The 144,179-nt window shown below is 34.4% G+C and overlaps 4 protein-coding genes across 4 annotated transcripts; 3 read left to right on the forward strand and 1 right to left on the reverse strand.

The window, feature by feature from the left end:
- The first annotated feature begins 8,318 nt into the window (after positions 1-8,318).
- Positions 8,319-9,578, forward strand: LOC123562667 (uncharacterized). Its single transcript, XM_045355284.2, has 3 exons — positions 8,319-8,451; positions 8,768-8,930; positions 9,324-9,578. The coding sequence occupies exons 1-3, from the start codon at positions 8,404-8,406 to the stop codon at positions 9,518-9,520; spliced, it is 408 nt and encodes a 135-aa protein (XP_045211219.2). The 5' UTR covers positions 8,319-8,403; the 3' UTR covers positions 9,521-9,578.
- Positions 9,579-13,514: 3,936 nt separating this feature from the next.
- Positions 13,515-83,331, forward strand: LOC123563723 (BTB/POZ domain-containing protein 3-like). The gene is made up of 3 exons (XM_045356688.2): positions 13,515-13,632; positions 73,171-73,468; positions 81,994-83,331. Exons 2-3 carry the CDS (start codon positions 73,173-73,175, stop codon positions 82,994-82,996), a joined length of 1,299 nt encoding a protein of 432 aa, XP_045212623.2. The 5' UTR covers positions 13,515-13,632; positions 73,171-73,172; the 3' UTR covers positions 82,997-83,331.
- A 5,239-nt stretch (positions 83,332-88,570) lies between these two features.
- LOC123562669 (uncharacterized) lies at positions 88,571-92,777 on the forward strand. The gene is made up of 3 exons (XM_045355285.2): positions 88,571-88,720; positions 89,386-89,536; positions 92,532-92,777. Exons 1-3 carry the CDS (start codon positions 88,673-88,675, stop codon positions 92,726-92,728), a joined length of 396 nt encoding a protein of 131 aa, XP_045211220.2. The 5' UTR covers positions 88,571-88,672; the 3' UTR covers positions 92,729-92,777.
- Positions 92,778-106,741: 13,964 nt separating this feature from the next.
- Positions 106,742-131,346, reverse strand: LOC123563725 (uncharacterized). The gene is made up of 5 exons (XM_053535178.1): positions 131,273-131,346; positions 123,668-123,771; positions 118,926-119,082; positions 113,892-115,832; positions 106,742-107,648 (listed from the first exon to the last, which is right to left on the reverse strand). The coding sequence occupies exons 2-5, from the start codon at positions 123,755-123,757 to the stop codon at positions 106,948-106,950; spliced, it is 2,889 nt and encodes a 962-aa protein (XP_053391153.1). The 5' UTR covers positions 123,758-123,771; positions 131,273-131,346; the 3' UTR covers positions 106,742-106,947.
- Between the last annotated feature and the right edge of the window lie 12,833 nt (positions 131,347-144,179).

Consider the following 144,179-nt stretch of genomic DNA (forward strand, 5'->3'; position numbering starts at 1 on the left):
CCGGAACATTGAAAACCATTTCCGGTCAGTAACTTGAGAACCACTTGACCCAGAATGATGAAACTTCATAGGATAATTGGTCATGCAGAGTAGATGACCCCTAACGATTTTGGGGTCACTCTGTTAAAGGTCAAGGCCACAGGGGCCTGAACATGGAAAACCATTTTCAATCAATAACTTGAGAACCTCTCGACCCAGAATGTTGAAACTTCATAGGATGATTGTTCATGCAGAGTAAATGACCCCTATTGTTTTTGGGGTCACTCCATTAAAGGTCAAGGTCACAGGGGCCTGAACATTGATAACCAACTCCGATCAATAACTTGACAACCACTTGACCCAGAATGTTGAAACTTCATAGGATGATTGAATGTGCAGAGTAGATGACCCCTATTGATTTTGGGGTCAGTCTATTAAAGGTCAAGGTCACAGTGGCCTGTTCATGTAAAATCATTTTTTGGAAATAACTTGAGAACCACTTGACCTACAATGTTGAAACTTCATAGGATGATTGGACATGCAGAGTAGATGACCCCTATTTATTTTGAGGTCACTTGATCAAAGGTCAAGGTCACAGGAGCCTGAACAGTGACTTGAGAACCACTAGGCCAAGAGTGTTGAAATTTAGCGGTATGACTGGACATGCCAAGTAGATGATCCCTATTGCAGCTAACCATCAGTGTCTCTTTGACTCGCTCCTGACCCCTATTGACTTCTTGCCTATAGGACTTTGCATTGGGGGAGACATGCGCTTTTTTACAAAAGCATTTTCTAGTTACAAAATGGATTTGATTCAAACTTAAAATAGATGTTCCACCTCATCACCCACATCATGTGACACAAGGTGCATAACTCTTACACCAATTTTTCATGAATTATGCCCCTTTTTACTTAGAATTTAAGGTTAATTTTGATGTATTTTCACTATATCTCAGTTACTACTGAATGGATTTGATTCAGACTTAAAATAGATGTTCCACCTCATCACCCACATCATGTGACACAAAGTGCATAACTCTGACACTAATTTTTCTTGAATTGTGTCCCCTTTTACCTAGAATTTAAGGTTAATTTTGATGTATTTTCACTATATCTCATTCTGATTGGCTTAGAGCCAAAGGGAAGTAATTTTTTTTTAACTTTTGTACTGAGTTTCTTCCTCTTAAATTCAAGGAATTAGTCTATTTTTAGATTTTCAATATTTTAGGTAGTTTTCTAACTTTTTTATTATAAGTCCTATGTAAAAAGTAAATACATTTTTCTGTGGTAACATGGGTCGGTAAGACACTTTTTATGTATTCCCTTTCAGTTTATCTCTAATATTAGAGATTTTTTATATTTACTAGTATTTCTATACTAGTATTACTTATATGTGGAAGCCCAGGATGAAATACTCCAAAGACTAAGTATTTTTAAGATTTCTTATGGTTGCCATTCTTCTGTGACAAGACCGTATGGTGGGGGTATGAGTCACTCCTGTGACAGTTCTAGTTTGGTATCTGAAAGCGCACTGCCTACTGAAAAAGAAAATATAACTTACATGACAAAATATATTATAGAATTCTTATTTTTGAATGATACTTCTATCCAGCTATTACAGTGTAATATCATTTCGCAGTCGAAAACATGACTGTAGTGGTTTGTGCATATTACAATGGTCATCTCAGTATTTACTAATTCTTGTTCAGCAGACACAATTCTTTCCAATGACACCAAAAAGAAAAAAAACCACCACCACCACTAGGCATTGAAATGTAATCTATGGATCAGACAATTGTCCGATGTGGGTTAAAACCTCACTCGGAGCTTTGAATTCTTCCTGCGAGGAAGCCATCCAGCGGGCTTACGGAAGGTCGGTGGTTCTACCCAGGTGCCGCCCATGATGAAATTATGCAGGGAGGGGCATGCATCCACCATAAAAGCTGGAAAAGACGTCGTTTGACCTATAAATGTGTAGATGCCAGGTTAAACCCAACAAAAAATCATCAAACTTGATCAGATTGTCTATGAAATCTAGGTCAAGTTAGAAAGTTGGTTATCTGAGGTCAAAAACGAGCATAATATATCATACAGAAAACCTTGTTTACACTCTAAAGGCAACATTTTCTACCTGACCCTAATAAATATTTGTCAAAATAATTTGTCCCAGAGAAATAAAGGACAAGTTTAGAACTGAGTATATCTGAGGTTAAAATTAGGTCAAATCCGTAGAAAATCTAGAGGTAGTATTTTCTGTTGATCCACGTAAACTTTGTCAGGAAATGTTTGTCAATGAAATCGACGTCAAATGTGAAACTGAGTTATCTGAAGACAAGTTCGATCATGGTAAAAACGTGTTACTATTGTAGTGGCCATTTTATCAAAAGAATGAAATCTAGGTCAAATTTGAAACTGTTTTATCTAAGGTCAAAAGCTATGTCACTAGGTCAAATCAAAGAAGAAAAAAAATGGCTGATTTTTTTTTATATACATAGCTATGCTGGTCGTCTGTAGTAAGTCGTAAGATAACGTTTAAACTGGGTCATCTTGGGTCTAAATCTAGGTCATTAGATGTATAGATCTTAAAAATCGTACTATAAGTTAACACCGTGTGACTTTATCCACTTTGTCATAATGTGTTTCTTTATGAAGTATAGGTTGAATTTAAACCTGGGTCAACTGTCTTAAGCTATCTCACTAGTTAAATTGTTTGAACAATCTTATATACTAGAAGCCATATTTTATACCTGATCTTCATTAAATTCTTGATTATGTTCTTATACTCGGTCAGTTGGTGTCAAAAACTAGGTTACTGGGTCAGATCTTTGAAGAGCTTTGTTTATGTTATGATTGATTTACGCAAAGCATCGTGGTCAGAAATTCTCTTGATCAGATTACATACTAGGGTACCTGTGGAAAGAACTATGACAAGTTAGCGATACAGGACATTCATGGCTCTCTTGTGCTTGGGCTGATACGGCTATCTTGTGTCTTCTACAGAGTGCTAGTTTTGTCCCTATTTTTGCCATGAAACTGCGTGCTGTTTCCTTTATCGGTACAGTGGATCATATAACAGTATTCCTGAACGGAAACTGATATATTAAATTATAATTTGACAGAAGTTTCATTTTCTGCGTCGGAAAATATTAGTTGAAACTGAAAGAACAAGGTATGGGATATTTAAAATTGTGTAGAACATGCCCACTTGAAAAACAAATTTCTGCCTTTACACCTACAAATCCGTGGACTACAGCAGATTAAAGAAACACCATTTTCATAATTTATCATAAATTTAAAAGTTTACTGATACATGCCACGTGACTAATATTGTCTGAATAGGTTAAATGCACATCAAGTGTATATGCTACATAAATGCACATCTAGTGTATGGCATACAGGGATGTTCGAAAATGTCGCCATTTATCAAAGATAAAGGATTGGAACAAAATTTCAGTTGACGTTATAGTCTATAGATACATATTCAAATAAACTTCAATCATACCACACTGGCCATAGCTTTCGCAGAAGCGGTGGTTCCAACGCAGCGGCGGTGGAGGATTCGTCGCAGAAGCGGTGGAGAAATATGGACGACTGACTACATTTATGCTGTCATCGGTACGTTTTCTAATGACCTTTTTACGTTTGACTGAAAACAACCAGTGAGACAGGAGCCCATATGTGTATTCTTCCAACCAGAAACACTTGTTCCGTGCAATTCTTTGTCATTAATGTAAACACTTCTGTACAGTTTGACGAGGGACTGCCGAATTTGTAGAATTCGCATTAAAAATGGTAAAATCTTGTACAAAACGACCCCTGAGCACGTTTGCAGCAAATCGTAAGTACGGCCCTGTCAAGCAAAAACTATTTCTCCGTAACAGGTGAATTTTCATAACACGCATATGAAAAAAATCGACCAAAAATCATTCCAACGCAGTGTGCGGTGGGTACAATTGCAACGCATCACGGTGGATCTTGTTTCTTTAATGTTCGTTATGGACTTTTAACTTAAGTAAACAGCATTTTCCTGGGATTTTGATAGGGGTATGTCCATGAAATCACTTTGACATCAGCAACAGAAACTTAATGTTTAGTAAACTAATCATATACATGTACTATTGATTTGCACTTCAGTTCTGTTGAATGCACACACGAAAATCTTTATTTTAAACCATAATTATTTCACTAAATCAACTGCCAAATAATAAAGCCATGTTCTTTCGTACTAAATACACCCCCAATTATGATTATTGATATTAAAGTATGAAGGTTTTCTTCATTTTCCTTTTCCCTTATTATATACAAATATCAACTGACAATTTCGATTGTTTGATTAAATGCTTACCACATACGACATCATAGAACAGACCAACTTATCTAACATACAAACTGACAGGGTTCCTGCTATCCCTTTGTTTTGGCCACATAATATCGAATTCGGGTTTGCATTGGAGTGGGGGCGGGGGAGTATTCTCTAACACACTGCACATGCTGCAACCATTTGTCATTTTTATTAGTTTTTAATCATGTTTTAGCATATTTAAGTATGTTCCCAGCTACAATTTTTTCTTCAGTTTTTATTATAAGAATAACTGAAATTAGTTTTTCTTGATTCCTTGTCGTCCTCTTGGCTGTAGAACAAGGAGTTAAAGGTCTCTTAATATGTTTGATTGGCACTGTGACTGTTTTCAGAGGAAAATAAAGTTTTTGTCTTTCATTTTTTGTAACATTTCTTTCTGCTTGTCCGTTGTTAGTGATTTGTACTCTGTTTCTCCGTTTATCTTTCAATGTTAAACTTAAACTTAGAATCATCAAGATAAGGCCATGAATGTGGCGTATGGCGTTAACAGGCTTTTCTTTTGATTTAACCCGATAACCTAGTTTTTGACCCCACATAACAAAGTTTCGAAATTGACCTAAAGATTATTAAGATAAAAATTCCATGCACAGTGTGTCTAATCATGTGATCGCGCTACGTCATTTTGAGCTCGAAAGTGAAATACAAAGGTAAACAAAAATTAAAAATAAGGGCGTAATTTTTTTTAATCTATATATTGTGTTTATATCGTGCATATGATTTGAAACCTATTTGAAAGAGCTATCCCCACGGTTTCCCCACCAAAGGCTTTTTGTTTTAATGCTATTCCTGTTCAGTTGACTTGCACATTGAGCGCACAATGTCGAAAGTGGTTGAACAGGAATAGTGTTAAAACGAGGTGTTGGCGGGACAATTGTAGTACCTGGGCTAGCACTTTCAAATAGGTTTCGAACGATGCACATGATATTAACACAATATATTGAGCAATAAACTTACGCCCTGATTTATTTTTGTTTACGTTTCCACTTTCACATTCGGGCTCAAATTTAAATCGCGTAGCGCGATCATGTGATTAGACATACATATGCAAGTATGTATCAAATCCAAGCATAAATGAAACCTTATATGACTGAGAGGGCCAGAATAGAAAAATTTGCCTCTTTCAGGGGTAGTATCTCTTGCAATCTGACTAAAGTACATATCCTATTACGCTACAATTAGAATTTGAACACGAGCTATTGATAAACTCGTTCTGACGACCCATCCGCAAGCCAATCAAAAGCTAAGTTACAACATTCTGCAAGCCTTGGTTTTTGATATCTACAATTCTTATGTCGTAAGAGGTCGGAGAGCCGGTTAGCTCAGTTGGTAGAGCACTTGCTCTGTTAGCGAGGGTCCGGGTTCGTACCTTGGACTGACTGCAAATTCTTCTTACTCTTTGACATTCGAATAGTCGTCATATTGGTTAAAATAAAAATAGATTTGCGAAAATAAAAATAGCAATACTGGAAATCTAAAACATACAGAGGACGAATGTGAATTGGTTGTTCTCAGATCTTCGTTTAGAAAATTAGGTACTTTAGTCAGATTATATCTCTTGAATATATGATGAAATCTAGCTAGTTTTCAATAGGAACCGAGATCTTACTGTGACTTAATTTGTGTGTAAATGTAGTTAAAGTCGAAAGTAAAATGCAATGGCCATCATGTTCATAAGGTGAATATTTTGGCTCCTTCAGGAATTAAAATCTGTTGAAAATCAGGTCTCTATCGTATTCAAAAGAAATTGTGGACAGACGACGGACAGACAGACGACTGACGGATGATGGGCAATCAAATTATCTCATCTTGTCACTAAGGAAAAAATCTAAACTTTCTCCTTGACACTTTAAGATGCTGTGGTAAACGTCTAAAAATAAAAGGATATTGTTGAAGAAGAGGTAAATTAGCCTACTTGTAAAAAGTCTTAACTCCAGTAACACAGCTGCTCAATGGCATTTTGTTAAGGTATGCTACATATTAGTAATTGTATTTAGTCAAGTTAGTTTATCATACGATTCAAAAGTCGCATGTGATCAAATTAGAAAATTAATATTGTCACTTGTTATTATGTATTTACGGATGTGCAAATCGATGTCATATTTATTCTACACTTTCAGTTTCTGCTGCTATCTAATGTCAAAGTGATTTCATGGCCCTACCCAATGAAAATTCTGGAAAAATGTTGTTTACTCCAACTTAAAGTCAATAGCGAACATTAAAGAAACAAGATCCACGGTAATGCGTTGCAACTGTACCCACCGCACACTGCGTTGGAATGATTTTTGGTTGACCATTTTGTATGCTTGCAATGAAAAATCGCCGATTACGGAGAAAAAGTTTTTGCTTGACAGTGTCATACTTACATTTTGATGCAAACGTGCTCAGGGGTTGTTTTGTACAAGATTTTACCATTTATGATATAAATTCTACAAAAACGGCAGTCCCTCGTCAAACTGTACAGAAGTGTTTACATTAATGACAAAGAATTGCACTGAACAAGTGTTTGTGGCTGGAAGAATACACATGTGGGCTCCTGTCTCACTGGTTGTTTTCAGTCAAACGTGAAACACTCGTTAGAAAAACTACCGATGAAAGCGTAAATATAGTCAATCGGCCATATTTCTCCTTCGCTTCTGCGACGAATCCTTCACCGCCGCTGCGTTGGAACCACCGCTTCTGCGAAAGCTATGGCCAGTGTGCATATGATTAACTAGAGATTGTTCTTCCCACGAAAAACGTATGTCTCCAACCACTTTCCACGCAGAGATTACAAAGAGACATAACTCCCGGGAAATCAGTGAACCATAACCTATTCCATCTTAATATACAACTAGGCTTGGCAGAGCATAAGAGAAGTAGCTTATAGCAAAGGACTTGACAAAGCAAGGATCATGACTCTGCGCAATATAATTTGATTGGATATGATCGTGCACGAATTTGTATACAGCAGGTAGTGTAAATACTGAAATATTACAGATCAAGGGGGGCATAACTCTGCCGAAAATCGCTGAACCGGAACATGCTGGTGACGTATAACTAGGCTTATTACTTTAACTCCTGTAAGGTTTGATGGAAATCTGCCTAATAATGTGAGATAAGTTGCAAACGTATCTTACAAGAAAGGCGATAATTCCCCCTGAAAATTTTTGGGAACCATTACTCTGCTGGAAAACACTGCACAAACTGGAACTTGCCAAGAATAAGCACAACTAGACTTGGCAAAGATCACTATTATGCAGTTTAGTTTCCTGCTAGTGGTATTGGAGCAGCTGTCCTGACAAGGTAAAAATACAATAAATCAAGGGTCATAACTCGACTGAAAATCGTTGAACCTGAATGTGCCGACAATATGCACAATGAAGCTTGGCACTGATCACTCCTTAAGGTTTAGTGGATATCCGCCCGTTAATACATAGGAGCGGCAAATGCATAAAATTTGATGAATCAAGAGCGATAACTCCGCTGAAAGTCATCAAATCGGAAAATGCTGATAATACGCATAATCAGGCTTGACACTGATCACACCTGTAATATTTGGTGGAAATCTGCCCAATAATTCAAGAGAATAGGCCAGAAAAGAAAACATAAAATTTGATTAACCAATGGCCATAACTCCACTGAAAATCATCAAACCGGAAAATGCCGACGACTTGCACAGTTAGGCTTGGTACTATAAATATGTGAAGTTTGGTGTAAATCCTTCCAGTGCTGTTGGAGGAGTTGCGTGACTGTGACAGGCAGGCAGACATACTGACAGCACTAAATATATTTCTCACACTACATGTGAGAGACAATAAATTTGCCACGTAAGTTTAATTAGGGTACTGTCGCATCCACTAGCAAGAAAAGGTACACGTGTAGTCTAATTTGCCAGCCTGACTGACATGACCGGCAAACCATCCATTTAATGTATGCTGTAGGCCTAGATTAGAGACGTATTTTAGTCAATTTTTATATACGTGTACATGTTCAAATGTTCCATATATAGGTTGAGATAAGAAACAGCTATTTAAACCCTGTCCACCTTCTGTTCTACCATTATTTAGGTTATTGACAGTGAAACAATGAAATATGCCATCTGTGTATTAGCTGTGATATTGGGGCTCTGCCTGGTAAGCTTTTACGTTTTAACCTTTTATGTTAAATCTTCCCATCGTCTTGATAAAACTAAGAGTTTAGAACTGTGTAGGTAAAAGGAATATTCAACTTGCAACTACAAAAATGTTCTCTTTATCATGTTTTTCACTTGTCCTTGCGGAGACTCTTATTCCTATCGCAGACATGGAGCATTATATCATTCCGTGCTCTTATTCTGTAAATATTTAATGCTGTATTCGCACATATTACATTTCGTACTTTCCCCCTGAAACCATTTGTCATGTTAAAAACATGCATAATCCTTATCTCACTGAAACCTGTCGGTAACAGGCTGAAGACTCCACCCCTGCCCCGAAGGAGTGTATGAGTGATGCGGACTGCACTGATAACGAATGTTGCTACAAGAAGCACGAGTTTCTCGTGGTGAGCAAGAAACGTCAGGGTACATTCGAAGGATACCCAGTACACAGCCAAGATCTTACGCATACCAAAGGTAATGCGGCTTATTTCGATGCAAAAGACTATCGCGTCGACTTGCTTAAATCATTGGTTACTTGCTTTGGGATCTATGTACTAACTGCCATGTTTGTTAATGGTGCCTTTGTAACACAAAGATTTTTGCTGAGATGAAATGTATTCATTTTCAATTTACATACAAATATAATTAATGTCTGCGTAATTTTATCACAAGGGATTTGTATGAGACTGTAGTAACATAACTGACAAACAACAGTCTGTTTCAATGGATTTTATGGCATATGCAGCTCATTGTTTTTTTTAATGCTTTTATGCCTATGATAAAGCAATAGGGTATGGTGTAGCATATTTTTTAAGTAAATACCACTGGAATTCCGATTGATTTTACTTCCGAATTTACTTCCTATAGGTGTGTGTCAAAGTTACCATGCTGAAGGCGATCACTGCAGTATCTTCGATAAGAGGAACGGTTACTGCAGCTGTAACGATAAGAAGGGAATGTCCTGTCAGTTTGTCCGCAACCCAGTGACCAGCTCAAAGAGGCAGTTTGACAATGGATTTGGGTCATACCACTGTACCGCGGCTCTGACGTTATCCAAGAAGTAGAATGCTTACGTTTGTGCTATTTTCTGTAAAAAGAAGAATAAACGGCTTTGACAAAACATATTTGTTTCATCCGTAATTTTTAATATAAAATTGTGTTTGTTCCATCATTTAAAGCTCCATATAAAAACGTAGATCTAGAAAAAAATACGTCGGATAGAGACTATGAAGTGTAAATCTCGGTATTAAGAAACCCTGGTCAGTTGAAGAACGTTTATAGTCCATTACAAATTCAACTAAGGGAATGTTTCTGTACTGCGTGAAGACTGACGTATGAACTAAATAAATGTACGTCAGGAAACTTTTTTCTTCATTAAAAAATTAAAAAAATGTAAACCTTCATGCAAAGTTTTTATAAAACAGAACATGACAAATTGTTTGCATTAGGCCTACACATTTTACCTGTTCATTTCTTATACATGTAGTTTAATATGATTGAAACACGCGCGGAATGTAACTTCTTGAGGGAGGATGAAAACTCCTTTTTTCATTTTTTGAATAGTGATAAAGCTGTGGAGTATATTGCACAGAATTTGATACTTATTTCTTATTCCCTGTAATAGTGTTGTTTATCACAGGAGGATAGTACACTTGCTGGTATGTCTGTGCAGATACATGTTCAGTACCTACCTTTGTGGTCAAACAGAAAATAAATATAAACAGGCATTCTGGGTCTATTACATGTGAATAAAGAAACTTCAAACGACGCAAAACATACTTCTAAAACTGCTGACAGTTTAATACAATACTACATTAAAGTCGGAAGCGTACCATTTTGTTTAAGTGATGAATAGACATATTAATACAACCGGGTCTCGAACAAAATCCTTCTCATTTTCTCTTATCTATTTTTATCACATGCGAAAAGTGCATGTACTACCTTATCTACGGCATGAATGTAGCGCAAACGCTTACATATATTTCGGTCACAGCAGTTAAGTTTTTTTTTTCTTCAAAACAAATTGTGGAAGAAATTCGTGTTATGAAATGTTGCATGGCCGAATGCAAATTTAACTTTCCGGTAGTTTTCTTCTGATTTTGAAACGAAAAATGTACTTACAAATTAAACATGACATATTATTACATACCCGTTTCTATTCCCCGTTAAGTTATACTGGTACCGGAAACGTCAATATTTTCCATACACTCACGCCTGAATTTCATATCGGGTGCGTGACGTAATTCAGTGTGTGTTGTTGCACTATTCTTTTCTATTTAGTTCAGTATTATCAATCCTATTCAGGTTATTGAACATATATATGATATTTACATAATATTTATACGTGTAGATGTGTATGTAATAAAAAGGTTATTATCTTTACATCGGGAAATATGCACTCGTTCTTCAGCGGAAAAATATTGCGCTCCTAAAGTCGCGCAATATTTCCGCTGCATATTTTCCGATACAAAGCGACTGTGACTCAATGCAGACTTGGAGCGCCGGTATAAATTACAGACTCCGGTACATACCGCATTAACTAAATTTGAACGAAAATATCGTAAATGTATATATTTTGTAACCATGGTGATACTAACCTTAACCTTTAGTCAGTATTTCATGCATATTGTACACTTAATGCATGCGGACATGCAAAAATATGCATATTTTGCCGTGCGCTCAATTGATAATAATTTTCGGGCATGCGCAGAAGACCGCTCCAAGTCTGCAATGAGTTACATCGAAGCTAATAACATATATTATTAAGTAAATATATAAAGGGTGTAAGAAAAGTTATGTATACTGGCTAAACATAGTACAAATTATGGTAAAAAAAAACTTTTGTTACAATGGTGCAAATGTTTGGAATTCAGTACTAGATCTCTAAATGAAATTCGCTCCACATGTTCTCTTACATCTATTACAAAGAAATATAAGAAATATATCTTACAGTTGACTGCCTAAAGAATCTCTTTGTTTATATCAGCTGAGTTATAACTATGCCATTATATAGAGGATATTTGTTTGTTTCTGTGAAATATCAATTTTATTTCACAAGTGAGCATCAAAAACTGATATTTTCACGAGTGGCGTAGCCACGAGTGAAAATTACTTGTTTTGGTGCTCACAAGTGAAATAAAATTGATATTTCACTGACACAAACAAATTTTCTTTTTATTTCACGTATAAAACTCTTCTTTTGTCGCGTAATATATAAAATGTCGAAAATCCGAGAAAGATCAACAGAAAGCATAACGCAAATGACGTCATTTTAACGACGTCATCGTCATTATGGTCCCCGGTATTCATAACGCTCGGTACACAGTTTGACTCCAATCGCGACGGAGGACCAGAACTAGTACGGCAAAAACAGTGAAAAATAAAAATGATAATCTATTGTTTCAAAACTGTGGATTATCACTTTTATTTCACTTAGAAAACTCTATAATTCACTTAACAAATAATCAAGGCCTTCGCGTTGTTTATCGTCTGATTTACCACGGCTCAGAGTTCAGATGCGTAGGAATTGAACCACGAGGGCGTTAGACCGAGTGGTTAAATACTGAAGCATCTGAACGATGAACCGTGGTAAATAAGACGATAAATCACAAGAAGGCCTTGATTGTTTTCATTCTGACATGCTCATTGCTATATTGTAATAAATATTATGCTGGACTTCATTTACGCGAGGAGTAATGTATCTTACGTCATGCGGCATTTTGACGTCATAATTGACGTCATAATGCTCTCTAACCGGTCCGCGCGTCAACCGTTGTTTATCACAGAATATACAGAGCTTGAATTTCTGCTTTGTTTAACTGGAAATCAAATCGAGCCATGTTAGAATGGAAAATATAAAATAAAATATAATTGATTATTCTAATATGCTTTTCTCTGTTAAAACACTCTTACGCTAAAATGACGTCACGTTAACGTGCGGTGACGTCCATGTTTTTGTTGCGACCAAGACAGAGCGCTACTATATGTTATCTAATGTTTTAGATCAAGGGCATATCAGAATCGAACTAATTTAGCAAAACCGCGTTTTAACACTATACACTCGGGCCGTAATACGCACTTACAGTGACAAAAAAGCACGTAGGGTAGTCAATAGGTCTGCATAGTATATTTGAGTCGCGCCATGGGAAAACCAACATAGTGGCTTTGCGACCAGCATGGATCCAGACCAGCCTGCGCACATACCGTAGAATATTCCTCCGGCCAATAATCGATAGCGGTCAGATTTTCTGTGTAGAAATAAGAAGGGCATTTACGCATTTTACTTAATAACAAAATAAATAAATAAATAAAAAAAAAAAAAAAAAAAAAAAAAAAAAAAAACAACCTTAGGTGCAAAAAATATTACCAATGTTCAATATTTAATTCGTCGCACGGTATTTTTAAAATAACCTTTATATTTATTGTTTTGATTCGCTAAACATACGATTTTAATGCCATCATTTCGTCATTTTATTTCCTTCTATTTTCTATATAAAATGTATAAAAGTCTCATATATATGCATTTATTCAAAGCAATTTTTTTTTGTATAAAACCATTGATATGAAAGCTTAGGTGCGAGAGATTTCCTACTCTCATTGAATTTATCTTTTGAATGATATTTATTTCATTTCATGTTAATATCCGCTGATTTCGAAGAATAATTAACTTCTGCGCGAAGTTGTTGTAGCGTCATAAATTATGCAGACGATATATTATGCCGCGTGAACAATAACTGAACATGCGGTATCGTGAAGTAAATGATTTAATCAGTTTAGTTAATTTGTAATTGATTTTTTTATTTGATACAATGAGTGTAAGTTTTAAATTGATTTTACTTCGCGAATAATCCCTTTTGTGATAATAGTCCGCACAGTCTGGTCATGATCTATGCTGTTCGCTTTCAACGCCTATTGCAATTAGAGAAACTGTTAGCGTACAGCATAGATCCTGACCAGACTCTGGATCCATGCTGGCCGCAAACGGTCGCAAACGCACCATGTCGGTTTTCTCATGGCGCGGCTCATTTATTTTGAGAGGCAGTCACGTTATCTGTATCACGACTTTGTTATATTGCGCATGCCCATTAAAAAACAAAAAATGGCGCTGTGTATGTTCAGACTTAGAAGTGTTGTATAATAAATTGAGTAGATTGACCGACATTATATAAGGAAGAAGGTTAGTAATTATTTTATAAAGTTACATATCGGTAAGATGACACTGGAGTTTTAGTGATATCAAACACCATGTTTATGGTATGTGCATGTATAAATTCATTGTCAAATTTGAACTGAGACGGGAGACTATTATATCCACATGTAGATCTACTATCTGCACAAACTGTTTGCCTTATGTATTTATTTACAATGTATTTTCCGTACTGTCTGATAGTGGGAATAATATTAAGAAATATAATACTTATATTAGGCATTTCTAGCCTATCCCGATGCTGACTTGGATGTCATATGCCGATTAGATATTGGGGGTTTTCTCAAATGCTTTTAAGTATACTGTACATAAGTAAATATTACAGGGCTGTAGCAAGCAGGGCGTCAAGTTACCTATATTTACCTATATTTTAGCCCTCTACCTATAATAATCTATAAAATCCTATATTTTGCCAAAATACCTATAATCTGGAAATTTTGTGGTAAGCAAGGAATACAAAGGTCATTCAAACCATTAAAAAAGAAGTAATTCTATGATAGATCTAATTGAGTTCATAAATATGCTGTTACCTTTTAGGCATTGAAATTTGTATTCCTTTCAGGTGTAGCGGCCCTGCCCAGCCCAGCTTTAGGAAAGGTTTAAGTAATGGAAGTTCTTTTTTCAGTTGGAATATTTTCCATTTCTTAAAGCTTTCATGTATAAAAATGTGAATAGGAAATGCACGTGTTTTTATTTTGTTTTCAGAATAAACAAACCTTAATGTTTCATAATAAGCCTCATAATGCCTGCTAATAAGAGTCATTTTCGAGATAGGTGGCTATCAGAAGTAGAAGGCAATGGACATGAACTGAAATTATGGTGTGTCAAGGGGAAGAGTGACTTATGGTCACTGTACATTGTGCAAAACTGACATAAAGTGTGATAATGCTGGACTGAGACATATTCTTCAACATGCAAAAGGCACTCAACACAAGAAATTAAGTAAAGTTGCTTTCTCATTAACACAAGCTAAACTGAAATTTAAACCTCCAACAGCTGATGAAACCCATATTCAACTTCAGAAGGAACAGTCCATGGTAGCATTAGTGAATCACCAGCTTCCACCTCAAAGCAAAAGCAAATTTTAAGCTATTCATATGCTAAAGATGATGTTATTTCTGCTGAAGTATTGTGGGCAGCAAAATGTGCCTATTCTAATATAAGCTTTAGAGCCAATGATGGAATTGGAGAAACATTCAAAGCTATGTTTCATTGTCCAATAGCAGATGGATTTAGTATGAGTCGAACAAAATTGTCATACCTCTTGTCTGATGGGTTAGGACCTTCCTTCACCAAACTGTTGCTGTATGATGTGAGACAGTCAAGTGACTATTTTTCTCTTCAGTATGTTGAAACTACTCGGGCTCAAGTGAAGAAGCAAATGGACCTTTTGATAAGGTATTGGTCTCCAACGTATGATGAAGTCTGGTGTAGGTATTACAAATCCTTGTTCTTTGCTCATGCAGATGGAAAGAATCAGCAATGGTAGAGACTCTTCTTGGGGACACTGTACCAATTAAATATTTAATTGCACTTGGCAGTGATGGACCAAATGTCAACAAAACAATTTTTAGGGAAGTGTCTAAACAAATTAAAGAAACTTCACCTCAGTGGGAAAGACTATTGAATGTTGATACATGTAATCTTCATACCATGCATAATGCATTTAGCAAGGGCATTGAAGAGTATGGTCAAGAAGCAGAAGACCTTGCAATAGCCTTATTTGGTTTGTACAAATGCAAGCCCAACACAATATTTTATACTTGTATTAACAATGTACTGATATATGTTGTTAGCAAAATGGCTTGGTTTGCCTAATTCCCTGTTAAACTGATTTGAGTACCAGTATTGGTAAAGTTTTGTCTGTTGGTGAATTAATAGTTTATTATGAAAGTAAGATAGATCTATATGTTAAAATGTTATTTGTTTAAAATCATAAAAGTAGCCACTTTTTCTGTTCCTTTGTATTTTATGTTTAATAAAAGAGAGTGCTGGTAGGTGGTGGAGGAGGATAAAACACTTGTCTGACTTGTTTTCTTCATTATAAGCAACCTATATAATCCTATATTTCTGGCCCCCAAATACCTATATTTAAGGATCCTACCTATATTTTTGACTCCCAAAAGCACTTACGCCCTGAGCAAGCGGTAATTTTTTCCAGTTATCATTAACCATTGTTTTAGAAAATAAATCAAATAGATTTGTTACTATATCTAACTGAAAATATAGCATTTTTACTTCTTTTAATCGTTCGTGTCTGAAAGAAAGAGACACTATAGTATGTTCTCTGTAAGGTTCATCAACCCATGTTTTAAGTTCGGTGCTTTCCAATACTTTTGTACATAATATTTTTGCGTTTTATATATATATTAGAACAAATGCATGTTTAAATGATGTCAGTTGTTGGTATTATTACCGACTTCTTAGGATTTATATATTTATTAATCGAAAAAATGACGTGAAATTAAATATGATGATTGATTTGTAATATTTGGTTATTTCGATCTGTCGCAGCGATACAACGACACACGTAGTTATGGCGTCCTGCCGAACGTCGCCACGCATAATGGCACCATGCCGAAAGTCGTTATGGGGCCCCGCCGAACGTCGCCATGCAAAACGTCACCCCGTCAAACGTTGTTATGGCGCCTTGCCAAACCAAGTGTCAATCCCGGGAAAAATGTCGGTATGGCGCACCGCCGAACGTCGGCCCGCCAAAGTCGTCCAGTCAAACATCGTTTCCGCCTTCCGGAGTGACAGAGTGACATGAAAGTATTAATTATATTGGAGATAAAAGATTGCACGATTTTGATTTTGATGGAATATCTGCATCCTTTATGAAGTGTTACCAGAGAATATTGCGCAATCTCACCACATTCCCCTCCCCAAACTTTCCCACTACCGCGCTCTTAATTAAATTACACGATTTTTCCTGGAATAAAGATAGAGGGCAGTATGCTTGCGTCCGCGCGTTTGTCTGTCCGATCGTCTTATCTTTATCCAGATTAATAATATCTGACATGTGTTTACAAATCGGAAAAAATTATTCGTCCCTAGGGCACCTGCGCATTGGGCGGGGTAATGAGGCTTGCCATATTACCGCCCATGCACAGGTGGCCAAGGGACGGATATTTCCATCCGATTCGTAAACACATAACTGATATTTTTTCCTGCATATCGTATACATGTTAGCATTTTATTCTAGCAGATTATTTTTCTTGCATACCGTATTTTACAAATAACAGGTAGAAATACTTTCTTTGTAGCACTCTTCTTATAGTTGAGATTGAACACAAAGCGCCGAAAATTAACGCCGGTAAGCAGAAGTGACGTCATGATGTTTTGCGTTACGCACAATAACAAAGTTCCACTTTAGTTTTATCGTTTGTAGCGTAACGTTATGTTCTTACAGTAAGCTAACGTATTTTGAATCAAGAAATATACTATAAGGAACGAAGAGAAACTATCACGGTATCTGCTTTTTCGTATTTTACATAAACAATATATTACCAGTGCATTAACCACTAGTTGTCATTAACATCACGAGAGTGCAAGAATATAAATTCGACTAACATTGGAAGAACACATCACCCTTTACTCACAGAGATGAATTGTCGTGCGAGCGCTAGATCCCTCTCCGAAAGGTCAATGCTACATTTGAGTGAGTGGGTTTGGCAAATATTACGGAAAGCATTATCCTAACAACAACTTTATCACTCGTAGAGAAAATCTGTTTTACGTCCTTAATGATACGGCTAGAGCTGTGCAAAACACAGGCCCTTAAGTCAGGCGGGGCGACGTTTACTAAGGCGGCGTTCTGCAGTGAGACATTCGCCGCGATGGCAGTCGACGAGGCATTAAAACGTTAGACAGGGCGACGTTTGGTGGGGAAACATTCAGAGGGGCACATTTGGCGGATGAGACGTTCCGAGAGGCGACATTTGACTGGGCGCCATAACGATGTTCTACGGGGCGACGTTTTGCATGGTGACATAAATACGTTTGTTGTTAAGTCGCTGCGACAGAGCAAACACGATACAAAAAGAATGGTAACAGAAAATACAATGATATACACTGATACAGTGATTCTACTTTCCTTATGTGCGAATACGGAAATAATATACGGTCGGCGCATGATACGAAATATTTAGCATGGGTTTAAGCTATATGACTTGCGAATGTTGGTCAATCGGCCTGTCATGTGACTTCAAAAAAATGCAGACTGTAGGTCGGTCAGCCATATGACTTTCAAATACAAACCTCGACCAAAGTTACGGGCGGTCACCATATGGCTAAGTGGCATTTTGCTTAGACAATGCGAATCTGGAGATGGAAGGTGCAATGCCTGTTATCGCAATCCAGTTTTGTCATAGAATTGTTAGATGAAATCTCGAGATACTAAGTCGAGTATTAGATATTAGAAAATCCACTTTTCCAGTTCTTTAATTTAAAATGTCGAAGTAGTAAGACGTAATTTCGAGTAGGGTATATAAAACTCTTCAAAATATAGGATAAGAAATGTACGTAACTCGAAATTAATCAAGAGTTATATACTTTATTAAATAATACGTAGCTGGCATTAATGCCCTTTCGTGTAATGCAGCCTTTTCAATAAGCCTGAAATTCTATTGTTTATCAATTTATTCTACGTTTTTCCGTTATTTTATATTAGTGTTTGATTTTTTTTACCTTTATCCACAGGAGCCTGAAATTCTATCTATAATGCTCCAAAATGGCTAAATATAAAAAGACCCCTCCTATATACATTTTGGAGCATTATAGATAGAATTTCAGGCTCCTGTGCTTTATCTTTGTTGAAAACATGGTTACAAAAGTCTGCATTCAAAACGACCCTCTGTTGATATCTAATATTACTAAAATGCTCGGAAAATTCATATACGTGGGCAACTTCACTCTAAAACGCTTAAAAACTAAGCGATGACAGATCCAGACTAAAATATTAACCACCAGATTGGTATGAAATAAATGAATAAAGTCGTGGCATTAATGGTACTCTTACACTACGTTATATCACTTGAATATTTTGAGATGTCCCCTTACACAGGTAAACAGGTATAGTGCACAGGAGCTCGAGGTCGGGAACGCAGATTTTTCTGCCTTATCCGGCCTTTATGTATTGACAGAGCTTACGGCCTTTACGAATATGATCCAAATTTTCCAAAATCTCAACTTCTTAAAATTACTCACAAACTCGGGAAACTAAAAGGTCACAATAAGCTAAATAGTTTTACATATATATTCTTTATAAAACTGACCTTTTTTTAAAGAGCTACCAAACATAACTAGACCCATTTCAGAGAACAAATCCTTACCTCATTTTAAAGAGTTATGATAAAACTGATATAAAATGAAGAGAAAAGTAGGGGTCATGTATCTTCTAAGAGAGATTTTTCTGGTCACATTTGCTTACTGTAAACTGACATCAAAATCACATGGCTATGACCTGGAAGTACTACTCATACTAAAATTGAGCTTGACTTCACCAGATACAACCTGCTCTCCCATTTTTCCTACCAAAATCTCAAAAATACACCCACAATGAAATTTAAACAGAAACTAGCTTCAATTTAGACCTCTGTTGCCACGCCAAGTGAAAAATTAGTGTTCAAATACCTGGCAGCCTTTATGCGACTAAACAGGATGGCTCCCACGCTGGTTCCTTTAGTTTAGTTAGGCCTAAAAAATCTAAAGGAGTGACATCCGCCATATTATCCGCAGCGTTCGATTAGAGTAGCGTCCCTTTGGCGCGGCTTGATTTTTATTATATATTGGTTCCCGATTTTATCGCCCGGCGTATTATTAAACCGGAAACAAGAGGATTACTCGGTGCAGCGCCAAATTCAAATAGCCTAACAAACGTCGATTTTTTTAACCACCGTGGAAACTAAAGTAAATTTAATCAAATGGTAAGAAAAAGTCAAGAAAAAGACATTTTCTTCTCATCTGTAATGTAATATACCAAATAAACTGCTGCAGTACTGTATGGATCCAAATTGTGTAAACTTTATCATGCTAATTTAGAATGTTTTCTATGCATGGACATTAAGATGAGGTTATAATCTAATGCATAGGTTAACATACATTTACGTTAAAAAAACCTAGTTTATCGATCATAAATCCTAGTTTTTCGACCGTGAACCTGGGTTCACGTAATTATTGGACAGTTGCCATACATGTCACGCCCGTAAACTATGGTTCACGGTCATAAACCTAGGTTCACGGTCGTAAACATGGGTTCATGTTGAAAAAGTAGGTTCACGGTCGTAAACATTGGTTCACAGTTGTAAACCCATGTTCACGCCCGAAATTCATAGTTGATTTTATAATTCTAATATAAGTAGTTTATACTATGATGGTGCGAACACAGTTTGACCTTATTTGACCCCTTGCCCTTTACCTAAAATGATAACTGCCGACAAATTAAACAAGAGGGCCATGAAGGCCATGTATCGCTCACCTGACCTATTGACCTAAAGATCATCGAGATTATCATTCTGTTCAAGTTTCATAAAGATATGGCCATAAATGTGATCTCTAAAGTGTTAACTAGCTTTTCCTTTGATTTGACCTGGTGCCCTGGACCCCACATGACCCAGATTCGAACTTGACCTAAAAATGATCAAGATTAACACTCTGACCAAGTTTCATGAAGATACTGTCATAAATGTGGCCTCTGTAGTGTGAACAAGCTTTTTCTTTGACCTGACCTAGTGACCTAGTTTTTGACCTCACCTGACCCAGATTTGAACTTGACCTATAGATCATTAAGTTCAACATTCTAATCAAGTTTCATTAAGATATGGTCATAAATGTGGCCTCTACAGTGTTAACTAGCTTTTCCTTTGATTTTTTCTGGTGACCTAGTTTTTATGCCCCCGAAGGGAGGCATATAGTTTTTGAACCGTCTGTCTGTCTGTCGGTCTGTCAGTCTGTCGGTCTGTCCGCAATTTTCGTGTCCGGTCCATATCTTTGTCATCGATGGATGGATTTTCAAATAACTTGGCATGAATGTGTACCACAGTAAGACGACGTGCAGTGCGCAAGACCCAGGTCCGTAGCTCAAAGGTCAAGGTCACACTTAGACGTTAAATGATAGTGCATTGATGGGCGTGTCCGGTCCATATCTTTGTCATCGATGGATGGATTTTCAAATAACTTGGCATTAATGTGTACCACAGTAAGACGACGTGTCACACGCAAGACCCAGGTCCGTAGCTCAAAGGTCAAGGTCACACTTTGACGTTAAATGATAGTGCATTGATTGGCGTGTCCGGTCCATATCTTTGTCATCGATGGATGGATTTTCAAATAACTTGGCATGAATGTGTACCACAGTAAGACGACGTGCAGTGCGCAAGACCCAGGTCCGTAGCTCAAAGGTCAAGGTCACACTTAGACGTTAAAGGATAGTGCATTGATTGGCGTGTCCGGTCCATATCTTTGTCATCGATGGATGGATTTTCAAATAACTTGGCATGAATGTGTACCACCGTAAGACGACGTGCAGTGTGCAAGACCCAGGTCCGTAGCTCAAAGGTCAAGGTCACACTTAGACGTTAAAGGATAGTGCATTGATGGGCGTGTCTGGTCCATATCTTTGTCATCGATGGATGGATTTTCAAATAACTTGGCATGAATGTGTACCACAGTAAGACGACATGCAGTGCGCAAGACCCAGGTCCGTAGCTCAAAGGTCAAGGTCACACCTAGACGTTAAAGCATAGTGCATTGATTGGCGTGTCCGGTCCATATCTTTGTCATCGATGGATGGATTTTCAAATAACTTGGCATGAATGTGTACCACAGTAAGACGACGTGCAGTGCGCAAGACCCAGGTCCGTAGCTCAAAGGTCAAGGTCACACTTAGACGTTAAAGGATAGTGCATTGATTGGCGTGTCCGGTCCATATCTTTGTCATCGATGGATGGATTTTCAAATAACTTGGCATGAATGTGTACCACCGTAAGACGACATGCAGTGCGCAAGACCCAGGTCCGTAGCTTAAAGGTCAAGGTCACACTTAGACGTTAAAGGATAGTGCATTGATGGGCGTGTCCGGTCCATATCTTTGTCATCGATGGATGGATTTTCAAATAACTTGGCATGAATGTGTACCACAGTAAGACGACGTGCAGTGCGCAAGACCCAGGTCCGTAGCTCAAAGGTCAAGGTCACACTTAGACGTTAAAGGATAGTGCATTGATTGGCGTGTCCGGTCCATATCTTTGTCATCGATGGATGGATTTTCAAATAACTTGGCATTAATGTGTACCACAGTAAGACGACGTGCAGTGCGCAAGACCCAGGTCCGTAGCTCAAAGGTCAAGGGCACACTTAGACGTTAAAGGATAGTGCATTGATGGGCGTGTCCGGTCCATATCTTTGTCATCGATGGATGGATTTTCAAATAACTTGGCATTAATGTGTACCACAGTAAGACGACGTGTCCTGCGCAAGACCCAGGTCCGTAGCTCAAAGGTCAAGGTCACACTTAGATGTTAAAGGATAGTGCATTGATGGGCGTGTCCGGTCCATATCTTTGTCATCGATGGATGGATTTTCAAATAACTTGGCATGAATGTGTACCACAGTAAGACGACGTGTCACACGCAAGACCCAGGTCCGTAGCTCAAAGGTCAAGGTCACACTTAGACGTTAAAGATCATTTTTCATGATAGTGCATTGATGGGCATGTCCGGTCCATATCTTTGTCATTCATGCATGGATTTTAAAATAACTATGCATGAATGTGTGACACAGTAAGACGATGTGTCGCGCGCAAGACCCAGCTCCGTAGGTCAAAGGTCCTAAACTCTAACATCGGCCATAACTATTCATTCAAAGTGCCATCGGGGGCATGGGTCATCCTACGGAGACAGCTCTTGTTGATTCTACGTGACCAAGATTCAAATTGGACCTTTAGACCATCAAAATTGACATTCTGACCAAGACTCATGAAGATACAGTCATAAATATGGCCTCTACAGTGTTAAATAGCGTTTCCTTTGATTTGACCTGGTGACCTAGTTTTTGATCCCAGATGATCCAATATCCAACTCGTCTAAGATTTATTGAGGATAACATTCTGACTAAGTTTCATTACGATTGGACCAAAATTGTGTCCTCTAAAGTGTTAACAAGCTTTTCCTTTCATTTAACCTGGTGACCTAGTTTTTAATCCAAGATGACCCAATATCAAACTCGTCAAAGATTTTACTGAGAGTAGTATTCTGACTAAGTTTCATTAAAATTGGGCTAAAATTGTGACCTCTAGAGTGTTAACAAGCTTTTTCTTTGATTTGACCTGATGACGTAGTTTTTGACCCGAGATGACCCATTATCAATCTCGTCCAAGATTTTATTGAGGATAACATTCTGACTAAGTTTCATTAATATTGGGCCAAAATTGTGACCTCTAGAGTGTTAACAAGCTTTTTCTTTGATTTGACCCAATATCAAATTCGACCAAGATTTTTCTGAGAGTAATATTCTGAAAAGTTTCATTTAGATTGGGCCAAAAGTTTGACCTCTACAGTGTTAAATAGCTTTTCCTTTGATTTGACCTGGTGACCTAGTTTTTAACCCAAGATAACCCAATATCAAATACATCTAAGACTTTATTAAGGATAACATTCTGACCAAGTTTCATTTAGATTGGGCAAAAATTGTGACCTCTAGTGTTAACTAGCTTTTCCTTTGATTTGACATGGTGACCTAGTTTTTGACCCCAGATAACCGAATATCAAACTTGTCCAAGATTTTATTGTGGGTAACATTCTGTGTTTCATTAAGATCGGGTCAAAATTGTTACCTTTATAGTGTTTACAAGCTTTTCCTTTGATTTGACCTGGTGACCTAGTTTTTGACCCCAGATAACCCAGTATCAAACTCATCCAAGATTTTATTGAGGTTAACATTCTGATTGGGCCAAAATCGTGACCTCTAGAGTGTTAACAGTCAACAGAAAAAAAAACAGCAAAGAGCAGAAAATCTAAAACAAATGGAAAAAGACATAAATTTAAATATTTAACCTCCTTTTAATTTTAATTTTTAATTTTTTATTTATATCTTTTTGCTTAAAGATATTTTTTCTGAAATCAAAATATAGAAAGCTGCCAAAGAAACTGAGAGGTCTTTAAATCAATATAATAAGAAGTTTGAAATTAAAACTGAATATAGAAATGATAAAAAAAATCAATTGTTTTTAACTATAGAAGACTCATTTGATATTCTTAAATCTGAAGTATCTAATTTAAAAGATATAAAAATAAATGTTGTTTTAAAAATAACTTTTGCGAAAATTAGTAAAACAGATACAATATATGAATTAGCTTATTTCCAATCAAAGGCTTTAATCATTATCAATGAAAATGAAAGAAAAAACACTTTATGTCAAGCTTTTGATGAAATAATAAATAGAATTGGTAATTGGATTTCAGAGGGAAGTGGCTGGAGAATAGAGTCAGTTGATGCTCATTATATAAACAGATATAAATATACACCGCTGGCTGCTTCTAGTTATTTAGAATTACTAAAACCATTACAAAATTCACTGAAAGGATTGATAAATGTAAAGAATGAGAAAAATGAATGTTTTAGATGGTGTCATTTAGCTTACAAATTTCCTGTTGAAAAAAAAAACCCTCAAAGAGTTTCAAATTACAAAAAGCGTATAAAAAACCTCAATTATACTGGAATAAAATTTCCTGTAACATTAAATCAAATACCTAAAATAGAAACTCAGAATGATATTTCTTTTAATATATTTGGTTATGAAGATAAAAATGTCTATCCATTATACTTATCAAAAAATCAATACGAAGAACACTGTGACATGTTGCTAATTAATAATGACAAAATAACACATTATGTTTTGATAAAAGACTTCAATAGATTATTGTTTAACAAAACAAAACATGCAAATAAAAAGCATTTTTGTAAATCATGTTTACAAACGTTTTCTCAAGAAAGAATATTAAATGAACATATTTCAAATTTTTTAGTTATTAATGGTAATACATTTTAAAAATTATCATAAAGCTTAGCCGAACCTTTTGTAATTTATACTGATTTTGAATCAATAACTAAGAAAGTTTCAACTGCTTTGCCATCACCTAAATCTTCATTCTCCATATCAAAAACATATAGATTGTGGTTACGGTTATAAAGTAGTTTGTTTTTATAAAGATAAATATACTAAACCAACACAAGTTTAAAGAGGTCCTAATGCAGTTTAAAAGTTTATTGAGAAAATGCTTGAGGAAGAGGAATATTGTAAGAAAATATTTAATAAAAACTTTAACAAAGATTTGGAATGTCTAAAAAAGATGAAGATTTATTTAAAAAAAAAAAAAACCTGTTGTCATATCTGTTGAAAAGAATATAAGGAAAATGAAAATCCAGTTGAGGACAACAGTCTCCAAGGGCTAACGCCCGTCCGAGACCATTATCATATAACAGGAAAATTTAGAGGAAGTGCTTACTCAAAATGTAATATTAATTTTAGACTAAATTCCTGTTATTTTTCATAATTTAAGAGGTTATGATTGTCATTTTATTATGCAACAAATAGGAAAATTTAAAAAAGAAATAGATGTTATTCCTAACAATATGGAAAGATACATGGCATTTATGGTAAGTGATTTGATTTTTATAGATAGTTTTTAATTTATGTCTCAATCATTGGATAACTTAAAAATATTCCAGAATTTAAGTACACTTCTCAAGAATTTTGAAAAGGTAAACTTGATTTATTAAAAACAAAATGTATTTATCCATATGATTACATGGGTTCATTTAAAAAAATTGAAGAAACAAAATTACCTCCTAAAGAAGAGTTTTATTCTATTTTAAATTATTCTACTTGCATCAGCGACAATGAATATGAACATGCTAAAATGTTTGGAATAAATTTAAAATTAAAACAATGGGAGAATATCATGATCTGTATTTAAAAACTGACGTATTACTTATAGCTGATGTTTTTGAAAATTTTAGGAAACTGTGTTTGGAATATTATAAAGTTGACCCTTGCTTTATTTAAGTAGTCCTGGTTTAGCTTGGGATGCAATGTTATAAATGACTGGAATTAATCTGGATTTGATAACTGATACTGATATGTATCTTTTTATTGAAAATGGACTGAGAGGAGGAATAAGTTATATAGTTAATCGTTACAGCAAAGCAAACAATAAATACATGCAAGACTATGATCCAAAATTGGAATATGAAAAAGTAATGTTAACAAATTAGTTCCAGCTTTAATGAAAAACAAAACAAAACCAGAACTATGTTGTTCATTATAAAAATCTTGAACTATATGCACAAGTAGGATTAAAGGTAACAGAAATACATAGAATATTAACTTTTGACGAAAGTCCTTGGTTAAAAGGATATATTGATTTTAATACTCAAAAATGATCTAAAGCAAAGAATTCTTTTGAAAAAAGACTTTTTTAAACCCATGAACAACTCTGTATTCGGTAAGACGATGGAAAATTTACGCAAAAGAATCAGTATTAAATTAACGCATGATGAAAATCTTTTATTGAGGTATATACAAAACTTTCATTTGTTACTTCAACAATGTTTAATAAGAACTTGTTTGGTATTCATAAAATAAAAGAAAGTTTATTATTAAACAAACAGACCTTGTTATGTTGGAATGTGTATTCTTGATTTATCAAAATATTTAATGTATGATTTTCATTATAATTACATTAACGAAAAGTATAAAGATTCAGCAAAGCTTTTATTCACTGACACTGATTCATTATGTTATGAAATAAAAACCGGAGATGCATACAAGGATTTTTATAAGGATAAAGATTTATTTGATAATAGTGATTAGGATAGTAATTCAAAATTTACATCGATAATGATAAAAAAAGTAATTAGAAAATTCAAAAATGAAGTTGCCGGCATTCCCATTGTTGAATTTGTTTGATTAAGAAGTAAAATGTGTTCATATTTATTAGAAAATGAAGTAAATGTTGAATAAAGGAATTAAAAATCATGTGGTAAAGAAAACAATAGGTCATGAAAACTACAAAGACACCTGATTTAATTCAACCCAAAGCAACCACATCTTTCAAGTTTTTCGTTCTGATAAGCATAATATTTCCAGTTATGTTATTAATAAAACGTGTCTATCATGTTATGACGCTGTAACTTTGGAGAAGTTCATTTTCTTTGCTTTTTAATTCCAATTTGTCTTCTCCTTTATTTAATTTAATTGCATCTATAAGAATAACTAAGATGCAGTGTTGTTTGATTGTTACATAATTACCATTTTGAACTAAACCGGGACTAACATTACCAGTATTCCATTTAAATAATCCAGCAGCAGTGTCTTCTGTTGCAGGTGTTAAAAACAATGGGGGTTTTCTTACTGTCTTTCTATTCTATTTACTTTTTCATTTATATTACTGAAAATTCTATTAGGCCATAATAAATTAATTCCTAGATTATCATCCCCGCCCGCCCCCTCTTTGTTTATGCCGCCCCGACCTTTTTTTATTTCTCTGTCAGAAAAGAAAGAACCAAAAATGTACGAACCACGATAGGGTCCCGTATATTTGTTTCAATGCTGTCGAAAAAAACCATTGATAATGCGGTCTTTTTTTACCCCAGGGACCAGCCCCGACACACAGGTATAGACGATTTTCCAACTTCAAACCAAAACATTTTATTTCCAATTTTCGCCATTTTGATAATAGGGAAATTACTGTCCGCGCTTACTGTCTACGCTAAAATCTAAGATTACCGTTACGTTCCCGTAAAAGATCGAGTAGTTTAAACTTTTATTTTTCTTTCAAACAAAATTTTAAAGTATTTTGATGAAACAAATATTAGGATACTTATGAAAAATGGAGATTTTTTAACCGACAAACTGTGAACAACAAAATTGACACGAGGTGACAAGTTAATTAACGATAATTACTGGTTATATTTGATCATAACAAAAAGACTATCACACCTTTTGTTATCGGTTTGAATTGAGAAGCTCATGTCATTTTAAACGATACCATTCCAAAACATAGAATTAGTTGCTTTCTATTTATTCAAAATAATTAATTAAAAAGGAAAAAATAAACAAATATAACAATATTTTCAGTCATCCCACCTTTGATTAATGTGTCACAACTGAAACAGGTATTTAATTTTTATCAATAAAAATCAATTACAACCAAATTTAGATCATAAACAAATTGGCCCTACCCTTTTCTATAAGTTTTTGAAATCGAAAGTAGATTACCGCGGTGCCAATTTTGATAAACATTTCCCTTGAATAATTTTAATAAGAGAAGATGTCAAGTTAAATATTAATATCAGTTACTGTAAAATGCTGTTAAAGGCCAGAGGAAAAGTATAAAAGCCAGCCAGCCAGAAAAATGGCCACTTGTTTTGAACTCTCTGAGCTGTCTGCTAGCAGAAACAGAGAAATCAAAATGCTATTTTTTTCATTTTCTAAAGACACACTGCATACTTTTTTCTGAAATTTGGCATACTGTTTATTTAGAACACAAGCAATATTATCTGAAAATTTTATTTAATTCTGACACTTATAAATGTGTTAATCCAAAAATCTTTTACAAAGCAGTTTGAAAAATTCAAATCTGATGGTTGCTTGAGTGACAGGTGAATAGAGGTTATGACCTTTCCAGCAGCCAACTAGATTTCTGTAGGAATGTAAACTTTCTCACAGCATGAGGTCAGCTAAGGTTTTGACATATGGCGGGAAGTAAATACTACAAACTGCTGGAATTACCTGAACACGAGATGTATCTTATTGAATCAAATGTACATTAGTAATAGTATAAAGGAATCAAAGCATATTCAGAATGCACATTTTGGAAAATAATCTTACTATATTAAACAATTCCTTTACAGAATTAGTATACACTAATAATGTTCTTGAATGATTTCCTTGAAGAGCGATTAAAATGTAAACAAGGTGTTGGTTATAGATATGGAAATCATTTATAATAAATACTGATTGAATAAAATTTGATTTTAACTTCACAAAAATTAATGTTTCCGTCTGAATGTTTTTATTATGATGTGCACTATTTATTCCCATAAATGTCCCATGTATGGATCTCCAACTGGATTTGGGAACCATTCCCTCACGACAGTTAAGACACATTTTGGCATAATATCACGCCTGTGCCATACATATTTTTTAAATCGCCTGTCTCTTTGTAATGCAACAGTTTTTGCTTCAACATAACGCGGATCAAACCAGGCTTTGCGGTGAAGTAGCATTGTCCAGAAGCGTTTGTACAGTTCCTTACGCAAGCTACTGTTTCTCGCACTGGCAGGGTTATTTTCAGTTTCCCACCAAAGTTGCCTCATACTTTCGTCCGTAATACATGGCCTACATAGACAGTATCTACACTCGTCTTGAGAATAATCCTGTTCAATTTGAAGATCAGTTACACAATTGCTGTTTTCCTCATTATGAAGCGATTCATTTTCTACACATGTTTGTGTTGAAACTTCTGTATTACTGGTGCAACCATTCTGCCTTTGAATTTCCTTATATTCCCACTCATAATGATTGAATAATTGATTTACTGTCTCTAATTGGGTCGGTAATAATTCAAGAGTTACTCTGATTCTTTCCTCAGACATAATAATTTAATATCAAGTCACACATATTATGTTATATTAATAAATCCAATACTGCAATTAGAAATGATTTTATTTTTTCTTGTAAACCTGTAGATCTGAAATAAATTACAAACTTCCTAATCCTAACAACTCAATGTATAACACTTCTTTATAAATGGCACTCAACATCTGTATCAAATTTGCAACATAGATAAAATTGCATAATGTACTGGTACTTTATGGTCAGCATGTGGTCAAGAAATGCTGAAGGGATAAAGATCAAGATAGCCATTGGAATAGTCAAATATTATATTCATGCAGGTAAAGTAGGTATTAAAACTTGAATGAAAGTCACTGTGACATCTTATTATATGCATGTAATAACAAAGTTTTGTGTAATAGCAGCACAATGAAGTACAATATAACGTATGTAAGATGTTTTTTATTATTATAACAACCAATTAAAGGGATAACTGGGCTGTTACATTAACCTTTAATACCCCTGTAAAGGATTCCTCCATTATACATTCACTCCTTTGTGCAGAATCCTAATCTCTTTTACAATAGATATTGCTTTCTATTACAACTTGCATACATTATTATAATACATATTATTTTGGACATTGAAAATGAATAGAAGAAGACCGCCTAGTTTTAGGATTGAGGTACCTGGAGATGAAGATAAAAAGAAAGAGTTTCTGCAAAAAATAAAAAGTGTCAGGGATGTATTAACACGAACATAAAATAAGCCTGCCAACAACTTGGACATATTAGATACTGCTCTCTCGTTTTGGATTGATAACTTTAATGGAAGTGAAGGAGGCAATACAACAACTGCATCCTTCGCAACAGTTGACGGGAATGAGACAGAAGAAAGCCTGTTTGTGGTGGCAGGCTCTTCACTGCAACGATTGGTGACAGTGACTGAGGAACATGCTAAGTCGTGTAGGCATTCGAACAGGGTTGTGAAAACAGTATGTCGTGGACATGTGGGAATTAATACATTACAGTGTGACAAGGCAGACAGACCTCATGTTATGAAGTGGTCATCATCCCCATACCTACCAAATAACAAGTTCCTTGTAAACTACAGAATGCATCATGCATTTATTTGCAGTAGAATGCTTCCTGTTCATTACACAAGGTTTGCCAATGCTGCTGGAATTGGATGTATAACGAAAAAGGAAAGAAAAACCATGTCAGGGATTTATAATGAAAGTGTCCAGGAGGCATACAATTCTTCAACTGAGGAGGCATTACTGGAGGAAATTGCCTGGTATGAAAACCTTGATGGCATTGACATCATGACAGACGCCCGCCACGGTTGGCGTAAAAATGCAAAAGACAGTAGCATCGTTGCGCTGAGAGAAAAGACCCACAAGGTTCTTCAGTGTGTTACTGTGACCAAGCAAGATGACATAGTGTCTCAGCGGCATGAATCAGTTGGCACAGCAAAAGTGTACGAGTATTTAGATTCCAAGGATGTACGCGTTCATACCCATGACAGAAATTTGACAATAAATAAAATGGTTAAAAGCAGGGGTTTTACTATAAATCAAAATGATTCCTGGCATGGAGTGAAGAATTTGAAAAAGGCAATGAAAGCAGTGTCTTCTGGACCACTGTATAAACTTGGACAAAACAATTGCTGGATAAGGTTGAGCCTGTTGCCACACACTTTCACTGGGCAATCCGAAACTGTCATAATGATCCTGCAAAACTGAAAAAGCTGCTTCTGAACATTGTTTCACATTATAAAAATGAACACAGCAGTTGTCACCATACATCAATATGCCAAACTGATGCAAACTACGAACCTTCAAGAACAGTGATCACGGATCCAAAGGCTGAAAAGATACTTCAGACTGTCATTGAGCAGTCTGTGATATACAAGAGTCCTGAGGACTACATACTTGCTAGGGACACATCTTATGTGGAATCATTCAACAATACAATGAACATTTTCCAAGACAAAAGGATTGCCTTCAGTGATGCCACATACAACACCAGATCAATGTTAAGTGTCCTGCACTGGAATGCCAATGTGGACCGGGAGTACACATCAGTCTGGAACCCACGTGATCCACGAGCACCGAGAAGGAAACGTGGTAAAAAAACTACAAGTCACTCAATTATAAACACCGTGATGAAATTTGGAATAAATATATGAATTCCATTTACCAAAGACGCCGTCAGAGGAGACAATAGATCAGGCCATGAAAATTGTGTTAGAATGCTTTTCTACAATGTACAAAAGAACATTTGAGCCGCATCATGGGAAAATAGGTCTTCGGGAATCTTCGAGGCTTTGCGACCAGTGTGGGCCCTGATCAGCCTGCACATCCCTGCAGGTTGATCAGGGCCCCCGACACTATAATTTTACTGTTACGTCAAAGAAGGCTCATTCTACCTGGAGATGCAATTTTCTTATCCTAATTCAGATGCATAAATGTACAGGACAGCCTAAAAACACGTTCCGGAAATTCGCGAAAATATCCGAAGGAACATATTCCGATGTGGCTCATTTTTTCGTATATATATATATAGGACATTAATGAATAAGTGACATTTTAGAGCATTACTTCGATCAAAGACAAATTATGTAAAGTGACAAAATTGATGCAAAAAGTACATTTATAGTGTACTCGTTTAAATAGTGCTTCTGCTTCATTCTAAAAAATATCGGTCTGTAATATGTCATATATAGTATAAGAGAAATTACAATGGAATTCACAATCATGTGAGTAATATTTTAATTATTTATCCAGCAGGTATATAATCTTAATTACATAGATTTCTGTAACATTTTGTGTTTAAATAGAAGCTAAATTGAATTCTAATTGTACAAAATTACACCTCTTTCCCCAAAGCTTTTATCTATGCAGCAGACCATGTGCTTCTATTTACTAGAGAGTGAATGTTTATAAACTTATCTGACCCCAGGTCAGTGCTGTAACAGTGTTGTAAAACTCCACCCCTCTAGCCATATAGACTTAATGGCCATCCACCTGGATATTTGAGTTCACGGACTCCGGCCTTTAAACTGTCTTTGAATCACCATAATTTGTCAAACGCATCCTTTAAATTGGAGATATGGGCAATGTTTACAAAAGTGTAACAGTATCTGGACAGACAAGTTTGGATATCCAAATTTTAAAATAATTTTACTAGTTTTATTTTCGAGAAAACTAAGTGGATTCATCAAAGACGCAGGTCGATCCAGCTCCTAAATAGAATGTTAAATTGTTAATGAATGTAATATGAGAGTAAAAATGAAAGTCTACAAGTTTGTTTTTATTTCGATCTGTTTGTGCCATTTGTCTTGACTTGTACTCAGGGGTTCGATTTATGTATAAATAGCTGTCATTTTTAATATATAAGGCTTCATTTTGTGAGTTTAAACATGAAATAAATCTCATGTTGATGAAAAGGACCCTTCATCTGAAATCCTAGGAGTCTGTATGTACACTTTTGCTTATTTCAAGAGTCAAAATCCCAAGTCCGTGTCAAATGGAACCCTGCAAACAGTTTAAAAAATAAAAAATAAAATTCTCCCCCAACGCCCCCTTTTTAACCAAAATTTTGATGATAATCTAGGAATTAATTATCCCCCGCCGATGAAATCGGGAGGTGGGTATTGAAATGGCGTTGTCAGTCCGTCCGTGCGTCCATCCGTCCGCAGCCATTTCTCAGCAACTAGAAGGTAGAATTTCATGAAACTCGAAGTAAACATGAACCAACATACTGCGATGATGCCCGTCAAGTTTTTGTTTGGATTGGTCAATTTCCCTTAGAGTTATTGCCCTTGATTTGATCAAAAATACCCAAAAATGTCCGTCCGCAGCCATTTCTGAGTAACTATCAGGTAGAATTTCATAAAACTTGAAATAAACATGCACCAACATACTGCGATGAAGCCCGTCAAGTTTTTTATCGTATTGGTCAATTTTCCTTGGAGTTATTGCCCTTGATTTAATGAAAAATCCAAGTCTGCAGCCATTTCTCAGTAACAAGCTGGTAGAATTTCAAGAAACTTGAAATAAATATGAACCAACATACTTCGATGATGCCTGTCATTTTTTCCAATTGGTCAATTTACCTTAGAGTTATTGCCCTTTAATTGTTTAAAAATGTACAGATTTGTACATAACAAACCAACCCATTGGTAGAATTTCATTAAACTTCTTTCATTCTTTTCCATGAACCACACCTGGTCACCACCTTGCCTTGGTCACACCCCCTCCCACTCTGCCCCCCTCTCCCCCCAAAAAAATCCTTTTTATTATTTTATTTTCAAACCTTTCATGAATATTTATTAGCATGCAAAGTTGTACCGTTCCCCAACCTCACTCTCCACTCGGTCTTGCCCACCACCCCGATCATGCATCCCTATCCCCCACCCAGTTTTTTTTTTAATTTTTAATTTTCCATCAATATTTATAATCAACAGATGAAATTTTGTACCCTCACCCGGTCACCCCGCTGCCCACCTCCCATCCTTAACTTTTTTCCAGAAATATTTTTGCTATTCCTCACCTCAAGCCCTTTCGTCGGGGGATACCAATTCATCGAATTTGCTTGTTTATTATGGCCTTATATAAAAACAATGGAAATAAATCAATTGACTAGATAGAATCTAACATAACTTCCTGGTTCTACAGTATATTGACTTCTTGGAGACGTTTCAGTATTAATACTAAACATCATTCCTTTGTTTAAATTAATTTCATTTTTTTCTCGAAAACAGTAGTAAATCTAGTTTGTATTATCTCCTCTCCATTTATTTGACTCAAATCATCAGGTCCACTCCACCATCTAAAATAGATAGAACTAAAAGAATCTTTTAGGAAATGGATGTCAATGTTGACTTCAGTTATGTAATCCCCATCTTGTTGGACTAGAAATACACTTTCTTTCATTCTTCGGGAATTGATATATTTATGATCTGTTTTGATAAATTTTTTATAATCTGTAATCTTATTAGCTGGTATTCCAAATAATGTAAACAAAAATCAGTCAAGAAAACTCTTTGCTGTAATTGTTCGTCTCCAATATCATCTCTTCCTTCAGGATGATTCTTTACATGTAGTTGTCTGTTATTGTAGTATTCGAAAAGAAACACTTCACGTCTAACTGTTTCTAGTTCTTCTTCTATTGCTTTAAAATTTTCATTAAGTTTAAGAATTACTTCAGCCAAATCATCAACTCTTTTTGTTGTGGCGGTATCAGAAGCAGACAAATTGTCAACAGTAATTTTTGTTCTAGCTAACTGTGGTCCTTGTTTTAAAAAGCATTTTTACTTCTGTAATTGCTTCAGCATTAGAGGTAACTGATTCTCCTTGTTTAAATGATTTTTCAACTACAAAGTCCAGATCATTTTCTTTTTTTTTCAATTTTAGCATTAAACTGCGCTATATCTTTTTGTAATATATCTGTAAGTGTAATTAAGTTCGCGTAGTTTTCATTGTAACGTGCGTTGACAATATTAACCAAGTCCTGAAATTGTTGTTTAGATTTTTCTATGTTAGAATTTAATTCTATCCTGAGGTTATTTAATGCTGCATCATGATCATCACCTCTTTGTGAAGCTGCCTTTTCAAGTGCAGATTTATATTCTGCAAGTTTATTTGAAAATGTTTCTAACAAATATTGATTCTTTTTTGTATGGTCAGTATTTAGTTTATTTATTTCTGTTCTGATTTCTAACTGTATATATATTTTGTAACATTTTCTCAGCTTCTGCAATCTTGTTTTTTAATTCTTCATGTTTAATCATACTATTTCTTAATTCCTCGGATTGCTTGTATAAAATTTTTAGATTGAATCTGAATACTTCTTTTATGTTCTTATCTGTCAAATCAGATTTATTTTCAATTTCTTCCATTGCGTCAGACATAGCTTTCATTTCCTTTTCAATTTTACTTTTTAACTTAATCATTAATGTTTCATTGTTTTTAAGTCTTTTGTTAATTCTTCAGTATTCTTAACTTCTGCTTCTAGTGTATGTTAAATAGATTTGATGATGTCTTCAAGATTATAGTCTTCTATTACGTTTTGAATTGTTTTTAAACACAAACCGTCTTGAAACTGCATCACTGTGTTTATCTGGATTTCCTAGGTTGATTATTTCATTGCCTCCCATATCTAATGATTTGTTCATTTTGTTATCAAGTTCCTTATTTTTGTGAAGATATGAGTCCATGTCCTTTTTAAGCTTTTTGAATTGTTTTATAGTGGCAAAATCACTTAAATCGATATCAAGTTTAATTTTACTTATACTGCCGGGTTCACTTATTTGTTTTACATCGTTAAAAACTCCCAACCTATATAATTTCCGTAATTTTTATTTTAAAAACTTCATTGGCTTGTCAACATATAAGAAATCATATTTTTGTTTTGTTGCATTAGCAAAAGAATCACAAATCATATTATTTTCCTTTTTACCTTTTGTTATTTCATTTTTAAACTTTTTTCTTCACATATAAAATCATCAGATATTACTACTTTTTGTTTCTCTGATTCAAGATCATTATTGTGCTATTTTTTTAACCTATCAAATGTACATATATTACACGCTCTGTGCATTCGATATTATAATATTCGGCCCAAGTTCGGTGCTATCCGTATGTTTTACGGAAAAAATTTTGTTTGTGTCCAAATTTCATTATTAGTATTGAAAGTGAAACACGTACTCGTCGTTCATATCTGTGGCCCAATGGTTACAGCACATGACTCAAATGCTGGAAATCGCTGGTTCGAGCCCATTAGAGGGAGAACATTTTTATTTTTCATTTTTAATTGTTTATATGATTTATACGACTCCGATGACAGCAGTACCGACACCGCGAGCGAAACTGAATGATGAATTTAGCTAGTTGTAATTTATATGTATGAAATTTATAATGTAGTGAAATGAACTGTGAATAAAAATAACATAAACATATATTTGAAATGAGAAATTAAAACAAAAAATGAGAAAAAAACATAAAAAGATACTTGTGAAAATACAGTGAAGGGAACATTGCATAAAAATGTACATGTACAAAGTGTTTCTTGAAATTTGTAAAAAAAAAGAAAAGAAAAAAAAAAAAAACAGACCCTGAACGGTTTCGATCTTAAGATCTCCAGGTTTAAAGCTATTGACGATGACCACTTAGCTATCGTGACTTGCGTACGTTTGTATGCACGCTTTAAATATAAACCATTTTAAGGCAGTAGAAGAGTAATAGCAATGTTTACAAAATAGCATTTTCTTGGTATATTCTTAAAGATGACCATGTTTCGCACTGTTTTGTAATTTTCTAATAACATTTACCGTGCTGTTTTTTCAAAATTTTGTATAACTTACGGTATCTCCTCTAGCTCAAGTAGAGACAAATTTCGAAGTGATGACCAATGTACAAAACGTTTGCAGAGAACTCATTTTACGATTTATTTTAATAAAAGAATCATCAAACTACTGGTAAACAATTATAAAACACAAAATACAAATATGAGTATCATTTTATCTAGGGTTCCTCAAGTAAACGGACTTGATGATACAGAATTCTAACTTCAACATTGAAAAAATAAGGTCGAATCCTGTGTTTCTGATTTGAATTTTGCTTACTTCATTCAAAAATGACCTTTGGGCAGACGTAAAAGCTACCTAAATTTCTTCCACAATATGTAATCTAACGAGTGAAAGCAAAATAGAGAACTTTTACCACATGTAACTCAATATCTTTAAAGATGTGTAACTCTACCCCTTCTGTTTAAGTAGTAAATTCACTTCGAACAGCAAGAAATCACTGATCAGTTTTTTTTCCATTTTTGTACAATAAATCAATCATAGATGTTGAAAGAATTAAAAACTTAGAAGAAAAAAAACCCCGGAAAATAAGAGAGAAAAAATTTGGTCCCAGTAGGGCTTGAACCTACGCCCCCCTGAGAATTGCAGTAAACGTGGGTTTATGTTAGGAATTGAATACTCTTCAAAAAAGAGGTACTCTATTACACCTCTACTACCTTAAAGTGGCATTATGCGTATCTAATGCTGCATATAGTGTGTTTTGGGTGAGTGTTCTATAAAAGCAATTTTCGGTTGCTGTGCATTTAGATGTGTTAAATTAACGATAATGCCGCATTAGTATTTGAAGTTGATGCTTTAAAAATATAAAAGTCGGACGGATAAAATAATAGATATTTTTTCAATCTTCTGCTCAATGATTCTCCTTACCTGAAAATGGAAATTTCTGAAGTAGAAGGGAAGCAACTCCTGCTTGCAGTTTGACGTTTTTTAAAAAGACTGCCCCAGTGAAAATAAGAAAAGTCATATTTGGAAACTTATTATTCTGGTAATAGGAAGAATTTAGTATGTTAGGTTAAAAGCTATAATTTCCTCCATCCTTTTTACATGCACATCTATTTAAGCTTGATTTTTACTTGAAAAATACATATAATTCCACTTTAATTCATAGTTACTTTCCGTATACTATACGGAATGTACCGAAAATCAACCGAAGATTAAAACATTCTGTGCACCGCCCATGTACAACATCAATTATTTCATTATTGGAATATTCAGTTATTTCTTTTGGATCTTTTTAAATTCTTTCTAAACTTTCTATTAAATCCTGATATTTAGATTGTTCCAAGTTTTTAGCATACAGGTATGATTTATCATAAAATATAAGAGGTTTTAGCTATTCCAAGAACCGCAACCAACTACAGGGTCTCCTGGAGCTTCAGCTCCTTATGAGTTTTACGTTCAGTCTGGAGAAGTTGAAGATCTGTTTAGGGAATTTAGAAAATACAAGAAAAGGAAAATTAAAGAAATAAGCAAAGAACCTACTGAAAAAAAAAGAAGTTAAAAAAGTACTGGCAGATTATGAAAGAGAAAGAAAATTTGTTGATATAATAATAAAAGAATCTAAGGATTATGAAACAGCAGAAGAAGCAGAAGAATTAAAGCCAAAAGAAAATACCTACAGTAAATTTAGATGTTAATTTGGATAATGATGTTTTAGAAGAATATGAATATTACAAACCGTCTGAAATGTTTGACTTTTTTACTCCAGATAAATCTGATCCTGATAAATAAATAAAAAGGAAGTTAAAGATACAATACGCAATCTTACTAAGAATATCACAAGTTAAAATGGTTAGATAGCTGGCAAATCAAAATCAAAAGATTCAAATAAACAAGAAGAAGTAAAAGAAGTAAAACATGAACGGGACGAACTAATAAAGTACAAAGTCGGTTGACGGGTATTCTTAATATGGCTCCTACATATGGACAAGGAATAAAACATCAAAATCCATATAAAATTTCTACAGAAGGTAGATACGGTAATCTAATTACTGACTTAAATAAACTTTATGGTCAAAACAAATCGATTTATAAAAATAAAAACACTGGATAGAAGTAATGAATATCAAGGTAGATGATGATTTAATTGATTTAATTAATAAAAGATATAACAATAATAAAAAAAACATTCAATACTTTCTTGGAAAATATTTAAAGATATTAACAGAAAAAATCAGGATTACTTGTCAATAAAAGATCCATGAAATTAAAAAAAGTAATTAGGGGACAAGGTTATGACGTTTGTGCGTGCGATCCGGAAGAATTGATTAAAGCATGAGAGCTTATTTGTGGTAATACTGAAACTGGAAATAACAATGAAGAACTAAAAAATGAAGGTATTAGCATAATTGATGAAATATTTAAAATGAACTTGCTCTTACCAGAAAAAAATGAAATGTTATATGAAAATTATTTTTCTTAAATATCAATGGAACAAAAAATAGTGTTAAGTTCTGAAGCAGTTAAAAACGATGATAAAAATACTAAAAGCAATTTTATAGTCAGATTCAGTCACCCTTTACATTTAGACAAAAAAATAAAACTTATGCTGCTGGTTTGGATAGTATTAACACTATGCCTTATTCTTGGCATAATATATGCGACGAATATGATGATAAAAGAATTCGTTACAATAATGGTAAAGAATGGAAATATATCATATTTACAAATGGTTCTTACAGTTATACGGACACTAATTATAATATCAGGAAAACACTAATAAGCAATGATGATTTTGAATTTGATAAATCAGACATTGCCCCACTAAGTTTGGAATTTGATTTAAGTAGTTTTAAAATCCTAATATCAATTCATGATAATTTTATGTTGGATTTAAGAATGTCAAATTTTCATACATTGCTTGGATTTGAGAAAAAACTTTAACAAAATTGTTTTTATCTTCTATTGCATCAGTGCTGGAAAAAAAGCCCTGGAAACTGCAGGAAAAACTGCTCTTGAAAGTGGAACAAAAAATATTGGAAAGGAAGTTGGAAGTTTAGCTGCTGATAAAATTGCAGAAAAAAATCGAAAGTTTAAAAAAAACCTGTAATGTCTGTTGTACAAGAAAAAGCTGTTGGTAATTTAATTGCTAATGAATTACAAAAAAAACAAATAATAGTAAAATTAATTAGGAGGATATTAATATAAGAATAAATAAATTACTGGCAGGATCTGGAAGGGTCAACGTATTACCAGATAAATTCATAAAAAATAAAGATATATATAATATACATGATTAGAACAAAACAGTATTGTGAAAGATACGAACTAACTCCTATTCATTTGATACAGCTTTAATATCCGTCCTGGGAAATAATGTTAAAACAACAAAAATGTGGGTATCATTTTACAGTTAATGATAGAAGTTCATATTTTGATTGGTTTATGGTTATTTTGAAGCAAGTCTTAAAGTTAATAAACTTGCTGATGGTAATAATTATAGTGGTGGAGATCAAATTGCTTTAATTAATGATGCAGCTTCAATAATTGATCAGCTAAACAAATGGAAAAATTGTCTATGATTGTAATAATTTATTCAAGGTAATAAATGTAAAATAATTAGTTGAACTATCTAAGGATTATGCAGAATCAGCTGGAACAAATGAATTTATTTATTTAGATAATACCGCTACTGCTGAAAGCAGGGATGACCAAGCCGAATTTAATAAAGGTTTTACTGCTAGAAAGGGATTAACCCAGAGTGGTAAAGAGGTAAATGCTAAAATTCCGTTAAATAATTATTCATTTTTTTCAGGGTTTGGAACAAAAAATATTACCCCAAGCCAAATCCAAATAACACTCAAATTAAATGATGATGAATTATTTTATAGAGATAATGCTGCTCATGCAGGAATGGTAATTGTAACTAAATTAATTTTGTGGGTTCCATGTTTAATTTTTAATGAATTTCTGAAAAATATACGACAGCAAGGTGGAAATACCTTCGAGAAATGATAACACAGTCGCCTGATACACAACTGACTATACAACTTTTAGAATAACAGCTGGTGTAAAAAAACGAACATGTGTTTGTTTATTTACAACGACCTGATAAAAGTAATTCACAAGAACATAATCCACATTAAATAGACACATTTAAAATTAATGCAGCAAATGATAATTGTAGGTTCGAATCTTGCCGTCTTGAAGTGGGTAATGGTGTTTTTTTATCCCGAAACGGAATATACCTGTATATCAAGAATTTATGATGATGTTCTTAATAATTTTCATAAACAAATTAATAAAACTACTGGAAGTCTCTTAAATTTATCAAATTTCAAAAAATCGTTTGAATTTGTTCATTTTAATTTAGAATTTAAAAAGGAAGGAATTGCAGAAGATCCTAAGCATATTACATTAACAGTTAAATTAAATATTCCGCCAGCAGCTAATATCCGTGTTTACGCAATTGTATTGTATGCAGAAACAGAAATGAACTTGTTATTGTTTTAATAAAATATATACAGATTATATAATGACATCAAATTATATTGAATATAAAGTAAATTTAACAGATGGACAAAAGAAATACTTAGCAACAACTTACAATAATAAAATCCCATATACTTTTAGATTGAAATACGAACAATTGCGTGGAAACTTTCCTTTACTTTTAACAAAAACACAGATTAATCAAATTGAAAAGTCTATTTGGAATAAGAAGGGATTAGAAGTTACAACTAAAAAAATGTCCAGCCAAGGTCAAAACGGAGGATTTTAGGGAGCTTTGGCTGGGATGTTAGGTCGGACAGTACTTCCGGTAGCTGCAAAAGTAGCTCCAAAAATATTGGCCCCATAAGGCTTTGGAGCTTTGTCAGGACTTGCTGGCCCAGTACTGGTGTTAGTAAAATACTTAGAAATGGTATGATTTCGGTGGCCGATAATAAGAAAAACATGATATTGCCATATCTTACACTTAATCAGAGAAAACAATTAATGGGAACTGGTGTAATTAAATTAACTAAAAACAGAGACAAGATGGTGGATTCTTATGTATGTTGGCTGCTAGTTTGGGTATTCATCTTATTACCTCCCTTCTTAGTGGAAAAGGTATACAAATTGATTCTCAACGAAGACCTTACAGACGAATTCATATTGTAAAAACAATAAAATTTATAAACAAACCAATATCTATCTTCGAAATTGAACAGTGGGTAAGACAATTAAAAATTAAAAACTTTAGGGGTGTATTTAGTAAAAATAATTTACCAAAAACAAAACTAAAAAAGGAATGCGGAATTATAAATTTTGGATGACTCTGTTGGGCCTGGAACACATTGGGTATGTTATGTTGATAATATATATTTTGATCCATTCGGACTTCCTCCACCAAAAAAAGTAATTAGTTATATCCCGGGTGTAAAATACTATAACATACAATATCAAGACAAAACAAGTGTATTATGCGGTTACTATTGTTTATTTTTCATTAAAATGTTGCAAGATGGTAGAGCAATTTATGATTTATTGTATAAAATACTGCGAGTTAACAATGTACAACAAAATGAACAATCACCTATTTTACACATTACTAACACCGCTAGAGATCTTCAGCCATGCGTATTATAAACTATTACTATGGTATAATCCTACGGTTGAATGATTTCAGCAACATGAGAATATTATAACATTCAGTCATGCGTGTGATTATGGTATAATCCTACGGTTGAATGATTTCAACAACATGAGAATATTATAACTTCAGTCCGGACGTAAAGCTCTCGTTAAGGTTTTTTAAAATATTTTAAAGTGGCTGGCGATATTCGCCAGACTATTATAACCATATATCGGGTTTCCACGAAGTTCAACAGGTGCTGAGACTGACAACACAAAATATAATTTCATGCGCAAATAATCCGCCACGTTTATTGGTTTTGCCATAGCGTTGTATAAAGATTGTTAAACTTACCTGTTTCAATAGATCTATTTACTCAAACATGTTACACTAATGTTTCATTTTTCTAACGGTGAATACTTGAAAGATAACATTAGAAAGTATTACATATGATAATGATGGTAAATTAATTCGCCTCTATGAATGAAATGTCCGCATGAATGGATCTTTTTCGTAAATCAACACTGCTGACCGCTTCGCTATAGATTATGACCCCAGTCTATAAGTAGCTAAACAAACAAACGCTAGTTCCGAGAAACAATCGTCGATATTACTTATACTGCACATTATCCGACGACCTGACATAACATGGAAGATAAGAAATATGAAATATCAATAATTAAAACGAACTTAAAGTGATATGAGTTATACCAGGTCTTATATTTAGGGCTTAATTTTTAAGAATCTATTCTTTCAGACCATTTGCTAAAGGTACTACGTACGGGATCGCTGCGTGGAATTGCCACAGTAACGTGAGAAGAAACAAATGACCACATTATATCTTTTCTAGGCTATTGTTATACTTTTTTTTTTATTGATTCAAGTCGTATGCATATACAGCATATTGACATTACTAATACAATAGTAAAAATTAAAGCATGTATAGTAATAACAAATTGGCTCAACAACGCATACATGTCTCAATTAATCAAATATAAAGTCATGTTATTATGCGAGAGTGTTTCTCATGTACGATTTAATAAATCCTGTCTTTTCTTGAAGGCTTTGGTTAGGTATAATGCCACATTATGCAATAAACGTTTGTTATTTGATTTTAAGAGTTCCACATACTTAAACATATTTGGTCTCTGTCTATAGTATCTTGGAATATATTCTGCTCGTATTATTTTGAATGCATCGCACTCCAATGTAAAGTGAAACTCATCTTCTACTGTAAGTTTGTCACAAAGTTCACAGAGTCTATTTTGTCTTTCAATGTTCCTGTGCCGGCCGTATTCTGTATTCAGACAGTGTGATGATAATCTAATTTTTGATAACATATGTCTGTGTTTATAATTCTCAACTATTAACAAGTAAGGAGATAATTCAAAACAGTCTTTCAATTCTTTAAACAGTATTAAACTAGTACTTTCATCTACACCTAACTTCCATTCATTAATAAAATTATCCAACAATCTTGCCTTGAGTACTGGCATGAAACAGTTAACATTTACTGATGTGGGAAACAACCACACTTCGCCGAAACCTAAATGATTCAATAACATTTTAATACTATATACCCAATTCTTTTCGCCGTTTTCACAACTTTTTAACATAGCGCTATAAATATTTTCAGTAATACAGTTTTTAGTATAAATTTTACAACCTTAAACCAATATTTCAATATTCTACATTTCCATGTTATACACAACGGATATCTGCCCGTTTCACCATATATGGCTAAATTACTCGTAGATCGTTTGACATTCAAAACCAACTTAATAAATTTTCTATGCAGTCTCTCAAGTTTTTCTGCTTTTGAAAATCCCCAGACTTCTGATGAGTAGCATAATACAGAAGATACATAAGAGTCAAATAAGTTGAATTTAACATTTACAGGTATTTCCATCCCTCTTGTTAGCGTCTGTAACGAGCTCATCGCCTTAACAGCTTTTCCGGCTAAAGTGTCTATTCCATGCTTGAATGAGCCGCTTTTACTCACTACAAAACCCAAATAATTAAATTGTTCCACCACCTCGATGTCTGTTCCAGAGTAAGTCCATCTTTCATTCGCGGCCAGCCGATGACTCTTTTTGAAAACTAAGATTTTCGATTTCTCAATATTCACTGTTAATTTCCAGCGTTCACAATAGTCATATAATAAGTCTAAATGAGATTGTAGGCCCTGGGGCGTATCACTTAATAGTATGCAATCGTCTGCAAATAAAATCAGGTAGATACATATCTGGTCTACATTAATCCCTGAAAATATGTTTTCCTGTAAATGTATTTCCAAGTCATTAACAAAAAGAGAAAACAATACTGGCGACGTTATCTCCCCTTGAAATAAACCTATATCACAACTGAAGAAATCAGACAAGGAATCAATGTGTTTAACACAGGATTTAACGCGACTATACATAGATCGTAGTAATCTTAGCATTTTTCCGTCAATGCCTTCTTTTATAAGTTTATACCAAAGACCATTTCTATATATTTTATCGTATGCTTTCTGGTAGTCAATAAAAGCTGCATATAAAGGCTTATTCTTGCTTTTATACATATCTATCAAGGACTGCAACATGAATATTGCATCCGTGGTGCTATGATCTGTTCTGAATCCAAATTGGGCATCAGTAAGCCGTTCACTAGCCAGTGACCACTGTTTAATTCTTTCATTCAGTATGTTTGTAAACAACTTTCCAAAACAGCTTGATAATGTTATACCCCTATAATTATTTGTATCTGTTGCCGGTGTTTTTTTTTAGTAAAGGGACTATTACACCCTGTGTCCACGACACCGGAAAATTACCCGTATCCAGAATATTATTGAATAAAAGTTCTAATGAATCGATCAAAATACCAGTTGTTTCTATCAAATACTCATTTAATACTGAATCTACAGCACAACTTTTGTTCCTTTTTAATTTCGAGCAAGCTTTTTGTATTTCTTCTTTTGTTATAGGCGTATCAATATTATCTACAATATCTGCGGTCTCTATCGTTTGGTCGTCAAAATGATTCAAAAACTCCTCTACTTCAGGATTTACATCATTATTATTAGCCGCAAGGTTCCTAAAATGAGTATAGAAGTCCTCTATTGCCACTGACTCACTCTATTTTTGGCCTTCATTTCGAAACATTTTCCAGAAATCGCGCGGTTTCTTTCGCCTCATATCGTTCATTTCACGACCTCGTTTAAGCTGAAAATGCCTCTTTGATTTTTTTCACACAGTACTTGTAGTCTTTTCTACATTGTTTCATAAAAGAAAAATTTTCTTCATTTCTCGCACATGTATACTTTTCTACAGCTTCTTTATATCGCCGTCGTTTTCCTTGACAAGTTTCATTAAACCATTTGTTCCTATCTGTTAGATTTTTATCAATAAAACCTTTACTTTCGCATAAAGAGGTTTTTTCGAAGTACCTGTTAGCTTTACCCGTAATATATTCCGTATATAACTTAACTTTCTCATCAACTGTATATATATCATTGTTTACAATTTCATTAAGCAAATGCTTATCGGAGTCTATATCATCTCTGAACTGATCCTTAAACCTAGGATCCCATCTATGGAAGACCCTTGGACGCTGGATATCATTAACTTTAAATTGATTTACTTTTATTCCGAATGATAACGGGGCATGATTTGAATATTCCATATAATTATGAACATTAAAGTCGACAATAAACTTGAAATGTAACGTGCTAACACTAAGTCAATAACGCTCTCTCCGTTATGGGTCATGCACGTGTACCTTCCGTTATCCATAATCGAACCTGATCGCCCGTTCATTATACATACATTTACAGCTTTGCATAAGTCTATTAACAAATCTCCAAATCGATTACAACCAAAATCCATTGATTGCCTGCGGGAAGGAACATCATTTAACTTTTGGTTCAAATCAAGCTCAGTTATCCTTTCGTGTTCAATGCTGTCATTTTTTTGACCCACTCTACAATTTGTATCGCCCGCGGCTATCACACGTCCTAATTGCGAATAATATGTAATATCTTGCTCCAGTTGTTGGAATATGTCGACATTATACATATCATGAGCGGGAGAGTTTTCTGGTGCAATGTATATTACCGCAATATACCAATCTTGATCAGTTTGGAAAAAGGTTTTATCAAGTTTCATCTATAGGAGGCAGTCAACGTCATTCTTAACTAATTTAATTCCCTTTATCAACGACTCTTTTATCTAGACAATTATACCACCACTCGCTCGTCTGGCCCTTCTGTTCTGAAATCTCCGGTACGAGTGAAAGGGGACATAACCCTTTAATTCAATATTTGATTTCGCTGTGGTCCAAGTTTCAGAAAAACATATCATATCATATTGAAAAATAAAGTTAACAAAGTCTTTACAAGATTTTTTCACTTGAGATAATCCTTCAATATTCCATGAAAGAACCCTAAAACACTCTCAGACTGATCCTATACATTCTCTTTGTCTTCAGTTAATTTGGTTGCTTCATTTACTATTACCAGTCTATCAAACTTTAGATACGCCCTTTTCCATTCTGCCCTGGCTTTCTTTAATTCAGGGATCAGAGACTTTCGTTTTTCTTGAATTTCCTTTGGAAACTGTTGGCTCACGCCTATTTCTTTACCTTTAAGATTACCGCAGGACATTCTGACTTTTTCTCTTTCTGCATGACTTTTGAATTTGACATGCACCGGTCGTGTTTTTCCGGGGTTATATTTTCCCATACGCTCAACACTCTCGAACTCAATATCTTTAGCATTGTTCACCTTCATATCGGTTTCTATTATCTGAGAAATCGCATGTGTCCTTTGCTCTTCGGTTTCTTCTCGTGTGTCTGATACTTTGAAAAATATCAGATGGTTCTTAAATTCACTGCATTTCAGCTCTTTCAAATAATCGTCGCATTTCTGTTTTTCAGTTTCCATTTTACTCATATTCTTAACTAATGCATCTAATTCCTGGTGTTTCTTTTTAATATCCTCCATGGCCTTGCTGTCGAACTGGCGGCTTTTTTCGATTTCTGACACATTTGCCTCTATTATATTGACCTTTTGATCGAGATCAGCCACTTTGACCGTTAATCCTGCCATCATAGATTTTATCTCGTCCAGCTGACCCAATTTTTTGTCAACATTGTCTAATCTACAGAGAATCAAACTTAACGGATCATTTACCGGTGAATGCGACAATGGAGTACTTGTCATACCTTGATATCCTGGTATGTTTTGCCCGAGGGGTGACATTGGTTGCGTACATTGCATAGCATTCGTAGCGTTTTGTGGTAAATATGGCGATGATTGGATTTGCAGATTACCTGCACTATAGTTCATGTGTATAGGATGATTCATCTGGTTACAATTTTGACTAGCCTGACTGCTACTGTTTCCATTATTTACGGCGTATTGTCCGTTTACTGTATTTTGCATAGTAAACTTTTGAGACATGTTTATTCTCTTACTTTTGCTTTGCTCTTTGTCTTGTGGAGGTGTAGACTTCGACTTTTTTCGTTTGCCCATCCGTGACTTATTACACGATTAATCCAGTTTTCAACACATGATACACAAAATGTTTTATATAGACACTCTTTTGTCACTATCTAACACCATCTTACTCCATTAAAACAAATTAAAATCCAGCTTTTCAATATTTTCTTTCCAGATTTCAAAATTTTCGACCATTTTGTTACGCATACTAAATTCATTTTAAACATTCTGACGAATATTGAAAGATATAATTTAAAAAGTGCTTGGTCAGCAATTTGCTAAACGGGTTGCGGTGTAGATGTAAGTGAGTTGTTTTGTTTAAACACATGTTTTCAACTGCTTTCGGGTTATATTAAGATAGTGGACCTGTATTGGTAATGTTTAACAATTGCATTAACTTGATTCAGTCCAGAAGTTAACATATTTCGCACTGTGATTCATCTTTAAACGACTTTTACCGTGTCGTTGTTGTTTGTTTGTTTTTGTTTTATTTGTTAATTTTGTATGAATTATGTTTTTTTTTCCTCCAGTTGAAACAGAGACAAATTTCAAAATGATAGCCATTGCGCAAAACGATCGCAGAGAATTCATTTTACAAAATATTTTTCTAAATGAAACCTCAAAGTATTGCGTAACAATTATAAAACAAAATATAAAATAGTCGATAACAGTTTTCTAAAAAAGACTCTAGTAAAAGGATTTAATCGGACAAAAATTAAGCTCCAACTCTTAAAAATTATTACCTTATTCTCTGCATTCATAAAGAACCATAAGGCAGAAGTAAAACCTACCTACCTACATTTCTTCCAAACTTTGTAAAATGAAGAATAAATGCAAAATTAAGAACATTTACAAATTTAACCAGGTATTTTCAAAGATGTCTAAACATTCACCCTTCAGGTTAAATTCATTTTAACAGCAAGAAATGGCTAATAAAAAAAAACAACATTTGGAACCGCTTTTGTACGACAGATCAATGATAATAAGTCTTGAAAAAAAAGTTTATCTTATTTGAAAAAAGAAATATAATGAACAAAGGTTGGTCATAGTGGAGCTTGAACCTACGCCGTCCTGAAAAATTAGTTAAAGTAGTCTCATGGTAGGAATTGAATACTCTTCCAAAAGAAGAAAGATTACATTATTACGGGTTCGTCAAATTTCCTAAACCATCGTATTAAGGAAGGAACTTGACTAGACAATAATCATTAACAGTCCGGTTTATAGCGGGGCTCGAGCCCAAAATTTCCCTCATACCGAGAAGAAAATCACCCTATCTGATCAATGTTGCATATCGAAATATAGATGTTGTGTTTGTTACCTTTATATTTTATCTGATATTATGTCCCGCAATGTTTATTTTTGCTTCTTTAGAAACAATTATAAACGGTTGTGGCACGCCAGTTGTCCAATAATAACGTGAACCCAGGTTCGCGGTCGAAAAACTAAGATTAAAAATAGATAAATTAGGGTATTCGAACGTAAAACCCGGTTTTTCTAATACTTACCCATATTTTCGAGCGGAAACACGCCCGTGAACCCAGGTTTCAACTAGTTTTTTTCAATTGAACTTTAAATTTTGGCCGTTATTCTAAGTTCAGGAGCATGACTCTATGTTTATGGGAGTAAACCAGAGTTCCCGAGTGTAAACCATAATTTACGAACGTGAACATATGTTAACGATCGGGAACTTAGTTTTACCACCGTGAACATGGGTTTACGACTGTAAACATAGGTTCACACTCGTGAACATAGGATAATGACCAAAAATCATAGTTTTGTTCGAGAAACCAATTTTTTCGAACGTAAACCTAGGTTCACGTTCTTTAACTATGTTCACGCTCGTAAACCCAAGTTCATGGTCGTAAACATAGGTCCACGTCCGTAAACAATGGTTCTCAGCAAATCGAATTATCCAATAATTACATTCTTGGTCGAAAAACTAGGATTATCGAATACTAACATAAATTTTTGAGCGATCACACAGGATAACGGGCGTAAACTATAGTTTACTCTCTTGAACCCATGTTTACGTCCGATAAACTAGGTTTCTCGATTGAACTTTAACTTGGATGCACAAGTTAATCAAGATGGTTCATCACAACAATACCCTATGCTCGCCTTAGTTTGATATGGAAAACCCATAATATCTAAGATTTTACAAACATCTTTCCCGCACAGTTTTCATTCAGTGTTTGTGGTAGCCAGCCTTTCTGTACTTTCAATACTTTGATTTTAATTTGTCAGCAGTGGTCAGTTTAGGTCAAGGGTAAGGGATCAAATAAGGTCAAACTGTTTACGCACTATCATAGTATAAACTACTAATATATCGACTGTAAACAATGGTTTACGTTTGATAAACTAGGTTTCTCGATTGAACTACGAATTTCGGTCGTTATCCTATGTTTACGGTACATAAAGTTTTTTTTAACTTCTTTCCTTCCCTCTTGTTAGCATTTTTGTTATTTATATTCCATAAATACGTATGTTATGTTCATGGTGATCTTACAAATCCGCACATGTCTCCTTCGCTCTTACTGAGACACATTACAGAATTAGGTAAAGAAATGTGGTTCAGACAACCCATTCAACCCTTCCTTTTCTTGTATAGTCAAGTGTTTTGACTACATTTAGATATAAAATGGTATAGGAGAGACGTATTCTAGATTCACATGAACGATCACTGTCTAATTCATCAAAATATTTCTGCAAATTAAAGACACACAACGACATAGTGACCTATTTTTTCCTCCAACATGAAGGTAGTGAAACTCATTCTATAGTGCGTTTTATTCGACCTGGCGGGGCGGAGTTAATATCTGGCTTATGCAAATAATGGTTAACTTAAAAAAAAACCCGAACAAAATAGGTAGAGCTACAGTGGTTACAATGTAAGATTGATGGCCAGTGACTTAGAAATCAGAGTGCTGAATATACTACATATCCTGCACAAGGGCTAATAAATGTCACTCAGTTCGCCACGATATATTTGTATTTCTTGGAGGCCGGACAGGATTTTCCCGTGCTTTTCCGGTGCTAGAAAAACTCGTCTTACACCCAGACGTGCTATAATTTATGAATGATTGCGTAAATTCATACGCTATTATAACAAAATAGCGCCTTAAAGAAAAACATTCGTTTTTCTTTATATCTTCTACAAATTGAAGAAAAAGGCATGTAAAAAAAAGAATCAATCACCGGCAGCGGGTAAAAAATGGAAATATCCGGCTTTCGGGTAACTGTTTAGGCGGTAACTCGACAGAAGCCTCGTTACCGCCTAAACACCTCAAGCCGGATATTCCCGTCTTAATCCGCAACCAGTTAAAGATTCTTATTCATCTATTCTCGATGGTTAACTCCTAGTAATATCATCTTTCACACGTGTATGGTGTTACTTGTCGCGCCTTCATTTGTGAGGCTTACTAGAAAATCTAAACAGTTATAAAATGGTGAAATAATTACTAATTATTAATTAATCATTATTAATTATTAAATCATTTTGAAAATTCCTGTTACTTTTATTGTTCATATGTCTATTTCTGAAAACTGTGTACCTGATGACATGAAAGCAGCTAGGGCAAATCCTTTGTACAAGAAAAATAGCAATATGGAAGTTGGAAATTACAGGCCAGTTAGTATTTTAAGTATTGTGTCAAAAATCGTAGAAAAATCAGTGTATGCACAACTTGAAATTTTTTTACTTGAAAACAGTATGTTTTATGAGATGCAGTTTGGTTTCAGAAACTCATATTCTACAAATACTTGTGTAATTCACTTAATGGATCACATGAGAAGTAATAATGCCACTGGCCTATTCACAGGTATGGTTATGTTAGATCTACAGAAAGCTTTTGACACTGTTGATCATGAAATTCTATGTGGCAAGTTGAAATTAATGAGCGTCGAAAGCACTGACTGGTTTATGTCATATCTGTCTGGTAGAAAACAAACTGTATGTGTCAATAGTGTTTTCTCAGAATACAAACCTGTTACATGTGGTGTACCTCAGGGCAGTTTTTTAGGCCCTCTTCTTTTCCTATGTTATGTTAATGATATGGTGATCAGTATTGACCCTGAATGTAAATTAATTTTATATTCTGATGACAGTGCTATATTGTTTGCGCATAAAGATCCAAAGGTAATTTCTTTAAAATTAGGGAAAGTTTTAGAGTCTTGTTCAAACTGGCTGGTGGATAACAAAATATCTCTTCATCTTGGCAAAACTGAATGCATTATCATTGGTTCAAAACGCAAATTAAAACTAGTAAATAAATTTAACATTGTTTGTTATGGATATAAGATTGAGACCTCTGAGTTTGTAAAATATTTAGGTGTCACTATTGACAGCTCATTATCAGGAGAAAGCATTGTTAATAATATAATAAGTAAGGTAAATTCACGTCTTAGATGTTTGTATCGACAAGTTAATTGTTTAGACTTTAACACTAGAAGGTATTTATGCTCTGCTTTGATTCAATGTCATTTAGATTATGCTTGTACATCCTGGTATCCAAACTTAAATAAGGGTCTTAGAGATAAGTTACAAATTTGTCAAAACAAGATTGTTAGATTCATAAATGGCATGGAACCGAGGGAAAGCGTTAATCAACTTAGCCTGGCTAAATGTCATTGTTAAATGTCGAAAATAGAAATAAGCCGTTACGTTTGAACCATGTATTTAAAATTGTCCACGACCAATGCCCTTCATACATGAGGGAAAATTTTGTATTTGCCAGAACTGTTCACTCTTATTCTACAAGGACCAATATGTACAACTTTGTTCTACAGAAACATCTTTTAGATTTAGCTGTGAGAAACAGTGTGCATTGTTGACATGGTCCAATACATAGTTTTGTGTTTTAATCACATTGGCTAGTTAATTGTGTTTAGGATCTACAAATATATTATAGAAACAGTTTTCGTACGTCGCACGCTATTTTACACATAGGCGATTTCGAGATACATGTTGACGTGTATGCAGCTATTTAAACTATGAGTAACTGACGTCCGTGTATGTTTTTACTGCAGTGATTAAAAAAATTTAATTACAATTTTCCCCGTTTAATTTTTAGAGAATTTATAATCGTAAAATACATAAAAAATCGAATTATCATCAACTAAAATGACGAAAAATGTAACGTTACGCGTAACAAGATGTTAGTACGGCAGTCGGTTTTTTGACGATAAATCTGTCAGTTTTAAAGATATCTGGACAAAATAACCAGCAGACGACATTGAATTTTGCCGCGCATCATTCAATGCGTTTATTTCACGTCATTTCCGTATTTATTCGCTTTAACAAAACCTTGACGGCTTTTCCTACAAGCGTTACGCTCGTCATCCTGGTGCGTATTTATTCAATTATACCGTAATAATTTATCGGAAAAAATACCAAAACTTATACTATCATAAAATGCATACATTAACAAGTATGTACATGTTTAAATCAATAATCATTAACAAGTATTAAACGACTACGGTATATTTTAAAAAATTACATACTGAAAATGTAACGTTAAAAAGTCCATTTCAAAAGTGAGTTTCCCCATTTTATAGGCATAGGAAATAGAGATCAATATAATTGCACCTTTGCTAATCCTACCAGGTGTTCTGTATTACAAAAAGTGGATCTATTGTGACATTTTGATACAAGTAAAACTGTATTATCTGCTCTAATATTTACCTACTGGTACTTCGTTTTATTATTGGCTTGTTAAAAGTTAATTTTTTACCATATGTAAGTTGACAGAATCATAGGAATCATGTCTTGAGGGGTAAATCAAACACAAATGAATAAATCCTTAATGATTTTGTTGTGCAAAAATGTATGATATTGTGTAGAAAACAGTTTTCATTTTCCACTCAATTGTGTAATTGCAAGGGAAGTAAACTTATAGATCTCAACTTATAAGTACTAGCATAAGGCAAGAGTTGTCATTCTTTGTGGATCACAACTTTAAATTAAAAATTAAAACTTCTGTTATTGATATTAACAAAACTGTCATAAACTCCACATTTGTGAAATCATTTTTGGTTATTTCAAGGACTTGGAAATTATTTTCTACACTTTATTTAATGTAATATTATCATTGAAAATTTTAGAACCTATCTCTACATTTTATGCGAGTTATTATTGAAAGTTGGCATTGATCTTTATAGATTGCTAAAAGTCGTTGTATGAACTTTCTAAAGATATCTGACTTATCTTGTTAGTATAAAACTTTCATGAACCATCATTATGTGAAAAAATTACATCGTTTACAGTAAAATATTAGATTGCATAACGTAACGTCGTATAATTTCACTTTGCTGTACATAAAAACGCAACGTTTTTGATAATTTTATTAGCTCGATTTCCATTAAATAACTTTAAAGTATTTGGTTCATTTTACAAATTTGTGACGCATATTATAGATCTTTATTATCTTTCTTCCATACTTTCAGTATCTTCGAAATAATTTATTCTGAACATTGTGCCTAGAAGTAAACTTAAAGTATGAACGTCTCATTGATGATAATTTGAACAAATCACTTTTACATTTAAATCTAAGGTCCAGTCCCAAAAAAAAAAAGTGTTCTGTAAGAAAATTGTACTGGACCTATAAAGAAAGAGAAAATTGCATGGCAAGCGTCATTTTATTTGATGTGCCACGAAAATGAAAGTATTTTTAAATTACTTTCTCAACGAATTTACTTATACTTATCTTTATATATCATTCCATTGTTGTATATTTCGTTTGATAATATAAAATTCGAAAAAGTTCGTACACAGCTTAGTGTCCGAATTTTAACTATAGCCGTCCAATTTTTAGTGTTTCGTTTTTTTTTCGCTCTATTTTTCCCGAATAAATGTGCAAATTGTGTATTATTTACCGCGGTAATAATAATAGGTATAAATGAATATACATAACAAATAACGAAACGCAACATTCAATCGACCATTCAATCCATCCGCGTGTCTTTTGGCAGTCGAATAGCCGATAAGTATGCACGAATTCATGACCAGTTGGTAATTATTTACTCGATCATTCATTTAGTCACCCTGAAAGATTTGTTCCTTCAGCATGTCCGTTTATCTGTCTGTCTTACTAGAGATTATGTCGGTCAGTGTCTGTACGTAGTTGATATTCAAATGTTATGAATTTTGTCAATGATTACTCTATCTTATTGATATTTACACAAATGAAGTGTGATACCCCCTCCCCACATCCCCCACCCCACCCTTGTCTGAGTATTGCGGAGAGGCGAGAGAGGTACCGCCAAAGAAAAAAAAAACGGCCACTTGAACAGAAACGTGAACGCCAGATGCAGAACTGTGACTAGTATCGGATGTGAAGTTTCAAGGTTTTCCGCACAAATATAAAATATAAAAAGCTGATCTGACATTTTGATGCTTTACATGTATTTTGAATAGATATAAAGAAATCATCAAACTTAGATACCGAACTATGTTTTTCTCCTGCTTATAATACGCGGTCTTTAATAAAGACAATAAACAAAATTTAATCGATAACGCCGTTATTTATTTATTTATTTATTTATTTATTTATTTATTTATTATGATAGTGCACACAATGTCTATAGATCTATGTAAGTGAGATTATTTAACCTTTTTTTAACATTTTATTTCATTTTGAGCACGAAACATTTTTCATTTGTAGTGTCGCACATGATGTGATAAAAAAGGTGTTATTTAAACGGTACTTAAGCTGGTTGAGAACTGGTTAGTAGTTATATAAATACCGCAGCGAGCGCAATTTAACCTCACTTAACCTTTTGACCACTTCTAAAAAAACCCAAAGTCAAGCAATTAAAAACAAAAAAAATAAACATGTTTTAACAAATTATTGTTAAAACCTGTAGTAAAATATGATTAAACACTTCCACCAAATATTTGTCAAAATCCTACCACAGAAACATGGTCAGTTTAACCTCACTTAACCTCTTATCCCTATAAATTTTAACAACACCGGTGTCGTTTTCTTTAACAAGTTTATCAATCAATATCGTTTGTAAAGCGACACCGGTGTCGTTCTATTGGTATTTACTTTCATTCATAAAACCGATATGTTTACATTTGTAGTACAATTCGTTTAAACTTCCTTGTGATCGATTTACGTTTTACAGCTGATTTAATATAAGTGTTCTATTAAATTTAAATATATATAATATAATGAGTTTACAAAATAAAATATATTGTTTGAAAGAAAGAAGATTTACTGATAATATAAACCCCCATTATATTATAACAAAAAATGGGAGAAAAATGATAAAAGCTACCTGTTCGTCTTTCGGAAAAACGAAATCAAAATTCGTTAAAAGTACTATCAAAGCAGGTAATTTAGATATTCATAAAGCAATGTTACCTTTATTACCTAAAAAAGGTTTAACACTTCCAGGATATAACTATTGTGGACCAGGAAATCCTTTAGATAACGGACCTCCTGTCAACGAACTGGATGCAGTATGTATGGACCATGACTTTTGCTATGACAGTGATGTAAAAAAGAGTACATGTGATAGGCAAATGCTTTCCAATTGAAATAACACTAAATCAAAAACATTTGGAGAAAAGATTGCAAAACATTTAGTTGTGAAACCAGCTATCAAAACGAAATACAAACTTGGTCTTGGACAGGAACAACAGTTCCCTATGGGCTTAACGCCCAGACAAAAACGAAAGTCAAAAAACGGGAAAAGGGGGTAGAGTATACCCCCGGAATCACATGGAGCGATGAATTAGCAGAAGAATTACACAAACCAATTAAAAGAAAATTTAGGAAACGAAGAGTGATAGTTAATGATATTGATGATACTTGGTCAGCTGATTTAGTTGACATGCAAGCTTTTTCAAAATATAATAAAGGAGTAAAGTACTTGTTAACCGTTATTGATATATTTAGTAAATATGCTTGGGTTATTCCATTAAAGAATAAAACTGGAGAATCTGTTACTGAAGCATTTGAAAAAATAATTTTAGAAGGACGATTACCAGTAAATTTATGGGTAGATGAAGGAAAAGAATTTTATAATAAAAAGTTTGAATCATTTTTGAATAAAAATAAGATTAATATGTATCATACATTTAATGAAGGAAAGGCTGTAGTAATAGAAAGATTTAATAGAAGTTTAAAAAGAATAATGTGGAAATATTTTACAGCAAATAATACTTATACTTATTTAGATAATTTACAGGATATGGTTGATAAATATAACAAAACAAAACATTCTAGTATAAAAATGACACCAACCGAAGCTAGTAAAAACTTAAATAAAGGTACTGTTTACTTTAATTTATATGGTGATTTAAAGATACCAAAGAGTAAAGCAAAATTTAAAATTGGTGATCGAGTTCGCTTAAGTAAACTTAAAAGACATTTTGAAAAAGGATATACACCAAATTGGACAGAGGAAATATTTATAATTTATAAAATTAATAATACAAATCCCAGAACATACACTATTAAAGATTTAAATGATGAAATAATTCAAGGTTCATTTTATGAACAAGAACTTTTATCTACTACACAAGAAGTTTTTAGAATAGAAAAAGTTATTAGACGAGACTATAAGAAAAAACAAGCTTTAGTAAAATGGAAAGGTTACAATGAAAAATTTAATAGTTGGGTTCCGTTTAGCAATCTTGAACAAATTTAATTTAGAAAATAAAAAGTTTAATTATATAAATGAGTAATAAAAATCTTATTTCTAATAATAATGGAATAGAAACAATAGATCAATTAATTATTCACTTAACTAAACTAGCTGCTGCTTACAGAAAAAGTTATAAATTTTGTGGGAGAGTAAGTACTGGATTATATATTACAGCAGGTGTCTTTGGTTGTTCAGCTGCATTAGCACTTGTTCCAGCTATTCCTGTATTTGTAGCAGTTGCTGGTGCTGTTCCATCAGTAATTACCATATTTACTAACAGACTAAAACTTGACGACAAGAAATTTATTTTAAAAACACATCATCACAAAATAAAACAACTTATAACAAAAGCACGGATTGGAAAAGTAAATAAAGAAGATCCAAATAAAGTTATTCAGGATATTTTTACAATACTATTAGAAATGCAGAAAGAAAAAAATTATTCAACACCTCTTGAAATGCACATGAAGGAATTTAAACTTAACGGATATAAAAGTAAAAAAGAAGAAGAGCTGTATTAACTTTAATTAAAGATTTTTTCTGTAAGTATTTTATATAAATGAGAAAAATTATATCAGTTGAAGGTAATATTGCATCAGGAAAAAGTACGTTTTTAGATATTATTAAAGAATATAATCCTAATTTTAATATAATTCCAGAACCAATTCACGAATGGCAAAATGTTATGGATCCACGTGCAACCGAAGGTTCCAGCTTCGCAAGTTATAATTCATATAACCTTTTTGAACTTGCTGCTCAAGAACCTTCCAAATATTTATTTCCTTTTCAGCTAACAACTTTAAACAGTCATATAAAAATGTTATCTTCTGCTAAACAGTTTGATGGTGTTTCTGTCCTTGAACGTTGTTATTTAACTAACAGTAACGTTTATACAAAACAACATCACGACAATGGTGTTATAAATGACCCCGAGTGGGCAGTATACAATCTTTTCTTAACTGATCATATTATAAAACCATACGGAAAAAATCCAATAGATGGATTTGTTTATGTTAAAACCGACCCAGAAATATGTTTTAAAAGACTTCAAAAAAGAAACAGAAAGGGAGAAAACAAAGTTGGTTTAGATTATTTAGAAAAATTACACAAATTACACGAAGAATGGTTAAACAGAATGTTTCAAGAAGGTATTAAAATTTTAACAGTTGATAACAATTTAGAAAAAATGACTTTAAAATCTTATTCAAAAGATATAGATAATATAAACAAATTTCTCAAATCAATATAATTTCATTAGGTGCGTTTTTAAAGATTTTTTTCTATAAGTATATTATATATAGATGGTTAATAGAAAGGTAGATAGAATGATTATGCCAAAATTATCTAGCACTTTAGGAGAAATAATGAATTCAGATAAAAATTCATATAAGAAAGTTCTTAAAAGAAGAAATGTTATTAAATCAAAACTTGATCAAATAGTTAGGGATGAATATAAAAATCATGTCATTGATAAATTACAAAATGTTATAGATCCTTATCTTCGTAAAAGAACTTTATTTGAATGGGACTGTGGTTGTCTATTAACTGAAGAAGAAAATGATGAAAGATTATGTGATTGTCCCAGACCAAATAATTATCGAAACAATCCTAAAAAAGTTATTGTAACCGATTGTGATACTAATGAAGAAAAAATATATAGAAGCACTTACAAAGCATCCAAAGAATTTGGTATTAATGCTGGGTTAATAAAAATGTGTTGTGAAGGGACAAACCGAGTAAAATGTGGAATATCAAAAGTTAATGGAAAAAGATATAAATTTAAATATTTTATTTCTTCTTAAAGATAATTTAAAACTTTATTTATTTTATTATTTTTTTAATTATTTTTTTTAATTATATTTTTAATTATTTTTTTAATCCTTTTTTGCTTGAAGATTTTTTTTCTAAATATAATATATAGATGGAAATCGAGAGATCCACAAAACAATATTATAAGAAATTTGAAATTAAAATTACATATAGACAAGATCCAAAAAATCAATTATATTTAACTATAAACGACTCTTATGAAATACTTAAATCTGAACTTAAAACTTTAAAAGGTATAAAATTAAACGTTGTTTTAAAAATAACTTTTGCAAAAATGGATAAAACTGATACAATATATAAATCAGCTTATTTTCAATCAAAGGCTTTAGAAATTATTAACACAAACGAAATAAAAAAATCTTTACATCAAGCTTTTGATGAAATAATAAATAGAATTGGTAATTGGATTTCTGAAGGAAGTGGCTGGAGAATAGAGTCAGTTGATTCTCATTATATAAATAGATATAAATATAGTCCATTGGCTGCTTCAAGTTATTTAGAATTACCAAAACCATTACAAAATTCAATGAAAGGATTAATAAATATAAAGAATGATGATAACGAATGTTTTAGATGGTGTCATTTAGTTTACAAATTTCCTGTTGAAAAAGACCCTCATAGAGTTTCAAAATATAAAAAACATATAAACGATCTTGATTATACTGGAATTAAATTTCCTGTTACATTAAATCAAATACCTAAAATAGAAGTTTTAAATGAAATATCATTTAATATATTTGGTTATGAAGAAAATAGTATTTATCCATTGTACATATCAAAATATCATTATTCTGAAAGATGTGACATGTTGCTAATTACCAACGAAAAACAACAACATTATGTTTGGATAAAAGACTTTAATAGATTAATGTATAACAAAACCAAAGATCAACATAAAAAACATTTTTGTAAATCATGTCTACAGAATTTTTCACAAGAAAGAATATTAAATGAACACATACCAAACTGTTTAGCTATTAATGGTATCCAAGGTGTAAAAATGCCAAAAGAGGGAAGTAAAGTACAATTTAAAAATTATCATAAAGGTTTAGCAGTACCTTTTGTAATTTATGCTGATTTTGAATCAATAACTAAAAAAGTTTTAACTGCTTTACCATCAACTGAATCTTCATTTACTGAACCATATCAAAATCATATAGATTGTGGTTACGGCTATAAAGTTGTTTGTTGTTATGACGATAAATATACTAAACCAACCCAGATTTATAGAGGCCCTAATGCAGTTTATAAGTTTATTGAAAAAATGCTTGAGGAAGAGGAATATTGTAAAGAAATATTTAAAGAACATTTTAACAAAGATTTGAGAATGTCTAAAAAGATGAAAGTGAATTTAAAAAACAAAAGTTTTGTCATATCTGTGAAAAAGAATATATAGAAGGTGAAGTGCCAGTACGTGATCATTGTCATATAACAGGAAAATTCAGAGGAAGTGCTCACTCAGAATGTAATATTAATTTTAGACTAACACACAAAATTCCTGTTATTTTTCATAATTTAAGAGGTTATGACGGTCATTTTATTATGCAACAAATAGGAAAATTCAAAAAAGAAATTAATGTTATTCCTAACAATATGGAAAGATATATGGCATTTATGATTTCTGACTTGGTCTTTATTGATTCATTCCAATTTATGTCTCAATCATTGGATAACTTAGTAAAAAATATTCCAGAATTTAAATATTTATCTCAAGAATTTAATTGTGAAAGCATTGAATTATTAAAGACAAAAGGTGTTTATCCATATGATTACATGGATTCATTTAAAAAATTTAAAGAAACAGAATTACCTTCTAAAGAAGAGTTTTATTCAATTTTAAATGAAACACATATATCTGACAACGAATATGAACATGCTAAAAATGTTTGGAATAAATTTAAAATTAAAACAATGGGAGAATATCATGATCTATATTTAAAAACTGACGTATTACTTTTAGCTGATGTATTCGAAAATTTTAGAAAACTATGTTTGGAGTACTACAAATTAGATCCTTGTCATTATTTTAGTAGTCCTGGTTTAGCTTGGGATGCAATGTTAAAAATGACTGGAATTAAGTTAGATTTAATAACTGATATTGATATGTATCTTTTTATTGAAAAGGGACTGAGAGGAGGAATAAGTTATATTTCAAACAGATACAGTAAAGCAAACAATAAATATATGAAGGATTATAATTCAAAAGAAGAAAGCAAATACATTATGTACCTCGACGCCAATAACCTTTACGGTTGGGCTATGTGTCAACCTTTACCCTCTGGAAACTTTAAATTTATATCCGAAAAACAATTTAAGAAATTAATTGCAAAAGGTAAAAGTAACTTTATAATTGAATGTGATCTTGAATATCCAAAAGAATTACATAAAACCCACAACGATTATCCTTTAGCTCCTGAAAAAATTAAAATACCAGATCAATGGCTTTCTGATTATAGTAAAAATATTAAAACAGAATTTGAAATAGGAAAAAGTAATGTAAAAAAATTAGTTCCAACTTTAATGAAAAAAACAAAATTATGTAGTTCATTTTAAAAATCTTGAACTATATACACAATTAGGGTTAAAAGTAACAAAAATACATAAAATATTAACTTTTGATTCATCTCCTTGGTTAAAAAAGTATATTGATTTTAATACTCAAAAAAGATCTAAAGCAAAAAATTCATTTGAAAAGGACTTTTTTAAGTTAATGAACAATTCTGTATTCGGTAAGACGATGGAGATTTTACGCAAGAGGGTTAATATTAAATTAACACATGATGAAAATATTTTATTAAAATACATAGCCAAACCTTCATTTGTTTGTTCAACGATGTTTAACTCTAACCTTTTTGGTTTTCATAGAATAAAAGAAAGTTTGTTATTAAACAGACCTTGTTATGTTGGAATGTGCATTCTAGATTTATCAAAATATTTAATGTATGATTTTCATTATAATTACATTAAAGAAAAGTACGAGGGTAATTGTAAATTATTGTTTACTGACACTGATTCATTATGTTATGAAATAAAAACCAAAGATGCATATGAGGATTTTTATAAGGACAAAGATTTATTTGATAACAGTGATTATGATAGTAATTCAAAATTTTATTTTGATAATAATAAAAAAGTAATTGGAAAATTTAAAGATGAAGCTGCCGGCATTCCCATTGTTGAATTTGTCGGATTAAGAAGTAAAATGTATTCTTATTTATTAGAAAATGAAGTTAACATTAAAAAATGTAAAGGAATTAAAAAACTTGTTGTTAAGAAAACAATAGTTCATAAAAATTACAAAGATACTTTGTTTAATTCAACCCAAAGTAATCACACCTTTAAAGTTATTCGTTCTAATAAACACAATCTTTCCAGTTATGTTATAAATAAAACATCTTTATCATGTTATGACGATAAAAGATATATTCTTGATAATGGTATTGATACATTAGCTTACTCTTAAATTAAAGAACCATAAATTGTTAACTGAATATTCGTAACGTTTAAAGAATTAATATGAAAAACATATCCATTTTAAATTCATTTGCAAAATTTAAATAGAAATAGATTCATTTTTTCTATTATTTTTTACATTGTAACTTTGAAGAATTACATTTTCTTTTTTTTTTAGTTGTAATTTAGCTTCTCCTTTACCCAAATTTTAAATTGCATCAACAAGAATAATTAAGATGCAATTAAATTAATTCTTAATTATTACTATTTTGAACTAAACCAGGACTAGCATTTACAGTTTTCCATTGAAATAATCCACCATGGGTATCTTGGGTATAATTTGGGTTAAAAACAATGGAGGTTTTCTTTTAATTTGTGTGAGCTTCCAGCTCTCAGGACTGACGTCCATCTTTCTATTTGTTTTTTCTATTTTATTTACTTTTTCATTTATATTATTGAATATTCCCATTATATTAATTTTTCCCAGTTAAATAAATGTCCTTATTAGTTAAAAAAATTTAAAAATAGTTTGTTCATTTACTCTTTGATTATGAATTTTTAGTATTTTATACAATAATCTACAACGGTACTTTATCTTGTAACATTTTAATGAAAATAAACAATAATAACCACAAAGCATACTTGTTTTGTCTTGATATTGAACATTGTTGTTTTTTACATTTGGTATATACTGAATTACTTTTTTTGGTGGAGGAAGTCCAAATGGATCAAAGTACATATTATTTAAGTAACAAACCCAATGTTTTCCCAGGCCCAATAGAGTCATCTAAATTGATTATTCCACACTTTTTCTTTTCTTTTAATTTTAATAAATTTTTCTACTAAATACACCCTAAAGTTTTTAATTTTTAATTGTTTTACCCATTGTTCAATTTCAAAGTTAGAAATTGGTTTATTTTTAAATTTTATTTTTTTTTTACTATAGGAATTCGTCTGTAAGGTCTCCGTTGAGAATCAATCTGTAATCCTTTCCCACTTAAAAAGATGTAATCAAAGGTATTCCTAGATAGCAAACCAACATACCTAAAAAACCCCACCGTCTTGTTTTTGTTTTTGTGTTAATTTAATCACTCAGATCCTACTATTGCTTTCTTTGATTAGGTGTAAGATATGGTGATATCATATTTCTCTTATCATTAGCTACTGAAATAATACCATTCCAAGTAACTTACTGCACCAGTACTGGGGTAGTCCAGACAAAGCACCAATGCCTAGAGGGGCTAATATTTTTGGAGCTATTTTTGCTGCCATTGGAAGAATTGTTTTTCCTAACAAACCAGCCAAAGCTCCTAAAAAAACCACCATTTTGACCCTTGACTGTACATTTGTTTTTTTGAAATTGTAATTTCTAATCCCCTTTTATTTGCAACAGCTTTTTTAATTGATTAATTTGTGTTTTTGTTAAAAGTAAAGGAAAGTTTCCATGTAATTGTTCATGTTTTTAACTTAAAAGTATGTGGAATTTTATTATTATAAGCTTGTGCTAAATTTTCTTTTGTCCATCTGTAAGGTTAATTTTTTATTCAATATAATTTGATGTGTGGTTGTTTACAACCCCAGTGTTTTTAATACTCCATTATATATAATTTATAAATTTATTTTATTTAAACAATAACAAGTTCATTTCCAATAGTATTTATTTCAACTGTTTCTCATATAATAACAATTGCGTAAATACGATATTTTGCAGCGGGAAGTGTAGTTAACTTAATTGTTAATGTAATCTGCTTAGGATCTTCTGTAGTTACTTCCTTTTTTATTCAAGTTAAAATGAACAAATCCAACAAACTATTAAAGTTTGATCTATTTAGCAGATTTCCAGTAGTCTTATTATTTTGTTTATAATAATAATTAATTACATCATCATATATTCTTGATATACTTGTATATTCTGTTTCTGGAAAAAAAAACACCATCCCAACTTCAAGACGACAAGAACTCAAAGAAACAAGCATCACCTGCTGCATTAACTTTAAATGTATCTAATAAATGTGGATTCATTTCTTAATTATTACTTTTTATCGGGTCGTTGTAAATAAACAAATACATGTTGTGGTTTTGTTACACCAGCCGTTATTCAAAAAGTTGTATTAATCGTTGGGTATCAGTTGATTGCGCCCATCTTTTCCCCTAAGGTATGACCATCTTGTTTTTGTAAATCTTTCAGAAATTAGTTTAAGTCCAAAATTCATTAAAAACCAAACGTGGAACCCATAGAATTAATTTTGTTAAAAATTACTCTACCTGGATCAGCAGCATTAGCTCTATTATTAATTCTCATCATCTGTCAGCTGCAGTGTTATTTGGATTGACTTGGAGGTATAATATTAGTTTCTAAACCCTGAAAAAAATGAATAATTATTTAATGGAATTTTAGCATTAACCTCATTATTTTCTTGATTAAACCCTTTTCAATAGCAAACCCGAATTATCATCAGCAGCAGCAGTAGCAGTAGTATCTAAATAGATAAATTCATTTGTTCCAGTTGATTTTACATAATCTTCAGATAGTTCAACTAAATTTTTTACATTTATTACTTTGTATAAATTTTTACAATCATAAACAATTTTTCCATTTGTTAAACCACTAACTGACAATTAATGAAGCTGCATTATTAATTAGAGCAATTGAGCTCCATCTACTCAGCACCATCAGCAAGTTTATTTACTTTAAAACTTACTTCAAAATAACCATTAAACCAATCAAAATATGAACTTCTATCATTAATTGTAAAGTGATATCCGTTTTTTTGTTGCTTAACATTATTCCCGGGACAGATATTAAAGCTGTATCTAATTGAATAGGAGTTAATTCATATCTTTCACAATTTTCTTTTGTTTAAAACATGTATATATTATATATTATTTTATTTTTTTATTAAAGTTAAAACCCTTTGGGTTTTTATAAATTAATCTGTTAATACGTTTTTGTTAGTTGAAGTTCCAGCACGAGCATTATGTCCAGATCCTGACAATATTCATTTATTCTCATATGAATATCCTCCTCTTTATCATATTATTTTTTATTTTTATTTTACTGTTATTCTTTTCTTGTAATTCCTTGGCAATTAAATTACCAACTGCTGGAGCCAGGTTTCTTTTTAAGTTTTTCAACAATTTTAGCGGGCAGCTAAATTTCCAACTTCTGTTCCCAAAACCTTTTTTGTTCCACTTTCAAGTGCGGGCTTTTCCTGCTTTTTCCCAAAGCTTTTTTTCCAGCTGTGCTAATTGAAGAGGCAACCCGCTTGAAAAAAATTTCGTTAAAGTGTCAAAGATACCGGTTCCGTGTATGATTTCTTTCCCGTGTGAGCATCAACATCAATAAATATTCCTTTATTTTGTCATAAACTTTTTTGTACATTATATAAAACAAAAAATTCAATTAAATTTCTTTTAAAATTAGTGTAAAACTTTTTTCAACCTCATTAAAATTAATTATTCTACCAAATACATCTGTAATATATATTTTTAATTGAATTATAATATATTTATTAATTTCAGAAAAAATCCAATTCTTTGTGGTTCTTTTGTAAATGGTAAGCTCTTGTTAAATCTGCAGAAACTTAAAGCAATAGATAATATCACTGAAATTACCATCAACAAGTAAAATTATCAATAAGATCACAATGAATGTAAATTGTATCCACAGAGTTAGTTATATTGGTGTTTTAGTTCCCCTTTTCAGTATTGTCTAATTTTTTTTTCTCAAATCCAAGCAATGTATGAAAATTTGATGTTTTCAAACCAACTTTAAAATATCTGAAAACTGAAATCAAAATCTTAAAACTACTTAAATCAAATTCCAAACTTATTGGAGCAATTTTGATTTATTAAATTCAAAATCATCATTACTTATTAATGTTTCCCTAATATAATATTAATATCTGTGTAACTGTAAGAACCATTTGTAATATAATATCTTTCCTTTCTTTACCATTATTGTAACGAATTCTTTTATTGTCATTTTCATCACAAATATTATGCCAAAAATAGGTCATAGTTTTAAATACTATCCAAACCAACAACATAAGTTTTATTTTTATCTAAAATTAAAGAACGACAAATCTGATTGTAAAATCACTCCGGTTTATTTTATTATCTTTAACTGTTTCAGAACTTAATACTATTTTTTGTTCCATTTATATAATTATCAAACATATCTTTTTAATAAAAGTTTAAATTCAAGAAAAATAATTTTTATATAACTTTTCATGTTGTTCTGGTAAGAGTGAATTCATTTTTAATAGTTCATCAATTATTCTAATACCTTCATTTTTTAGTTCTTCATTATTATTTCCAGCATCAATTGAACCACAAATTAACTCCAAGTCATCAACCAATTCTTTTGGATTACATGGACAAACGTCATAACCTTGTCCCCTAATTACTTTTTTAAATTTCATAGATCTTTTATTGATAGGTAATCCTGACTTTTCTGTTAATTCTTAAATATTTTTCTAGAATGAATTGAATGTTTTTTATTTTGTTATATTTTTTTATTAATCAAATCAATTAAATCATCATCTACTTTAGGTTAATGACTTCTTTTCCTTTATTCTATCCTTAGCAATTAATTTGTTTTGACCATAAAGTTTATTTAAGTTATTAATAATTAAATTACCATATTACCCATTTGGCGAAACTTTAATGGATTATGATGTTTATTCCTTGTCCATATGTAGAAGCCATACCAAGAATATTATTTAACCTGTCTTTGTACTTTATAAGTTCACCTTGATCATTTTTTTAATTCTTTTACTTCTTTTTTTTTTATTTGGATCTTTTGAATTTGATTTGCCAGTTATTGAACCATTTAATTTTCTAATATTTTCAGTAACACCATCTATTGTAGCTTTAAGTACGCCCTTTATCTATTTTATCTGGATTAGATTCATCTGCATTTAAAAAAAAGTCAAACATTTCAGACGGTTTTGTAATATTTATATTCTTCTAAACATTTTTATCCAGAAAAGCATCTAAATCTACTTTAAGATTTCCTTTTCTTTCGGTCTGTCTCAACAATTTCAGGAAATTCTTCTGATTTTCAGTTATTCCCATCTTTTCTCTTCCGTAATCTTCTAATCTTTTAAGTTCATCTTGAGGAACCCATCCAGCTGGGTCATCCCCCAATCTATTGATGTATAAGGACCCGGTTTTAAAACTTGTTGTTTTTTAGATTCTTTTGCATTCCTTTAGTTAATTCAAGAATACCTTGTGTCAAATCTTCTGATATTACTTTTGGAAGTAACGCTAATTGTTGTTTTATTCCAGGAAAATGCTTTTAACTGACTTGATAATTGTTCTTTTTGACTTTCTATTTTTTCAGTAATTGGTTTATAAATTTCAGTATAATATCCCCATTTGTAGCTTTCTTAATTTTTTCTCTCATTATTTCTTCTCTAAGATCTCTCATCTTTGCCCGACTAAGTTTTTTCTTATTCTTATTTCATTTAAATTTTGATGCATTTATATAATAATGTAAGAAAATATAAAATAATGTAAAATAATATAAAAATATTGTAAAATAATGTAAAATAATGTAATATTATATAAATGGAAATTCCAAATTATGATACAAAAAGTGATAAATCCAATAACTTTAAACAATTTTATCCTTTTATGCCAGATTCATGTTTTAGAAGTTAATATGTGGATCTTCTGATCTGGAAAAAACAATACATTAATGCATATACTTTGAAAACCTCTTATATATTATGATAAATTATACTTATATGCTAAAAACCTAGAACAATATAAATATCAGGATTTAATTAACAATTTAAATCAAATTGCAAAAAAAAAAATTAAAGTAGATCCAAATGAAATACTTGAATATTCAGCTGATCCCAACCAAAATGAACCTTGTGAGAATCTTGAATCAGAAAAACAAAAAGTAGTAATATTTGATGATTTTGTATGTGAAGATAAAAAAGTTCAAAATGAAATAACAAAATACTTTATTCAAGGACGTCACAAAAACTGTTGTGTTATTTATTTAAGTCAGTCTTACTAGTAAAACACCAAAAGATATTTCGAATTTAACTGTTTCACACTATATTTTTTTTTGAAAGTCCAGGTAAAACGGAAAATGCTAAGGGTTTGTAATGAACAAATATAGATCGTGATTCTTTTGCTAATGCAACAAATCAAAAAAAAATATGATTTCTTATATATTGACAAACCAAGGAAGTTTTTAAGAAAAAACTTTACTGGTAATATATAATGGGAGTTTTTAATAATATAGAACAAATAAGTGAACCTGAAAGTATAAGTAAAGTTAAAATTGATATTGAATTTAAGTGATTATGCTACTAAAAAACAATACAAAAGCTTAGAAAGGGGCATGGAATCATATCTTCACAGAAATAAGGAACTTGAAAAACACAATGAACAGAGCATTAGATATGGGAGGTAATAAAATAATCAACTTAGGAAATCCAGATAAATCCACCCATGTAGTTTTTAAGACGATTTATGTTTAAAAAAGTTCAAAGTGTAATAGATGACTATAATCTTGAAGATATCAAATCTATAAAACAGACAAATTTAAAAAAGAAGTAAAGAATATTTAAAATTAACAAAAGATTTTAAAAAGAATTCATTATTAATTAATCAATTACAAGGTAAAATTGAAGAAAAAATGAAGCTATGACGATTCTATTAAAGAACTTGAAAGAGAAATTGATTTGACAGATGACAATATAAAAAAAAGTATTTTGAAGCAATTTTGAAAAGTTATACACTCAAGTTCAAGAATTAAAGATAGTATGATTAAACATGGGAAAAACTAAAAGACAAGATTATTGAAGCTGAGAAAAAGTTACAAAATATGTATCAGTTAGAAATCAGAACAGAAATAAATAAACTAAATACTGAAACGGAAAATAAGCTAAAGATTTATTAGAATTAATTTCAAATAACTTTCAGAATATAAATCTGAATTGGAAAAGGTAGCTTCACAAAGAGGTGATGATCAGATACGCATTAGATAACTTTAAAAAAGAGCTCAATTCTAAAATAGATGACTTTAAAAAACAAATTCGAAATTGGATTATATTGTTTTACAACCGTCACAATTTAAAGTATGCAGAATTAAGTAATATTACAAAAAAATTACAAGATGATATTAATGAAATTTTAAAGGGTAAAGTTGAAGACATAAAAATGAACTGGACTTGTAGTTGAAAAAAACAGTTAAACAAGGAGAGTTAATTACTGCTATACTGAAGCAATTAAGATAATTAATGATCAAATTAAAAAATAATAAATGATTTGGACTCTGTAGTTAAATATCAGCTAAACAAGGAGAATCAATCACTGCTAATACCCAAGTAATTACTGCTAATACTAAAGCAATAACCGCTAATGTGGAAGAAATTACCACTAATACCCAAAAAATTACAAAGTAAAAAATGTTTTCTTAAAACAAGAAACACAATTAGCTAGAACAAAAGGTTGTTGACAATTTTTCTGCTTTGAAGTTGCTACAACAAAACGACCCTTTATGATTTAGCTGAAATAATTTTTTAAAATTAAAAAAAAAGACAGGAAATAGAAAAAAAGGGTAGAGGAAGTGAGACATGAGTGTTTCTCTTGAATACTATTATAATTCATCCTTTTGATTACATACAAATGAAAAAGTATTTGACCGTCGTGGTGCCAGGATATATTCAACATATAAAAATATGGCCGGGTCGAACTATTTTAAATATATTTGAAATAAGACCTGGAATTATCGTAGATTATAAAGATTTTATACTCATAGACCAAAAATATAAAATAGATGTACTAGAATATGCTTTTTAGTGGTGTGTTTATAGTCAGAAAAACCGGAACTTATATAATAGATATTAAGATTTTATTAAAGGGTACAAGTTTATAGGTGAACCGGATAAACCGACCCAAAAGCCCCCCAAAATCACATTTTATATTTAGGTGGCGGGAAATTTTAGGCCTCAGGATGATGTTTTATTTTTTTATATTATTTGATAATGTAAATATAACAGCTGAGGGAGCTGAGGACTTTGACCCCTGATAAGTTAATATCTATGTATAAGAAAAAATTAAAATTTATCTAAAACAAGGGACAATGTTTGATATTCATCCTTATGACGATTCAGCATCTACAGAAGTAACATTTATGCTTTGATAAATAGTTTTCATCAGATTCTACATATCGGATGAACCTGTATCCTATGATAGAAACAAACTTTTGAATTAAAAGCTTAATTAAAGTTTTAATTAAAGTTTTAATTACTATGTGTACCCTGATAATGTACTTACTAATTGAAGATAAGATCAAATACCTTACATTTTATTAATAAATATAATCTGCCAAAGTTTTGCCAAAGTTCTGCCAAGTGGTAGGAATGTGGCAGTGTCTGTCAACTTGGCAGAAAAATGGCAGGCTTTTGATTGGTTGAATTTGTGGTTTCCCGCATTATCATTTTTAAAAAATGCACTTAATTTACCTTTGACACTTATATTAAATCAGCTGTAAAACGTAAATCGATCACAAGGAAGTTTAAACGAATTGTACTACAAATGTAAACATATCGGTTTTATGAATGAAAGTAAATACCAATAGAACGACACCGGTGTCGCTTTACAAACGATATTGATTGATAAACTTGTTAAAGAAAACGACACCGGTGTTGTTAAAATTTATAGGGATAAGAGGTTAAGTGAGGTTAAACTGACCATGTTTCCGTGGTAGGATTTTGACAAATATTTGGTGGAAGTGTTTAATCATATTTTACTACAGGTTTTAACAATAATTTGTTAAAACATGTTTATTTTTTTTGTTTTTAATTGCTTGACTTTGATTTTTTTTAGAAGTGGTCAAAAGGTTAAGTGAGGTTAAATTGCGCTCGCTGCGGTATTTATATAACTACTCTGGTTATAGGGCCTAAATAATTTCTTTATGAAATAATAACTTCCCAATCGTTGTTTAACGTAAGATAACACGTCTTTTGATTTCTTATGCATAAGAATATATGAGCCGCGCCAAGAGAAAAACAAACATAGTGCGGTTGCAACCAGCATTAATCCAGACCAGCCTGCGCATCAGGATCCATTCTGTTCGCTAACAGTTTCTCTAATTCCAATAGGCTTTGAAAGCGAAGATTATGGATTCCGACCAGACTGAGCGGAGGTGCAGGATGGTCTGGATCCATGCTGGTCGCAAACGCACTATGCTGGTTTTCTTATGGCATAGTTCATACTGAGTGATATATTGTTTCGCATAAGAAAGAAAAAATCGGGTTATCCTAGTATGATAAATCACACTTGCGAATTTGTTATTTCGATTCTAACAAGACATACTAGTATTAACAGTACTAGTGTTAGAAAAAAAGGTAACTACGTTTTACGACCGTGCTACTCACCTGGATCGGATGACGTCACTGCGCGCACAGGATTATCGCAAAATAACCGTTGTCTGATTTTCTTCTATTTGTAGGGTTATTTGTTGGTCGTGTTAGAATTGTTGTTGTTTTAAACAAAAGTCAGAGTACAAAACTGAATTTAGCATGAAAAAAGTTTTAAATCCACAGGACCTGTTATATTCTTAAATGCATAAAAAGTTCTAAAATTAACTGCTTTACGGTTTAATGAAACTATTTTTTTTTTTTTAAATATTTTCGTGCGACAGCACTGCCTCTTTGTCGGTTATAATCATCCTGATCACTGTTGATGCTAGGCATGTTAACGTCCGGAAGTTGATATTTATGTTTGCGATCAACACGGTACAACATAATAAAATTAATTGCAGTTTAAAATGCATATATATTTAATTTAAAGAAACGGGCGGTAATAATTAATGATAAAAAAACATAAATAACAAAAAAAGATAAATAACAATAACAATGTGTTCAAAGCAATAACTGTAAATTACGATACCATCAAAGAATATGCAGATTTATCTCAACGCATTTTTTGCTATTTATTTTCTCAATTAGTAATTTGTACGTCAAACTGACGTCAAAATAACGTTACGCATTTGTGCAAAATAGCGTGCGACGTACGTTTTAGTTTCATAGCTCCCACTGAAGTCCCAAAGTCTTTTTTATTTTTTTGTCTTTGATGTATTAAATATGTATGTTTTTATTATAGTAAGTATATTTAGCCAAGGACCCCATTGGAAATAAGCTTTCTAGCTTTCATGGGTCATCCTAGGTTACTACACACTGCTATATATGTTGCTTCCAATTTGAACTATCTTAGTCTAATTAACATTTGTTTCTATTATATAAAGGTACACATAGTATTAAAAAGCCTAGCTGTGATACAAATTACATTGTGATCTTAGTTAACGAGTTAATATGTGTTTTACATAAGTGAAACTATAACTATAACTTTTACATGTAGTTACCCAACTACTGGATATTTTAGCTTAACTTTGTGTAAATTGTTTTAATGTGTGATAAATGTCATTTGTAACTTGGATACGTATATGTGTGAACATCTATCTATCAACAAATTGCATGTTCCATGTATTATATCGTCGTATTCTAGCTTTGTCTAATATTTCAGATATGGCCACTGGCAATATCAATAGACAAACTTCAATGCAAACTGACGAGGTCCTGGATAACTGGAGGGACAGCAAATCACTAGCAGGATGCGCTGAGCAGTATTTAATGAAAGGTTTGATGTCAGACGTAACGTTCATTTTCAAAAAAGATGGTGACAAGAAGCTTACGGCCCACAGACTTATACTGAGCATGCGCAGTGAGGTATTTGAAGCGATGTTCTTTGGACCAATGGCAGATCACCATAGTGAGATTGACGTTGAAGATATCAATCAAGATATATTTGATTTGATGTTAAGGTGATTATTTTGTCAGTTTACCTGCGCTATTGTTTGCTTTTAGGAATCATATTTATGATTTTGGAAAGTATCAGTCGGTATGTTTTATCTAATTTCTCGAAGAATTTATATAAACAGCTTGGAAGCTTGACACTACGTTCGTACTCATCCGTACTCCAACTGCGTGTCCGTACTCAATACATATCGAATGTAAAGTTATTATTCTTGAAATTGTGATCGAGTCCACCAAATTGTGAAATGATATGAACAATTATTGGTAATTTTGTGTTTGTAATAATGCGAGATAAAAAAATCGCTTAAAAACCTTCAGGATGTGCTTTTGATAGTGTTGTTTATTTCCGGGCCCTGGATACGGATATTTAAAAACATGTTTACCGTTTCCAAGAACAACAGGAATGGTAAATAAAAAATATACCGGAATCGTCAAGTCATCACATATGAAAACAATACATAAATCGTCGTGAAATATTTTTATGCAAGAATAGCGACAATACATGTTTGTTTTATGTATTAACGTCTACAGAAGCCCTTGGGATATGTTTGTGACCTCGACCTTCGGTCTCGGTCACAAACAATCCCGCGGGCTTCTGCAGACGTTAATACACAAAATAAGTGTATTATCCCTACATAAATCACTGTTTGAGATATATTATTTCTTAAATAAAAACACATGACGGATATGAAAAAAATCTCGCCAGATTCATTGAAAGACAATTCAAACCTATTTTCTTTGTCGGTATATCAAGGGGTAGGACGTGAATGGTTGCACACTTGGTTCAAGCAAACGAAACGGTTGCAAACTTACAAAATGGCGGATATTTTCTGAAATGATCGCGTGTTCGCTTGTTTTTAGCTCACCTGTCACATAGTGACAAGGTGAGCTTTTGTGATCACGCAGCGTCCGTCGTCCGTCCGTCCGTGCGTCCGTCCGTCCGTAAACTTATGCTTGTGACCACTCTAGAGATCACATTTTTTGTGGGATCTTTATGAAAATTGATTAGAATGTTCACCTTGATGATATCTAGGTCAAGTTCGAAACTGGGTCACGTGCCTTCAAAAACTAGGTCAGTAGGTCTAAAAATACAAAAACCTTGTGACCTCTCTAGAGGCCATATATTACATAAGATCTTCATGAAAATTTGTCAGAATGTTCATCTTGATGATATCTAGGTCAAGTTCGAAACTGGGTCACGTGCGGTCAAAAACTAGGTCAGTAGGTCTAAAAATAGAAAAACCTTGTGACCTCTCTAGAGGCCATATATTTCAAAATTTCTTCATGAAAATTGGTCAGAACATTCACATTGATGATATCTAGGTCAAGTTCGAAACTGGGTCACTTGCCATCAAAAACTAGGTCAGTAGGTCAAATAATAGAAAAACCTTGTGACCTCTCTAAAGGCCATATTTTTCATGGGATCTGTATGAAAGTTGGTCTGAATGTTCATCTTGATGATATCTAGGTAAGTTTGAAACTGGGTCACGTGCGGTTAAAAACTAGGTCAGTAGGTCTAAAAATAGAAAAACCTTGTGACCTCTCTAGAGGCCATATATTTCATGAGATCTTCATGAAAGTTAGTCAGAATGTTCAACTTGATGATATCTAGGTCAAGTTCGAAACTGGGTCACGTGCCTTCAAAAACTAGGTCAGTAGGTCAAATAATAGAAAAACCTTGTGACCTCTCTAGAGGCCATACTTTTCATGGGATCTGTATGAAAGTTGGTCTGAATGTTCACCTTGATGATATCTAGGTCAAGTTCGAAAGTGGGTCACGTGCCTTAATAAACTAGGTCAGTAGGTCAAATAATAGAGAAACCTTGTGACCTCTCTAAAGGTCATATTTTTTGATGGGATTTGTATGAAAGTTGGTCTGAATGTTCATCTTGATGATATCTAGGTCAAGGTCGAAACAAGGTCATGTGCAGTCAAAAACTAGGTCAGTAGGTCTAAAAATAGAAAAACCTTGTGACCTCTCTAGAGGCCATACTTGTGAATGAATCTCCATAAAAATTGGTCAGAATGTTCATCTTGATGATATCTAGGTCAAGTTCGAAAGTGGGTCACGTGCCATCAAAAAGTAGGTCAGTAGGTCAAATAATGAAAAAACGTTGTGACCTCTCTAGAGGCCATTACCTTGAATGGATCTTCATGAAAATTGGTCAGAATGTTCACCTTGATGATATCTAGGTCAAGTTTGAAACTGGGTCTCGTGCCTTAAAAAACTAGGTTAGTAGGTCAAATAATAAAAAAACCTTGCGACCTTCCTAGAGGCCATATTTTTCATGGGATCTGTATGAAAGTTGGTCTGAATGTTCATCTTGATGATATCTAGGTCAAGTTTGAAACTGGGTCAACTGCGGTCAAAAACTAGGTCAGTAGGTCTAAAATTATTAAAATATTTTGACCTCTCTAGAGGCCATATTTTTCAATGGATCTTCATGAAAATTGATCTGAATATTCACCTTTATGATATCTAGATCATTTTCGAAACTGGGTCACATTCGGTCAAAAACTAGGCCAGTAGGTATAAAAATAGAAAAACCTTGTGACCTCTCTAGAGGCCATATTTTTCATGAGATCTTCATGAAAATTAGTGAGACTGTTTACCTTGATAATATCTAGGTAAGGTTCAAAACAGGGTCACGTACCTTCGAAAACTAGGTCAATAGGTCAAATAATAGAAAAACCTTGTGACCTCTCTAGAGGCCATATTTTTCAATGGATCTTCATGAAAATTGGTCAGAATTTTTATCTTGATAATATCTAGGTCAAGTTCAAAACTGGATCACATGAGCTCAAAAACTAGGTCACTATGTCAAATAATAGAAAAAACAACGTCATACTCAAAACTGGGTCATGTGGGAAGAGGTGAGCGATTCAGGACCATCATGGTCCTCTTGTTTTATCAGGTAAGTGGGTTTCTATGGTATTTTGAACTCTATGGATATGTGCATGCATCAGTTCTATGTCTACGTCACACTCGGTTTTGCGTTTCAGCATCGTAGATTTCGAATTCTCAAAGTTATTGAAGTTCTAAAATGGTCATGTCCATGTTTTGATATTTGAATTGCGTCGTTTCTTGCCATTTTTTACATTCCAATGATCAAACTAGCCTGTTTTGGGGCCCTTAAACGAGACAAAACAAGTAATTGTGAAGAAATCTATAAACGTTTGGTTCTGCATGTTTTATGGATAGTTCTTTACCAAAATAAATCTTGTTCAAGCTCTTTTTTGTTGGAAACTTGTACTTCAAGCAATATCTGTCGCAAACTTTTTCTGGAAAATAGTGTCCAACTCTCGGAGAATGTTTATTGTGCAACTAGTTGAAGAGGCAAATCCTGAATTTTCTCAAAGTTGCAGCAGACAGCACGGAATTTCATAATTCTATTTCTAATCACGTATAACGACGTTTGGGCACAAAACAGAGACTTCTTTTTAGCTTTTTGTGATTTTGGAAGATCAGTGAAATAATATGGTCGATGTTTTGCTATGGTGTGCATTAGCCTTGTGCGTATCTTGCCCAAGGAAATTACTTAATACAAACCGTGCAATCTGACAAGTTCTCGTCTCAAATCTTAGTCTCAATTCTAAGTTCCCATCTCCATTGACCCTGCATTTATAATTGACAGAAAATTTGTTACAGATATTTTACATAAAAGAAATATTGTAATCGAACTAATATATAGCAAACTTGTGTTTTAATTTCAATAGATCTGAAATCTACAATATTGTATTTTCTTGTTCAATTTATTTTTCAGGCAACAATGCAAGACTGAGACAGCGATGGGAATACTCCTCGGGAATGTGGTATTTGCGAAAAGAAACTCCGTTCACGGTTTGGGCTTCAACGTCATTTGTCGTCACATGAAACAACAAACTACAGGGATACATGATTTGTTCACAAAAACTGTTGTTGTTTTTTTTTCTCCAAATAATTGTACACTTATATCTGAAACATTTGGAATAAATTAACTTAATTCGTTTGAAATACAGTTGGGTTTTCCCCGTAAAATATTAGTACATGTAGTTTTGATAGACAAAACAACAACACATTTATATACAACAGTGATATAATAACATAATGCCATAAACGCATACGTTATGTTTCATTTCTATGATAAGTGAACAAAAATATATCAAAGTCTTAAGATATGATTATGATGTAAAACATCTTGAATTCATTAGAAGTTATAGTTGTTGTTTATCCACCTGCGCAATCTTGTGTCGATATTACATGATCATAATACGGGCACGAAACAAGGGTATTGAGTGTTGGTGATAAGATACATGTGAAATACCCCTTTACGGACATGCGGCATAGTTCATATTTTGTTTCTGAAACATAGATCGTCGTCTTTGAATATCTTATAAGACGTACGTACTGTGTATCAAAACAATGAATAAATCGATACTAACACTAAAACACATGGACGCTGCACAATGAGAGTAAAACTGAGATAAAATGTAAAACTCATTTAAGTTACAGTGTAACATCTGCAGAAACATGACTGTAGTTCCCATCATTTTATCACGTGCTTAATTTTGTCGTTTCTGATTGGATAATTGAATGGTTTTAAACAGAAAGAAGAAGTACCACATACAACTTGGAAAAAGGCAAAATCTAAGTGTTTCAAAAGATGGTAGCGAAGTACCCGTATTTTATCACGTGTTTCCTTTCATTGTTGTTGTTTGGATAGCTTAACTGGTATCCAAAAAGATGTATCTTGGACACAAGCAACTTTATTAAGGCAAAATTGAAAACAGTAGAGTTGGCATTTAAACTTGTGGTGGCAATCAACAAAAAACATCATATGTTTGTTCATTTTCAGAGAAGACAGATTTAATCGCAGCCGAACATTTTCTTGTTATAGTTTATCAACTTCAATCCACTGAATACAGCGTAACTGTTGCGCTGTATTTTACTTTGTGAATTCGCTCAAAATATAGTCTTAATGGACTGGTCAACTTTGTAATGTGACCAAACTGGTTGAACTCCTCTTGGTATATCATTCAATTTTCTTAAGGAGGTAGGTTACCTTTATATTTGTATGTGCGCATGTCCAACCGGAAGCTAACGTGACGATTTACGACGACGTTTACGACAAACAATGTGTTTGTATATTCATTCTTCTGAAAACAAATCATAGACCTGTCTTCGATCTGACGCTTTATGGTTTAATAATGTAGAAATAATGAATAAATTGCCACAGAAACGCTTCAAAACAATGTTAATGACGTCTTGACGTTACGTGTCAGTTACCGCGCTAAATTAATAGCTTTTATCTTGAAAGTACGTAATTCTATGCATTTTCTTTATTCAAACTATTTTCAAATAACCATTATTTGCTGAAATATTTTTATGTGTCTTTTGCTCTGAATAATAATCAATATTTTGCTTCTTTTGTGTAGTTATATCGAAATGTTATTAGGAATGTAAGAAAATGGATGATGGTAACCAATGTTATTTGGAATATAGTTGGGTGAGAGGTTACTTGTTACGGTCATTTTCAAATAAAAAATATAGCAGTTTGATTTGTAATACCTATTTTTCAGGTTCCGTTGATAATTTGTTACTTATATACTAAAACTCAGATCTAAAATTGTTCAAATTTCAGTAGAAAATTGTGGTTTCTTGAATTGAATTTATGTTACCATGGAAACGAATCCCGTGACCTATGTATCTAAATGTAAATTTCAAAAGCGTTGACACTAGTCTATCTAAGAAACACAGCTTCAGCTTTTTATTTTCATTTCAACAATATCCATGAGAATAATAGTACATGCTGAACGATTTTTCCATGAAAAATGCCAGACGAGGGGTACTGCTGTTAGTATTCTAAGCTTAGAAATTTGTTTGAATAAATGCAGATAACACGAAAATATAACTTACGTTAGAAATAATATGTTTTAACGCTACATCAACTAGAAAGATAATCTTATTCAATATTATTTTATAAGAAATTACGACAAAAAGCAAGATATAAGCCATTTTAAACATCTCTGTTGCCATGGTTACTTTAAACTTTATGAAAAATAGAGTACCATGTATAGTGCTTGGTATTTTACTAATAATATTACCCAAATATTCCATGTTGGTCATTAACACAATGGCACTGAAGCCGTCGAAAACCCCTTTTTTTATACATAGTTGTTTAAAAATGAGAGAAAATGCGTTACCATGGAAACACGAGACCCGCGACATATACATTTTAAGCTTATATTAGAAAGCTAACGTGCATACTAGTAAAATTATAGATTATGCTGACTTCTTCGGATATCAATGAAACTAAAATACACTGAAAAGTGTTAAATATCCGTATTTTCCTTCTTTTTTCAATATGAAATACCTTTGGAGGGTCATGTTCTTCAAACCTGGATAAAAATTGAACTTGAAGGGACAGAGACAAACGAAACTGAGATTTTAGCAGTTAAAACTTCATATTACACGAAATACAAAACGATGCTGCGGTTCAGCTAATTTGAATTTACCCTTGTAACAAGGTAACCTACCTCCTTAATGTGCCATACTTTGGTACGCTTCCTTTCCTTCGGTTAAACTCGTGATCTCTGCAATAAAAAAGTAACACTGATAGTTTGTGTAATATATTGCAATGTAATGCAAAATCAATATAATATAAGGAACTGAACATAAAACATTATACACTGTTGCACTTGACGTTTTTGTTTTGTTTCTAACAATTAAAATAAATTTTGCAAGTAAATAGCATTTCAATGTTTGTCCTTGCCATTCATTTCTGTAGCAATACTTATATATCTTCTGTATTATGGTACTACACTGCAATTAATTTACTTTTCATTCCTGGTTTGTAACCAACATTGCTTGTGTGTACTATATTACGCAAAAAAATGTATCCGACTTTAGGTTGCTAAAATTGTTGGTTCAGAATAGGAATAGAAAATAAGAATAGGCTTATAAAATTTTATAAATTGTTTTCGATACCAATAACACTTACCTAACGGTTATTTCTGATATACTTATTAGCGTAGTTTGTTCGACTAATGAAGATTCATGTCCATGCTCTCGGGTCATAATAGCGTCCGGTGTTCATAGCATCTAGACTTGAAAAGATCTGAAAGAAAACAACTGCATGTTAAAGTCGTTATCTGTATAAGTGTGTATAGCTGGACAAGATCCAAAAGACAAAATGTACCTAGACAATGTCTCCGAAAGTTTAGTTTTATTTCTGCTTGCACTCCAGAGAGCTGAATCTATTAACAGGGAATATGTTAAAATTATGTAGGAACACTAACCCTAATCCTACCAGGTTTCGTGAAAACATGATAAGGTTTTTCTGTCAACAGTTATATTAAAATATCAAAGGGCCGTTTGATGCTATAGAAATGTACGACGCTAAACAGGAAAGAAATGTACCACGAATTGCACAATAAACATTCTCCGAGAGTTGGACACTATTTTTCCAGAAAAAGTTTGCGACAGAAATTGCTTGAAGTATAAGTTTGCAACAAAAAAGAGCTTGAACAAGATTTATTTTGGTAAAGAACTATCCATAAAACATGCAGAACCAAACGTTTATAGAATTCTTCACAATTAGTTGTTTTGTCTCGTTTAAGGGTCCCAAAACAGGCTAGTTTGATCATTAGAATGTGAAAAACGGCAAGAAACGACGCAATTCAAATATCAAAACATGGACATGACCATTTTATAACTTCAGTAACTTTGAGAATTCGAAATCTACGACGCTGAAACGTAAAACCGAGTGTGACGTAGACATAGAACTGATGCATGCACATATCCATAGAGTTCAAAATACCATAGAAACCCACTTACCTGATAAAAAAAAAAACAAGCGAACACGCGATAATTTCAGAAAATATCCGCCATTTTGTAAGTTTGCAACCGTTTCGTTCGCTTGAACCAAGTGTGCAACCACTTCACGTCCTGCCCCTTGTATATATCTCTTTGTTTTGTATATCAGAAGTTAAATAATTATGTATTCTCTATCTTACTCACTCAGGTAGGCGGATGGGTATATAAACACTATATAGCTCGTCTTCTTCATTCTATACCTTTAAAAATTTGAGAAACTTACAAGCACACACCAGGACCCATTTTCTGATGTTTTTAACTTACATTTTCTTGCAAAAAAATGGCAGTGCTGAATAGAAAGAGAAAAGTGTGGGTCGTGTTTGATGCAAGAAAAATATTCTCTGTCAAACAGTCACATAAAATGAGGCCCCAAATATTAGTCGTGGTGTATGTCCTAACTTTCCAATGCTTTTTTTTTCCTGATGAAAATAATGCCTAAATGTCCAGTATTGATCTTGAAATCATGTTATTCCAGAAAGATGCAATGTAAGTAAGGGAAAATGCTCTTCAAAGCAAGAACAATTTTGAACTATATGAATCCGTCATTATGCAACTACCATTTTATTTGCTCAATTTCCCTATTTAGTGTATGTATTCTTTTAGCACACAAAAACTTTATGAATGAATATTTGGTGCCTGTCACTATTATTTATCATTTTATTTCTGTACATTCAACAGGTATATCTATACAGATGAAGTAGATCTGAAGGGAGACACAGTTCTAAAATGCCTGTATGCTGCAAGGAAGTATTGTCTTAGAGGACTTGTAAAAATTTGCTCAGACTTTCTGGAAAATTCTATTACCACCGACAATGTATGCACACTTTACGAGCAAGCTAAATTCTTTGATGTTGAAGAACTGAAGGTAAGGTGTTACAAGTTTATTACTGAAAATTCGGGAGAGGTTTTTCTGAGCGAGGACATCCAGAAATTATCTTACGAAAGCCTGCTGGCCATATTGACAGACGACAAGCTGCATAGTGAGGAGATGGTTCAGTTTGAAATGGCACTAAGATGGGCCGATGGAAAATGTCAGTCAGAAAATTTTGAGACTTCTTTTGAAAACAAAAGGAAAATACTCGGAGAAGTTATTGAGAAGATTCGCTTTCCTACGATTCCTCCAGATGTATTTGTTAAGAAAGTTGTCCCCACAAAGATATTGCTTCCAGAGGACCAAATGCAACTACTTCAGTTTATGGTTACCATGACAACAGAGACACCTGGGTATGTTGGGAAATTCATCTCGTACCCTCGCCATAATTCCCTTACAATCAACCTGCAAAATATTGGGTGTCTGAGCATAAGTCAGTCTTACGGTGAGAGCTTCAGTCTGACGAGCAATTTTGATATTGCCTTGCTTGAGTTTTCAGCTGTATCGGCACGGTTTCTGTCCTGCAAAATCGTCTGTAAGGAGGACAGAAGTCTAAATAAAATTCTGAAATTTGATGAGTTCGACTATAGAGATAAAGGCGGTTTTGTAAAACCAGCAAAAGGCAATAACATAATACTTTCTGCAAATAAGCACTATCAGTTCACGTTCCAACATGATAACTACGCGCCTGGTGGAGCGCCTTTAAATACGATGCGCACAATGAATCATGTCGTGAAATTTGGTGAATTATCAGTCACCGTTGAAGAGATGCCACTAAACATCAATACTGTCAGATTTTGTAGAGTTTAAATTTTAAACACACGTGATAACCGTGCTTTTCACTTTAATTTGATCTGTTTTTGCCAAAAAGATATGTGCAAAAAGCATATCGATGCACATGTTCGATGTTAGTGTAAGGCGTGCGAGTACATGTAGATATGTGCTTTTTTTCAAACTGTAAGGAAACAAAAATGAAATGTTTATATAGACACAAAATATTATATTTTTACATATAATATCTCTTATTGCTATAACATATAAAGGTAATTGTATATTTCCAAATGCTCTCAGCATTTATTTTGTTGTTTTTAGATAGAATTGTGTTAGGAATTAGTATGTTATGTATAAAGTTTATTGTAAGCTAGGTTTCGTTTTAGTTTGTTGATGTAGTATGTTTTGGTTACATACTGGTTTTAGTAGATCTAGTCATTTGGCCAAATATATCGCCAACATTAGATCTCCCCTATTGAGTGTACAATATACTGACTAAAAGGTTAGGGTTAGGTTTAACATAGGTTTAAAGCGTACATTCAATGCTTGCGTACACTCAGTGGGAGAGAATTATTGCTGACCTCAAACATATATACATGGTCATTGCAGCATTTAAGGTATTGGACCCCTAATAGTAGTATTTGCTAGATATATTCTTAAAGTTGACTGTGTTTCGCATTGTGTTGCAAATTTTAAACAACTTTCACCGTGCCGTTTTTATAAATTTTGTATGGTTTATAGTATTTCCTCAAGCTAAAGTAGAGACAAATTGCAAAGCGATGGCCACTATCCAAAACGTTAGCAGAGAATACATTATACCATTAATTTTGATGAAAGAAACATCAAACTATTGGTAAACAATAATAAAACACAACTGGGACTGTTTTAAAGTTTGCTCACTTCATTCAAAAAAATATTCTTGAGGCAGAAGTAAAACCTACCTACATTTCTTTCACAATATGTAATCTAAAGAGTAAAGGCAAAATAAAAAACTTTTACCACATGTAACTCAGTATTTTTAAAGATGTCTAACTCTGCCCCTTTTGTTTCAGAGGTAAATTCACTTTGAACATCAAGAAATTGCTTATCAAATGAAAACTTCCCACTTTTGTGCAATAAATCAATAATAAGTCTTGAAAAAATAAAAACTTACTAGAAAAAAAGGAATATAAGGATAAAACAATTAGGTCCCAGTGGGGCTTGAACCTACGCCCCTGAAAATTTTCAAAGTAGGTTTATTGTAGGAGTTTAATACTCTTCAAAAAGGAGGTACTCTATTACGAGTCTAATGGTATCAACCTTAACCACTCGGCCACGGAGGCCCCTCTATTGTTACCTATAAGATGACACTGGTAAAAGTTGAAATCTGGCCAGATGAGGGTGGAAATGGGCTACTTCGATTAGAATTTGATAGAAAATGACAAATGCATTGCAAATTTTGTTGCAAATGAGGATAAAACTAAAAAATATCACATTTTCAATGATTTGGGTGTATTAATTTTTGTTTCAAAAACTGCATAAATGATTACATGTTCCGCCGTATACATGTATATAAAAAGAAGACGACGTTTTACAGAATTTCACAGACGCTCCGGCGTTTTGCCTTACCAGTATTAGAATGTAGAGCAGTACATAAACAACTTTAATGTGGATGATTTTACTCTTTATTTCACAAAGCAAATTCTATTCATATCATAGCCACATAATAAATTATTTTGGGAACCTTGTTTAATGTTAAGGTAGTTCTGCACGCCTGAAAGTAAATATTGTCATGCAAAGCATCATTGTTCGGCTAATAAAGAGGGTATAGGCAGTAGACAGAATGGAAAAAATCGGTCTTCCGGTCAATATTTACAATGGGCTTCTTTGGGAACATCTCACTTATTATGACAGTTTGGCGTACTGAAAAAGTTCGACAATGTAGATTTTAATGAAACTTTTCATAGTTGTAAATGTACCTATTTTCAATTATGCGACCAAAAATGTATAGATCAATTTGTTGAGTTTTTCACAAGGCTATTTTACTTTCAATACCATCGACCACAAGACACAATTCACCGCCTCCACGACCGCTTTGGTACCGCAAGGAAACTACTCGAATAGATAACTTTGAACATATCTGAGCGACCGCTACACAACGATTGGAATTCGAACTACACGTGATATGATCGCTGTGTTGGAAAATGTACCCCGATCAATCAACATGTGGTTGTTAGGCTGAGTCTTGCATTACTTTACTCCGTAGCGGGTTGTCTTTTAACTTGACATATTCTAAATACTAGTATACATGCTTTCCGATCTACTGAAACTGATATTACTACTACTCCTCAGAGATGGTCCGTATTTCTTTGTGATTTACATATATAATTATGTTCATTATTTACATTGCATACTGGTTGGGAAATATTTTCCGGACAGGGCCAGTTTCCGGACACATATAATATCCGCGTAATTCCGTTGTTATTCATGTAATTGTTTCATCTAGATCATTAAGATGTTTGTTCTTCATGTCTACAGCAAACCACTAAATTTTAAGGCTGTATAATGTTTGGGTTTTGATGATAACTCACCTGCGTTTACAAAACAACTTCCTGTCTCAACGGGGCATGAAGATAGCATTGCGCATGCACAGTAGTTTACACTAGCCGAGGTATCAAGTGGGGAAAAAATAATTAAACTACATAATGATTTTCTGCTGATAACGTCTTCTACTTTAAATTTCACAGTAAAAGTTACTTAGGATGCAGGGCTGTCAATTTTTGCACTAATTTTATTCTATATTTATAGGAATTATCAAGAATTCGTGTTAGACGAAATTCGAGTTTTTGATAGTCGACATCGGTTTGCTTTCGTAGCTGCTATTGAAAGTCGGGATATGTTTCAAGTGCAATTTTGAAGAGATGAATGATAAAGAAATGTGTAGAAATAGTTTAATTACTTATTTTGATATCAAATTGACTGCAAAACACCGTCAAAATATTTGTCCGGAAACTGGTTTACTGACAGGAAAAATAACTTCTTTTAGTGACCCCCATCTGAGGCCCTATGGAACCAAAATTTTACGTCACAACGCGATGTTGATTACAACATTGGATGTGGCAGGAGCAGAAGTTTGTGCAGTGTTGGCTTCATTTATGTCAAATATATTTTTAGGGAATAATGGAGCCGATATATTAAATTGTGTCCGGAAAATGGTTCCTAACCAGTAGGCTAAAGCCTTTCTTTTTAGGTACGTGCATGTCCCTCTATAAAATGGTGGATAATGTGTATATGCATCAAAGTGTAGTGGAATGTAAAAATATATCAGAATGTGCAAATATCTGAATCAATAGAAAAGCTGTTACCATCACAATTTAAATAATATTTTAACGCTATTACAGTCAATCTTACACAAGACTACATTCTCCGATTCCCGATGTTTACAAGCTCTATCAGTTAAGATTGTGTCGAAAGCTGCTTTCATTATCACCACTTTTTGTGTTGGAGCTAGGATTTAGTGGCCGTGGAGCTGACAAAATAGAATATGATTTAATTATCATAATACCACATTTTCTATAGGACTCCTTTCATGCGTATACATGGTCAAAAGTGCTTTAAATATTGAAGTACAATTGTCTTAACATATTTAAGGATATCTGAAAACGTAGGGATATGAATATAAAACCTTTTAATTGTTTACAGGGAGCATGCTTTCTAACATTTTCTAACATGGGGGAATATGGTTGTCCATAAACAAACCATACGCACAATAGTATTATATGTGACCAGGGTGTGTCAAATATATATTTAGATATGAATCATATACACCAAACCTAGCCATTCCAGTGCTGACTGCATTTCGTAGATAAGTAATGACATTACTTTTAACAAAAGGGCCTTGATGGCCCTATATCGCTCACCTGAGTTTAGTTGCTTGCCCCCCCATGTGTCCCCCCCCCCCCAACCCGGGACAGGGCCAGTTTTAACCACAGGGGGATAATTTGAACAATCTTGCAAAAGGACTACTACATACCAAGAGACACTGATGGTTGGTAGCAATAGGGCTCTCCACTCATCCTACAAACATTCTGGGCCTGTTGGTTCTAAAGTAATGGATTGGAAACGGGTTTCCATGTTCTGGCCCCTGCGACCTTGACCTTTGATCGGGTGACCCCAAAATAATTAGAGGTCATCTACTCTGCACCTCAACTCATCTTACGAAGTTTCAACATTCTGGGTCAAGTGGTTCTCCAGTTATTGATGGGAAAGAGATTTCCATGTTCAGGCCACTGTGACCTTGACCTTTGCTCAAGTGACCCGAAATACGATATGGGTCATCTACTGTGTAGGTCCTATCATCCCATGACGTTTAAAGGTTCTGGGCAAATGGTTCTCAAGTTATTGATAGGAAACCGTTTTCCATGTTCTGGTCCCTGTGACCTTGACCTTTAATCAAGTGATTCAAAATTTCTACTCTACATGTCCAGTCATCCTATGAAATTTCCACATTTTGGGTCAAGTGGTTCTCAAGTTATTGATCAGAAATTGGTTCCATGTTCAGGCCCCTGTGACCTTAACCTATAATCTAGTAACCCTAAAAATAAAATGAAATTTGAATTTTCTAGGTCAAATGGTTCTCCAGTTATTGTTCGAAAATGAAGTGTGACGGACAGAATGTCCCCTGTGACCTTAACCTTTGATGGAGTGACTATAGGGGTCAATCATTTACTCTGTGCGTTCTCTCACCCTATGAAGTTTGACGGTTCTGTGTCAAATGATTCTTAAGTTACTGATTGGAAATGAACTTTCATGTTCTGGTACCTATGACCTTGACCTTTGATGGAGTGACCCCAAAATCAAGAGAGGTCATTTACACTGCACGTCCAATCATTCTATGAAGTTTCAACATTCTGAGTCAAGTAGTTCTCAAGTTATTGATCGGCAATTGATTTCCCTATATAAGTCCATATAAACCATGTGATCTCCAGGGCGGGGCCATATTTGACCCTAGGGGGATAATTTGAACAATCTTGGTAGAGGACCACTAGATGATGCTACATACCAAATACCTGTGGTTTAAGACAAGAACATTTTCAACGTTTTCCCTATATAAGTCTATATAAACCATCTGACCCCGAGGGTGTGGCCATATTTGACCCTAAGGGGAATAATTTGAACAATCTTGTTAGAGGGTCACTAGATGATGCTACAGCCAAATATCAAAGCCCTAGGACCTGTGGTTTGGGACAAGAAGATTTTAAAAGTTTTTCCTATACAAGTCTTTATAAACCATTTGACCCCAGGGCTGGGTCATATTCGACTCTAGAGGGATAATTTGAACAATCTTGGTAGAGGACTACTGGTTGATACTACATTACAAATATCAAAGCTCTAAGACCTGTGATTGTTTTTCCTTTCGGTTGCTATGGCAACCCGAGTTCTGCTTGGAACAAGATTATGGTAGAGGATCTACCAAGGACCATTCCTGTGAAGTTTCTTTGAATTCTGCCCAGTGGTTTCAAAGGAGATGTTGTTTGAAGGAAAATGTTGACGGACGGACTGACATGCGACCACAAAAGCTCACCTTGAGCCTTTGGCTCAGGTGAGCTAAAAAGGATTGAATAAAATGAAATTTTCAAATCCGCATTCCAAATAAAGACTGAGATAAAGTCTTGCTAAATAAGCACATCTCTAATTGGTGTGGCCAATTATCTTCAAGTGTTTAAGAGCGGAACAATGAAACTTGTTGTGTGTATTTTTGCTGTGATTCTAGGGTTTTGTCAGGTATGCTACTTTTTGTATGATCTTTGAAGTTAAAATGAACCATAAGAATTTTTGAATTTTTGTCAAGACTAGCAAGGTCTATTTATATCATTAGTGTTTCGGCGAATGTCTATCTATATTATGTCTTAACGGAAAAAAAACACATCCAGATTTGTATGAAATGTTTGATAAAAATCACAAAATGCTATTTGTTTTCTGTCGTGTTTCATTATTTCATGCTACGGAACATAACCGGGACTAAAGTTAGCGGCAACTTGATTAGGACAACAGCGAACTCCAGTGACTTTGTAGCTTAGTTGATGATTTGGAATCTTTAAGTAAAAAAAGCTTGGAGTACAGACTGAAAAATGAGAAAAAAAGTAGAAAGGGAAACTTAAAGCGTGATTTTAGGTGTGTTAAATCGGCGCACATTCAGACTTTAGAATTGGGTAGTTCTCATACGTAAACATGCCGTGAACGGGTGAGGTTTATGCAATCTATTTTCATATTAACACTCCTGCAATATGAAGACAATCTGAAGAAGAAGAAAAAAAAAGTTTAAAATTCTTGTATTACGGTTTTGTATGCTTTAAAATACTTTTATCTAGAGACCGGGGATAAACCCATGTGCTACATAATATGTGTAAGCTGCGTTTTTCAGTCATGAAAATTTGTTTTAATAACAGGCAGCCGTCACCCCTGCTCCTAAGGAATGTATAAGTGACGCGGACTGCACGGCTGACGAGTGCTGCTACAAGCAGCACGAGTTTCTCGTGGTCAGCAAGAAACGTCAGGTACCAGTACCTGATCCTCCTAAAGATCCAGCTCATACCAAAGGTATTTACACTTATTAGATAAAATGAAATACTGATTTCGCTTTTCGCTTTTTACTTAACTCGCAGTAAAAATATGGGAAGAAACAAATGACGGAAGGAGCGCTAATTAAACCAGAATTCTCTAATTAGAACTCTTAAAAGAATTGCCGCTTATTTAGTCACCATCTTTTAGAAAATTAGAGGCTGTAAGCGAGTAAATCTGCTAAGGTCACGCGATGTACGTATCTGATAAAGTTAGTTGCAAATTACAGGTAATTTTGTATTCTTTAAGGTGACATGTAAGTTCTTCAAAAGTTTGAAGCTTTTTATATTTAGAAATTATATAAACCTATACATTTTAAATCTTCAGAGAAAAAATTCTTTTAATTTCATTGCCATTTTGTATAGTAGAGAGGGTATAATCCCCTGTCACTGCACATGCAATGGCATACCATTTGAAGACATCAAAATACTGTGACAAGTTTCCATCACGCAAGGAATATTGTATAAAATGCTTTGTTTGTTTGCTTTGGGTTTATGTAATGGTGGGCGATTAACCTACCAAGTGTGTGGATTCTGTTCCAGTACAAACGTGTTTTCCGCAAGTAACTGCCAATTTCCCCAGATGAATCAGAGTTGGAGGACGAATGATTTCAGACACAATGTCTTTATCAAATCGTCACGGAGAACGTACGCCCCGTCCGGGGATCGCACTCATGACCCCGCGATCCGTAGATCTGCGCTCTCCCTATAACTGAGCTTAACGGGCGGGCTTAAAATGCTGTAAAACTTGAGGGTACAGGGGTTCTCCCAAATCCTTGTTCAAAAACTGATGAAAGGGTAGGCATATTATTTCCTTTAGTGGTCATTGTAGCTAAAAGGACTACTGCCAAAAGATTCAAAAGGCCTTACCAAAAATGTACATATTAATGTACTTTATTAATATCATAAAAAAAATAACCTTTGAAGAGTTTAGCAAATTGGTTATCGATAATTATATTTTATCTTAAAGTACTTTCGATATTGTGTGAGACATACTTCAATTTTGAACTTCACTATCTTAAGTCACTTTATCTGTCTTTGGAAAAGACAGCAGGTGGTACGTAACTGGTTCTACATTTGAACCATAAAAACTCATGCCATCTACTTTATGTGGCTTTCATATCTATGGTAAGTATAGTTAGTACTTCTTAATTATTTGAACCTCAGTAGGGCAAAATGGAACATATGGTAAAAGATAGCTTAACGCCAAGTGTCGTCTGCAACAAATTATGTGTCGTCTGTAAAAAGTGGAAAATGGAACCATTTATCTGATGAATATTACCTTAAGACATGCTGATTAATTATTATATGCGGTTATTTTCTGTTTAAATTTCACTTTGCAACGGATAAACCAAATATCTGATCAAAGATTTTCTTATAGAAAACACTTCAGTGACAATTTCAATTTTCAAAATCGATATACGTGGTTTCTGATAGGACTCCTCCGGAAGAATAAGTTGATATACTTCATATATATGGTTCTTGCAAGTTGAGAAGACATTATTGTTCCTTCTCTTCTCTTGAGAAGGAACACTTCGTTAGGGTTGATAAGTCACACTTGACTGAGCAACTGACCTCAAAAGCTGTTATTACATGACTGTATTCTATTGTTTCTCTGATTGGCTGAAAACGGTTCGAAAAGTAATGAGTACATATCATATCAACTTATCTTGGGTTATAAATAGTACGATGATAAAAATAGATCAAAGTAGGTGCTTGGAAAACCAGTATCAACCTGTCTTGGTCTAAATCTGTTCCTTATTTCTTTATTAAAGATACAATTGTAATAACAAGACTAACTATACATTTATTCATGTAATAAAACAATTATTGACTTTTTCATAGGTTGATATCAAGATTTGTCAACCCTCAAAAAGTTCGGCTCGGTGAATATAACTCTTTTCGGGTTGATAAATCATGATATCAACCTATGAAAAAGTCAATAATTGTATATTGTCATTATAAGCTGGCCAAGCAAACTCCGCAACCTTAGAAAATAACCTCTGACGTTAAAATTATTCCTTCTTAATTGAGGCGACTTTCTGACTGAACGCGCTCCGCGGATTACATATTACTAAACCCGAGGATGATTGATTGATTCTTTTGTTTTCTCCATTCTTGAAGAGTATAACATATGTACAAACAGGTAGACATATATCAGCAAATTTACATGTTAACAACTAAATATTATCGTTACCTTCGAATGAATGGTCAATATGTGAAAACAAACCTCATTGCGACCCTCTAATTACGCGCAACAAATTCACGCATGAAATAGTACACTACTGACCGGGTCAATGTGTATAGCAAGTGTATTTTTACTCAACTGAATTACTTTGTTGTTGGATTTAACAATTTATGTTAGCGTTAACGTAACTTACTTGACACTTTTAGGCAGTATAAAACAACATAGTTCTTTTTCGTGTTTTTATTTTTATTTTTGTACAGAAATAAACGCGCACTTAAAATGCAAAATGTAATGCCCCCAGGGGCGCTTAAAATAAGTAAAGTTTCTTGTGTAACATGGGTGGTCGACGAAAGTCCCCACCCGGAATGGATGGAACAACTTATTTCAAGCCGAGCCCACGGCAGGCCTCATATTTACCTCCCCGGCAGTCTAGACCGATACTGTTGGAAACAGTACTAAGTAAAGTAAATCACCCAGCACTGAACACTAGTCGGGATATCAGCCGCAACCGGGAATCGAACCCGGATCGCTGACGTTGTAGTCCAACCTGCTAACCACTGCGCCACTGACTCTCTGATTAAACGTGGGGATTCAAAATGTTAAAAATCCTGGGGTTCCACACACTGATGACCAATATTTGAAACAAACATTGCAACCAAAGTTTTACAAGATGATCACTATATATTTATATATATTTTATATGCCCTAGAAGGAACTTTTGCTATGCTTTAACTTGTTAAGACATATTAGTTGGTAAAACAGTAGCTTTTAATTTACATGTATATAGGTGTTTGTCAGAGCTATATCAATGAAGGCGAACTATGCGGCATGTTCGATAAAGCGAATGGTTTCTGCAGTTGTAACGATAGGAAGGGGCTGACGTGCCAGTTTTCTACCACAGACCCTACACAAAGTCCACTACGAATCCCAGGTTTAGGAACATACCGCTGTACCAAGGCACCATTCGTTGTATCCAAGAAATAAATCTATATAAATGTATTTTTAACGAACATTAAATAAATTGTTGTGCATATTTTCCCGTATGTTATCATGACATACTATGTATCACTTGGGCACAAGTCTATTTTAGACAATTACAAACCGGAGTCGCTGACCTGACCTTGACATTTAAACCTTGAATATACGTCATGAAACACTGTTTTATGAAATGTGACAGTTGTAATAAGTATGAAACCATGACAATAACTGTTCATGAATAGTCAGTCAACAATATGATTTATTCAGGATCAACGTTTTTCTATGATTGACCTAGTGACCTGGTTTTTATGCCAAAAGTAATTCAGTTTACCATATTGACACATAATAAATGGAAATATTTGACAAGTTTTCATGTAAATCACTTAATCATGTATTAAATGTGGCCTCTAGGATAAGGGTTTTCTGTGTTTCCACTTAGTGTTTGTACCAAGATGACCCAGTTTCAGGGTTAAATTAGATTTCACAAAACTAATATTCTGATCAAATTTCAAGAAGAAACAAGAGGGCCAAGATGGCCCTAGGTCGCTCACCAGAGAAACATACCATAACAGTGTAAACATGTTTGACCTAGTGATTTCATGGAAACAAATATTCTGGCCAATTTTCATTAGGATTGGACCAAAAATGTGGTGTCTCGAGTGTAAACAAGTATTTTCTTTGATATGACCTAGTGACTTAGTTTTTGACCCCAGATGACCCATATTCAAATTTGACCTAGATTTCATCAAGGCAATCATTCTGACCAAATTTCATGAAGATCAATTGAAAAATACAGCCCCTATTGCGTACACATGGTTTTTCTTTAATCTGACCTAGTGACCTAGTTTTTGAACCCAGATTACCCATATTCAAAGTCGACCTAGATTTTATTAATGCAATTATTCTGACCAAATTTCATGAAGATCAATTGAAAAATACAGCCCCTATTGCGTACACAAGGTTTTTCTTTAACTTGACTGGGTGACCTAGTTTTTGACCCTAGATGACCCATATTCAAATTCAACCTAGATTTCATCAAGACAAACACTCTGATCAAATTTCATGAAGAACCGGTATAAAATGCAGCCCCCTATTGCATACACAAGGGTTTTCTTTGATTTGACCTAGTGACCTAGTTTTTGATCCCAGATGACCCATATTCGACACTGATCTAGATTTCATCAAGGTAATCATTCTGACTAAAATTCATGAAGATCAGTTGAAAAAAAAATACAGCCTCTATCGCATACGCAAGGTTTTTCTTTTATTTGACCTAGTGACCTAGTTTTTGATCCCAGATGACCCATTTTCGAACCTGGCCTGGATTTCATCAAGGTAATCATTCTGACAAAATTTCATGAAGATCAGCTGAAAAATACAGCCTCTATCGCATACACAAGCTAAATGTTGACAGACCAGACGACAGATGCCAAACGACAGACAGACACCGGGCATCGAGGATCACAAAAACTCAACTCAGCATTGCTCAGGTGAGCTAAAAATGAAAATGTGGTTTTTAGAAATTATATCAGATCTTTTCTATAATTTGTATTGACCTAGATTTTGTCCACAGATGACCTAGTATCGAATTTAAACTATATTTCATAAAGTCAAATATTCTGGTTTCAAGAAGAGCAGTTGAAAAAGTGGTTTCTAGACAGTTGATTAGATTATTTTTCTCTTGACCTAGATTTGACCCCAGGTGAAAAAAAGAGAAATGAACCATGTGTTATATCATGTGGCTGATAATGTGGAACAACTATTTGAAGTTTTAAAAAACAAGTTGCAATAACTGAGATACAGAAAAAAGAGAGCATAAAACTGTAACCTGAAATTCTAAGTAAAACGGGGGAATAATTTATAAAATTGAGGCCAAAGTTTTAAACCTTGTGTCATATGATGTGGGTGATGGCATGGAACAATCATTTTAAGTTTGAATCAAATCCATTTACTACATGTAACTACCAAGATATTGTGAACAAGAGCTCGTAGAACACGAAATGCCCCTCTTGATGCATTCAGTAATTGCACAAGAACAGAAATTATTTGGTCGATGTACACGAAAGTTCTACTATTCTGGGTCAATGTGACCTTGACATTTGACCTACTGACCTCAAACTCAATAGGGGTCATCTGCTGGTCATGATCAACCTTCCTATAAAGTTTCTTGATCCTAAGCCCAAGCATACTCAAGTTACTGTCCTGAAACAGTTTAGCTGTTCTGGGTCATTTTGACCTGACCTTTGACCTAAAATCAATAGAGGTAATACTCTGGTCATCCCTATCAAGTTTCGTGATCCTAGGCCCAAGCATTCTCAAGTTATTGTCCTGAAACGGTTTAACTGTTGTGGGTCACTTTGACCTTAACCTTTGACCTACTGACCTCAAAATCAATAGGGGTCATCAGCTAGTCGTGAACAACCTCCCTATCAACTTTCATGATTCTAGACCCAAAGCATTCTCGAGTTATCATCCGGAAATCGTTTAACTGTTTCAGGCCGCTGTGACCTTGACCTTTGACCTACTAATCTCAAAATCAATAGGGGTCATCTGCTGGTCATGATCAACCTCCCTATCAAGTTTCATGATCCTAGGCACAAGCATTCTTGAGTTATCATCCAGAAACCGTTTAACTGTTCCGCGTCACTGTGACTTTGACCTTTGACGTAATGGCCTCAAAATCGATAGGGTCATCTGCTGGTCATGAACAACCTCCCTATCAACTTTCATGATCCTAGGCTCAAGCGTTCTTTAGTTATCATCCGGAAACCAGCTGGTCTACATACCGACAGATCAACCGACCGACACGACACCGAAGGGGGGCATAAAAAAGCGTAAGAATTAAACTGAAATCCTAAATAAAAAGTGAAATAATTCATGAAATATTTGAGCAAGAAATATTGACCTTATTTCAGATCATAAGGATGAAAATGAGGAAGTTTAAGTTTGAATCAAATCCATTAAATTATAATGGAGAAATTTAATCAAAATCAACCTGAAATTCAAAATAAGAAAGGGGAATCATTCATGAAATATTGGTACAGAATAATGGCACGTAAGTCATAGGATGAGGGTGACAGTGTGGAACAACTGTTTGATTCAGTAATAACAGAGACAGAGCAAAAATGTATCAAAATTTCAACCTGAAATTTTATATGAAAAGGGGGTATAATTCAATAAGTATAGTGCAAGAGTAAAGGCTCTTGTGTCATATGATGCTGGTGATTATGCGGAACACTTATTATATGTCTGAATAAAGTCCCTTCTGCAATAAGAAAAATATACTGAAATGTACCAAAAATAACCCAAATTTCTAAGTAAACAAGAGGGCCATGATGGCCCTATATCATTCACCTGAGTACCCACTGCGGAAAATGGTTCCGTATACAGGAGTGTACGCATTCCGTATACTCCTAATATACGGGCGTATATGGAAACATTTATTCCGTATATGGAACATTCCATATACGGAAATCCCGTATTCTTTAATTGGACTTTCATGTTTTTCTCACATGGATCCGTTCATTCATACTTAGCATAAATACGTTTCAACAGTTTATGTCAGTATTCAAATTTAGGGATTGTCAAGGTCCAAAAGTATGTTTAAGGCGTAGGTTTTTATCATACTTTCAGGAAAGATACCTTTTATATGATATTTGTATATTAGACATATACAGGACCGTATACTCCCGTATATGCACATATTTTTCGCAGTGTACCATTGCTCAAAATGACATATCAAGTTTTGACATAGAGCACATAGGCATACACATTAAATATCATCAGGATAAACATTTTCTTGTAACAGTCCCTTTTGACCTTGTCAGGGCCAATTTCCATACCAAGTTTGAGGGTCCTAGGCTCAAATGCTGCATTTTTGTACTAACATGACTATTCCTCACCCTGGAAGACTTAAATAACATTTAAAACCAATCTCATTAGATGCTGCCAATATATGTTCGTTTATATAAAATAAAGGGAGGTAATTTGTCATAAATTCAGTCAAAAGTTATCTACCCTGATTGTCCGAGTCCATCTGATGGAACAAATGACACTTCAAATCAGTATCTAAAAGAATCATTGGTTACTGAGATACACCCATTTTAATTTGAAATAAAGGGAGGTAATTTGACATAAAATCAGTCCATGGCTATCTACCCTGATTGCCTCCGTCCAAATAAAGACAATAATGAAATTTCAAATGAGTTCTATAAATATTACAGAGATAAATCCATTTTTATTTAAATCAGGGGAGGTAATCAGGTATTGGTATATGCATGTAGAAGATACCAAGTACAAGCCTATACAACAATATATTAGAAAAGTATTCATATTGATAAATGTTCAATCAAGACTTATCTAATATGACTATTTCTTACCATGGAAGACATAAATAACATTTCAAACCAACCTCATTAGAAGCTGCTAAGGTGTATTCATTTAGATAAAAAATAAAGGGAGGTAATTTGTCATAAATTCAGTCAATATGTATCTTCACTGATTGTCCAAGTCCATCTGTTGACATAAATGAAATTTCAGATCAGTATCTTCATTAGTTACAGAGATATACCAATTTTAGTTTGAAATAAAGGGAGGTAATTTGACATAAAATCAGCCCATAGTTATCTACCCTGATTGTCTCAGTCCAACTAATGACAATAATGAAATTTCAAATAAGTCCTATAAGTACTTACTGATATAAATCTATTTGATTACAATCAGGGGAGGTAATCAGATATAAAATAACTCTGGAACGTACGACTGGATCTGACAGATTTGTCACGGAATCCAAGATTTATTGTTGTTAAAGATATTTTGGAAGTTTGTATCAAATTAAACCATAAATGAAGTCTCTATATGGATGAAAAGCCAAAAATAGCAAATTTTGGCCTTTTAAGGGGCCATAACTCTGGAACCCATGAAGGAATCTGGCCAGTTTAAGAAAGAAACCAAGATCTTGTGGTGATACAAGTTGTGTGCAAGTTTGGTTAAAATCAAATCATAAATGAAGTTGTTATTGTGCAGACAAGGTCAAAATAGTTAATTTTGGCCCTTTCAGGGGCCATAACTCTGGAACCCATGATGGAATCTGGCCAGTTCAAGAAAGGAACCGAGATCTTATGGTGATACAAGTTGTGTGCAAGTCTGGTTAAAATTAAATCATAAATGAAGCCGCTATTGTGCACATATGGTCAAAATAGCTAATTCTGGCCCTTTCAAGGGCCATAACTCTGGAACCCATAAAGGAATCTGGCCAGTTTAAGAAAGGAACCACGATCTTATGGTGATACAAGTTGTGTGCAAGTTTGGTTAAAATAAAATCATAAATGAAACCTCTATCGTGCAGACAAGAAATTGTTGACGCACGCACGGACGCACAGACGACGGACGAAGGGTGATCACAAAAGCTCACCTTGTCACTATGTGACAGGTGAGCTAAAAAGGGCACACTTCATGAAACAAGAGGGCCATGATGGCCCTCTATCGCTCACCTGTTATCATTGCACTTGAGGACAAGAAGGTCCTCAGTAAAATATCAAAGTCCAAAGGACAGGAACAACAAAGGGAAGAAATTTAACCAAAAAGAAAAAAAATTCTTACAAGGTATAGATATGTCAAAATACACCTAAAAATTGGAGGTACCATCCATGTTGTACCACAAAAAAAGTGATCTCAGTTTTTCCCTATGGCCAATAATAAAAAAGTTACTAAAAATAAGCTATTTATAGTAACGTAAAAGGGAAGTAATTAAAAAAATAAATATTGTAAGTGAACAAAAGAAGGATCTGCCAAATAAATCTGTTCAGTATCTTCATTAGTTATGGAGATATAGGGTACCCATTTTAATTTGAAACAAGAGCCATGTTAGACATGGCCAATCCCCCCGGCGGGCATATTATAATTGAAGGCTAATTTTAGTTCCTGGCAAGTTAGTGTCTGAAAGTATTAATTTTGGGGAAAGCTTTGAAGAACCGTTTAGTCGTGGTCCACATCAGGGGTTTTAAAGATGTGGAAGAAAGAATTATTCAGTGGTGAGGTGGTTTACTGATAAATTTTATTAATTTTCATGAACAGTATAGCTACGATGTTTTTCTATATGGCTACTGTAAAAAGAAGGAATGGAAAGCTAACAGGGAACAAGAGTGCCAGAATGTCACAATATACGCCCGTCACAGCAAATTTCTTTACACTAGCACCTGTATTTGCAAATGGAATTTTAATTTTGTAGTTGTTTACAATGTTTTTTTTTAGAAATTATTGAATTTTTTTTATTTTTCTAAGTCCACAAAAAAAACTCCTTACCAGGTAGAGATATCTTAAAATACACCTAAAATTGGAAAGTAACATCCATGTTGTACCACAGAAAAGTGGTCTTGTTTTTTCCCTATGGTCAATTATAAAAATGTTACAATATAAGTTATTTATAGTAACAACTAAGGGAAATTAATCTTTAAAAAAAAAGAAAGAAAAAAAATGTAAGTCCACACAAAAATCTTTACCAGGTAGAGATTGATCAAAATACACCTCAAAATTGGATGTAGCATGCATGTTGTACGACAGAAAAGTGGTCTCGATTTTTCCCTACCACTAGTAATGTAAAAGTTACAATAAAAGCTATTTAAAGTAACAAAAAAGGGAAGTAATTCTAAAGAAGGGAACTGCGCATGACACTTCGTCTCATGATGGTGTATAATTGTGCCAAGTTACATCAAAATCCCTCCATGCATAAAGAAGAAATGCTTCGGACAAAGTCATTCTTTTATCTGACCTTTTGCCTCTAAGTGTGACCTTGACCTTAGACCTAGGGACCTGGATCTTGCGCACGACACTCTGTCTCGTGGTGGTGAACATTTGTGCCAAGTTATATCAAAATCCCTCTACGCATGAAGAAGAAATGCTCCGGACAAGGTTTTCATTCTTGTATCCTTTGACCTCTAAGTGTGACCTTGACCTTAGAACTAGGGACCTGGTTCTTGCGCTTGACACTCCACCTTGTGGTGGTGAACATTTGTGACAAGATATATCAAAATCCCTCCATGCATGAAAAAGATATGCTCCAGACAATTTTTTTAAGAAAATATGATAAAGGAAAATAACTCAAAAAATAGGTAAGGTAGAGTTATTGTTCTTGCACACTGCACTTCCTCTATCAGTGTATGAAGTTTGAAGAAAATCCCTCCAGTACTTTTGGAGTTATGCTCCGGACAAAATTTTTTAAGAAAATATGATAAAGGGGAATAACTCAAAAAATAGGCAAGGTAGAGTTATTGTTCTTGCACACTGCACTTCCTCCCAATGTGTTCTATCAGTGTATGAAGTTTGAAGAAAATCCCTCCAGTACTTTTGGAGTTATGCTCCGGACAAAATTTTTTAAGAAAATATGATAAAGGGGAATAACTCAAAAAATTGGCAAGGTAGAGTTACTGTTCTTGCACACTGCACTTCCTCCCAATGTGTTCTATCAGTGTATGAAGTTTGAAGAAAATCCCTCCAGTAATTTTGGAGTTATGCTCCGGACAAAGATCGTTGCGGACGCAAGGACGGACGGACGGAGAGCATTTCTAATATCCCCTTCGCCTTTGGCAAGGGGATAAATAAAGGGAGGTAATTTGACATAAAACCAGTCCATAGTTATCTACCCTGATTGTCTCTGTCCAACTAATAACAATAATGACATTTCAAATAAGTCCTATAAGTACTTACTGATATAAATCCATTTTGATTACAATCAGGGGAGGTAATCGGATATAAAATAACTCTGGAACCTACGACTGGATCTGACAGATTCGTCATGGAATCCAAGATTTATTGTTGTTGAAGATATTTTGGAAGTTTGTATCAAATAAAACCATAAATGAAGTCTCTATATGGCTGCAAAAGCCAAAAAAAGCCAATTTTGGACCTTTAAGGGGCCATAACTCTGGAACCCATGAAGGAATCTGGCCAGTTGAAGAAAAGAAGCAAGATCTCGTGGTGATACAAGTTGTGTGCAAGTTTGGTTAAAATCAAATCATAAATGAAGCTGCTATTGTGCAGACAAGGTCAAAATAGCTAATTTTGGCCCTTTCAGGGGCCAGAACTCTGGAACCCATTGTGGGATCTGGCCGGATCAAGAAAGGAACCGAGATCTTATGGTGACACAAGTTTTGTGCAATTTTGATTAAATTCAAATCATAAATGAAGCTGCTATTGGGCAGACAAGGTCAAAATAGCTAATTTTGGCCCTTTCAGGGGCCATCACTCTGGAACCCATAAAGGAATCTCGCCAGTTCAACAAAGGAACCAAGATTTTATGGTGATACAAGTTGTGTGCAAGTTTGGTTAAATTCAAATCATAAATGAAGCTGCTATTGTGCAGACAAGGTCAAAATAGCTAATTCTGACCCTTTAAGGGGCCAGAACTCTGGAACCCATAATAGAATCCGGCCAGTTCAAAAAGGAACCAAGATCTCTCATGGTGATACAAGTTGTGTGCCAGTTTGGTAAAAATCAAATCATAAATAAAGCTGCTATTGTGCAGACAAGGTCAAAATAGCTAATTTTGGCCCTTTCAGGGGCCATAACTCTGGAACCCATAATGGGATCTGGCCAGTTCAAGAAAGGAACCGTGACCTTATGGTGATACAAGTTGTGTGCAAGTTTGGTTAAAATAAAATTATAAATGAAACCACTATCGTGCAGACAAGGAATTGTTGACGCACGGATGCACGCACGGACGACGGGTGATCACAAAAGCTCACCTTGTCACTATGTGACAGGTGAGCTAAAAAATAGTGTCACAGTTTCAGACTTTTTTCATACGATGGGAGTGATGATGTGGAAATCTTTAGTAAAAACAGAGGTAGAGCGAACATGCACCAAAACTTTAATCTGAAATTCCAAGTAAAAAGGGATATAATTCAAGAAATATTGATGCAAGAATAATGTCCCTTATGTCATATGATGTGGGTGATGATGAAGATAAATAACTTTTTAAGTTTGAAGCAAATCCATCAAGTAATAATAAACAGAGATAAAGTGAAAGTGCATCAAAACTTTTGCAAAGTTGTAGACACAGAACTGAAGTCAACGTAGATGAGGGGTAGAGTAGGATAGCTCTACATATAAAACAAGAGCTGTCGGAGGACAGCAACGCTCGACTATTCAACAGCCTTGTCAATTGAATGAATATAAAAGTCAATAAAAGGGGCATAATTTTGTAAAAATGGGAAAAAGGGTTATGGAACCTTCACAGAGCTTATCAGCTCATAAAGTGAACAAGTGCGTGAAGTTTCAATCCTTTCCCATAAGTGGATACTGAAATACCAGCTTACATACAAAAACTTAACCAAAAACTGCTAAGTCGAAAAAGGGGCATAATTTTGAAAAAAATGCAAAGTAGAGTTAAGGGACCTAAACAGTGCATGTCAGATCTTGACAGTGAACAAGTGTGTGAAGTTTCAATCCATTCCCATTAGTGGGTACTGAGATACCAGCTTACATACAAAACCTTAACCAAGAATTTCTAAGTCGAAAAAGGGGCATAATTTTGACAAAAATGCAAAGTAGAGTTATGGGACCTACTCAGGACACGTCAGATCATGACAGTGAACAGGTGTGTGAAGTTTCAGTCCATTCCCATTAGTGGGTACTGAGATACCAGCTTACATACAAAGCCTTAACCAAGAATTTCTATGTCGAAAAGGGGACATAATTTTGTAAAAAAGCAAAATGGAGTTATGGAACCTGTCCAATGTAGGTCAGTTTATCACAGTGAATAAGTGTGTGAAATTTCAATCCATTCCCACAAGCGGTTACTGAGATACCAGCTTACATACAAAACCTTAACCAAGAATTTCTAAGTCGAAAAGGGGACATAATTTAGTAAAAATGCAAAATAGAGTTATGGAACCTGTGCCATGTAGGTCAGTTTATCACAGTGAATAAGTGTGTGAAGTTTCAATCCATTCCCACAAGTGGTTACTGAGATACCAGCTTACATACAAAACCTTAACCAAGAATTTCTAAGTTGAAAAAGGGGCATAATTTTGTAAAAAAGCAAAATAGAGTTATGGAACCTGTGCCATGTAGGTCAGTTTATCACAGTGAATAAGTGTGTGGAGTTTCAATCCATTCCCACAAGTGGTTATTGAGATACCAGCTTACATACAAAACCTTAACCAAATCGGGACGTGGACGCGGATGCGGACGCCGACGCATGGGTGAGTCCAATAGCTCTACTATTCTTTGAATAGTCCAGCTAAAAATTCAAGCAGAACATGTGGCTTGTGGAACATAAGCAAGGTTTTTCAAACATTAAACCTAGTGACCTAGTTCTAATAAAAGATGACCCAGTTTAAAACTGATAAAGATATTATAGAGACAAACATTCTGACAAGTTTTATGAAGATCAGGTAGAAAATGCAGACTCTAGTGTGTTAACAATGTTTTCTATGATTTGACCTAGCTTATCACCACAGATGACCCAGTTTAGACCTTGTTTGAGACTTTACTGAGGCAAATATTGTAAAAATTTCAAGATTTGGGCAAAACTGTGACTTCTAGTGCCAGCAGTCAAATAGTTGGCAATGACAACATACACTGGGCAATCATAGTAGCTCACTTTGAGCACTGTGCTCTGGTAAGCTTAAACACAATGTAAGCTTACACAAGTAACCAAAAGGTGTAATCCCTGTTTCTAAGACTGGGCCCCATGTGAGATTAATGATAAATGGGGCAGAAATTACAAAGATTCTGTGAAATTGTGAACCGTGCCATAAAACTTAAACAAGCACTTAAACAATATCTTATCCCAGTGACCCTTACCTTCAGTGTGCCTGACCCTAAAACTAAAGATGTTTGCTCCTTATCTTAGATTTGATATACATGTAGTTAAGGTGAAGAAGTGAAATTGTGAACCATGTCAAAAATAAACCATACAGCAATACTGGAGACAGTAAGGCAGCATTACTTTTCTGAGTAAAATATTCAAACACATGTACTTTTAAAAACACTGTGTTAGTCGGCAAAATTCAATTATCATTCATAGGGTGTTCCCATTCAATATCCAGATTTTTTTTTCTCCATTGTCATGACAGTGTGATTTTTTACGTTTTTTTTTCTTATTTCTTAATTTTGTAAAAGTGAAAGCAATATAGTTGAATTTTCATTATAAAATTTCCAGGCACTAGGATACAGGTTTTGAAATATAAGTGGTTATACTCGTTACTGATTTTGGTTGTTAACACCTAATAAAAAATGTTACCGTAATTATCATACAATTTAAAGGTGTTTTTCACAATTATTTCTAGCGGACAGAATTTTTTGTAACTTTGCATATTTATAAATTGATGTATGACAAGTTAAAATAAAAACTAATAAGAGCACCGCCTTGCGGGTGCTGACGCTCATCTGATTTTTTTTTGTGTAATAGAAATATTGTCCTACCCATGATTTTCTAAGTCTAAAAAGGGCCATCATTCTTGCAAAAAGCAGGATAGAGTTATGTTTCTTGATGTACAGTGTCCACTTATGATGGTGAAAAACTGTTGCAAGTTTTAAAGCAATAACTTTGATAGTTTATGAGAAAAGTTGACTTAAACATAATACTCAACCAAGAAAATGATTTTCTAAGTCCAAAAGGGGCAATAATTATTGCAAAAAGCAGGATGGGGTTATGTTGCTTGCTGTACAGGGTCAGCTTATGATGGTGAACAAGTGTTGCAAGTTTCAAAGCAATAGCTTTGATAGTTTAAGAGAAAAAGTTGACCTAAACATAAAACTTAACCAAGAAATCTGATATTTTCTAAGTCCAAAAGGGGCCATAAATCTTGCAAAAAGCAGGACGGAGTTATGTTTCTTGCTATACAGGGTCAACTTATGATGGTGAACAAGTGTTGCAAGTTTGAAAGCAATAGCTTTGATAGTTTAGGATAAAAGCTGACCTAAACATACAACTTAACCAAGAAAACTGATTTTCTAAGTCCAAAAGGGGCAATAAATCTTGCAAAAAGCAAGATGGAGTTATGTTTCTTGATGTACAGGGTCAGCTTATGATTGTGAACAAGTATTCCAAGTTTCAAAGCAATAGCTTTGATAGTTTAGGAGAAAAGTTGACCTAAACATAAAACTTAACCAAGAAATCTGAAATTTTCTAAGTACAAAAGGGGCCATAAATCTTGCAAAATGCAAGATGGAGTTAAGTTTCTTGCTATACAGGGTCAGCTTATGATGGTGAACAAGTATTCCAAGTTTCAAAGCAATAGCTTTGATAGTTTAGGAGAAAAGCTGACCTAAACATAAAACTTAACCAGGCAACGCCGACGCCGACGCCGACAACCGCTCAAGTGATGACAATAACTCATCATTTTTTTTCAAAAAATCAGATGAGCTAAAAATGATAGGTACCCGTGCTTCTTTTTTCAATATTTAAAGTTTATTAAGAACACCAAATCGGTATTTTTGTCTAAAGAAACAATACATATATGTCATAATAAAACTACTGCAAACAACTATTTATTCAAAGTTTCACTCTGATGTTACTGTTTATGCATCACAATTAATGAAACTACTATAACTATGCATAAAATGTCAACATATAGATATATTAACTCAGAAAAATTACTCTTGGCAGATGTCGAAAAGTATCTGAAACTGAGAAAAACACTATGTATTTCTTAATGATATGAAAAATCTAGTGGACAGAATTTTACCAAATTTTATATTATGTAAGCTAGAACTAAGACAAAAAAATCTAAACCAAAAAAATAATATCAACCCGTGCTTGTTTTCAAGAAAAATTAAAAAATATTCACCCCACCCACAAAAGTATTTTTTCATTACCCCAACCACCTAAAAATTATGAACATTTTTTACTTACAAAACAAATTGCACAATGTTATTATCAGTTTCTTAACCAGTTTTCTTACTCACATGCTGAATAATGCTCCTTAAGGTAGCATGCCTCTAGGTCAAATACCTTTTGAGATACGTGCTACACAAGCTTTCACATGCCATTTACGTATATATTTGACCACGTCAAGGGACATAAATCTGTTTTTACTGAGTGAAACCTCAAATAAAAGCACTGGTGCACAACTTCGCATGCTGAATATAATTCTTGTGTGGTTTCATGACTCTTGGCGCATATACTTTTGAGGTACATGCGACACAAATGTTTAGACCCTTTATGTACAATTTGACTGTCAAGGGCCATAACTCTGGTCTTACTACGTGAAATGCGGGATGGGGCACAAAAAGAATAACAACATTTTTAGAAAGTCACATCTGAACTTGAAGGAGATAGATACGTTAAGATTTTCTGGATTTTTATTTGACTTGGAGTTGGCTGCATCATTACTGGACGAAATAGTTTACTTTCAAATTGGCTGTCCATAATGTATTCGATTCGAGCACTTCCTTCGACTGCTCCTCCAATAAAACGCCATCACTTTTAAAGGTAAAATATGGATGCACCACCTATATTGTCAGTCATACGATATTTTTGCGCGAGTGCGCTGCATATCCGACAATTATGCACTTTCGGCGACTAATCCTGAACTTTACAGTGGTTATCGCTTGCTGCGCGATTGAGCTGCGCACAAAATATTGTGATGAACTCCTTTAATCTGATTTAAAGTCAACAAGTAAGAATAATGTTACGTAATTCTAAATACATTTTGTTTTTGTTGGGTGTAATGTCACACCAACACAATTAAAAAAGTCATGTGGCAACTTTCCAGCTATTCATGGTGGATGAAGGAACCAGGTGCCCCTTTGAATATCTTTCAGGCACAAGGGGGCATGTGTAGCACCACAGACCATCTGAAAGCATGCTGTTGGACTTCCTCTCATTAAAGAATTCTATAAGGGAGGTTTCAAGCACACAGCAGGGAGGGGCTAGTGATCTGAAGTCAATGATCTCAGCCACCTGCACATGGAGGCCCTCATTATTCTGGATTATTCCTTAAAATACCTGCTTTTGATACAATTTATTTTGACATCATTATTTCTTAATACATCATTATAATGACAAATAAAAATAGTTCAAATAATTTAATTCTAACTGTAATAATTTATGTAATATTGTCAAGAATTACTCGGTAATAATTTATAATATCACAGCTCACTTTAAAACCAAACATATCTTTTTAAGAAAACATGCATCTTGAAGACAGTTTCTTGCTAGAGGAGATTTATAGCAGACAGTGGTCTCTCTCCTTTGTAAACATACATCTGTCTAAAGTTCACTTTACAGAATGTTTCCGAGCATGAGATTTAAGATTATCTTTCCGTGAGAATGATTTGTTACAGATGTCACATGTAAACGGTCGCTCACCTGTATGTATACGTCTATGTCTTTCCATGTCACGTAACTGACTAAATTTACGTTTACATAAATCGCACTCATATTTCTTAGCAACATGATTTACATTCTTGATATGATATTGTAGTGCTTCAACTGTGAGAAATTTGTCCGGACAAAGTGGACATTTCACCCAGTCTTTCTCCAACTTGGACCCACTAACAATTACGGACTGTGAGTTTAGAGGTTTTTTAGTGCTCGGATCTCTTCCAGGTTTCAAATTGAATACACTTTCAATTAGCGATTTGCTTGAATCCTCAACATTGTTGTAATAACTAACAATAGGGATATCTGTCAACAAAAGTCCATCCGCGAGTTCCTCTAAATTTATATGAGGAAAAGACGTCTCTGAGTCCTCACCACTAACTTGAATATTGATGATATCTTGCGCGTCATCATGGCTGATGTTTACAGATGACTGAGGTATTCCAAATGGGCTAATATTGGCTGCAGCCTGAGTTGAAGTTTCAGGGCTGACCACACTTGGTGATTCTGCAGCTTCCGCATTGTCCTCATCGTCACTTGCCACTCCGATGTTAAATCTTGGAAGTTTTGGCTTTCTGTGGGATGCTCTTGAACCATCTGAAAGATTAAAAATCGCATTAAAATGCCATCATTTCTAATGAATAACTTTTTATGTGTTTATAATTTTGAAAGCTGTAACCAACAGGTTCAACAGACTTTCATGAAAAGCAGAAAAGCAAGAATTTGTATCTTCATACTTTATTTTAAATTCCTTTAAGTTTTCTCAATGTCAGTTCTATATTTTAAATTCCTTTAAGTTTTCTCAATGTCAGTTCTTCTATTAAGTTTGTAGATCTAATTCTGTTAAGTACTCAACAAAAAGTCAAAGTGTTAAGCCCGAAGTCGCTCACCTGAAACTGACTATCTGACCTTGAATATATACACGACACACTGAATCATGAATGGTAACAATTGTGTTTAAAACATAAAACAAGTCCAGTGCCCCAATTTGAACAAATTTGTGACAGGTTGTTACATGGATGCTACAATCTAGAAATGTTATAATGATCTGCCAGATAAAGTAATTTAAGGATATTTCTATTTTTAGCTAAAGTATTCCCTTAAAGGGGCTAAGTGACCCCATTTGAGGAAATTAAACAGAGTATTTTATAAGAATGCTACAGTTTGATGAAGATCCATCAAGTGCTTAATGAGAAGAAGTTGTTTAAGGGTATTTCTACTCTTAGTGCGCCCATTCGAACAAAATGAAGAGAAGACCTAATAATGATGCTACAGGCTAATTTGGATGAAGATCTATCAAGCGGTACATGAGACAAAATTGTATAAAGGTATATATTTTTCTAGCTCAAGTGGATCCTAAACAGGCAAAGTGCATAAATTCAAACAAATTTTAGAGAGGGCCTTACAATGATGCTACAGACCACCTTTGATGATGATCAAACAAGTGTTACATAAGTTGTTTAAAACTTTTTCTATTTTACGGAACGTAAAAGGGGTCAAGTGCCCCCATTTGAAACAAGAGGGCCATGATGGCCCTATATCGCTCACCTGTTATCATTGCACATAAGGACAAGGTCAAAAGATCATAATAACAAGAGGACCATGATGGTCCTGAATCGCTCACCTCTTCCCACATGATCCAGTTTTGAGTATGACGTCGTTTTTTCTATTATTTGACATAGTGACCTAGTTTTTGAGCTCATGTGACCCAGTTTTGAACTTGACCTAGATATTATCAAGATAAAAATTCTGACCAATTTTCATGAAGATCCATTGAAAAATATGGTCTTTAGAGAGGTCACAAGGTTTTTCTATTATTTGACCTATTGACCTAGTTTTTTCAGGCACATGACCCAGTTTCAAAATTGACCTAGATATCATCAAGGTGAACATTCTGACCAATTTTCATGAAGATCCATTCAAGGGTATGGCCTCTAAAGAGGTCACAAGGTTTTTCTATTTCAAGACCTACTGACCTAGTTTTTGATCGCAGTTGACCCAGTTTCAAACTTGACCTAGATATCATCAAGATGAACATTCAGACCAACACTCATGAAGATCCATTGAAAAATATGGCCTTTAGAGAGGTCACAAGGTTTTTCTATTATTTGACCTACTGACCTAGTTTTTGATTGCACGTGACCCACTTTCAAACTTGACCTAGATATCATCAAGATGAACATTCAGACCAACTTTCATACAGATTCCATGGAAAATATGGCTTCTAGAGAGGTCACAAGGTTTTTCTATTATTTGACCTACTGACCTAGTTTTTAACGGCATGTGACCCACTTTCGAACTTGACTTAGATATCATAAAGGTGAACATTCTGACAAATTTTCATGAAGATTTCATGAAATATATGGCCTCTAGAGAGGTCACAAGGTTTTTCTATTTTTAGACCTACTGACCTAGTTTTTGACCGCAAGTGACCCATTTTCGAACTTGACCTAGATATCATCAAGATGAACATTCAGACCAACTTTCATACAGATCCCATGAAAAAAATGGCCTTTAGACAGGTCACAAGGTTTTTCTATTATTTGACCTACTGACCTAGTTTTTGACGGCACGTGACCCAGTTTCGAACTTGACCTAGATATCATCAAGGTGAACGTTCTGACCAATTTTCATGAAGATCTTGTGAAATATATGGCCTCTAGAAAGGTCACAAGGTTTTTCTATTTTTAGACCTACTGACCTAGTTTTTGACCGCACGTGACCCAGTTTTGAACTTGACCTAGATATCATCAAGATGAACATTCAGACCAACTTTCATACAGATCCCATGAAAAATATGGCCTTTAGAGAGGTCAAAAGGATTTTCTATTATTTGACCTACTGACCTAGTTTTTGACGGCACGTGACCCAATTTCGAACTTGACCTAGATATCATCAAGGTGAACGTTCTGGCCGACTTTCATGAAGATCTTGTGAAATATATGGCCTCTAGAGAGGTCACAAGGTTTTTCTATTTTTAGACCTACTGACCTAGTTTTTGACCGCACGTGACCCAGTTTCGAACCTGACCTAGATAACATCAAGATGAACATTCTGACCAATTTTCATGAAGATCCATTGAAAATTATGGCCTCTAGAGAGGTCACAAGGTTTTTCTATTTTTAGACCTACTGACCTAGATTTTGATGGCACATGACCCAGTTTCGAACTTGACCTAGATATCATCAAGGTGAACATTCTGACCAACTTTCATACAGATCCCATGAAAAATATGGCCTTTAGAGAGGTCACAAGGTTTTTCTATTATTTGACCTACTGACCTAGTTTTTGATGGCACATGAATCAGTTTCAAACTTGACCTAGATATCATCAAGGTGAACGTTCTGGCCAACTTTCATGAAGATCTTGTGAAATATATGGCCTCTAGAGAGGTCACAAGGTTTTTCTATTTTTAGACCTACTGACCTAGTTTTTGACCGCACGTGACCCAGTTTCGAACTTGACCTAGATATCATCAAGATGAACATTCTGACCAATTTTCATGAAGATCCATTGAAAATTATGGCCTCTAGAGAGGTCACAAGGTTTTTCTATTTTTAGACCTACTGACCTAGTTTTTGATGGCACATGACCCAGTTTCGAACTTGACCTAGATATCATCAAGGTGAACATTCTGATCAACTTTCATAAAGATCCCATGAAAAATGTGACCTCTAGAGTGGTCAGAAGCAAAAGTTTACGGACGCACGCACGGACTGACAGACGGTCGACGGACAACGGACACCGCGCGATCACAAAAGCTCACCTTGTCACTTTGTGACAGGTGAGCTAAAAATCAATCAAAAGAATTATGAGAAAATATAGTTGAAATTTTCTTAAAGTAACTTTAAAAACAAGATTTGAAAACTTTTGTAGAGGTCCACTAGGCGATGCTACATGTCAAATATCTAAGCTCTAGGCCTTCTGGTTTATTTTTAGAAAATTTTGAAGATTTTTCTATATACAATCAAGTAACCCCATGGGGCGGGGTCAATTTGACCCCAGGGGTCATGATTTGAACAAATTTTGTAAAAGTCTACTAGGCAATGCTACATGTCAAATATCTAAGATCTAGGCCTTCTGGTTATTTTTTAGAATGTTTTTAAAGATTTTCCTATGTAAAATCAAGTGACCCCTAGGGTGGAGTCAATTTTGACCCCGGGGAATGATTTGAACAAATTTTGCAGAGGTCCACTAGGCAATGCTACATCTCAAATATCTAGGCTCTAGGCCTTCTGGTTAATTTTTAGAATGTTTTTAAAGATTTTCCTATGTAAAATCAAGTGACCCCTAGGGTGGAGTCAATTTTGACCCCGGGGAATGATTTGAACAAATTTTGCAGAGGTCCACTAGGCAATGCTACATCTCAAATATCTAGGCTCTAGGCCTTCTGGTTTATTTTTAGAAAAATTTTGAAGATTTTCCTATGTAAAATCAAGTGACCCCTGGGGCGGGGTCAATTTTGACCCAGGGGGTCATGATATGAACAAATTTTGTAGAGGTCCACTAGGTAATGCTACATGTGAAATATCTAAGCTCTAGGCCTTCTGGTTTATTTTTTGGAAAACTTTCGAAGATTTTCCTATGTAAAATCAAGTGACCCCTAGGGCGGGGTCAATTTTGACCCCCAGGTCATAATTTGAACAATTTTAGTAGAGGTCCACTAGGCAATGCTACATGTCAAATATCTAAGCTCTAGGGCTTCTGGTTTTTGAGAAGATTTTTTAATATTTTCCTATGTAAAATCAAGTGACCCCTGGGGCGGGGTCAATTTTGACCCGGGGGTCATGATTTGAACAAATTTTGTAGAGGTCCACTAGGCAATGCAACATGTGAAATATCTAAGCTCTAGGCCTTCTGGTTTATTTTTATAATTTTTTTGAAGATTTTCCCATGTAAAATCAAGTGACCCCTGGGGCAGGGTCAATTTTGACCCCAGGGTCATGATTTGAACAAATTAAGTAGAGGTCCACTAGGCAATGCTACATGTCAAATATCTAAGCTCTAAGTCTTCTGGTTTTTGAGAAGAAGATTTTTTAAGATTTTATGTTAAATCAAGTGACCCCTGGGGCAGGGTCAATTTTGACCCCAGGGTCATGATTTGAACAAATTTGGTAGAGGTCCACTAGGCAATGCTTCACACCAAATATCTAAGCTCTAGGCCTTCTGGTTTTTGAGAAGAAGATTTTTAAAGTTCTTCCTTTCGGTTGCCATTGCAACCAAACCAGAGTTCTGCATGGAATTCAATTCTTTGAACAATTTTGAAAGGGGGCCACCCAAGGATCATTCCTGTGAAGTTTGGTGTAATTCTGCCCAGTGGTTTTCAAGAAGAAGATTTTTTTACAAATTGTTGACGGATGATGCACGACAGACGACGTGCGATGGACGACAAGCGGTCACAATAGCTCACATTGTCACTTTGTGACAGGTGAGCTAAAAATACTAGACAGGACCTCACAATGATGCTACGAACTAAGTTTGAAGAAGATCCACCATGTCGGTCATAAGAAGTTGTTAGAAGTCTTTGCTCTTTTTTTAGATCTAGCTACCCCTAAAAGGGCCCAAGGGACCCCATTTGACAAAAAAGGGAAATAACCTTCTATTCTAATGGTGCTATAAACAAAGTTTGACAACGATCTACCACATGGTTCACGAGAAGAAGTTGTCTAAAGTTTTTTTTTGTATTTTTAGCTCTAATGGCCCCAGAAAGAGCCCCCATTTCAACAAATCTTGGAGAAGATCTTATAATGATGCTACTAACCAAGTTTGATGAAAATCCATCAAGCAGTTCATAAGAAGAAGCTGTTTTGAAAGTGCCTTACAATAATATTACAGACCAAGTTTGATGAAGATCCATCAAGCGGTTTGTGAGATGAAGTTGTTTGGAGAAGGCCTTACAATTATGTTACAGACCAACTTTAATGAAGATCCATCAACAGTTCATGAGAAGAAGGTGTTTGGAGAGGGCCTTACAATAATGTTACAGACCAATTTTGATGAAGTAATATGCATTTAATGAGATGAATTAATCTATAGGCTTTTCTATTATTAGCCTTAGCAGCCCCTTGCAGCGGTCAAATGCCCCCATTAGAATAAATTTTTGAGAAGACATTATAATGATGCTAAAGACTAAATTGTATGGATCAGAGTGCTGGAAGACCTCTTTTGCTATTGAACATAAACACGAAATCTTCCAGAATAAATCCCTACGGCGTATTCTGAAGATCTCAAATGAAGAACTGCGCAACAGAACAGGGATGCACACAGTTTTAGAGACCATCCAAACAAGACGCTGGCGATGGCTTGGACACGTCTAGCGCATGCCTCCCAACTCGCTGCCCAGAGAAGCCCTTCGTTGGACACCCCAGGGCAGAAGAAATAGAGGCCGACCAAAAGAGACCTGGAGGCGAACCATTCAGAAAGACTTGAAGAATCGAGGTCCGACAATGGAGACGGCGCCTCGAGTTGCTGCAGACAGAACCAGATGGAGGTCCCTTGCAGTTGCCTCAAGCACCAGACTGCGCTGAAGAGGATTGAGTGAGTGAGTAAAGACTAAATTTGATGAGGATACATCAAGAAATTCATGAGAAGAATCTGTTTAAAGGTTTTTGTGTTTTTAGCTCTAGAGGCCCCTAATAGGCGCTTAGTACCCGCATTTGAATAAACTTAAGAGAGGACATTGCCTGGATACTGTGGGCCAAGTCTGGTGTAATTCTGAGCAGTAGTTTCACTGAAGATGTTTATGTATATCAATGACGCCGGATGATGGACCCGGAACATTCACCTACACTAATAGTTCACCCTCAACCTTTGATTCAGGTGAGCTAAAAAGACATTTACCTTTTAATTTGGATGGGTCTCCATCATTGAGATGCTCTAAACTTGAAGGAGTGGACACATCATGGCTGCTGGACTCATTATTTAAACTGTCTATGTTTCCATGGTTACCAGCTGAGGTAAATCTAGAAGTAACAGAGCAAGCTATACTGTCTCCACCTTGGTCGCAGTCACTTGTCTGTACAGTATGCTGCTTAATGGCATCATCTTTTGTAATACGCTGTGTTATTTCATCTATTTTACTAGACAAAGTCTTCTTGGTTTTGTCTTTTTCCTTCACATCTAGAGTATGCATCTGCCTATTTGAACCACTGGCAATATTTGTTAAATGTCCATTTGGTTCAACAAGTAATGATTTTGAATTTTCTGGAGTTGTTTTACTGCCACTGAATGGATTATCTACTGATCCCGATTCTATAAATATTTTTCTTGCACCTTGATTTGGATCGTCAATCAGCACAACAGGTTGCATTTTCAGAAGTGAAAAGCCTGGTGTATTAGGTACATTAGGAGTTGATAAATTTGTCAGTAAAGGTGTAACAGAATGTACATTTGTTATATCTTTACTGTGAACAGAGGTAGTCATTGTCACATCAGGTGTCAGAATATGGTTTTGTGAAAATTCAGGTTCTAAAATTCGAGGCTTCTTTATCGCCGAGTCTTGCATTGAAACAGTTATAGACAGAGGCTTTGAACGTGAACTTCTTTTCTGTTTTCTTTTTGTAGTTTTATTTATTTGCTCTTTGGCAGATGGCCTTATGTCTTGTTTTACAGAAATATCCTGTAAGCAATTTGAAGCTGAATAAGAATTTTGCTGTAATACCGTAATGCTAGCAGTAGTTTTACAACCCGCCATGTTTTCATGATATGGTATGTTTGTAACTGGTGTGGTCTTCGATGGAGAACTTTTCTGACTTCCCAAGAAATTTGATAAAGTTTCAGGATATATAAAACTTGAAACTTGTGATGACTTCAATGTAGACGCATTAAACTGATTTTCATCAATCAGTTTCATTGGAGTAATGTTTGTCTGTAACGGTGGCATGAACTGTGGAAGAACCTGTGCACTATAAGACAAACTCATTAAGTCTTTCACTGCAGACTGGTTTATTGTTGGTAAATTTGTTAAATGTTCAGACAGAGACTGGTTTACAGTAGGCAAATCTGTTAGTGGTCCTGGCAAAAATGTACTGACTTTAGAGTTCTGGTTAGCAGCATTGTCCTCCGTGTCATTTTGTTGCGTGCTTGCCAGTAGATGGTCATTTAGTTTGCCTGGTGAATGAATTGTGAAATTATTGGTCAATGGTTGTTGTGACATTCTATTGTCTCCTGGCAACGGTAATCTATTTATGTTTGGTGGTGACAACCTGTTAACATCATCCAGGCACGTTCTCTTGTTATACGGTTGACTCCCTGTACTAACAGACTGTGTTAATGTGTTGGTACATGTTTGAGGTAATGCATTGCTCCTCTGCTCTATTAGTTTGTTGGTGCCTGATTCAAATAAATCATGGGGTATTCCAGCACTACTGATCTCAGTCATTTTGTTGGTACCTTTACAGTGTGATCCAGTGCTTTCTGACTGGGTCACTCTGCTGGTTCCTGTATGGTGTAATCCAACACTTTCTGACTGAGACACTCTGATGGAGGCTGTATGGGGCAACCCAGCGCTGCTTAGTTTTATTGATTTGCTGTGATTAAGTTGCTTCAGTCCTGCATCTTTGTGATGTGGTGTCTCAGCAGCTGGCACAACTCCCGGGGCTCTGTGACCATGGAGCTCAACTGGCTGAAGTCCTGGGACTCTGTGACCATGGGGCTCAGCTGGCTGAAGCTCTGGGGCTCTGTGAACTTGTGGCTCAGCTGTATTTGGGTGTGGCGACCCTGCCACTCTGTGACCTGAGACTTTGTGACCTGGGGGCACAGCTGTATGATATTTCTGCTTCCCTGAAACAATAATACATTTGTAATTCATAAACCTTATTCCTTTCCCATACTTCATAATCTGAAATAAAACTTTTTCTTAAATTTCTGCATTACCTTTTATAGAAGAACTGTACATATAATCATATGTATAATTAACAACTGAATTGCAACTCTGTAGTTTGCTGAATCCATGTGAAAGTTACCAAAACCCCAAAATACTCAGCACATATAGAAATGCAATGTCGCAAAATTTTGCTATAAATTCCATATGACCTGACTTTATGCTTTTTTACAATATTGTCACAATGATATTACACCACAATTTTGTCTAAAATAAGGGAATTGGAAAACATTTTGGCCCTTTTCTTACGACAAAAAATTCAGGTGTACATTTTGTCCATTTATTTCACATTCAACAAAAAAAAGTCCTATGTTTAAAAACTATCACTAAGTTCTAAAAGTTATCATGCTGTGAATTTATCTTTGACACTTCTTAAAGTTACCAGAAATAAAGTTTAATTCATTTTGAAGACAAAACAATAAAATATTCAACAACATAGCAACAAAGTGTCATAATATATACCCATCACAGCAAATTACTACTTTTTTATTACTGTGCTTATTGAGCAGGAAAGTTGTCAATTTTCTCAATTTTTACATTTTTCAAGGGTCATAACTCTGGAGACATTTATCAAAACTGGCTGGTAATTGAAGCAGACCTAGATATCTTAGGGATATATATCCTATATAGGTATGGTCGAGATCAAAAGTAAATACTCTACCAATTGGGTGGAGACTGAATTTTTGTAATTTTGAGTAGTTCAAGAGCCATAACTCAAACAGTACTAGGACTACCTGGCTGGTTACTAAACTTGGCCCAGATATTATGTCTTCATGTAAACATGCACAGCACCTTGAGAGCTGTGACCTTGTTTTGCTTTGCCTTTGAGGTCAAGGTTATTCTACAGAGCTTGTTGTATGTTTAATGAGGACTACATGCTGTGCATATACATTCAAATGAAGGAGCATATTTGAAATATAAAAATTCGACTATATATTTGAATTGTTTAGCACTAACTGTAATATAAGCTGTCACAATATATTTCAATTACACCCAAATTCCTTTTCTCTTGATTTCTTACAATATAATATGCAGAAACTGTGACTTAATTCCAAAAAGAAACCTTACCTCACTGAAGTGGAGTTGGGAAATGAGACATAGCTCAGCCCACTTGTACATGGTGTATCAGGAGATATGACCCATGAACAAAAAGAACCGTACCTTAAAGACGATGTGTTGTAAACTATGACTCAGGTTCAAAAAGAAACTTTTCCTTATTGACATTTTTTTGGAAACTACGACCAAAGTTCAAAAAGAAACCTTTGCTTGTAGACAGTGTTGGAAACAGTTCAAAAAGAGACCTTTGCTTGTAGACAGTGTTGGAAACTATGAAACAAGTAAAAAAAAAACCTTTCCCTGTAGATGGTGTGTTTGGTAATATGATCCAAGTCCAAACAGAAACCTTTCCTTGTCAACAGCATGCTGGGAACTATGACCTGAATCCAAAAAGAAACGTTTTCTTGCAGACAATGTTCAAGGAGCTATGACCAAAATCCAAAAAGAAACCTTAAGTCAGTGTGCTGGGAACTATGAACTGAGTCCAAAAAGAACTATGCCTTGTAGATGGTACATCAGGTACCATGACTTGAAACCAAAAGTAAACCTTACCTTGCAGACAGTGTGTTAGAAACTACCTTACGTTGTAGACAGTGTGTTAGAAACCACCTTACCTTGTAGACAGTGTGTTAGAAACCACCTTATCTTGTAGACAGTGTGTTAGAAACCACCTTACCTTGTAGACAGTGTGTTAGAAACCACCTTATCTTGTAGACAGTGTGTTAGAAACCACCTTACCTTGTAGACAGTGTGTTAGAAACCACCTTATCTTGTAGACAGTGTGTTAGAAACCACCTTACCTTGTAGAGTGTGTTAGAAACTACCTTACCTTGTAGACAGTGTGTTAGAAACCACCTTATCTTGTAGAGTGTGTTAGAAACTACCTTACCTTGTAGACAGTGTGTTAGAAACCACCTTACCTTGTAGACAGTGTGTTAGAAACCATCTTACCTTGCAGACAGTGTGTTAGAAACCACCTTACCTTGTAGACAGTGTGTTAGAAACTACCTTACCTTGTAGACAGTGTGTTAGAAACGACCTTACCTTGTAGACAGTGTGTTAGAAACCATCTTACCTTGTAGACAGTGTGTTAGAAACCACCTTACCTTGTAGACAGTGTGTTAGAAACTACCTTACCTTGTAGACAGTGTGTTAGAAACGACCTTACCTTGTAGACAGTGTGTTAGAAACCACCTTATCTTGTAGACAGTGTGTTAGAAACCACCTTACCTTGTAGAGTGTGTTAGAAACTACCTTACCTTGTAGACAGTGTGTTAGAAACCACCTTATCTTGTAGAGTGTGTTAGAAACCACCTTACCTTGTAGACAGTGTGTTAGAAACCACCTTACCTTGTAGAGTGTGTTAGAAACCACCTTACCTTGTAGACAGTGTGTTAGAAACCACCTTATCTTGTAGAGTGTGTTAGAAACTACCTTACCTTGTAGACAGTGTGTTAGAAACCACCTTACCTTGTAGACAGTGTGTTAGAAACCATCTTACCTTGCAGACAGTGTGTTAGAAACCACCTTACCTTGTAGACAGTGTGTTAGAAACCACCTTACCTTGTAGACAGTGTGTTAGAAACGACCTTACCTTGTAGACAGTGTGTTAGAAACCATCTTACCTTGTAGACAGTGTGTTAGAAACCACCTTACCTTGTAGACAGTGTGTTAGAAACGACCTTACCTTGTAGACAGTGTGTTAGAAACGACCTTACCTTGTAGACAGTGTGTTAGAAACGACCGTACCTTGTAGACAGTGTGTTAGAAACGACCTTACCTTGTAGACAGTGTGTTAGAAACGACCGTACCTTGTAGACAGTGTGTTAGAATCCACCTTACCTTGTAGACAGTGTGTTAGAAACCACCTTTCCTTGTAGACAGTGTGTTAGAAACTACCTTACCTTGTAGACAGTGTGTGTTAGAAACCACCTTACCTTGTAGACAGTGTGTTAGGAACTGTGACTTGATATCCTCCCTCATATCCAGAAAGCCCTGCCCCCTGTCTGACTCCAGGTGGCTTAATGTCCCTGCTGTAAGGTTGGCTGACAGAACAAGTGTTTCCTCCCCTGCATGATCTTGTAGCTGCTCAACCTGCAGAAATCATGATGTTGAAGCATAATTGTACTGACTTCCAACCCCCAACTGTATATAAGCAACACACATTTACATTGTATTTTGAATAAATCCATTTACTCAGAGCAATTTGTTTTTACCTGGCTATCACATAGCCTTCATCGGCTGACTGCACTGAGTTCTGGTCAGCGGGTATCACATGACTGAGTCATCATGGGACACCAGAAGAGGGCTGTACCGCTGGAAGCTCCAACCCCTCATCCCGGTTGAGGGATGTTTACCTTTGCTTGATGAGTATGACCAGACCACAGTGCCGTCAGCTGATGAGGGCTATGTGAGATAGCTGAAATATCAAGGTAAAAACAAATTACTCTGAGTAAATGGATTTATTCAAAACATGAACAAGAGCCACTAGAAGCAACCCTGTAGTGTCAGATACGGGATAACTTCCTAGATAATGTATGGCATTTAAAGAATTTATATTTATTTCGAGATAGTAATGATAAACTATATGTAAAAGAAATTTAAAAAATGTAACTATTACATTGAATTTCTAGCATAAAGAAACATATAAACAAGAGGACCATGATGGTCCTGAATCGCTCACCTCTTCCCACATGACCCAGTTTTGAGTATGTCTTTTTTTCTATTATTGGAAATAGTGACCTAGTTTTTGAGCTCATGTGACCCAGTTCTGAACTTGACCTAGATATTACCAAGATAAAAATTCTGACCAATTTTCATGAAGATCCATTGAAAAATATGGTCTCTAGAGAGGTCACAATGTTTTTCTATTATTTGACCTGTTGACCTTGTTTTCGAAGGTACGTGACCCTGTTTTGAACTTTACCTAGATATCATCAAGGTGAACATTCTCACTAACTTTCATGAAGATCTCATGAAAAATATGGCCTCTAGAGAGGTCAGAAGGTTTTTCTGTTTTATACCTACTGGCCTAGTTTTTGCCCGCATGTGACCCAGTTTAGACACTGACCTAGATATCATCAAGGTGAACATTCAGATCAATTTTCATGAAGATCCATTGAAAAATATGGCCTCTAGAGAGGTCAGAAGATTTTAATAATTTTAGACCTACTGACCTAGATTTTGACCGCAGTTGACCCAGTTTCAAATTTGACCTAGATATCATCAAGATGAACATTCAGACCAACTTTTATTCAGATCCCATGAAAAGTATGGCCTCTAGAGAGGTCACAATGTTTTTTTATTATCTGACCTACTGACCTAGTTTTTTAAGGCACGTGACCCAGTTTCAAACTTGACCTAGATATCATCAAGGTGAACATTCTGACCAATTTCTATGGAAATCCATTCACAAGTATGGCCTCTAGAGAGGTCACAAGGTTTTTCTATTTTTAGACTTACTGACCTAGTTTTTGACCGCACATGACCCAGGAGTTCCATTTGACCCGGGACCCCGGGTCTGGACCCGGGAGATTTTCAAAAGACGCTCAAAGGACCCGGCAGAATACTTGCCTGTGCGTCCTTTGGGACCCGGGGGGGGGGGCATTTTCCTTTGATAATCCTTTCTCTTATCATTAATTTCCTTCAGTAAAACTATTTCCACGATAGACACGTGTATTAAAAATAAACACTCGCGGTCATGCTCTCCTGCCTTTGATCTTTGCTAATTCCCGCCCTTTCTCCTGTAGACATGCCTCGCTGATTTTTTATCTGCAAGTTACGTCACGGCGAGTGCACATAGGTAACAAGAAATCAATGAAGTGTTGAAATTAATTGATAAAGCGAATCCTGTGTACTGTCAAAAAAGGCGCCAATTATTAAATTATCGTAAGCAGCTGATTACCGAGCATGTGAAAAGTGCCCTGCAAGATTTTCTCATGCCAACTTTAAATTAGACCATTGTTTAGTGATCATATCGTAATTTCAACAAGAAACTTCACAAATTTTGATGAATTTCGAAAGCAAAAATAAGTTTAGAATGTGCGTTCACGGGTCTAATTACACCCGATGTCATATGCATATTTCCAAAATTCCTAAAAAAAAACCTGACTTTCAATGCAGTTTTTTATGATAAGTAGCATCATTATTTGAGGAACTATCGCTGATTTAGCTTAGTTTGCCAAATAAACTGAGCAAAAATACTTTCCGATGACATTCTGAAAGTGTAACAGTATCCGGATAGTATATTTTGGATACATTTTTCTAGAGTGTTACAGCACTGTTCTGCTATTAACAAGAGGACCATGATGGTCCTGAATTGCTCACCTCTTCCCACATGACCCAGTTTTGAGTATGACGTCGCTGACCTAGATATTATCAAGATAAAAATGCTGACCAATTTTCATGAAGATCCATTGAAAAATATGGTCTCTAGAGATGGCACAAGGTTTTTCTATTATCTGACCTATTGACCTAGTTTTCAAAGGTACGTGACCCTGTTTTGAACTTTACCTAGATATCATCAAGGTGAACATTCTCACTAATTTTCATGAAGGTCTCATGAAAAATATGGCCTCTAGAGAGGTCAAAAGATTTTTCTAATTTTAGACCTACTGACCTAGTTTTTGACCGCAGTTGTCCCAATTTCAAACTTGACCTAGATATCATCAAGATGAACATTCAGACCAACTTTCATACAGATCCCATGAAAAGTATGGCCTCTAGAGAGGTCACAAGGTTTTTTTATTATTTGACCTACTTACCAAGTTTTTAAGGCACGTGACCCATTTCAAACTTGACCTAGATATCATCAAGGTGAACATTCTGACTAATTTTCATGAAGATCCATTCAAGGGTATGGCCTCTAGAGAGGTCACAAGGTTTTTCTATTTCAAGACCTACTGACCTAGTTTTTGATCGCAGTTGACCCAGTTTCAAACTTGACCTATGTATCATCAAGATCAACATTCAGACCGACTTTCATACAGATCCCATGAAAAATATGGCCTCTAGAGAGGTCACAACGTTTTTTCATTATTTGACCTACTGACCCACTTATTGAAGGCATGTGACCTACTTTCAAACTTGACCTAGATATCATCAAGATGAACATTCTGACCAATTTTTATGGAGATCCATTCACAAGTATGGCCTCTAGAGAGGTCACAAGGTTTTTCTATTTTTAGACCTACTGACCTAGTTTTTGACCGCACATGACCCTGTTTCGAGCTTGACCTAGATATCATCAAGATGAACACTCAGACCAACTTTCATACAGATCCCATGAAAAATATGGCCTCTAGAAAGGTCACAAGGTTTTTCTATTATTTGACCTACTGACCTAGTTTTTGAAGCCACGTGACCCACTTTCGAACCTGACCTAGATATCATCAAGATGAACATTCTGACCAATTTTCATGAAGATCTCATGAAATATATGGCCTCTAGAGAGGTCACAAGGTTTTTCTATTTTTAGACCTACTGACCTCGTTTCTTAAGGCACGTGACCCAGTTTCGAACTTGACCTAGATATCATCAAGATGAACATTCAGACCAACTTTCATACAGATCCCATGAAAAATATGGCCTTTAGAGAGGTCACAAGGTTTTTCTATTATTTGACCTACTAACCTAGTTTTTGATGGCAAGTGACCCAGTTTCGAACCTGACCTAGATATCATCAAGGTGAACGTTCTGACCAATTTTCATGAAGATCTTGTGAAATATATGGCCTCTAGAGAGGTCACAAGGTTTTTTTTTCTATTTTTAGACCTACTGACCTAGTTTATGAAGGCACTTGGCCCAGTTTCGAACTTGACCTAGATATCATCAAGATAAACATTCTGACCAATCTTCATGAAGGTCTTGTGAAATATATGGCCTCTAGAGAGGTCACAAGGTTTTTCTATTTTTAGACCTACTGACCTAGTTTTTGATGGCACGTGACCCAGTTTCGAACTTGACCTAGATATCATCAAGATGAACATTCTGACCAATTTTCATAAAGATCCCTCAAAAAATGTGACCTCTAGAGTGGTCACAAGCAAAAGTTTACGTACGGACGGACGCACTGACACACGGACGACGGACGACGGACACCGCGCGATCACAAAAGCTCACCTTGTCACTTTGTAACAGGTGAGCTAAAAATCAATAGACACTGCAAATCTAGGTAATTTGTAATTGTCAATACTAAACCTTTAAAGTAGGCATTTCAAATACCTTCAAATATGTGTCGTTCAATATTTCATAACTTAGGAAACTACAACACTTGAAAATGTTGAATGGCCTTGTTGTTTTCAGCATAATTTTTGAAAAAAAAAGAATATTTATAGCAGTGAAACCCTTCCGTATTTCATATATCTACAAATGAACCAAAATTATTGAAAATATCTGGTACAGTTGAAAGTTCATCTTCCTCGTAAGTGTTACAGAATTTCCTTGTCTGATTTTGTTAAAACTGTTCCATAAAATCAATGTTTTCAACAAAATTTCTCTGTGTTATCTTGTTTTAGCTGTTCCATAAAACCAGTGTTTTCAACAAAATGTCTCTGTCTTAACATATTTTAACTGTTCGATATACAATGTAGTAAGTGTTTTCAACAGAATGGCCCTATCTGATCTTATTTCAACTGTTCAATAAAGTAACTGTTATCTGCTGAAATAGACTGTTACTTACAAGGTTCTGTATCTGACTTTTGAGAACAAATTTCAGTATTTCTACATAACCAGGTATGTCCTGTATACTGGAAACATCCACAATTCTCATGATGGCTGCCAGCCCTGAAATATGGTTTACTTGATATATTTAGTGAAATATTTAGTATAAAACAGTACCGTTATATATACAGTGTAACTTACCTTAAGTTATCACTAAGAAAACTTCCCTTTTAATATATGTGGTCTCTCAAGCAAGTTTAACTGTGTACAAAGTTTCAGCTGAATTTCTGCATCCTTAACCAAAAAAAGACACAGATAATAACTTTGCAAATTTCTATAACTATTATTTATTGTAATCCAGATTTATGTGCAATATTTGGTGGGAATGTATACCATTTCAAGGCTAATATATTCTTTACTGAGTTTATACAAAACAAAAGACAGAATATGACCAGCAAATCCATAAATTGTCCTAGCAATTCATAGTTAATTTGCCAGTCATATTCTTTCATTCATTTCACATAAACTCTGAAGAAAATAGCTTCAATTCTCACATTTACATTATCATTTCCTGTCCATTTGTACACAAGTGTTTTTGATCAGTCAGGGGTGTAACTGTTTCAAGTAACCGCAGTTTATAACCAATTTGAGTTACCGCCTATCCTTCCATAACTTGTTTCAGTTATCATAAAATATTACAAAGCCCTCCTGTGCCAATTCCTCATTTTGAATGAGACTAATGCAATTATTTCCTGAATCCTTGAACTTTTATCTTTCCAATTATGCTGTTAAATTTTTTACACAAGGCTGATAAGGTTTTACGCAAAAGTTTTAAAGCTATAAAACTCTTAACATCCCAATATGCTTATCAGGTCATGATCACACTAAAAGAGAATTTGATTAACCATGGTTTGCTACTAATTACACTTTAAGGTCACTTTGTAAGAACAGAACAACAGATAAGCTGCATATTTGCGTAAAAATCCAATTAAAATTTGCAAAATACCCAACAGATTTATTTCTAATGCATATCAAAACTCAAACAAAAAACCAAAATACCCAATTCTCATCCCAATGCATGCGTATCTTTGAAATACTCTTAAGGTAGCAGGGTACACTTCGAATTTTGGCCCCCGTCAATATTTGTAACAAATAGAACTTCGTGATTTTGGATGTCTGTAAATTAAGGTGAGAGATAATGATTATTAATTCTTTAGAAAATTTATACAGCCGATACATGTAAAATTCTGATGTCAGTTGAAAAACTAACTGCTGGTAGCTTTGTATGATCAATGAGACACCTTTTCCCAGAAAAATTCAAATCATGGAAGGGTTCTGTGCTTTTGATTGATACTCAGGAACATTTTCGCTATTTTGTGAAAAAATGAGCTGGATGGGCCCCCATTCCATTTATATCCTGACGTTCAGTAAGGACTATTAAATTGAGAAATGCAATAAAATTGGGCATTGTTCTTGCAGCGGGATAGTTGCAGGCTGTTCAAAAAGTGCAAAATTGATGATATTGGCATGCTATTTTTCATGGATGGTGTAAACCTTTCTTTTTGATAACTTTCTTTATTCTTGTATGAAAATCCTGACCTTGCCATTAATTAAAAGCATAAAACATACATGCAATTTATAAAATGGCCTCCCTGATTCTGCTCATAGGGGAAGTGCAATATTGCGACTCGCTACATGTAAGACCGTCCGTGCCCAAAATGTTCGCATCCAAGTGTACCCTGCTACCTAAATAATTTGTTCGCATATGTCTACTGTTCGAAAAATGTTACATTTGTCAGTTGTATCATTCTCGGGCACTCGATAACAGCGATACAGTCCGAACCAATCCTACTTTTCATCTGTATCAATAATGCGTGCACAATAAGCGTCTGTTGGCAAAATGGCATAATTGGGGTAGAAAAAAATCCAGATGAATTAAAGCAGTCTAAGTGTAATATAACCAATTTTTTCCTGTCGGTCTCAGATGGGGAGAAAGTTGTTTTACGTATATTAAATGATATTGTATCTAGTTGCATAAGTTATTCATCTGTAAACGAAGTAGTGAGTGATCTTCTGGACCAACTACTGGTCAATTTGATATTTGCAGTAAACAAAAAATCTTATATAAAATTTACACATTCCAGCGTTCGTGTCAATAAAAAACTTTGAGTGAATGAAAAATAAAGTACCCATGGCTGCTGATTAAACGCAAGTCAAATGGAATGAGAATGCATGGAAACCCAATAAAAGTAAACATCATGGGGTAATATGTGTTAGAATACCCTACTGATTTTAGGCAATACCCAGTTAAAACCAAAATGATGGAGTTATACCCAATTCATTCTGAAAGCTTATCTGTTGCTCTGAGAAAAGCAAGAAAACTTTTTTTTGAATAACTTACCTGAGTTAACTTTATTTTTATAACTAATACACTCAAAGTATTATACAGGTTAAAAAATGCTTGAAAAAGTAACTGAAATAGGTTATATAACTTAAAACAGTTACACCCCTGACTGTTTATGAACCGAACATATTTAGTTGAATATAACATTAGAATCTGCTTTCCAGTCATTCTGTTCACCAGACAGAACAACTGTGACATCTGCATCTAGGGGACATTCTCACAGACTGCATGTGGGTGTTGTTGAAACAGTGGCATGTTACCGCCAAGTGACTTTATCATAACTTTATCACCTTTCCTTAAATTGTGGTTTATACAAAATATGTCATTGACTACAACACAAGGGGATAGCAAGTTCGAGCCCACACTCAAACAAACTAAAAATAACTAACATCGGGATAAGAGTCCCATGTATGGTAGTCCAACAAATTTGGTGCGGTCCTAGGAAATACTGAGATAATTTGTTTCATATGGGCAATATCCCCATTTGCATCAAACAATAAAAAGACCAAAATAGTGGAAGCAATTTCCAACGAAATTTTCGCCGCTGCCGATGCTTTTCAATAATAGCATATATTTAAATGCCCATTTTGTCACGAATTGGCAATAAATTAAAAACAAGAGGGCCATGATGGCCCTATATTGCTAACCTGAGTTAAATTGCTTGCCTAAACAAATTTCTTTGTTAAACCTTCAAAAACAAGAAAGAAGGTCAGCAGGTCATATTCATGGTCACTGAAAGTGCAAAATTGTACATGTCATCAAAATTTCAAGGCTGTATCTTAAAAAAACAAGAAAGTAGGTCAGTAGGTCACATTCATGGTCACTGAAAGTACCTTTTAAGATCAGTGTGCAAAACTGTACATGTCATCCAAATTTCAAGGCTGTATCTAAAAAACAAGAAAGTAGGCCAGTAGGTCAAGGTCACAGTCGGGTGACCCTTATCACTTGGGATCATCAGGTAAATATCATTAAACAGTCTAGGAAATATGATCTTACAATTTTTGAAGTATTTTTTCCTATTTAATTCATATTGCAAATGACCCCTGAGGTGGGGCATCTTTTGACCTCTGGGTCATAATTCGAACAGTCTTGTTTGAGAACAACTAGGCAATGATACATACAAAATATCAAAGGCATAGGCCTTGAACTTTCAGATAAAAAGATTTTTTAAAGTTTTTTCATATACAAGTCTATGTAAAATCTGGAACCCCCAGGGCAGGGCCTCTTTCTCCCCAGGGGCATAATTTGAATAATTTTGGTATTAGACCACTAGGCAATGCAACATACCAAATATCAAAAGCATAGGCCTTGCAGTTTCAGGCAAGAATATCTTTAAACCTTTTTCCTATATATGTGTCTATGTAAAACTAGGGAAACCAATGGCAGGGCCTCTTTTCACCCAAGGGGAATAATTTCAACATTCTCGGTAGAGGACCACAAGGCAATGCTACATACCAGATATCAAAAGCCTAGGTCTTGTGGTTTCAGACAAGAAGATTTTTAAAGTTTTTTTTCTATACAAGTTTATATAAACCATGTGACCTCCCTGGGTGGGGCCATATTTCACCCTAGGGGATTTATTTGAACAATCTTAGTGGAGGCCCACTATATGATGCTACATACCAAATATCAAAGCCCTAGGCCCTTTTGTTTTTGACAGGAAGATTTTCAAAGTCTTTCCCTATAAAAGTATATAGAAACAATGTGACCCCCTGAGGGCAGGTCCATATTGAATCCTGGTGGATAATTTGAATAATCTTTTCAGAGGTCCACTAGATGATGCTACATACTAAATATCAAACCCCTATGTCTTATGGTTCTGGACAAGAAGATTTTCAAAGTTTTTCCCTATATAAGTCTATATAAACCATGTGACCTCCCCCCCCAACCCCCTGGCCGGGGCTGTATTTAATCCTAGGGGGGCAAGTTGAACAATCTTGGTAGATACCCACTAAATGATGCTATAATATACCAAGTATCAAAGCCCTAGGCCTTGTACTTAATAACAAGAAATTTTAAGTTTTTTTTCCCTTCGGTTGCAATGGCAACCAGAGTTAAATGCTGTTGAAATCGTTGATTTCGTGTTAGTTAAAACGGCAAAGCGACCAGTAAGCACAGTCCCACATATATTTTAGTTGCCTTTAGATAATTACGCCACGCGAGAACACTAGCACTGCTTACTTCGAAATTTTCTTGCTTCTCATGGTGGGTAGGGATTCCTGGTGTTATTTTATCATATAGAAGTGTGGTCTTTTTACATATACATACTTTTTGTGGTTTTTGTACAGAATTTCAGGCTCCTGTGAGCATATAAACATCTCCGAGCTGGAATTTTTTAGCTACTGGTACTGATGATAAACCCGAACAGAAAAAGAGGTTTTTTACCTGTAACTTTTTTATTTCTGCAAATTGTGATCAATGGTCGGTATCAAAGTAAAGCTTAACATTTGCTGTAAACTTTACATAATCCAAACTTATATTTAGTAATCAAACTCATACGAAGTGAGGCCCAGAAAGGGGTTTGTACAATGGGGACTGTACGAACATTGACTGATGATAAATTCGACCACTTTGTCATTTACAAAATTTTCTTTGTACAGGGTTCATACAGATCTTGCATCCATACAAGAATTCCATGACTTTTCCATGACATTGCCTGGTTTTCCATGATGCAATCCAAACATACGAAACTCGAAATAAATGCAATGATACACTCATTTTATTGGCATACAAAGACTTTTATTTCAAACTATTTGCAAAATAAGTCTTTAGTTGTTGTTTTTTTTCTTTTTCAAGAGTAAAGTTCAAGTTCCAACAGCTGTTTACTCTTTTTGTTTTAGTGAGTCAAGTTTATGGTCAAGTTTAAGGTCCAACTGCTCTAATTCCTGTTGCTTTTCTTTAGCAGTCCTTCTCAAAGAGTTAGCTTGGGTCACAAATGCTATCTTTCCTGTGGTTTCTGCTTTGTCATACAATTTTTCACTTGCAGAAGTTAAATCTTGAACCTCCTGTTCAAGCTTAGTCTTTTTCTTTTTCAATTCTGACATTTCTTCCAGAACATGTTTTCTTTTCCCAAGTTCAATTGCTGATCTTTCTAGTTCCCTGGTTTTCTCCAAGTAAGTCTCATACTTTTGCCTTGCCCCCTTGACAGATACAAGTAACTCTTTACTTAAGCCAACATTCTGAATACCTCCTACAGACTTAACATGGTCACAGATGAGTCTTTGAGCAACCACAGTTTCATGTTTCATATTCTCAACCTCTACTTCTTTGTTCACACTGAAACCCCTCTCAACTGCAGCCTGTCCATGTGACAAGGTCAGAAGCATTTTTACAAGTTCAAGCAATTCTTTGTATCTGTCCATCTCCTTGGACATGCATTCATAAAGTTCACGACAGTTTCCTCGCGTTTTGTTTCCACAGGTTTGAAAAAAGATTTTAATGTGTCACATGTTTTTGTCGTTTTATCACGGAGTTCAATGCTTGCAACGTGTTTTCCACCTTTCATGTGCGATTTTATTGCAGTTTCGCCCATATTTGACAGATCGATAAGTTTGTCACAGACGGTGCGTAAGGCTTTCCTGTTATCTGATTTGAAAGGTTTTAACCATGCTTTGTACTGTTCATTCCTTTCCCAGTTAGTGTTGTATCGGCAACTTCTTTTCTGACTCATATTTTACTATTTTTAGCTATTTCACGCTTAGTTTCGTTTTTAAAAGTACAACGAAAATAAACCGGAAACGGTGCAATAGTAAACTTAACGGTCATTTTGTACCCAACCAGATTCGACCCCAATATTGACATAAATTACTGATTGTTCGATTATGCGTTTAAATCTTGGTTTTTCTGATATTAAATTAAAACAGATGTAATCGTTTTATGCACATACAGACTTATTTCAGATCACTTTCCTACTTTCCATGACGATTTGTAAATTTTCCATGACATTTCCATGACAAAATGCAAAAATTCAATTTTCCCTGACTTTTCCAGACAAATCTCTTTTTCCATGACTTTTCCAGACCTGTGCGAACCCTGTTTGTAGAATTATATTGAAGCTTTCCCCAAAAAGCTGCAACACTCATTCCTGATCAAGTAATGAAAAGTGATCCAGTGTCAGGCCTACATGTGTCGACAGTGAGCATGCACAAAAAAACACCCTCTTCCCCAGTAATTTTGGATAAATATTTTTTATACAGATAAATGTAAGCTATTTATTTATACAGAATATTTACCAATTTTGTTTTTGTTTACACCAGTTACTGGTACTGATAATAAACCCGAACAGAAAATGAGGTTTTTTACCTGTAACTTTTTTATTTCTGCAAATTGAAATCAATGGTCGGTATCAAAATAAAGCTTAACCTTTGCTGAAAACTTTACATAGTTCAAATTTATATTTAGTAAGCAAACTCACACGAAATGAGGGCCTGAAAGGGGTATGTAAAAAGGGGACTTTATGAACGTTGACTGATGATAAATTCAAACCCTTTGTCATTTACAAAATTTCCTTGGTATTATTATATTGAAACTTTCCCCAAAAAGCTGCAACAGTCATTCCTGATCAAGTAATGAAAAGTTAACAAATGTCAGGCCTTCATGTTTCGACAGTGAGCATGCGCAAAAAAACACGCTCTTCCCCATTAATTTTGGATAAATATTTTTTATACAAATTTTACAAAGTCATTTATTTATACAGAATATTTCCCAATTTTGTTTTTGTTTACAACAGTTGGTGTTGTAAGTGGAAACTATTAGATGGTGTGTTCAATTTTATAAATAACTGATTGCAATCGAATATTTCCAAGGTGTTCGATTTTATCATCTGTCCGGGTTTATCATCAGTACCAGTAGTGTTGTAAGTGGAAATTATTAGATGATGCGTTCAATTTTATAAATAACCGATTGCAATTGAATATTTCCAAGGTGGTCGACTTTATCATCTGTCCAGGTTTATCATCAGTACCAGTAATGAAATTATAGCACGACAGACTTCTGGCACGATTCCTGGTTAGGTTTCAGTACTGGATTCGTTTCAGCTCTGTAACAGCATATAAACATCTGAGCTGAAATCTTTTAGCTACAACTTGTGTATAAGTAATTAAATGTAAACTGATTAAAAAAAAGATCTATCTGGGAAGTTTGTATCATTGCTCAAGGAAATGTTCAATTCAGTCGGAAAGTTACCAAGTGATTTATTATATACAATGTTGCTCCTATTACCTTATGTTCTGTGATTAATCTCGATATGCTGCGAAAATAAATACATTAATTAAAATTTACAAATGGCGTATACATATGTAAGGGAAGTAACACTGATACAACCAAAAGTTTTGTTCCCGTTCCGTACCGTACATAACATAAAAAGTGACGGGACTCGCATCAGTGTAGTTGTATACCCATTTCTCGTTATCCCGAGCTCCATTACTGAAATTCTAGCTCTTGCCAATAATCTGAGTTAGTTGCATTTTTTTTTGCTACAATATAATACTCGAACAATTACAAATTAAAAAATTCTGCTAAGAAAAAAATTAAGAACCGTTGTAAATGAATAGCCTAGAGTCTAATCAAAGCTTTATCATCACTTGGCCCTCACTTTCTGAAAACGCCAGATGCTTTTTCAGTGCACCAACACATGTGATCATTTGTATTTGTTCTGAAAAAGCGCTGACAGTACATATGAGCCGTGCCATGAGAAAACCAACATAATGGGTTTGCGACCAGCATGGATCCAGACCAGCCTGCGCATCCGCGCAGTCTGGTCAGGATCCATGCTGTTCGCTTACAGTTTCTCCAATTCCAGTAGGCTTTAAAAGCGAACAGCATAGATCCTGACCAGACTGCGCGGATGCGCAGGCTGGTCTGGATCCATGCTGGTCGCAAACCCACTATGTTGGTTTTCTCATGGCACGGCTCATATATATAATTGCACGGGTTGCACATCAGTAACAAACAACATTGGTCGTGTACTAAACCTAGCCCCAGATAGCTTTATTTTACTTTTTATGTGATATTTTGCTTATCTTATTAAATACACCAGCTCAGTTAAGTATTTATTCATCTTAATTAATACAGTTAGGGTGAAGATAAACTCTCCGCAGCGATTGTTTCCCCTTTACTACAAGGAGGGGCCATTGCGTAAGATAGGTAAAATAATTTTTATTGTAAGCTGGCAAGACATATAACAATACAACTTCAGTTCTGATTGAGCTTTTAACCCCGCTATTGATAACAAGTACAAACAGATATAACAAATATAAAAGAGTTGTGAATAAATTCAATTCATTATATTAGATACAAAAAAATATAAATAAATGTTATACATTGAAAAGAAATTTTGGACTTGATAAAAGAATAATTAAACCAATCCGCAAGCGTTGATTTGGACCGTATAGGGTCACAAATTGTAAAAATCAACTTTGACCACAGTGCATTAAAACTGCGACTGGTCCGCTGATCTTCATCATGAGAACGACAATATGCTTCATGTATATATAGTTACATGTATTCAAAATGTGATACATGTTGTAACATCATGCTTCTTGATGGGTATTTCTCATTTAAGAATCTATTTTATTGTGCATTATTTCAAATTACCTATTCTGTTGGTCGTATATTTAACATACCCAGTGGAGAACCATTTCTTAGAATTTAGCAGTTTGTGTACCCGCGGTGTAGATCATCAGGTGTTATACTATCTTAAACGCGTGTCCCCATTTTATTTTTGTTTTATACATATTATACATAACATATTAGATAAGAAATCCAGAGGTGCGGTTTCAAATCCCGTTGGACCAGTGGTTAAGGTGTCGCCGCTCAACCCATGAGTCGTATGTTCGAGCCCTCACGTATTCTCATAAGACATCAGCACATTTTTTTCCAGGAAGCGGACTCGAGAGTGGTTCAAATAAGCTTGAAGCTTTCATCAAAGTCAAGCTAAAATAAATTAGTATAAAGTAAACTAATCCCGGTATAGGCGCTGGAAATTTCTTAGATGCCACTGAATTTCTCGCATGTATATCTAACAGGTCAGTACTTGTTTTTGTCTGGATAGAGGACTTCGAAGGTTCATAAGAACCAGGCGACCTATTAAAAAGAAAAGCTTTACTAAGTCTGTTTATATGTACAATATTTTTCTGGGTTTTTTTTGTTTTTTTTTTATTTTTTTTTAAAATTTTTTTAGGCTATGTGTATAAAACACATCTGCACGTGTATACCATGATTCATGAAAAGGATTTTACGATCTATTTAACTTTAAATGCTATAATTTGTACTAATTTTGTAAAGTAGTATTGTGAAGGAATTTCAGCAACTATTTATTATTCTCAAGACCTAATTCCTGTTGGTATATTCCGCCATATTTCCTTTTCAATGAAGAGAGTTACTGGTTCAATTTGCAACGTCTTTCATACGATGTCTATTGTGTATGCTGGCTGCAGTTAGTCACGTATAAGCTATAACTATGGTAAGTCACTGACTGGTGTTTTCATTTAGTGAATTTCTGTTTGTAAATAAAAAGGAAAATCAGAGTGATCTATACAGACATAAAACACTTGTATAGTCCCTTTCCATTGTTAAAAATATTATTTGAACTATTTACAGCATTAGTCACGTATTAAGATTGAAATGCGCTTCATATCATGCTCCTGAACTATCGGGTTAGAATATCCCTTAAGCTGCTAAATTTCTATAATGAACTTTCCATCGTTCAATTTGGACAGTACCATTAACTGATAAAAGGGGTGCTTACGCAAAAAATACTGACTGAATGGCGAACAGTGCAGATCATGATCTACACTGGCCGCAAAGACAGACTCAAGCGTGTCCAGCATGTTAAGGGTTATACTTATTGTGATTCTGGTATCACATAGAAGACGTTGTCTGTTCTGAAATTATATTGTTGCCATGAAAGCATGCACTCCCAGTAACTACTGAGCATCTTTTATTACCTATCAGTTTGTATAAATTAATTACAGACAGATGAGCAGAGATAAAATATCTATTTCCGTGTTAAATAAGCCACCGGGCGATACTTGTCACATATTTTGACATATAGGAAAAAAAAAACAAACTATTAAACGTATTGATTTTGTCTTATATCTTACTGATAAGCGTTTTGTCCATAATGTTGATTTTAACAACTTAATTTTGATGTAGAAATGTACTCTTTAAAAATATGTTCCCGCAATGGTAGTTTAAAATAATTTATTACCTACATGTAACATGCATCAGAATATATATCTGTCGGTCTGTCTGTCACACGCATGTACATCTTTCTAATTATACATACAGAGCATAATGTTAAATACATTTTTCATGCACTAAAACTAATTTGCTTTCGAAATAAGCTTATACCTTTTTCTACATATAGAATATATATATAGACTATAAGTCATGTGGTTAAAATGTGTTTTGGCATAGAAATTTTACGTGACTTAAATAACAAACTCTATATCTATTTTAAAAATATAAATAAACATAAATGAGTGTTTTAGATGATGAAAATAATAAGGAGCCTTAAAACCTTTAAGTTACGAAATGCATTTGTACATGTGTTTTTAGTACAGTTTCATTAGTTATATCTGTGTACAAGACATACGAAATTTCTAGTTAAGATATAATATATGGTAATGTGTTCCTCTCCCCTCTCAATTTAATGCGAGAATGAATAGCTTGAGGACGCGTGACTTGGCCAAATTTCTCAATAAAAACATTAATAAATGCACTGTAAATTTTTGCGAATGATTATTTTATATGATTTCATAAATATTCTATTTCAACGGAACATACGTTCAATCTTCATTACTCCTTAAATGGGATCAGCAGATGTCAGACAAACTGCCTATATCAAACAAAACAAGACTTTTACAATATTATAGTAAAACTGTACTCAACATTTCTAAAGATGGCTCAGAATGATGCTCAGAATTTGTGGAAATGGCCCAGAATGATGTGAAAATGGATAAATGTTATTTCTTTTTACAAATTAACCTTAGATGTTTTATCACTGTATCATAAATATGTCACAGAAACGATGTTTAAGCACTCATCTTCTTTATTTATCTATTAGGCAGGTATTACTTGCAGAAACTTATCACAGATATAAAAAGTATGGTGCGTGAATTGTACGACATAATTTCAAATGAATGTTTTCTACATTAAACTGTGTGTCTTTGTCGTCCCATGTCTTTTTTGCTTTACTTGTTTTGGGTTTAACTCCATTTTTCAGCAGTATTTCAGATATATAACGGCGGGCTGTTAACCTAGCCGATGTTTCTGGATTTTGTACCGGTACTTACCTTTCCTCTGCAAGTAACTGCCAACTTTCCACATGAAACAGAGGTGAAGGACGAATGATTTCAAACACAATGTCTTTATCTATCGTCATGATGAACATACGCCTATATCCATAGGTCTGCGCTCTCCCTGTTGAGCTAAGCGAGCGGAGCTCCTTCCCATGTTTATTTTGTTCCCGACTCATGTAGAAGTATCGGAAGTAATTAGATACAAAGTTAATGAAATTTTATTTAAAAAGTTAGATAGAAGACGAAATAAAACTATAATCAAATACCTTGCTAAAAGGTTCATTTTGTTTTCTTTAAATAGAAAAAAAAATGAAGTTTAGATATTTTTTTTAAGCCTTGATGATTAACATTTAAAGCCCTTTCAATGAAAAGAAAAACCGTCAGCAAATAAGAAGTTGTCTATTTTTAAACACAACTTGACAGCCAATGAAATGGATTCTTCAAAATTTTATGTACTTCCGTATTAGTAATACAATCATATCTACGTATGTGCTCATTTTGAATTTAGCCAGCAGTGGGCACGGTGTTGGTTTTGATAGATAAATGTTTTATAGTGGTATTTATTCAGCTGTTTAAAATTTCTGACCGTGTCGCTGCAGATCTCGAACGTGCTATTTGTTTTGATAGATATATGCTACAATAGTACCTATGCATCTGTGAAAAAATGTTTAATCTTGTCGCTGAAGAACGTGTTATTGGTTTTGATAGATACTTGCTACAATGGTATCTATGCAGCTGTTTAAAATGTCAGATCATGTCGCTGTAGAGCATGTGGTTGGTTCTGATGCTACAGTAGTATCTATGCAGCTGTTTAAAATGTCTGATCTTGTCGCTGTAGAACGTGTTATTGGTTTTGATAGATACGTGCTACAATGGTATCTATGCAGCTGTTTAAAATATCTGATCTTGTCGCCGTAGAGCATGTGGTTGGTTCTGATAGATACATGCTACATTAGTATCTATGCAGCTGTTTAAAATGTCTGATCTTGTCGCTGTAGAACGTGTTATTGATTTTGATAGATACGTGCTACAATGGTATCTATGCAGCTGTTTAAAATGTCTGATCATGTCGCTGTAGAACGTGTTATTGATTTTGATAGATACGTGCTACAATGGTATCTATGCAGCTGTTTAAAATGTCTGATCTTGTCGCCGTAGAGCATGCGGTTGGTTCTGATAGATACATGCTACATTAGTATCTATGCAGCTGTTTAAAATGTCTGATCTTGTCTGTTTAAAATGTCTGATCTTGTCGCTGTAGAGCATGTGGTTGGTTCTGATAGATACATGCTACAGTAGTATCTATGCAGCTGTTTAAAATGTCTGATCTTGTCGCTGTAGAACGTGTTATTGGTTTTGATAGATACGTGCTACAATGGTATCTATGCAGCTGTTTAAAATGTCTGATCTTGTCGCTGTAGAATGTGTTATTGGTTTTGATAGATACGTGCTACAATGGTATCTATGCAGCTGTTTAAAATGTCTGATCTTGTCGCCGTAGAGATGTGGTTGGTTCTGATAGATACATGCTACAGTAGTATCTATGCAGCTGTTTAAAATGTCTGATCTTGTCGCTGTAGAACGTGTTATTGGTTTTGATAGATACGTGCTACAATGGTATCTATGCAGCTGTTTAAAATGTCTGATCTTGTCGCTGTAGAACGTGTTATTGATTTTGATAGATACGTGCTACAATGGTATCTATGCAGCTGTTTAAAATGTCTGATCTTGTCGCCGTAGAGCATGTGGTTGGTTCTGATAGATACATGCTACAGTAGTATCTATGCAGCTGTTTAAAATGTCTGATCTTGTCGCCGTAGAGGGTGTGGTTGGTTCTGATAGATACATGCTACAGTAGTATCTATGCAGCTGTTTAAAATGTCTGATCTTGTCGCTGTAGAACGTGTTATTGGTTTTGATAGATACGTGCTACAATGGTATCTATGCAGCTGTTTAAAATGTCTGATCTTGTCGCTGTAGAACGTGTTATTGGTTTTGATAGATACGTGCTACAATGGTATCTATGCAGCTGTTTGAAATGTCTGATCTTGTCGCCGTAGAGCATGTGGTTGGTTCTGATAGATACATGCCACAGTAGTATCTATGCAGCTGTTTAAAATGTCTGATCTTGTCGCTGTAGAACGTGTTATTGGTTTTGATAGATACGTGCTACAATGGTATCTATGCAGCTGTTTAAAATGTCTGATCTTGTCGCTGTAGAACGTGTTACTGGTTTTGATAGATACGTGCTACAATGGTATCTATGCAGCTGTTTAAAATGTCTGATCTTGTTGCTGTAGAACGTGTTATTGGTTTTGATAGATACATGCTACAATGGTATTTATGCAGCTGATTAAAATGCCTGATCTTGTCGCCGTAGAGCATGTGGTTGGTTCTGATAGATACATGCTACAATAGTATCTATGTAGCTGTTTAAAATGTCTGATCTTGTCTCTGTAGAACGTGTTATTGGTTTTGATAGATACGTGCTACAATGGTATCTATGCAGATGTATAAAATGTCTGATCTTGTCGCTGTAGAACATGCTATGAGCTTTAATAGATACATGCTACATAGTGGAGCAGCTTAGTGTGAAAATCTAAGGAAATACTTCACTTGATGATACAAGTATGAAATTTACACTAAATGTTCTTCATATGGCCCAGATTGAAAAATGATCGAGGGCCACCTAAAAATCATCCATTTTCAAGATGGCCTCCAAATTTCAAAATGGCTGCCAGAATTGAGGCATTTTTCATATAATCAGGATCTGTAAGTTTCTAAAATATCATATTTGTTGGGATATAACATGTTTTTCCCTATCAATTTGTTCCCATAAGCTGATAGCTTTATTTTTTATGTTGCCTTTTCCAAATATTGACCCATTTAAGAAGGTCGCCATCTTTAAAATGACCGCCAGACTTTGAGATAACGTTCTTATCACGGCCAAGTTTGAGTTTTCTACTTTCAGTGTTATAACCATCGACTATTGATTAGATCCTGGTCCCAGATAAACCTGAAAGCATATTATTATGATATTGGCCTGAAATAAGCTAATATGGTTTATATGGACGTCTCTTCTTTTCAATCTTTTCTTTGTTCTATCCTTCATTTCTTGCTTTGTTTCACTGAGAAACAGTCTCAAAATCATGACAATACTGAACCATTGCTTATCAGCTGAAACAAAATCTTTAATTAAATGATATGTGTAATGATTCTATAGAATGAACTACAAACACTACAAGGGCACACTGATATAGTTCATAATGTCATGTAACTTAGCATGGAGTTCTGTGACAACTTCAATACGTGTATGTATAAAAAAAAATGAAAACAAGTCGTATCCCATACAGCAAAATGTTAAAATATATATTGAAGGCGGTAATAGGATAGTCCCTTGGCCTTCAAATTATAATAGTACATACTTTGTATTAACAGATACCAAATTTGAATATATCATTGTAAGTTTAAGTATCTGTGCTTTTGTTTATGTTCTATTTCAAACTCTTGATAATGTCGAAAAGAGTGTAATAGAAGACCTCCTAAACTATGGAATAGCTTTCTTAGATGCGTTGAAAATAAAACTAAATTATTTAGTTTTCGTGCGGATAAAACAAGACGTACCACTAATGGTGATGAATACCCCCAGACATCAGCTTATTGTCAGAGGAACAGGGTTATTGAAAATATGATACATTGCTTTGTATATTGTACAGGGAGAAAGTGTACAAAGACGCACAAAAAATGGTGTGCAAAACTGTATAAGATCTCCAAACTTCACTGCTGTATCTAAAAAAGAAGAAAGTAGGTCAAGATCAAGGTCACTGAAAGTCAGTTTTGAAATGTTTGTTCAAAACTGTACAAGTGGTTTGAATTTTATGGCAATATCTTAAAAAAAGAAGAAAATAAGTCAGTAGGTCAAGGTCATGGACAAGGGACCATGTAATCTGCTTTTTAATCTTGTCTTTTGACAGTTTCTGTGATATGCAGACTCCATAACCACAAATCAAATCAAGCCTGCAACATTTTCGTTTATGTCGTGTTTGGAGACCTGTGTGTTTCCGCTTTTTTATTTTATTATATCACCAAGGGTCATCAACTAGTTATACTTAACATATAAAGTATGTTAAAAAATCCAATGTAACTCTGTTCGTAATTGAAACAAATAAAGGGCCACAACTTAGTAAAAATTCATTGAAATGGAACGTGTTTTGCACATGCATAACTACACTTGGTACCAATGATAATAGTAATAACAAGGTGTGATAACAGTCTGGCATACAATGACTGATAAGTTGCGCGGACATTTTTTTTTCATATACATATATAGAAAAAAATAATAAAGGGCTATAACTATGTGAAAAATAATTCAAATGGATTATGCTTTGCACATGTACAACTTGACTTGGTACCAATAATAATTGCAAGGTTTGATAAAAGTCTCGCATATGATGACCGAGAAATAGCGCGGACAAAAGTTTTCCATATACATATAAAGAAAGAAAAATAAAGGGCCATAACTAAGTGAAAATTCATCCAAATGGAACCCGCTTCGCACATGCGCAACTTGGATTTGTACTGATAATAATTACAAAGTTTGATTTTAAACTGGCAAATAATTGCTGAGAAATAGCGCAGACAAATTCCGTGTACAGACGGACGGACCGGAATCCAGAATAGCCCCTAGATACCTCGGGGTATAATGATAACTGTGCAAACCAACAAAATGATCATAGCAACAAAAGGTGCCGATATTGTTTGCAATTTATATATAAACAGAAATGCGCTTGCTCCATGAAATCACGAAGAAGCCGATAATCGTATATATGTTCATGCAAAGCATGCCTCATTGACAGGAAACCGGACAATTACAATTATTAGTTAGTTCTTGCTATTGCAGTGTATTGATGTTTTGTGGCTTGCTTACTTGGTCCTTACTCAAAGGCATTGCCATTGTTTTTTGCTTTTACCCGTTGCGACACTGTTTCTGCATTTGTCGGCAAGGGCAAGAAATCTGCATGGCAGGAATGGAATGTTTGTGAAACAGCTACAGTTCAAAGTATTTTATAGTCTCAGTGTTGCCAAATACACAATAACTGAGTAGGAAATGGATACATTAGAAATTTTTTTTAGTTATATTGTATGCTCGATCAAGCATGACATGCAAGATGGATGAAGCTCGACTTGATTTGTTTGCCCGGAAACAAAGAGCGTATAATGCGATTCCACCAACAAAAGGTGCTCTGAAACAATTCATCAAGCGAGCAATTTTTCAGGCAGGCCATGTCTGGGGTAAAGCAGCTGTTACCATGCAGCAACTGCCGCCTCCGTCAAACTGGGGATGGTTGAAGCAGATATAAGACAATGTTGCTCTTGACTGTGCAAGTGCTCACGCTGTCCTATTTCTTTATCCCCTCATGGTTTATAAGACGCATTTTCTAACGATGTTAATTTATTGCATTGAATGTAATCTGAGTGTAATGTATATAAAACTTATATTGGTTGGTGTGCTTCAGATTTTACCATTGTTCGAAAACAAAACTGCAAGTTATAAACACTTGAGTGTTGAGATGTCTAAGCCATGAGCTTAGTCATACAAAATTGATTACAAACTAAAAGAATATGAATACTAAAGATTGGTATTCTGTTCTAAACTGAAACGAAAGTGTATAAATAAAACCAAGGAATTGCGTTCAAGAAACGCTTGATGCCCCCAGTGGAATCCTTGTCGATAGATTTTGCACCTAAGTCCAAAACGATGTCAAGGTCAAACTGAGGTCAGGTGATGTTTGAAGATGAGGAATGGTCACAGTTTACATCTGTATTAGTATCAATTCATTTTTAGCTCATCTGATTTTTTGAAAAAAAATGATGAGTTATTGTCATCACTTGAGCGGTTGTTGGCGTCGGCGTCGGCGTCTGCGTCGGCGTTGCCTGGTTAAGTTTTATGTTTAGGTCAGCTTTTCTCCTAAACTATCAAAGCTATTACTTTGAAACTTGGAATACTTGTTCACCATCATAAGCTGACCCTGTATAGCAAGAAACATAACTCCATCTTGCTTTTTGCAAGATTTATGGCCCCTTTTGGACTTAGAAAATATCAGATTTCTTGGTTAAGTTTTATGTTTAGGTCAACTTTTCTCCTAAACTATCAAAGCTATTGCTTTGAAACTTGGAATACTTGTTCACCATCATAAGCAGACCCTGTACATCAAGAAAGATAACTCCATCTTGCTTTTTGCAAGAATTATTGCCCCTTTTGGACTTAGAAAATCAGTTTTCTTGGTTAAGTTTTATGTTTAGGTCAGCTTTTATCCTAAACTATCAAAGCTATTGCTTTAAAACTTGCAACACTTGTTCACCATCATAAGCTGACCCTGTACAGCAAGAAACATAACTCCATCCTGCTTTTTGCAAGATTTATGGCCCCTTTTGGACTTAGAAAATATCAGATTTCTTGGTTAAGTTTTATGTTTAGGTCAACTTTTTCTCTTAAACTATCAAAGCTATTGCTTTGAAACTTGCAACACTTGTTCACCATCATAAGCTGACCCTGTACAGCAAGCAACATAACTCCATCCTGCTTTTTGCAATAATTATTGCCCCTTTTGGACTTAGAAAATCATTTTCTTGGTTGAGTATTATGTTTAAGGCAACTTTTCTCATAAACTATCAAAGCTATTGCTTTAAAACTTGCAACAGTTTTTCACCATCATAAGTGGACACTGTACATCAAGAAACATAACTCTATCCTGCTTTTTGCAAGAATGATGGCCCTTTTTAGACTTAGAAAATCATGGGTAGGACAATATTTCTATTATACAAAAAAATCAGATGAGCGTCAGCACCCGCAAGGCGGTGCTCTTGTTGTAAGGGGTATTGATGCTAGACGAAACGGTTCCATTTGGTTAACCAAGAGATGGCCCATATAAAGCAACCTAAGTCCAAAATGAGGTCAAGGTCAAAGTCAAACTGAGGTCAGGTGATGTCTGAAGATGAGGAATGGTCACAGGTTACATCTTCATTAGTATCAAGTCATTCTAGTAAGGGGTATTGATGCAAGACGAAACGGTCCCATTTGGTTAACCTCGTATAAACGGACGGACGGACGGACGAACGGACGGACAGGACAATCACTATATGCCCCCCGCATCAGTAGATGCTGGGGGCATAAAACTGCTATCGTTTTAATGTATTACATGCTTGCCTCAAATAAAGTACTGAAAAGTAAATACAAAATGGCGGCCATTTTGTTTTTGCAGCGGCCATCTTGGAAACGACATTATTTCAAGTGGCCCTTGATCTTATGTTAAAGCGCATGCCAGGTAGTTACTGTCCTGTAAATTTGATGCTTGTATCATCAACTGAAGTATTTTTGCAATATCCTGCTCCACTAACAGTGGTATCTATGCAGATGTTTTAATTGTCTGATCATTCGCTGTAGAACGTATTATTGGTTTTAATAGATACGTGCTACAATGGCATCTAGGAAGATGTTTAAAATGTCTGATTTTGTCGCTGTAGAACGTGTTATTTGTTTTGATAGATACATGCTTCAATGGTATCTATGCAGAAGTTTATTTCTGGTCATATCGCTGTATAACGTGTAATTGGATTTGGTAGATACTAGTACGTGCTACAATGGTATCTATGCAGATGTTTTAAATTATTTTTCTTGCCGCTGTAGAACGTGCTTTTGGTTTTGGTAGACAAATGCTTAATATGGACTGATGCAGATATTGATAGATACATATAATATGAATGCTGTTTATGCAGATGTGCATTTCTCGTCTTGTCGCCACTGAACATGATACTGTTTTTGATACATACAAGTTATATTGGTGTCGACACACATCTTCATTTCTCATCTTATTGCTACAGAGGATGCTATTGTTTTGATATATACATGCTTCATCTAGTAGTATCTAAGGAAATGCTCATTTCTCATCTACTCGCCGTAAAGAAAGATATACGTACATGGTACAATAGTATTAATGCAGATATTCACTTCTCATCTTGTCGCTGTAAAGGATGTTGTTGGCGCTTTGATAGAAACGTGTAACTGTACAGATGTGCATTCTTAATCTTGTCGACATAGATTTTGTGTTTGATTGATATTTGTAACAGTGTTATTTATGTAGATGTCTTTTCTCATCTGTCGCCATAGAGCCTCAATCTGATTAAAATAATCTCCAATTAACGATACGCATTGGATCTGACGATAAACTATTGAGACTCACCTTCATAAATCAGATCCTTGCTTTTAACTTTTTAAAAGTGAAAGGAGTTCAAAAATGTTTATATTTAACCTTTGAGTCCAGTTTTCGATATGTGTGAATGCCATGTCACCAAAGTAGCTATTTTTCTTAAACAAAAACACAAACATGCTAAAAAGAAACAACATTTATATGCAGTCTAGTTAAGATGAAACAAACTTATATACATTTTTCAATTTTCATCAGTTAGTTTTAGTATAAGTCTCCGTTCGTCTTATCAGCACTGTTGTTCCGTATCACCTCCTGCATCAGCTTCTCGAACACGAAGGGAGCCATCGATTGGTGGTTCATGGGGTTACGATTTTTTTTCTGGAAAACACGTCTGATACGTCCTTGCAGTGGGCAACGTGAAAGTGTTCCTTAGAAATAATGTATATGAAAACTAGAAAACATACAAACATTAACAATACGTGACAATTATTATTTCTGAATTTAAAAGACATTTTTTGTCCTACTTTCTTGGTAAGATGTTTGAATCAATTTGTAAGTGAAAGATGCCTTAATACTGTTACATTACAGTCATCGGTATGCTTGGGCAATATTTGGCCC

The sequence above is a fragment of the Mercenaria mercenaria genome, chromosome 2 (genome assembly GCF_021730395.1).
Source record: "Mercenaria mercenaria strain notata chromosome 2, MADL_Memer_1, whole genome shotgun sequence".
Classification (NCBI taxonomy): Eukaryota; Metazoa; Mollusca; class Bivalvia; order Venerida; family Veneridae; genus Mercenaria; species Mercenaria mercenaria.

What these genes read in the sequence shown, in the direction of transcription:
- LOC123563723 (XM_045356688.2), top strand. Translation starts at nt 73,173, where the DNA reads ATGGCCACTGGCAATATCAATAGACAAACTTCAATGCAAACTGACGAG. An exon ending in ATATTTGATTTGATGTTAAG is followed by an intron (nt 73,469 to 81,993) that starts GTGATTATTTTG and finishes TACATTCAACAG; the next exon opens with GTATATCTATACAGATGAAG.
- LOC123562667 (XM_045355284.2), top strand. Translation starts at nt 8,404, where the DNA reads ATGAAATATGCCATCTGTGTATTAGCTGTGATATTGGGGCTCTGCCTG. An exon ending in TGATATTGGGGCTCTGCCTG is followed by an intron (nt 8,452 to 8,767) that starts GTAAGCTTTTAC and finishes TGTCGGTAACAG; the next exon opens with GCTGAAGACTCCACCCCTGC. An exon ending in AGATCTTACGCATACCAAAG is followed by an intron (nt 8,931 to 9,323) that starts GTAATGCGGCTT and finishes TACTTCCTATAG; the next exon opens with GTGTGTGTCAAAGTTACCAT.
- LOC123562669 (XM_045355285.2), top strand. Translation starts at nt 88,673, where the DNA reads ATGAAACTTGTTGTGTGTATTTTTGCTGTGATTCTAGGGTTTTGTCAG. An exon ending in TGATTCTAGGGTTTTGTCAG is followed by an intron (nt 88,721 to 89,385) that starts GTATGCTACTTT and finishes TTTTAATAACAG; the next exon opens with GCAGCCGTCACCCCTGCTCC. An exon ending in AGATCCAGCTCATACCAAAG is followed by an intron (nt 89,537 to 92,531) that starts GTATTTACACTT and finishes ACATGTATATAG; the next exon opens with GTGTTTGTCAGAGCTATATC.
- LOC123563725 (XM_053535178.1), bottom strand. Translation starts at nt 123,757, where the DNA reads ATGAGAATTGTGGATGTTTCCAGTATACAGGACATACCTGGTTATGTA. An exon ending in CCTAACACACTGTCTACAAG is followed by an intron (nt 115,833 to 118,925) that starts GTAAGGTGGTTT and finishes TTATTGTTTCAG; the next exon opens with GGAAGCAGAAATATCATACA. An exon ending in AGACCCATCCAAATTAAAAG is followed by an intron (nt 107,649 to 113,891) that starts GTAAATGTCTTT and finishes TTAATCTTTCAG; the next exon opens with ATGGTTCAAGAGCATCCCAC.